The sequence below is a fragment of the Eretmochelys imbricata genome, chromosome 14 (genome assembly GCF_965152235.1).
Source record: "Eretmochelys imbricata isolate rEreImb1 chromosome 14, rEreImb1.hap1, whole genome shotgun sequence".
NCBI lineage: Eukaryota > Metazoa > Chordata > Testudines > Cheloniidae > Eretmochelys > Eretmochelys imbricata.
Genome location: NC_135585.1, coordinates 971757 through 1108514, shown reverse-complemented (window position 1 = coordinate 1108514; position 136758 = coordinate 971757). Strand labels below are relative to the sequence as shown.

The window sequence follows — 136758 nt, the reverse complement described above, 5'->3', positions numbered from 1 at the left end:
TTACCCCTGTCATGTCCACCTCAGTGCCAAGTATCCTCTGCCACTTTCTATTTGGCACCCGGAGCCTTTGCAGCTGAGCACCTGCTACTAGGAGCATGGAGGAGAGAGCTCCAAGGTCCAGCAGAGCAATAAGCAGGGCTAGATCCCAATCCGCAGCTTTCCCCCCTGCCCCCACAAACAGGCAGGCCCAGCCCCTAGACCAAGGCACTAGGGTATGGTGAGGCAGTGGTGCTGGGGCCCGCACTTCAGGCTGGCCCACACAAGGATGGAGCCTCGGGGGCACTGAAACCATTTCTGGTGCCCATCGGCCAAGGGTGTGGATACCTTGGAGAGGGCTCAAAGAAGAGCCACGAGACTGACTGAAGAACACCTGGTTTAGTGTTAGTCTCTAGGAACTCCGTCTATTTCGCATCACAAAGGGAAGGTTCAGGGTGACTTGATCCCGGTCTGTGAGTACCTACTTGGGGACAAATATTTCATAACAGGCTCTCCAGCCAAGCAGAGGAAGGTCTAACATGACCCAGTGGCTGGCAGCGGAAGCCAGACAAATTCAGACTGGAAATACGGTGTAAATTTTTATCAGTGAGCGTAATCACTGGGACAATTTACTGGCGGTCCAGTGATTCTCCATCACCGACCATTTATAAAGCAGGGTGGGATGTTTTCTAGAAGCTCTGGGCTAGGAATTGTTTTAGGGACATTCTCTGGCCTGTGCTATAAGCAGGGCAGACTGGATCCTTTCTGGCCTTGGAATCTATGAAACAAAATGCCCCCGCGCCCCCTCTTCCCCTGATCTCACAAGTGTATCCGAACTGGCCATGAGTGAGTGCGGGCTGGTGTGTCACTGGCTGGCACTCAGGGCCTGGCTATCCATTGCCCTGCACCTGGTCGCTGCCTCCCTCAGCACAAAGGGATCATGCGATGCCACCACTCGGATCAGGCTTGGACACTGCATGGGGCACTCCCTTGGCACTGCTGGAAATGACAACACATGGTGCACAGCAAGGGAGACCTGGGGCTGAAGGTTCCTCCCCCAGAGCGGGGCAGGGGCAAGGTCCTCTGTCCTGACCAGGTCACAGGCTGCAGCCAAACTCACTCTGCTCAGGGACAGGAGCAGGGCTGGGATCTCAGCCAACTGCCTTATGTCTGAGAAACAGCAGGGGAGGGGAAGCAGTGCCCGCTCCTCCCTGAAACTGAGCCTTCTTGGCCAGCAGACAAGGCTCCTCCCCTGCGCAGGTGGCCCTGGGTGGAACTCTTGCTGGAATATCCCCAGGTGCTTTCCACCTGCTCTCGCTTCCCAGGCCATCTCACAAGGTCAGCTTGGTTATGTGGAATAAACAAGGCACATCAGAACACAAGCCACCCCTGACTCCCCACCCAGCCAGCCTGAGTGCCAGCCATGCTGCTCTCTGGGAGCTTTTATAAATGCAGTGAAAAGGGCTAAAACAGACTCTGGGCCCTGCACAACTCCTGCAAGGTGACAGCACTGGGTACTGCAGCACCGAGAGCACCCCATGCCACAAACCCCCGCAGGGCAAGCTGCCCGCCTGACTCCATCCCACAGTATGCATCCGATGAGGTGAGCTGTAGCTCACGAAAGCTTATGCTCAAATAAATTGGTTAGTCTCTAAGGTACCACAAGTACTCCTTTTCTTTTGACTCCATCCCGGGGCAGCAGCACCTAGGCTGGGGGCTGTGACGAAGTGGGACTGTTCTTAATGTTTCCTCTGAATAGTGTGGGGGTGCCTCAGTTTCCCCTAGGCAGTTCTTAAGTATCTAGGTGGTGGGAAAAGGGTGTATGGTCCTTACAGAGCCCTAGAGGGCAGGGATGTGCAGGGGTCTGGACACAGAGAATGGCCGACACCCTGTTTCCTGGCAACTGATGGCCTGGGCCCATCCCCCCTGCAAGGTGAGAGCTAAAGGGTTGGAGAACAAAGGAATCAGGTGACCTCCTGGCCGGGAAAGGGACAAAGCCCAGAGGAGGAGGGGCTGGAGGGAGTTTCAGTTTGGGGCTGGCTGGGACATGGAGTGAAGTGCAGACGTGGTTGTCTGGCTCACTGCCCCCCAAAATGGACCCAGCTGAGGGGTCCTGTTCTCTGCACCTGCAAGCTCTGTGTTAGACCATGTTCCTGTCGTCTAATAAACCTTCTGTTTTACTGGCTGGCTGAGAGTCACGTCTGTCTGCGAAGTTGGGGTGCAGGATCCTCTGGCTTCCCCAGGAGCCCCGCATGAGCGGACTCACTGTGGGAAGCGCAGGGAGGGGCAGAGGATGCTGAATGCTCCGAGGTCAGACCCAGGAAGGTGGAAGCTGTGTGAGCTGTGTGTCCGGCAGACAGGCTGCTCACAGAAAGGAGACTTCCCCAGAGTCCGGCCTGGCTTCATGGGGAGCAGTTCCAGAGCATCGCCCGGGGACTCCATGACAACTGGTGGCAGTGGTGGGATCTAATGCACCCCGTGGACGGCGCTTCCTGCAGTAAGTGACTGGGGAGCAGTAAAACGAAGAGGGATTGACGGGGACCAGGCGTGCTGAAGATTCAGAGAGAGACGGTTTCAGGGGACGGTTAACCCCTAGGAGTGTGTGACCATAGAGAAGGACTTTTGCAGTAACAGGGTCCCCCCGGGGGATTGCAGCGAGCGGTCCCAGGGGCGGAGGAGTCTGCAGCTTGACCATGGCAAAGAGGAGGTGACCTCGAGAAGGGCTGGCACACTAGGGGTTCTTCCTGGAAACCATGGGGAGCTGAGAGCACACGGGCCTGTGAGTTCACAACAACTTGGGAAGAGAGGAGTGATGGTCTGTCACTGTCTCCTTAAGAAGGACATTGTAACCCTGTGCAGAAAGAGAGGGTTGAGCATTGGAAAGTTCACCAAAGCAGAGTTAATCCTGCAGCTGGAGGAGGATGACTGCTCTAAGGAACAGATTCCTGACCCCAAATGGGGCTATAGCAGGATCTGGGAGCAGCTGGAGTGGGAGCCAGGCATTGCCAAGACTCCTGTCCCCGACCAGACGAGGGTCTTCACGATCGGGTTCCCCATCAGGGGATCAGAGACAGACGGGATTGGAGCTGAGTCCAACAGAGCAAGAGGACTGTGAGAGACAGGGAGAGTCCAAGAAAGAGCTGCAGAAGCAGCAGCAGCAAGAACTGGCGGTGGGGGAGCGGAGAGGCCTAGGGGATCTCCCCGGGGTGAGTGGGGATAGACCCCGGGGGGCCAGCTCCGCAGGGAACCTCGAGACTGAATTGCTGCCCCTGGTTAAAGGGGGGGTGGGATGTGGATGCCCACCTCACTGCCTTTGGCCAGGCTGCGATTTGAACCAGGGGGACCCTGAGGAAAAGCCCCGGTGTCTAGCTGCCTCCCTGGGTTCCAAGGCCATAGACTCAGTCAGCCAGATGGTTGGGGAGGTGGACAGGCTCCCACTCCTGACCCCAACCTATATGTCTGTGTGGAGTTTCCTGGGGCCAGGCCCCTCGGACCTCCAGTGGGAGCGGAAGGGGATGGTCAATGGGGAGACATTCCTGGGGTGACGAGATCCTGGGACAGAGGGAACTGTTGTCAGGCCCTGGGTGGTGCAGCATCAGATGCTGAGGGGCTGTGTGAGGTCCCAGGGATGAAGCCCCTCGCCCTGCCTATGGCCCAGATCCCTGTGCAGACCCAGGAGGGGTGGAGCTGGCTGGTTGTTGGGGTTCTCCAGGACACCAGCTGCAAGACCCTGTTGTGGGGGGACTGTGTCTCTTTGGGACAGGATCCAGGCCTTGCTCCTGTAACTCCCAAGGGTTTGAATTTGAATCCAGGGAACCAATCAGCGGAGAGGGAAATGGTCAGTGAAAGAGCCACTAGGCTCAGGCTACCTGCCTGCCTGTAACCAGACCCCTGGGGCTGGGTGAGACAGAGAGATGCTCCCTTGCACACCGGAGTGGGGGCTCACTCTGGCTCTGATGCAGTGAGGAAAGCAGCGAGCTCGCTGCCTACCCCCACTGGGACAGCAAGGGCAGCACTGAGCACAGTGGGAGCTGAGACCCCAGCTGAGTGGGGGGAGACACAGGCAGGGCAGGGGGACCTAGACAAATTGGAGGATTGGGCCAAAAGAAATCTGATGAGGTTCAATAAGGATAAGTGCAGGGTCCTGCACTTAGGACGGAAGAACCCAATGCACAGCTACAGATTAGGGACCGAATGGCTCGGCAGCAGTTCTGCGGAAAAGGACCTAGGGGTGACAGTGGACGAGAAGCTGGATATGAGTCAGCAGTGTGCCCTTGTTGCCAAGAAGGCCAATGGCATTTTGGGATGTAGAAGTAGGGGCATAGCGAGCAGATCGAGGGACGTGATCGTCCCCCTCTATTCGACATTGGTGAGGCCTCATCTGGAGTACTGTGTCCAGTTTTGGGCCCCACACTACAAGAAGGATGTGGATAAATTGGAAAGAGTCCAGCGAAGGGCAACAAAAATGATTAGGGGTCTGGAACACATGACTTATGAGGAGAGGCTGAGGGAACTGGGATTGTTTAGTCTGTGGAAGAGAAGAATGAGGGGGGATTTGATAGCTGCTTTCAACTACCTGAGAGGAGGTTCCAGAGAGGATGGTTCTAGACTATTCTCAGTGGTGGAAGAGGACAGGACAAGGAGTAATGGTCTCAAGTTGCAGTGGGGGAGGTTTAGGTTGGATATTAGGAAAAACTTTTTCACTAGGAGGGTGGTGAAACACTGGAATGCGTTGCCTAGGGAGGTGGTGGAATCTCCTTCCTTAGAAGTTTTTAAGGTCAGGCTTGACAAAGCCCTGGCTGGGATGATTTAGTTGGGGATGGGTCCTGCTTTGAGCAGGGGGTTGGACTAGATGACCTCCTGAGGTCCCTTCCAACCCTGATATTCTATGATTCTATGATTCTGTGATCTGTTGGGAGTGGCAAGGTGCTGGGTAAGGAAAGTCTGGATGAGCCTAGGCAGCCTTGTGAGCTGATGGCTTTGTCTAGTCAGCAGGGTGGGAAGGCGAGGAGAGCGGAAGATGAGTGTCCCTGGACCTTACCTGTTAGCTGGGTGGAGAAGTGTGACAGGGAAGGAAACCGTGCCTGTGTCTGTCAGGGGTATTGACTTGCCTGTGGATGGAGCTACCCTGGTCTCCAAGCAGTTGTCTGTGACCAGCCCTGTGTGCTGGGACAAGGGGAAAGAGATCCCAAGCTGGGTGTCTGGTCAAGGAGAAAGTGTGTCTGGCTCTTCTTTGTCTATGGAGCAGACAGACGGGGCCTTTCAGCCTGTGATGGTTGAGGGTAATGCAGTTGTCTCAGAGCTGGGCTCAAACCCCCGAGACCAGACAATGCTGGTGCTTGTATTTTGCCTGTTGCTAGTGTGTTGTTGGGAAAGGGTGTAGCAACTCTGTCTAATCAGGGTGAGATCCTAGCCAGGGCACAAGGGGGCATGAAGGTGATGTGATTGTGTAATCTACTGAGGGCATGAAGGTGATGTGATTGTGTTATCTACTGAGGGTGTGGAAACCTGTAGCAAGAAGGAAAAGATTCCTGAACTTGTGTATGGCAAGGGTGTCATGGAGGGTGGGGGAGTCCAGGCCCTGTACCCCTCTTCCTGGGATTCACTGAGACTCTCAGCCAGCCAGTAAAACAGAAGGTTTATTGGACAACAGGAACACAGTCCAAAACAGAGCTTGTGGGTACAACCAGGACCCCTCAGTCAAGTCCTTCTGGCGGAGCAGGGAGCTTAAACCCCAGCCCTGGGGTTCCCTGCGTTCCTCCACCCAGCCCCAAACTGAAAACTAACCCCCCCCAGCAGGTTCCCTTCTGCAGCCTCTGTTCACATTCCTGGGCAGAGGTGTCACCTCCCCCTCCCCCTCCTGGCTCAGGTGACAGGCTCTCAGGTCTCCCATCCCCAGGGCACATTCCCAGGTCAACACTCCCCCCTCCCTGCTGCATCACATCCTCACAAAAGGGAAGGAGAATGCTTCTGACCTTTTATCTAGGAAGTCTGTAAGTTTGCCTGAAAGGGGATTGTGTAGGAATCAGCTGGATGGGCCAGAGGTAATTCTGGATGTAAGGGAGTCCCAGAAAGAGTCTGTTGTTGCTCAGGAAAGTGTTCCTCTAGAGCAAGCCCTCGTTAAAGAGGGTAAGAGGAGAATTTCTGTGAGGGGTGAATTGTTGCATAGAAAAGCCCTAGGGAAAGGAATCCTCATGGAGTCTTTGCAAGCAAAAAGAAAAGGAGTACTTTTGTGGCACCTTAGAGACTAACCAATTTATTTGAGCATAAGCTTTCATGAGCTACAGCTCACTTCCACTGCGTGCATCCGATGAAAGCTTATGCTCAAATAAATTGGTTAGCCTCTAAGGTGCCACAAGTCCTCCTTTTCTTTTTGCGAATACAGACTAACACGGCTGTTACTCTGAAATCTTTGCAAGCAGTTTATTGCAACTGAATGGTGTGAAAGTGATTTAATCAAGAAAGCTTCAGTTCCTAACAGCCAGAAATTTTCTGTTGTGAATGGATCCACTGACTTTCCTGTTGAAAGATCCAGTGTGGATAGCTTTGAGAAGGTCTCAGATGGAGTGAAAGCTGTTAAGAAAGTTAAACAGTCCTATAACCAAGTGGCTATGTTTGGCCAGCTTGTTGGGGAGAAGACCCAATCCCAGTTTGACCCCCTGGGGTTTTGGGGGTGGCCAAAGGGCACGGGAGAAACCTTCCCACATGCAGCCTGCGAGTGCTATCGACCACCCCCGACCTAAGGGAGGGCGTGAAACTGGAAGGGCCTGGTGTAACTCTACCAAGGAATGGGAGAGATGCTGGGGCATCCATGGGAACGTTGGTGGCTTCGAACTTCCCCAGGTCACTGGCTAAAGTGACCCCACTCAGTTCGATCTCAAAGGGGGGAGAGATGAGACGAAGTGGGACTGTTCTTAATGTTTCCTCTGAATAGTGTGGGGGTGCCTCAGTTTCCCCTAGGCAGTTCTTAAGTATCTAGCTGGTGGGATAAGGGTGTGTGATCATTGCAGAGCCCTAGAGGGCAGGGGTGTGCAGTGGTCTGGACACAGAGAATGGCCGACACCCTGTTTCCTGGCAACTGATGGCCTGGGCCCATCCCCCCTGCAAGGTGAGAGCTAAAGGGCTGGAGAACAAAGGAATCAGGTGACCTCCTGGCCGGGAAAGGGACAAAGCCCAGAGGAGGAGGGGCTGGAGGGAGTTTCAGTTTGGGGCTGGCCGGGACATGGAGTGAAGTGCAGACGTGGTTGTCTGGCTCACTGCCCCCCAAAATGGACCCGGCTGAGGGGTCCTGTTCTCTGCACCTACAAGCTCTGTTTTAGACCATGTTCCTGTCGTCTAATAAACCTCTGTTTTACTGGCTGGCTGAGAGTCACGTCTGACTGCGGAGTTGGGGGGCAGGACCCTCTGGCTGCCCCAGGACCCCACCTGGGCGGACTTGCTGTGGGAAGCGCAGGGAGGGGCAGAGGAGGCTGAATGCTCCGAGGTCAGACCCAGGAAGGTGGAGCCGGGTGAGCTGTGTGTCCTGCAGACAGGCTGCTCCCAGAAAGGAGACTTCCCCAGAGTCCTGCCTGGCTTCATGGGGAGCAGTTCCAGAGCATCGCCCGGGGGCTCCGTGACAGGGGCGCACGGAAGGAAGGGGCCCTGGGAAGCCACATGCAGCCTTCCCTGACCAGAGGGTCAGCACAACACAGGGCCTCCAAGTGCTCCTGAGGGAGTGGATGTGGAAAGGACCCATCCCTGCTGGTCTCTGTGTGGCCCCAGAGCCTCCTCCCCGCTGGGCATCACGTGGCCCCTGGATCCTGCCATGACTGGGGCATTAGTAGCACCATTGATTCGACTGGCTGCTGGCTGGGTCTGGGCCCTGGCATCTTGCTGCACTGACCCCCTGGAGGTGTCCGCACTGCTCCCAGCGTCGTCCTGAGGTGGAGTCCAAGCAATGACCGGAGGAAGGGCACTGAGAGCAGGCGAGAGGAGCCCCTGGCCTGGTGCTGGAACATGACCTTCCCTTCATGCAGCGGGTCCCGTTCGAAGGAGTTGCACACCTTCCCCTCCCACACGTTCCCCTCCCATGGCCCATGGCCCTCGGGGCTGCAGGCTGCGCATTGGCCTGCATCCAGCTGGAGCTGTGAGAGTCCCTTGCAGGTTGAGCAAGAGCCAAGCTGTCCGTGTCCCATCCTGCAGGTAGCTGGGCTCTAGGCAGCAGGGGTGTGTGGAGCCAGGGGTGGGGAAGCACTTACACAACACGCTGCAGATTGGCCTCACCCCAGTTCCTGACACACAGACACTCCCTGCTGTCATAACCCTGCACGTACATGCACCCTCCAACGCACTGTCACGGAGTGTGGGGGAGTCCAGGCCCTGCACCCCTCTTCCTGGGATTCACCATGACGCTCAGCCAGCCAGTAAAATGGAAGATTTATTGGACAACAGGAACACAGTCTAAAACAGAGCTTGTGGGTACAACCAGGACCCCTCAGTCAAGTCCTTTTTGGGGTCAGGGAGCTTAGACCCCAGCCTTGGGGATCCCTGCATTTCCCCAGCCAGCCCAAAACTGAAACCAAAAAACCCCTCCAGCAGGCTCTCTCCTGCAGCCTTTGTCCAGTTTCCCAGGCAGAGGTGTTACCTCCTCCATCCCCCTCCTGGCTCAGGTGACAGGCTCTCAGGTATCCCATCCCCAATGAAAAAAGAAAAGGAGGACTTGTGGCACCTTAGAGACTAACAAATTTATTTGAGCATAAGCTTTGGTGAGCTACAGCTCACTTTGTTGGATTGTAGCTCACGAAAGCTCATGCTCAAATAAATTGGTTAGTCTCTCAGGTGCCGCAAGTACTCCTGGTTTTTTTGCGGATACAGACTAACACGGCTGCTACTCTGAAACCTGTCATCCCCAATGAAACTCCCCTGCCACATTCCCAGGTCAACACTCCCCCCTCCCTGCTGTGTCACACCACCTCGCTCCCTACTGCATCACACGCGCCAAACCTGCGTCCTCACTGCCACCCAGCCACGGGGAGTGGGGACCCTGTCCCTACCGCGGCGTTACCCCGAGGGGCACCGGTAAGGCACAGGGACAGGGGACGTGCCCCGTCCGACAGGCAGAGGTTACAGCTAGGGGAGCGTTTCCCTTGAAGGAATCAGGAGCCCTCGTTATCAGTTTGCTGATCGGGAATGGGAGCCGAGTGGCTCCAGCAATTCAATTATCCATCCTCGGCAGCAGGCACCGATTGGTGTCCAGAGACCGCAGGCAGCACGGCCTGCCCCGCGTGCAGCTGGCCAAGCCGCAGTTCCTGATACCTGGCCTGGGCAGTGCCTGTCCCCGGGAGTCAGGGTGCAGCCCCTCACTAGGAGAGGGTATGGGCCAGGTGAGCAGCTTGGGTGGAAGGAGGCGCCAGAGGCAGAGCCATGGACTCCAGCCCAGCAGTGCAGTCCTTTCAGCCACTCCCCCCCAGCCCCATCGGTCTCTGCTCTGGGACAGCCCGAACTGCTACAAAGAGTGACCATGTGGCCAGGCCGTCATGGCTACCTGCCACCCCCAGCAGCCAGTGGGGCAGGTGCCGCGGGAACCCCACCGCTGGAGCCGTCCTCACCCAGACCACCTGCAAGGCCGGGCCTCCCACCCAGACCTGCCCGCAGAGCTCAGCCACCCACCAGGTTCCGGGGGAAACTCCGAGCAGCCCCACAGCGCTCAGGGGAGCATCCAAAGAGCTCCAGCGATGGGGGCTCTGGTGCCAGCTCGCAAGGCGGCTGGGGCGGCCCGCTCCAGCAGGGCCCTGAATAGACACCCAGCTCCCATGGCAGCTAAGCCAGCAGGAAACCAGCTGTGGCAGCAGCATGCTGCCCGCCGCACTGACAGCTTTGCACAGGACTCCCCCGCCCCGAGGCCCTGGGAGACGAGATGGGTTGGGGATGAAGTCAATGCGGGGAAGGGAGCAAAGCCAGCAGGCTGCCAAGTGACAGGCATGGCCCTGTGGTGGTGGGGAGCTCTGGACGGAGGCCCCACGTTGTTGTCAGGCGTGGGCGTCACCATGGTCGAGTCCTGCTCTGGCAGGGAGGACTCTGGACTCTCCCCAGCTGCGGCTGGAGAAGGACATCCCGTGGCTGTGGCTGCTGGGGGTCCGGAGCGGCAAGGAGACCCAGTGAGCACCGGGGCTGCAGCCCAGTGGCCCCCTCACAACCCCCAGCAAAGCCAGGACATAGCTGCCTCAGCACCCGCCAGAGACGGGCATTTCCCCTTCCACTTGGAATTTCTGCCTCTGTGAAAACCTCAGCCCTGGTGTGACGCTCCCTGCTTCCCCCGGGTGTCTCTTGCCTGGCCTGGCCTGCCCAGCTGCCGCACCCCACCCGAGGCCCCCAGAGGCTGGGCTGCAGCTTGCCCGGGGAGCAGGAGAGCTAGCAATGCTGAGTCACTTTGCTGCACTAGTGTTTCCATAGTGTTGGGGCTGTGTTTGCTGGAAGGGCCCGGCTGGGAATCGTGACTAATCTGTTCTCAAAACAAGCAGAAAAGAGCAGAAAGGTTTGTGCAAAGCCCTGGGGAGGGGGCTGAATCCCGGTCAGAGGAGGAGCTGAGATCGGCACCAGCTGCGGGAGTGACGCCAGCTGCCCAGGGCACGTACAAGCGTCAGGAGTGGAGCTCTCAGCATGCAGGGGCAGGACTGGGCCCCAAGGCCAGGGGGCAGGACTGGGCCCCAAGGCCAGGGGGCAGCTGAGAGCCAGAGGATTCACTGCTTCCTCGCACCTCCATGCCCCGGCCACCCACCAGCTCTAGAACCCTAGAGCCAGGGTCACGCCTGGATCACACAGACACCACCACATCCCTCCACTGCCCACAGGCCTCTGCCACCCAGGGGGACGAGGCCCTGGGTCCTCATCCCAGCTGCCCTTGGCTCATCACTGAAACCTGCCCCTTCCCTGGAACAGCACCTCGGTCTGTGTGCAGCTCCCAGCCAGTAGCCTACCCCTTCTAGCCTCCAACACGGAGCTCGAGGCAAGCCGGGGAGCCAGGGAAATAAGGCGGGGAGGGAAGGGTCCCAGCCAAAGCCCCCCTCAGAAAGGAGGGAGCAGAACATCCCCCAGCAGTGTCAGGTGACACTGGAGCGTCCCCATCTCCAAGCCAAACAAGCAAGTTCCTAAAAGCGCCAGACACACGGGGAGCCCGGCAGGGACGGGGCGCAGGGGGGAGCCTGGCAGGGACGGGGTGCAGGGCGGAGCGCGGCAGGGACAGGGCGCAGGGGGGAGCCCGGCAGGGACGGGGCGCAGGGGGGAGCGCGGCAGGGACAGGGCGCGGGGGGAGCCCGGCAGGGACGGGGCGCAGGGGGGAGTGCGGCAGGGACAGGGCGCAGGGGGGAGCCCGGCAGGGACGGGGCGCGGGGGGGAGCCCGGCAGGGACGGGGCGCATGGGGACGGGGTGCTGGGGGACAGAGCCAGGGCAGGACTTGTGTCACCTGCATCTCCTTTAGCTCCCATCACAATGAAAGACCAATGTTTGAGATGCGCTAAGCGGACAGCAGCCAGAGTTTGCTCTGGCTGGAATCAGGCACCCATTGATTTGCTGTTATTAAAACCAGAGCTACCAGCGCTGTCGGGAACTCACTCGGCAGCCTGACTTCCCTTGCTCAGTTACTGGAAAGTGCTCGACAGCATGTGCAAATGTTTGGGTGAGTGGCCCACAGCCCCGCACACGAGCACCTGGCCTTGGCATTCAGACAGCTGTGGGGCTTGTCTTTCATGGCCCAGTGCCCAGGCCACCACCAGATCCCTTTTTGGAGAAGGAGAGGGAGTGGGCTAATCCCAATCCCCAGGCACCGCCCCCCCTGCCCCGACCCTGGCAGCCTCCCTCTGCCACGTCTTTGCTCTCAGAGCTGCTCTTGCTCCCAACCCAGCTGCAGATCTTCAAGCTGCAGCCCCTTGGGACGCACCAGGACATGCGTGGACAGGCAGGAGCACCTGCTGCTCGGCAGCCCACGCAGCCCCAGCCCCGCCGCCTGGGAGAGGCCGGGACCACCTTTCCCATTCACTCTCCCCGCAGTCGCCCACAGGAGTACCGCACACGGCTGAGCCCAGGGCGGGGCACCACTGGCTCCACCAGCTGGCTCCTGCCTATGGCGAATAGATGGTGAGTGGCTGGGAGAGCCTGGACCACCTTTCCCGTTCACTCTCCCCGCAGTCGCCCACAGGAGTACCGCACACGGCTGAGCCCAGGGCGGGGCACCACTGGCTCCACCAGCTGGCTCCTGCCTATGGCGAATAGATGGTGAGTGGCTGGGAGAGCCTGGACCAGCTCCACAGCTCTTGCGTGTGCGTGGCTGAAGCTGTGTGACTGCAGCCGGTAAAGTCATCGCTTCCAGCTCGGCGGGGGCTGAGTCACCGCCTTGCAGGAATTCTCCCCCGGGGGCTTTTCTGTCAGAGGGCAGAATGTCGACACCAGAGGGAAGTCAGGGTCCTCGCTGCTCTCACCCCGGGCACGTGCGAGTATGGGGAGCCTCTGCCCTTCAGCCTTACACAACCTGCCAGGAGAGGTTCCTGTTCCCAGGCAGAGCAACAAACCCACAGGAACCCCCGCCCAAGCCCTCTGGCTCCATCGCAGGCAGCAGCTGCTGCAGGCCCTGGAGTGGAGTGACCCCCACTAGATTCGCCCCCAAGAGCACCGAGCTTCCCAAGCCACAGGCACCGGGACGAAGCAAGCAGGACTTCTCACTCTTGGGTAGGCTGTCACCCCTCCCGCTAGTTCCCCCAGAGAAATGGGGAGACACCCCCCAACACCTCCCCCACAGAGTCATGGGGAACCCTCCCAGCACATCCCACGGAGAAAAGAGAAGACCCCTCCTAGCACACACCCCATGGGGCTTTACTAGGGCAGCCAGTGGCTCCCAGAATGCTCCGTGCGCTCAGCGCTGCGCAGAGCCAAGGGAGAGGCAGGGGCTGCACCGTCCAATCTCATCTGCTCTTCAGCCTAAGCTGTTGGTGTGGCAGGGAGCCACCACTCCCTGCCCCACTCCAGGAACAATCCGTCACTTCTCTACTGCTTTATTGGCACAACCGGCAACGTTGGTGCAGGGGATGCAGGGCACCCACAGCAGGATCCCAGGCCAAGCAGCCACACAGCCAGCGCCCCTTTGGGTGCAGCTAAGAGGGGCTTTGGGGCCTGGTGCCACCTGTGAATTGCCCCAAGGGACCTGTCAGCCCAGCATGGGGGAGGGGAGCCAGCTCTCTGCCCAGCCCTCCAAGTCCACCCCTGTGCTCAGGGGAGATCCATCCCTAGCATTCCAACCCAGGGACACTGCTGCCCGCAGGCTCCTGACTGGATCAGAGCGCCCACCCCCTTTCCCCTTGCTAAGCTCCCCTTTCGCCCCCCGGGAGAGTCAGGCTCCAGCAGCCCCTGCGTGGAATCCCTCCGGGGCCACCGGCAGCAGCCTGGCTGCTGAGGGCTGGCATTCAGGATCAGCTCCCCCAGCAGAACTCTCAGCCAGCTCAGCCCAGCAAAGTGGCTCTGGCCTGCGGGTGGCGGCCCAAGGTCCCCCAGATGAAGCCAGAGCAACAGGCAGGTAGGGAGTGGAGAGGGAAAGGGAAAGGGCAGCTCACAGTGTGCAGCAGCTGGACACAGCCCCAGTACCTGCACCTGCAGCGCCGTGCTCATGAGATGCGTTTGCTGTGCCATGAGCTCAGGGCAGGGCTACACTGGAAACTTCGAAGCACTGTCGTGGGAATGCTCCGCAGCAGCGCTTTGAAGTGCGAGTGTGGTCGGGTGCGAGTTCCTGGTAATCCACCTCCACAAGGGGATTAGCTCCCAGCACTCGGAGCTCACGAAAGCTTATGCTCAAATAAATTGGTTAGTCTCTAAGGTGCCACAAGTACTCCTTTTCTTTTTGTGAATACAGACTAACACGGCTGTTACTCTGAAACCTGTCTACACTAGTGCTGTAAAGTGCTCCAACTTGCTGCACTCAGTGGGGTGATTTTTCACCCCCCTGAGCCAGCAAGTTAGACTGCTATGAAATGTAAGTGTAGACAAGTCCTAAGTGACCATACACATCTTCTCACACCTAAGCTGGACAAGCTGGGCTCTCTCCAAACTCAGCTCCAGGCACTAGGATTCCTGACTGCAGGGTTCAGCACAGAAGGGAGAAGAGCAGCAGGTTGATGTGGGAAAGGGGGCATCGGTCTCTGGTCAGAGGGACAATTCCCATGAAGACAAATGGCAGAGGCACCTCCATGCATTGGGGTTCTGCACACGCCTCCTTGTCCTTCCCAAGGTACAATTCTGGAGCTAGGAGAAAACCAGTCGAAAACTCGGACTGCCAGAGGCAGGACTAGGAACCAGGACTAGGACTAGGAGCCCGGCAACTTTGGGGAAAAACAGGAGGAGGCAGGCAGTCCACACAGAGCAGAGGGGAGAACCGCCGTTTCTTTGGGACGATGCTGTGCAAGGCGATTTCCTTGTAACCAACACTGACCCCCCCTGCAGCCGCCCACACTCCAAGCGAGGGATGCTGACCTCAGGAGGGAGAGCCCAGGACTCTCAGAGCTCTGGCAGGTACAGCTCAGCTCAGTCTCTTCTCGGTTCCGTCCACAGCAGAAACCTGCTTTCAGAGGGAGGGCAGAGGGGTTTCCTGACAAGGGGGAAACACATTCAAAGTAGGAACTGAGAAGTGTCGCCTTGCAAGAGCAGTGGCTTTTCCTCTAAGCCAGCCAGGCCCCCCGAGCCCCGTCCTGCCACGTGCCCCTGGGGCGGCTGGAAGCGAAGCGATGCCGGGGCCGCGTGGCCCAGACATCTCCCAGCATGCACTGCTCAGAACACTGGGACATTCCGCCTTGGCGCCTCTCGTCTCCCATGTGGAGCGCTGGTTCCTTGGGGCAGGGACCCTTGGTTTGTGTGTGCAGCAGCCAGCCCCCAGGGTCCCTGGGTGATCCCCCTGTGTAGTCTCAGGGCTTGGGGTGGGGTCAGTCTCCGCTGCTTTCCTTGCAGAGCTGAGTTGCTCCCTGTTCCTCAGTCCCAGCAGCAGGAAGGCCAGGCGGGCTGCTCACCATGCAGACCCAGTGCACTGGCCTTGGCTGTGACTTCCCTCCCCATCACTAGGGCAGGTGTCAATAAGCCCTGCCCCTGCTTTCCCAGCCCCTGCAGAGGCCTGCTGCTGGAGCAGCCAGGCAGCCCTGCTCGCCCAGAGGGAGGGCTTTGACCTTGTGAGCTGCCCTTGACCTGTGCAGGGGATTATTCTCTAGATAACCACCACATCCCATGGTGCTTTGCCAACACAGGGCGATGTGGTGCCTGCCCCTGGAGTGAGTCTGAGGGGAGGCCAGGGCGCCCAGAGTGGGGATGCCCCAGTTTGTATTAGCTACAGGGGCTGGTTGGTGTTTAGAGGGTGGCACTTGGGGAGAAAAGGATGGAGGGTCGGGACCCTGGGGGTAGGACAGAATGGGCTACAGTGGGCACGGGCGAGAGGCTGCGTGGCTGGAGGGGAGGATGGAGACAGGTCCAACAGCCAGTGGCAGGAGGCAGGAAACGGGAGGGAAGCTCTAGGGCCAGGAGCCAGGACATCCCCACCAAATCCAAGCAAGCAGCTCCCTGGGGGAGACTCGGGATTTGTGGGGGAGGGGCAATCCCAGCCCCGAGGCTGGTGGCTGCTAGCCAGCACTGGGAAACTCAACAGCACAGCAAGCCGCCAGAACCTGTCACTGCTCACAAGGCATCCCAGGGAGACGGGGAAAGTCCTGGCACAGCTCCCCAGAAGGGAGCTCCCACGCCAGACGCTTGCCATGGAGGTCGTGGCAGTACCTGTATAAAGCAAAACACAGCAGCATGGTCTAGGCCACTGTGCACTTGCCCATGGACAGCCTGCAGCTCCTGAAGGAAAGGTCTCCATCTTCCTCTCGCTCCCCCCAAGAGCTGCTTTCGGAGCACCGAAGGGAGGGACGCATCTGGCCCGGGAGGACAGCCCCCAGTCAGTGGCAGTGTTCACCCCAAGCAGGGGGAGGGCGACATGGCAGAAGGGACCTACGGCTGTCAGACTGAGGCCTGAGGGGTCTCCCCAAGGGGAGCTCGGTCCTTGGGATACTTCCTGAGGAATGGGGTGCAGGGGACACTCCTATCCTGGTGCCCAGCATGGACTCAAAGCCCCCCATTGTGCATAGAAACCCTGCCCAACCGGCTGTGTGAGGGATCACTCACCCCCACCCACAAGCCCAGGACGTTTGAGGGTCTGTCACTCTGGCAGCTGTCTAACGCAAGGCATGTTTCTCCCCCTTCACACTGCGGCATCCCTCACTTGCCCAGGCCCACCAGGCAGCCCCCCAGAGTTCAGTGGACCTGTCTGCAGCGTCTGGGGCTGTGGGCAAGGGACACACTTGCTCCCAGTAGAAGGTGAGCAGCCCCCCCGGACTGCTCCCTGGAAAACAAGGGCCAGTGAGCCTGCCCCGAGCACAATGACATCACCGCTCCCGGCCTCCCATCCACCACAGCCCCAGTTCCAAGAAGGGACAAGAGACGCAATCCCCCCACCCCCTCCCCGACCCGCCAACACACAGAAAGGGGAAGGGAGGCTGTGTCCAAGGAAGAAACGAAAGAGAACTTCAGCCTCTGACGGTGCCGCGCTCCTGCTCTGACACCCGGGCACAGCCCAAGGACCCACTGAGTGCGGGCACCACCTGACAGGAAGCAGATGTGTGGGAGGCGCAGGGCTCCTCGGTGGCTAAATGCAGTCAGCTCAGCTGGCCCCTTTTCCACTAAAGCAAGAGTGCAGCAAGCCAGGGAGGGGGCGTGGAAACCCGCGCGGGCTGCACTAGTGAGAACACAGGTTTGACGGGGCCGGCTGCGCTCCAGAGCTGACTGTGGGGCACGCACTATTGATCATGTTTCTGGTGAATTTGAAGCATTTCTCCTGACTCTTCCCCCTGTTCCTGGAAACACTGCACTGCGTTTCGCTCTTGGCCGGGGGCTGGAAGTTCCAGTGTTTCCCCAGCGCTTCAGTGATCACATTGGCCAGGAGGCTTCTCTCGCACCCTCACCACTTAGCACAACCCCCACGCCCCACCCAGCACCCTGTGCTGAGGCTGAGAGCCCTTCGGTTCTGAGGGACGTCTTGGACACTCTGTGAAACCCAATTGAAACCCCTGAGCTCTCCCTGGCTGGGGATGGGCCGGGGCAGGCTGGGACCACAAGCACCGACTGTCAGTGACCAGGCTGTGGGCAGTCAGGCCGAGTGGCCAGAGCCAGAGGCCAGGAACCAGAGCCGAGGGTCAGAACCAGGTTACCTGGAGCGATACAAGGGCCCAGGGGCTAGCACAGCTGCAGGCAAACACTGGGAGCAGCCACTGAGCAGCTGCTGCTGCTGGGCTCCAGAGCCGATCTGCTGCCCCTTGCAGTCAGTCATGGTTGCGCCGATCAGGCAGCCTGCTACAGGCCCTCGTGCTCGTCACGTTGCCCAGAGACTGGGTCCGCAGCAGGCCCTGATTCCCGACATTGGGCTGGGGCGTGCTGGGAGCTTGGGAGCTCAGGGTGTCACGGAGTCCCCGGGCAATGCTCTGGAACTGCTCCCTACGAAGCCAGGCAGGACTCTGGGGAAGTCTTCTCTCTGGGAGCAGCCTGTCTTCAGGACACACAGCTCACACGGCTTCCCCCTTCCTGGGTCTGACCTCGGAGCATTCAGCATCCTCTGAGAAACTGAGGCACCCCCACACTATTCAGAGGAAACATTAAGAACAGTCCCGTTTCGTCACACAGGGCTCTGGGCTGGGGCATGCCGGGAGCTCGGGGCTAGGGCGTGCTGGGAGCTCAGGACTGCGGGAGCCCAGGGCTCTGAGCTGGGGCGTGCTGGGAGCTCTGGGCTGGGGTGCGCCGGGAGCTTGGGACTCCGGGAGCTTGGGGCACCGGCTGGGGTGCGCCGGGAAGATGGGTCAGGATGCTACAGGGCAGCTCTGGGAGGGCACTCGCTATGCTGAATGTATGTGTGTGGGGGTGCTCGGCCTCATCTCTCCATGGGTCTCTCCCTCAGACTTAGCTCCGACATTCGTGGGAAGGGAATTAGTCCATGTGCCAGGTTTTCTACCCTGGCTTTAACATCTCTCTAGGATTTCCCCCACCTCAGCATCGCTGATCACTGGTCACTCCTGTCTACCCCTGGGCAACTGGTCACAAGGCAGATGGACACATACACCCTGCCAGGCATCAGGGCTGTTGGCCACCACTTACAGCACCCAGAGACAAGGCAGTCCTAGCCCCGCGTCACACAGACAGAGTGAAGCACAAGAAGGGTTTAAGAACTGAGAAAAGAACCCAGGAGTCCTAGCTCCTAGTCCCTTGTTCTAGCCCACTACCCCTGCAGCCCCACCCCACTGCAGCTGGCTGGCCCCACATTGCCCACTGCAGCCCGGTAGTCCAGGGGTTCTCTCACCCTGTCACCTACCACAGGCAGTCCTAGCCTGTACCGAGGCGGGATAGGACACAAGACTCACTCACCTCCATTGCCCAGCCCCTTGCTCCCTGCTGGGCAGGCAGCCCTGAAGGAATCACTCCCTATAACTGGGGATATTGTGCAAGGAGCTGCCACCCACTCCTGGAAGCGCCAGGGGACTCAGGGACCCAGGGTCAGGGGGGAACCCTGACTGCGGGGGACACCTGGGCCAAGTGGCTCTGCATCCTGGACATCTCACACCCCAGAAGGCAGCAGCACATTTAGGAGGGTGGCAGCTGTGTGCCCCGCTCAGCAGCAGAGCCCCAGGTACCCCCACTCAGCCCGGCGTAGCAGGCTGCAGCTGCCAGCCGGTGCAGCCCACGGAGGGGATACAAAACGCTCTTCTCCACCTAGTGGTCAGACACACTTAGCAGGAGTGACGCGAGGCGAGGCTAACCCCCTGGTCTGCCCGGCACCCAGCCTCCGAGCTGGAATAACTGTGGGGCTAGGACGGTGGGTTTTTCCCAGCACAAGCCCTACCATGGATGTATCTGTACTGCGGCAAAGGTGGCTTGTAGCAGTACAGTCTATTGCCTTAGGAATACACTACACTGAAGCACGGTTAGCCTGGTAGAACTGCGTCCACACTAGGGGAGGGGGGCATGTGTTCGTACAAGGCCTTAGACTGAGTAAAGCACATACAAGCAGAGCGAGAGGGGCTACCCCACTGCACTGGCAGGAGACCCAGGCTTTACATCACCACAAACCAGTGTTACATACACAGCAGGCTCCTTCACACATGCTCCGCACAGCTGCCGCATTGCCCGTGTCACAGTGAGGGGTGGGAGGTGCAGCCAGAGCTGAGTTAATCCAGGACGAGAAGCCATGCGCAAGGTGCAGCATTACTGATCTGGGACCCCTGGCTGGGCGCAGGATAATCACAATAATACTTTCATGCCAGGGTCGCAAAAGGCTTTACTGTGAATCAAGCTTCTATCCAGTCACCCCGGGGGCAGTGCAAGGCACCTGCTTGAACGCACACAGAACGCCACAGGCCGGGCCGCAAACGACGCCCCGTATCTGAGTGAAGTGGCAGAACGTGGCCCCCCAAGTGGCACTTGGCTGAGATGCCAGGGCTAGCACTCATCCCCCAGGAAAATGCTCCAGGCTCTTCACTGAGCACAGGGCTTCCAGACCGCTGGCGAATTCCATATGGCAAGAGCCAAACTTTCTTTACCATCAATGCCAGTTCATGACCATGGGATCTGCTAGGAGCCACATGACCCAGCTGTTAGCAGAGTTGGTCTCCCCAGGGGGAGCAGACCTGTGCCCTGGGGCAGAGGGCTGTTGAGGGTGGGCTCCCATGCACGTGCATGCCCAAGCTACACCATTACCCAGGGGCCGCAGCAGCTCTGAGCTGCAATGTTCATCCATCTCCTGCTCTCGCTTGCTGTAGGAAGCTGGGGTCAGAGTGCTTCATTTTAACCATTTCCTTCCCTGCCTATAGCAGACACAAGCAGTAAGTGCTGGGTTCTAACGGGCCACCCAAGTCTGAGCGGGAGGTAAAGTGCAGCCATCCAGAGAGCTGCAGCTGCTCCTCTGCAGGGCCAGGGGGACTCAAGGCCAGGCAAGAGCTTGGCTCTCCTTGGGGGTCACACAGGGTCTCTCCTCGTGTCCCTGCCTTACTGCCCATGTGTGAAACCTGGCTGTCTGCAGCCAGGCTGCAGCGGAAGCTCATTGCCTGGCGAGGATGTTTCTGTAAGGGAAAGTGAGCACCCGCCACCAGAGACTGTGTCAGTGAGCAGCTGCAATGTGTGGTGAGAGGCAGACCAGCGGGGGATGAGACTTGGCTGCTCTGGTTCCCCGAACCAACCAAACCACACTCAGGTGAAGAGAACAAACACACCCAGCCTGGAGCCTTCCCCCAGCACCCAGCACCGGTGCACCACTCAGCTGTGGACTGGGGTTCTGCTAGCCTATCAGCACATCACCTTAGGAAACCAGAGATAACAGGTCCCCACTTCCTGGCTCCTCCTTTCCTGGACAAACAGTTCACACACAAAAAACAAGAGCTAAGCTCTGAGTTCAAAGGCTTCCGAGAAGGCTCCCTCTCAATGCAAATCTCTTCCAGCAAGCCCCGGGGTGTCTCAGGTCAGATGGAGGGCCAGGGAGCTTGCTCTGAGCAGAGGGGGAGAATACAGCTGGAGAGAGCTGGAGACACCAGCCAGATCCCATTGTGAGCATGGCTCTCGCCTGGGCCCCATCCCACTGGGGAGGCCTGGGCTCTGGGGAGGATCCAATGCAGGGCAGCCCAGAAGGCTCCCTGAGGAAAGGGTCAGGGACTGGGCTGGCTCTGGCCACGGGGAGGAGTAGAGTCCTGGAGCCTGGCCTGAGACTAGCCCAGACAGGCTGGGAAGGCAGGGCCTGGCTTGGGGGAAGCAGCAGGGCAGGGCCTGGTGGTGGGATGCAGGCTTGGCCGCTGCGTGGGCAGCCCTGCTAGAGCCCGCTCCCCATCTCTCGCTCTGGCTGTGCTGAGACTGGGATAGTGAGGGGTTGGGGGGGGGTCTGCCTTGTGGAAGGGGGGATGGGCAGAGCAACGGGCTGAGCAGTGAGTGTATGCCATCTCCCCCCCACCCCGAGCTCCTCTCTCCAGCAGCTCAGGCTCCGGGCAGGGCCGGCGAGAGGGAGATGGCCCAGGAAGGGCTGGCCCTTACTGAGGGCACAGGGCCAGCGTGCGCAGGCCTCCGTCTGACCTGAGCTGCCCCTGCAAGCACCTCCCGGAGTGGCCCCCTGGCCATGCTGAACCACAGGCTTCCTGCAGGGCCAGGCGATTTGCCTGCCCCGATTTGCATTTTGCAGCAGGAGGGCTCTGCTGCCCTGGGGATCAGGAGACTCTGTTGGGGCAGCCTGTGGCCAGGCTAGCAGTGCCCCTCTTGTTTTGGGAGGCAGGTTCCCCTCCAGTTATGGACAAGTGACCAGCACTCCTTGGCTTGCCCCAAATGTGCCATGGTCCCCAACAGCCACGCACCATCCCAGACAGCGGGGAGCTCCGCCTGAACCACGCCAAGCAGTCTGCTGCACTGGGAGAGCCGTTTCTAGCCAGTCCTGCGGGGGCAAGGGGGTCACAGTGATGGGAGGGAAGGGGGAGGCTGTGAAAGGAAGGGGGCTGGGCGTCAGGATGTTACACGACTCAGTGGGGTTTGGGGAGGCTGCTTTATTTTGCTTTGCACTTTCCGTCATTACTGGAAACAAACAGCTGGCAGGGTCTCTGCAGACCTGTCTGCTGGGAAGTCATAGTCCTCCCCCCACCCCCATCCCCTTTCCAGGATGCTAACTGCTAGGCTTGGCCTCACCGGGACTACTTTATAGCTTCCCCTAGGAACGAGTGGCTGGCAGCTGCCCTCTACCTCTCGCCGCGTACAGCAGCAGGTCCTGGCTTTACAAAGCCATCCTGGGGCAGGTGTGCCAGGGGCCAGATTCTCCCACTGACCCCGTGGTGGTTCATTAACTCCCCAGCCACCCCTGAGCAATTCCCTGCCAGGGGGCTCCTGGTCTGTGCTCCAGAGCTAGCCCCACTCCACGCACACACCACCGCAGCTCAGTGCCCCCCCTTCCAGGGCTCTGCAGGACTCCCCCTCCCACTGCAGGGCAGGTGTCGGGCGAGGCGCTCCCCCTTTCTACTCTCTCAACGCAGGCCCTCCCGCGAAGCGGTGCTGGCTGGGGCGTCCAGTGGAGAGGAGCCTGTGCAGCCTGCACTCCCTCTCCATTAACACCGGCTGATTTATAGAAATCCAATGGCTGGGGCTGCCAGCGCCTCCTGCCAAACCTCATTAACAGCTGGCCAGGGAGCAAGGCAAACAGCCCGCACAGCAACAAGGAAATCCTTGTTTAAGCGTTTATGGAGACACATTGCCATTTCCCTCGGGTCCTGAGGAGGAGAGCGAGCCCCGGGCCAGGCGTTCCTGACCCCCAGTACCCTGCCAGCCCCTATGCCCGCTGCCCACCACCAAGCACAGGGAATGAGGTGCAGAGAGATGGACTGGGGGGCAGGATGGACTCAGACTTCACCAACCCACAGAGCAGGGGCTGCTCCTCAGGGGTGGGGAGCAGCCACCTGAGGGAAGGGTACGCTGCAGACAGCCAGCCCAGGAGGCTGTTCACTGTTGTTCTGCTTGCTTTTCCTCTCAGGAACTGACCTCCAGGCGCCCCGGCAGACTGTGGTTGCTGGGAGGCCGGCGGCACTGTGGAAGTGAGGCCCGATTTACTGGGATCGAAGCTTTGGGTTTTGTTAGCAGCTGCTTGGTTCCAAGGCTTTGGGAGGGCAGCGACGCAGCAGCCTGCCCCTCCTGCTATGAACCGAGAGCTCCCAGCCACCCTCTCCAAGTCAGCCAAGAAAACACCCAGCAAACTCCAGAAGGCCAGGCCAGACAGCCCAGAATTCCCCAGTGACAAACCTTCATGCCTTTTCAAATGAGAAACCCAAACCAGGGTGCAGGGCTCAAGCTCCCCACCCCAGGCACTAACTAAGGCAGGCTGGAGAGCTCCCTGCAAGCAAAGAGCAGCTCCCGGCCAGACCCAGCCCACAGCAGGGATGCTATGCTCAGCCGCACTGCACGCCCAGCAGCTCCGGGAAGGTGACTCCCCCACAGGACTAGCTCAGAGCTCTTTCCCTGCAATGGCCTGAAAGGGGCTTTCATCCTGGGAGACACAAAATGCGGGACCCCTCCATGTACCAGCTGCAGAGGCTCCTGTGCAGTCGTGCCCGCCTCAATGGAAGGATTGTGTTTCCTGCCCACACAGAGATTCCACTGAGACAAAGAGCCACTGCCCACTTTCCCCAGGGCAGACGTGCCAAGCAGCACGGCCTCGGGCCCCCAGCCCGGCTGGATCCCACACATCCCAGGGCAGGGAGAGGAACAAGAGCAAGTGAGAATTCCCTGTGATCAGTAGAGACACCCAGGGCTGCCCATTGAACCACAGCTGGGAAGTGACCTGGGGTGATTCTGCCAGCAGGGAGGCTCTGAACTGGTCTGGAGACACCCAGAGTCCCCATCCCCGGGTCAGTAAAGAGCTAGGTGCAGGGGCGGTGGAATCAATTTGGTTCCCACTAGGAAATTCACGTCTTCCTTCGAAACAGAAAAGCAGACCGCGTAACCCAAAGGCCTCTCTGCCAAGAAACCCAGCGCTGGGCTGGGTCAGTACAGGATGTGACGAAGCAGGACTGTTCTTAATGTTTCCTCTGAATATTGTGGGGGTGCCTCAGTTTCCCCTAGGCAGTTCTTAAATATCTAGGTGGTGGGATAAGGGTGTATGATCCTTGCAGAGCCCTAGAGGGCAGGGGTGTGGACACAGAGAATGGCCAACACCCTGTTTCCTGGCAACTGATGGCCTGGGCCTTCCCCCCTGCAAGGTGAGAGCTAAAGGGTTGGAGAACAGAGGAATCAGGTGACCTCCTGGCCCAGGAAAGGGACAAAGCCCAGAGGAGGAGGGGCTGGAGAGTTTCAGTTTGGGGCTGGCTGCGGACATGGAGTGAAGTACAGACGTGGTTGTCTGGCTCACTGCCCCCCAAAATGGACCCAGCTGAGGGGTCCTGTTCTCTGCACCTACAAGCTCTGTTTTAGACCATGTTCCTGTCGTCTAATAAACCTTCTGTTTTACTGGCTGGCTGAGAGTCCCGTCTGACTGCGGAGTTGGGGGGCAGGACCCTCTGGCTTCCCCAGGACCCCGCCTGGGCGGACTCGCTGTGGGAAGCGCAGGGAGGGGCAGAGGAGGCTGAATGCTCCGAGGTCAGACCCAGGAAGGTGGAAGCCGGGTGAGCTGTGTGTCCTGCAGACAGTCTGCACACAGAAAGGAGACTTCCCCAGAGTCCTGCCTGGCTTCGTAGGGAGCAGTTCCAGAGCATGGCCTGGGGACGCCATGACACAGGGTACGCCAGAAAGGGAGGTCGTGATTCAGCAGGTAGCATGCTTACCTCACAGCCAAAACTAACTTGCTGCCCATGATGTGGCACTAGGGGTTGCCATGCCACACAGGTACCAGTTCCTGGGGGACATCCCCACGCCTGACTGCCTGGTCACTATGGATCCCAGTCACTTTAACAAGAGTCAGTGTTTGCTCCAGTACCCATTCTGCTCACTATACCCCAGGCAGTCTCCACTGGATACAGGAGTCTTCACTTCCATCCTCAGCCATCGGTGCGTGGTCCAGTTATTAATGGGTAGATGTGTTCCACCCCAGAGGTGGCAGGGAAGCAAGCCCTGTACTTATTTATTCTGTGGATTTTACACCCCTGTTGCCATGCCAGCTGGGCACCCAGCACAGACTCAAGGTTACACAGAGAATTAAACAGCCCACAGGCCCTGGCACAGAGACCCACGAAAAACACATCTCCAGTAGCAGCCCAGGGCAAAGCAGTGCGTGGCCAGCAGCTGTGTCCACTGGCCCAGGCTGGGGGGCTGCAGGGAGAGCCCAGAGTGCTGGTGCCCCACCTCTCCGCAGCACACGGAAAACTGGAGTGGGGCCTACGCTCACATGCGACGACATCCGTCCACCCCCTCGTGTGGCTCGGGATTTATTTTATCATCTTTGGAAAAGCATTTTCTGCCAATGAACAGCAAATTAATTCTCCTCAAAGACCTCTCAATTATTCATCCCGGACCACAGAGAAAACAATTACAGCACTTCCCTCGGGCTGCTCAGACACTCCGCCAGCCGGCCACGGGCTGCAGAGCAAACACCACCTGGCCCAGCCCCTGCAGCCCTCCCCGTGAGCGGGGGCACCCACATCGTCACCCGGCTGTATGAGTGAGCTGCCACCCAGAGCTCAGAACATTGAGCACCTGCCCAGGTGGGCTTTAACCCCAGAGGAACATCCCTGCACCCCTTCCCTCACACAGCATCAGGCGCAGCTTCCCCCAGGGGCTTGGAATGGAAAGTCAGTTCCACATACTACCCCACCTCGCTGCCACCCCAGCAAACCCCTCCCCCACAGAGAAAGGCAGACCCTCCTGGAGCGCCCCCTCCTGGCTAGAGGTGGCCCTGCAGGCCCCACAGCCTCAGTTTCCCCATCATAGGTTCCTTGTGAACTCCATCTTTGCTCATTAATTCAATAATGTCCTTATTCCAGGCTCATTCATTAACATCAAACTCACAAAGTTGCCCCATCACCATAATACAGACCCTAGGCCCTTCTTTAGCCTCCCTCTCCAATCAGAGTGACTGGTTCCCCGGAGTCCACTAGTCAAACTCAGAGCCCAGACACAGAGTATGAAACAAACAGCATCTGCCAGCTGTGGGCGTAAGCTCTTTGTCCCACTGGCTTCTCCCAGGGTTAGCCCCTGGCAGCTCAGGGTTAGCCCCTTGGTTCGCAAAGGGAGTGTCCACACTCCCCTCCGCTGCTCCCTGAGGCCACAGATCCTGTTCCTTCCTCCTGGGAAAGGCTGGCAGGGCCCACCGGGTGCTCCCTGTTCTCGAGATGGGGCCCCTCGCCCTCCTTGTTGCACCAGAGGATGGTTCTGGTGGGTACCCCAGAACTGGAGACCCCCTAGACTATACCCAGAGAGACAGGGGGACCCCCTGGCACCCAGCCAGGGCATGCACTGCCAACCCTGTGTCTCCCCCGTTGAGTGCTCCAGGAGGTGAGGGCAGCCATGACCCCACTTCTCTCACACATGTCAAGCAGGTTGTGTAGGAGGGCATTCCCTGCCCACCCCTCACCCCCCGAATCTTGTCACTGGGCCCCTGTCCCGTGACCCTCCCTGCCCACCACCTGAGTCAGCTGAACAACATCCTCTACTGGTCTGCCCGTACACGCCCCCCCTTCCTCTCCCCCCCCAACGCCAGGCGGGAGGCGCTGCTGCCATCAGCAGAGGGTGGGGAGCCCCGGGGGGGCAGCCTGCAGTGCACTCTGGTTCCCCGGCCCCGTGGGAATATGAGCTGGCGGCTCCTCCATGGAGCCGTGAGCAGGGGCATGTCTGTGGCACGGCTCACGGAATCTCCTGAGGCCTGTCCCTCCTGCAGCAAGAGGGAGACCCTGGCACTCAGAGCGTGGCAGGCTGCAGCCCCTCTTCCAGCTTCTCCACGCCCTCTCACTGAGGTTGTGGCTGCACCACTCCCCCCACCTCCCCATTTACACGTCCCACAAAGTCCTGAGACCTCTCGCCACCCGCCTCCGGGCGTGAGCAAAGACGCCAGCCCTCACACCAGGAGGGGGACGCTGCAGGGGGGCATGTGGGGCCTGGGTAAGCCACAGCTACGGCGGAGTGCCTCTGAGCGGTGCCCGCTCACTCAGGCACCTCAGAGGTCCGAGCCCTGAGCTTTCCCAGGGGCTCTGAGCAGCTGGGAGCGGACTCACCACAGTGACGCCAGCAAGCCCTGTCCCACTAGCCTCTCCCCTGCAGCTCTGGGTGACGATTGTGGTTGCTCGGATTTACCCTGCTCCCTCCCCAGCACCCCCGGCCAGGGCTGGGATAAGCAGCTGGCTACGGGAGGGCCAGGGACATAGCCCTGTCGCATCCCTTACGATGAGCAAGGCTCCCGCAAGGCAGGGTACCAACAGCAACCCTGCTTCCCCGCGCCAGACGGCGGCTCTCCCCGGCTTGCTCACAGGCTCTGCCCGGCACTGCCGAGGGGTTAAGCACACAAGCCGGGCCCCCACGCCCACGCACTAGGCAGCTGGGGGACGGGCCTGTCGGGAAGCCTGGATTTCTGCAGGGGTTTTACTGGAAAAGTGGTTGCAGGAGGTGGGGGGGTCACCGTGGCAACGCCAGCCGCAGTCACAGGTTGGTGGGTGGTGTCCGAAGCTCCTGGCCCCAGCAGCAGGGCGGGGAGGCCTTGCCTCCTCCCCGGGGGCCCGAGGGAGCCAGGGGCACGGGCAGCTGGACGGGGCACGGGGCAGTTAGCTAGGCCAGGGCACTCCGCAGCCCCCCAACAGGGATCTCTGGGCAGGCCTAGCCCCTCCTACACCCCAAAGCGGGTCCCGCTGCAGCAGCCCTCGCCCTCGCACCAGTGGCCAATTTAACAGCCAGCAACTGCTGCCCGTGCCCCACCTGCTCCGGGCCCCCCTCACCCTCTCCCATCCGCCAGAGAGCTGGGCCCTGGGGCCCTCCACTTGCCATCACACATCCCACATCCAAATAACCTCACTTCCCCCACCCTCATCCCTGCCTCCGCACCTGCGCCCAGCTCCATGCCCGGCCATCGGCTCCCTCTGGCCCAGGCCCTGCGCCCATCCCACTGGTGCGGTCAGAGCCAGGCCGGCTGCCATGGAAGCCAAAGACACCAAGCCCCACTGCTGCCCCCACAGCTAGTGCCAGAGCCTCCTGGAAGAGCAGCGAGCTGGTGCTGCTGCCCCATTTGAATTAGCCTGGGCAATGGGGGGTGGCCTCCCCCCAGACTGGTGGTCCCACTCATCAGAATCCATGGCACATCCACCATTTTGGAGTGTCCCTCCCTGGGCAGGCAGCGGGGACCAGCGCATGGCTCTTTGTCAACTAGCTTCCAGCCTGCTGCAAACAATCGCAGCCTGCACCAGGCACGTGTTGAGTGGCCGAGCAGCCCTGAGCCTGCAGGGGCTCTCCGAGCGCATGGCTTCCAAGCAGCTCTTCCTCTGCCAGTGCCACCTTCTCCTCCCCCTGCTTGATTCTGGGGCCGCAACCCCATAAGTAAGTGCATGAGGCATGGGGCCTCCTCACTGCCCCACAGCTGATGCAATCGCACAGGTGGCATGGGTCTAACCCTGCCCCTGGCCAAGAGCCCCCATCTTTACAGGGCTTCCAGGGAACCCACACTCACAAGTCCTGCAATGCCTTTGCAAACGCCCATCACATTTGAGCATGCCCAGAAGTGGCTGGTTGTTGTAGGAGTCGTCATGGGATAACAGGGAAGATCATCTCATGGATCAGTACCTGGTTAAAAAAAAAGGAAACAAAGGGTAGGAATAAATGGTCAGTTAACAGAATGGAGAGGGGTAAATAGTGGAGTCTCCCAGGGGTCTGTTCTGGGACCAGTCCTATTCAACATATTCATAAATGATCTGGAGAAAGGGGTAAACAGTGAGGTGGCAAAATTTGCAGATGATACAAAACTACTCAAGATAGTTAAGTCCCAGGCAGACTGCGAAGAGCTACAAAACGATCTGACAAAACTGGGTGACTGGGCAACAAACTGGCAGATGAAATTCAATGTTGATAAATGCAAAGTAATGCACATTGGAAAACATAATCCCAACCATACATATAAAATGATGGGGTCTAAATTCACTCTTACCACTCAAGAAAGATCTTGAAGTCATTGTGGATAGTTCTCTGAAAACATCTACTCAGTGTGCAGCCGCAGTCAAAAAAGCGAACAGAATGTTGGGAATCATTAAGAAAGGGACAGAGAATAAGACAGAAAATATCCTGTTTCAGAGTAACAGCCATGTTAGTCTGTATTCGCAAAAAGAAAAGGAGTACTTGTGGCACCTTAGAGATTGTAGCTCACGAAAGCTTATGCTCAAATAAATTGGTTAGTCTCTAAGGTGCCACAAGTCCTCCTTTTCTTTTTGAGAAAATATCCTATTGCCTCTATATAAATCCATGGTACACCCACATCTTGAATACTGCGTGCAGATCTGGTTAACCCATCTCAAAAAAGATATATTGCAATTGGAAAAAGTTCAGAAAAGGACAGCAAAAAGGATGAGGGATCTGGAACAGCTTCCATATGAGGAGAGATTAATAAAACTGGGACTTTTCAGCCTGGAAAACAGACGACTAAGGGGCAGATATGATTGAGGGCTATACAATCATGACTGGTGTGGAGAAAATAAATAAGGAAGTGTTATTTACTCCTTCTCATAACACAAGAACTAGGGGTCACCAAATGTAATTAAATGGCAGCAGGTGTAAAACAAACAAAAGGAAGTATTTCTTCACACAATGCAGAGTCAACCTGTGGAACTCTTTGCCAGAGGATGTTGTGAAGGCCAAGACTATAACAGGGTTAAAAAAAGAACTAGATAAATTCATGGAGGATAGGTCCATCAATGGCTATTAGCCAGGATGGGCAGGAATGGTGTCCCAAGTCTCTGTTTGCCAGAAGCTGGGAATGTGCGACAGGGGATGGACCACTTGATGATTCCTTGTTCTGTTCATTCCCTCTGGGGCACCTGGCATTGGCCACTGTCGGCAGACCGGATACTGGGCTAGATGGACCTTTGGTCTGACCCAGTCTGGCCGTTCTTATGAGTTTTCTACCCCATCCTGCAGGGATTGCAGCCACTGGGCATGCTCCAGTGCACAGGGGCTGCTGTTGGGAAATATAGTTTGTTTCCATAGCCTCCTCTTGCTGTGGGCCATTGAGCAGATTTGTCTGCCTGCTCCAGCCTCTGCCAGCCCCACAGCGCTCTCTCCAGCCAACCCCGGCTTCTCCCAGCCCCACAGCACTCTCTCCGACCAGCCCCACCCTAGCTCTGCCTATCTCTGCGAGATTCTTCACAGAAAATCAATACTTTTTAGGATTACCCCCACCTGGAAGGATGAATTCGGCAGCACAATTCATAAATGCACTTTATTTAGGCCTTTACTTCCAATTTAGTTATTCTCATATTAGAAGACATCTGACAATGAAAACCAAAAATACCAATACACGTCTGGTTTTAGAAAACAAAAAGAAAAAGAGACGTTGTTATTATAAACTGCCTCCAAAGATCCTAAGCAGCAGAAACAATCATTTGTAAACTTCCTGATCAACCCCCGCAGCCTGAAGTAGAAACACAGTAACTACATGTCAATTCTGGGCTGAATCTGTTCTTGTGTCAAGGTTTAAATCAGGAAAACGAGTTGTGCAGTACCACTGAAGGAGTAGCTGATATTTCCAGAGAAACTTTGCTTGAAACCAGCACAACTGAAGACCCTGTCAGATGAGCTACAGATCAACAAAGGCAAAGATCCTATAGATGGTCTGAAAAAAACAAAAAACCCAAAGACTCTGTAGATTAACTTGAAAGGAGCAAAACCAAAGGCGCTATAGATGAGCAGGTCAACAATGAAGCAGGTCAAAGCAGTCTTCCTGCTGAAATGGGTCTGAAGTTCCCATCTGATAAGATTCAGTTTTATCATCTGAGCAATTGTGTATGCTTGTACAGCTGGCCCTTGCCAGCCCACTGAGAGTGGTGTGTCGAAAGGGCAGCTTCCTTTTCTTCCTACAAACTGCAATTTTTTATCTGCATTTTACAGACTGCAAAACGTACGGCATGACATTTTGCATGTCAAGTGGCTAGATCCTGTCGCATTTGTTGTTCAGGGATACAAAAACTTGAAAAATCAACCTGGGTACCAGGTTTCAGTGGTTGGAAGAAGATGCACAAGTCAGTGTCTGTTCATGGGAGGAGCATTCACATGTGGCAGCTCTGCTGTTCGCACAGCGTCAGGGGATCGATGCATGTTTGGATAAACAAACACCTGACAAGATTAGGAAATGGCAAGAAATACTACAAACTGTAGGTTTCAGAGTAACAGCCGTGTTAGTCTGTATTCGCAAAAAGAAAAGGAGGACTTGTGGCACCTTAGAGACTAACCAATTTATTTGAGCATAAGCTTTCGTGAGCTACAGCTCACTTCATCGGATGCATCCCATGAAGTGAGCTGTAGCTCACAAAAGCTTATGCTCAAATAAATTGGTTAGTCTCTAAGGTGCCACAAGTACTCCTTTTCTTTTTACAAACTGTAGCTAGGTTAGGTCTCCCCTTCCATGGCCAGCCCGTAAAGTGCTGGAGAGCAACAACTGGGGTATTTACTTGAGCATCTTTAAGCTATTTGCTAGACATAATCCAACTTTTGCCCAATCAAGCCAGGGTAGTCAATAGGCGGACCCAGCCGCCAGACGCTTTTAAACAGACCCTGAAATCTTTTTATTTACTTATTATTATCATTATTGGGAGGGGCGGGGGGTTATTATTATTTTCTCTGGAGTCTGGACCTTGACTAGCCCTGGACCAAGAAATTTGGACCTTGACAAAAAAATAATTTACTACCCCTGGATGTATCAGTGACACCAAGAGAATCAGATACTTGAGCAAGACATTACTGATGAACTTGTAAGTTGCTTAGCATCAGAAACCAGGAGGCACATACTTAATAGCTGCAAAGAAGCCACGTTTTTTATTGTCATTGCAGATGCAACCGCGTATATTAGCCCTGTGGATCAAATGGCCATTGTGCTTTGATTTCCTATTTGATTTCAAACTGGTTCCTCTATCCCAGGCAATTTCAAAATATAACTTTAGAAGAGGCAAAGGAGGAAATTCTTAAACTCATGGGAAAATACTCATCTTCTTCTTTAGACGTGGTGCATGAGATTTTGTCTTTCAAGATGTGTTATTTACAAAGGACACAGAAGGGTTCAGTTTGTCACTGGGAGTCCAGCGCTACTTGAGTTTCAGTGTCAGGGTCTCTTGGTGATGTTTTCCCAGCAATGGGAGTATTGTGCTGACTCCTTCCCACCCTACCAATTGGAGTGGCTAGTGCTGGACGTGCAAAGAGCACATTAAGATATGTAAGAACGACGTGTGCTCAGCATTGTCACAGACATGGCTGAGTGACCCTGATTTCCTTGCAACTGAGAAAGACGAGATAGCAAGGTTGGAGCTAGGGAGCATCGCAGAACAATTTGCCAAGCGGTGCAAGGTTCCAATAACCGGAAATACACAAGCCAGCACAATCTGGCTGAGATTCCGCTTTTATTTAGGCCTGTGATTTTTGTTTTATATTTATTTTTAACATTTTATGTTTCAGAACCCTGAGGTGCCGTGACATTGGGCCCCATGCTGCAGGTCTTCTGAGCAGGTCTGACCCTTAAAGCTGCCCCGGTGCAACACCAGGCACCTGGGGCTAGTTCGGGACATGGGCTTTGCCATCGCACTGCTGATGCTTCAGGATTTCCCAGATAGGAACAGGGGGCAGGGAGAGTGAGCTGCCTGCCACTCCGTATGTGGATAGCTTGGAGGCAATAGCCCTTCTCCCTGTCCCAGTCCTGGGAGCTGATGACAGGGGTGCCCAGGCCAAGTCACTTCTTACCAGGGTCTGCATGCTGCAGGCCGCCCAGCCTGTCCTGTCCTTTGTCCCTTCCAGCCGTGGCATGGGGGCGGGGGTTGCACAGCCATTCACTATGGAACTATTTCACTCCCAGCTGCAAGGACTCCCCCTCCTGCAGCTCAGGTCTGTCTGGCTTGTTCCAGCCTCAGCCCAATTAACCCTATGGATTTCTGCAGTCACTGGCAGCTGTTTTCCGTGGCCCTTTGCCATATCCTGGCTGGTTCCTGGCCCAGAGACCGCCAGGGTTTTAACTGCTTTTTGTGAACTGAAGCAGCTGGCTCGCAGACCGGGGAGACGGCTGGGAACCAGGACTCCAAGCACCCTCTTAACAGAAGTGCCAACTGGGCACTCCAGAGCACCTGGGCTGAGGCCAAGAGGCTGCAGCCATGTCTCCAGAGCGGCCACTGCAATGAGTTTGGTCCATTCTTTCAGGTCAGGGGCTGGGGCTGCTCTCACTGGGTCTGGTGAATGCAAGAGCCTTGAGGGGCCGGGATTCTCCCCCACTGGGTTTGTTGTTGGGGCCGTTCCTGATGAGGATGGCCAGCGTGTCTGGGTCTGCAGAAGGCCACCATCTGCCGCCCAAGCCCTGCCCCTCCCTGCTCCGGCTGTGTACTGCCAGCAGCACGGCTTTGGTGCCCTGTGGGTGGGCATTGTTAATGCCTCACCTAGACAGGGCAGGGGCAGCCCTCCTGAGTGCAACTCACACACAGCTCCCAGCCCACAGCTCCGGCTGGCTCGGTCTCTGCTCTGGCTTGTTGCTGGCTGGCTGCCTTATCCTGTCTTCCCGAGGCTGAGCAGTCCCACGCTGGGATGGGGTCACAGAAGAGGATCTCTCCCTGAATCCCACCTGCTGGAGAGGACAGTTAGGACGCTGGGAACCAGGTCATGAGCGTTGCTTCATCCCAGCTATGCCCTATCCTTGGAAAGCCTCGTGCCCACAGGACACAACACCAGCCTGTCCTTCCAGCTGTGTAATTTCTGCAGGCTGCCCTGCTACAGCAGCATCAGGCCAGGGTACCGCGGTCCCCAGAGGGCTCCTCGGCCACCTGACCTCTGCCTGCCAGCAGCGCTGATCATCTTGCTCCTGCCCAGTCAATTTTATGCTGGCTGCCTCTGACATGCCATATTAGTCTAGAGAGAGCCCGGTCGGCTTGCCAAGCCTTTGATGGGCAGGGGCAGAATACACTCCAGGAATCCTCATTGAGGCCCATCCTGCCTGGGACTGGGAATTTGTTGTGGGGCTGCTTCCCTACAATCTGTGTCTGTCCCAGCCCAGCCTTCCCAATGTCATGGATCCCACACATGCAAACTACCCGCTCTGTCACATCCCATCCTATTAACAAGGGTTATTCAGCTAGGTCCCCCGAATGCAGCTCCAAGCTCAGGAACTGCCAGCCCCTCAGCCAGGCAGTGAGGACCCACCCTCGGGGCTCTATGTCCAGGCCAGGAGCCAGCCCAGCAGCAAAGCTGGGGAAAGGGGGAAATCTCATGCTGAAGGGGGTCGGTGGGGCCCAACACGCTGATGCCTGGGTCACTGTGAGCAATTGGCCACCCTTCCTGAGCGCTGGGCTCCACTCCTGCAGTCAGACTGGTTTCAGGAGAGGCAGAAATCCCTCCAACCAAGACCTCTGGGAGCTGCCCCATGTCACAGCAAGGCCCAGACACTCGCCAGGAGCCAAGTGTGCACAGGGGCTGAACTTCCAGTCCTTCCAGGCACTGCACTGCCAACTCTGCTGAGTGGGAATCACCTGCATCAGCCGTGACTGATCTTACTCTCTGCTTGCCCCGGGGCTTGTGCAAACAGCTCTCAGGGGCCACCCGGTCCAGCCCCCAGAGCTCGACAAGCCTGTTCCCTGGCAACTGGCACAGGTGTCAGAGCGGCACGGAAGAGAGACAGACACGGCGCATGCAGGAAGAGCTAAAACAACAGCAATAAGCAGTCCTTCTAGGACCCTAGCAGCAGCCACCCCCCTCCTGAGCCACTCCCTCCTGCAGGCCCCACTCTGCCAGCCCCCTGCTCAGCCATGCCGTCCTGCTGGCCCCGCTCCACCAGCCCCTGCTGCAGGCCCTGCTTTGTCATCCCCTGCCACCATCTCTCACTCCACCAGCCCCCTGCTGCCAGCCCTGCAGGCCCTTCTGTCTTTTCATTGTTGAACTCCCCCTGCCCCACCAGTGGGTAGGTGACACTCAGTGCTGCCAACTCTTCCAGACTTATTAAGGGGATTTAGGCCCCTGCTGCAGGAGCTCTCAACCCACATCTCCCATGCCCACGCATGGCCCTGGGCAGGCAGAAGGCTGCCACCAACGCTGGGCTCAGAGCATCTGGCCTGGGGTTTCCCTGTTAAGATTTGCTCGTGTTACTGGGCTGCCCCCAGCAAATCCGCGGAGCCAGTGGGCTGTGCGGCCCTTTCCTGTGCCCACACAGCAGTTTTCTTGGTACCAACTAGGCCAAGAGGCGGTGTGTGCCAGCCAAGCCTCCGGCGCCCTCCCCAAGGCGAAACCCCAGGGACATGCGTGGAGTAGAGAAAGGCCCCTCGTCCGTGACGTGCCATACTCACACCCACAGGCCCAGCCCCTTCCGGGAAGGGTCTCTGTACAGCCAAGACAGAAGGAGCATCTCTGTGGGCTCTGGGAATCACCCGTGAGGCTGTCTGCTCCAGTGAGAAGGGAGGGACGCTCAGCTCTGCCCAGCCAGAATAAGGATCGTGCTGTTTGGGAAAAGCTAAGCCGCTGATTTTAGCCCCAGGAGGCCAGCCACACAGAAGGACCTCACCCCCCAAGCAATGACACATTCCTCAGGAGGCAAAGCGGGCAGAGGCCAAAGCTGTCAGGTGGCGGCCACAAGACACAGCCCTTAGCGAGCCCCCTGCCTTGTCACCCTGCAGCCCCTGCTGGGAGGGACTTTCCCTGCGGCTGCCCCTGAGAAGGCATCGCAAGGTAAATTGCCCCTAGGAGTGCAGGGTCCTAGACTGAGCACTGAGGGCTCTGCTGCAGCTTCAAGGCCTGACTGTGCCAAGCTCCGAGGGCCCCACTGAGAGGTGGCTGCAGCACAGAGTCTCGCGGGTGAGCTCTTGAAGAGGGAAGGGGACAGCAAAGCTCTCCTGTGTCCGGCCAAAGCAATGTGGCTGGGGACTAGCCAGAGCCAGCACGGAGGGAGGGACGGAGCGCAGTGGTGTGCTGACCACGATGAAGGTGATCGGTGCAGCTGGCGGAGCAGACCTGACCCCACAAGGAGCCCAGCAAAGCCAGCACCTGGGAGCAGAGGGCACTGGCGGCCAGCATGATCTCAGAGCTTTGGCACCCTCAGCTGTTACCTCATGCGGGCAGGGGCTCCAAGGCTGAGCCCTCCTCCCTGAGCCGCCTCCCCCATAAAGTCGTTGCCTGCACGGCTGCCAAAAACGAACACAGCTGATCTGGGCAGGGAGTGTGGAGTATTCCCAGCAGCGCTGAGTGTTGGCAGAACGCCAGCTCCCTCTGTCCCCCCAGCTCCCCGCTGGCCTCAGCTGGCACTCCTGCCCTGCGTGCTCCCTCAGTGGTGCCCTGCCCATGCTAGCTGAGACACGCCACGGTGCCAGCACTGGGGTCTGCAGTGCCCGGGGCAGGTTCACAGCACAGCAAGAGGGCTGAGGCAGCCGTCTCCTGCTTCTTGTAGTCATGGTTGCCTGAATTCATCCCTGCCATGGTGCTGAGCCTGCTGCAGCAAGCGAGGGAGGGGCGATGCCTTCCCTCCCTAGGGCTGCTGGGGCTGATTCGGCCTCGAGTGCTGCCCTTTTTTGCACCCCAGCAGCCCTTAGAGGTGCTGTGACAATGGAAAACAGCCAGGGCTTAGAGCCACCCCGCCCACTCTAGGCCATGCCTCCTGCATCTGACGAGGAGGGCCCTACCCCAGGGTGTTCTGCAGGGGAGTGGGGGCGGCTTTACGCTGGCTTTGCAGTGACTTAGGCTGAAAACGGCCCCTTGATCTAGTGACGCCCATGCTTAATTGGAACTTCACCATGGCAAGAACACTGAGTCACGTCCGAAGTCCAACAGGCCGTTCCCCAGAAGCGAGCAGTCTCTGTTGGAAACCAGGTGAGGAGTGTGCAGTCCTGCCTCCTTGCTCTGGATTGCTCCCCACCCTACTCCCAGACCTAGTCACCCCACTTCCCCGTCACTACACTCTGCATTTCCTGGCCTAGCCCCTTACCTGCTGTGTAACTGAGTCATTGCCCAGCGCTTACTGGAAGAGGAAGCTGCAGGGAAGGCAGAGTGTGTGATGAAGGAAGCTTTGGAGAGGAGAGGGGAGCCAGCAGGCAGAGCTGACCATGTTCCCAAGTCCAGGACCAGTAACGGGAAGCGGCTGCTCTCAGTGACGGTAAATCAGATCGCAGAGATTAGAGGCCTTTCTGCCTAATCACAGGCAGCTCGAAGTTGGAGGACAAGTTACTGGAACAAAGAGGAAATAGAGGCAGTAAATAAAGAGAAACTGTTAACATATGGCCTCTGTGTGTGAAAAACGTCTCTGTGAAGGTCTGTTTATGGCTCAGTCACTCACTTTATGGGGCTGCAAGGCACAGACTGCAGCTGGGTGAAGAGAAAAAGGGAAGGATGGGTGTGGGTGACACAGACAGGTGTGTCTGTATCTACACCAAGGTCCAGATGGTTGTGCAGTGTGCAGGTGGGTATGCTAGGGGTTTGGACAGTAGCAGCAGTGTGTATTTATGCAAGATGGGGTGTATGGCTGTGTAGGGGGGGTACAGCTTTGCAGAGGAGGCTCTGCTGGTGTGTGAGTACAGCTGTACACAGGGGTGCTGGAACAATTTGTATAGTGAGGGTGCTGAGAGCCATTGAACCAAACTGTAAACCCTGGATATGATGGAAACCACTTCAAGTCAGGGATGCGGCAGCACCCCTAGCTCCAGCACCTATGTGCGGGAGCAGGGTGCTTGTGCAGAAAGCCCATTAACGGGAGGAAGGGGTCTGCGCTGTAGGGGGGACAAACTGGGGGCCATGCACCATGCTCCCCCCTCCCCCCCATACTGCTCACGGGAATGGCCCAGTTAGCACAAACAGAGGGGGAGGTGGACCCCCTCTTGGGCTTGCTCCCTGGCTGGAGACTGACCAGTACCAGGGCTGGGGAGTGACTCTCTGAAGACAGGTTTCAGAGTAACAGCCGTGTTAGTCTGTATCCACAAAAAGAAAAGGAGGACTTGTGGCACCTTAGAGACTAACACATTTATTTGAGCGTAAGCTTTCGTGAGCTACAGCTCACTTCCACTGCGTGCATCCGATGAAGTGAGCTGTAGCTCATGAAAGCTTATGCTCAAATAAATTGGTTAGTCTCTAAGGTGCCACAAGTACTCCTTTTCTTTTCTCTTCTCTGAAGACAGTGCTGGTATAGGCCCAGCTCCAAGGGCTGCCCTGACCTGGGGAATGGCCCCATGGGCTATGATAGCATTCGTCCTGCCCTCCTCCCTGGAACCACTGACCCCAAGAGGGCCTGGCAGGGGCCAGGCTCTGGGCTTCCGCAGCAGACATGCTGGGGTTTATTGGATCCTGGTGCTCAGAACCATATCTGGGACATCTCTCCATATGTCAGGCAGGTTCTGGCACTGAACCTGCCCCCTCCTGGGGGGCTGCTACAGACCTCATGACTGTGACCCAGTAGACACCTGCAGGGAGTGCATGGCTCTCAGCTGTGCTGCTGCACTCAGCCAGCTCACAGGGCTCCCCAGGGACCAACCCCTGGCCCTTTCTGCTCTATGCAGGTTCTTACAGCCGTCCACTGCTCCAGGAAACAATCACAGAGCCCCTTGGCGGGCCCAGCTTCTCCTGCCCATCATATAAGCAATGTTTAGTCTGAGTCCCTCCAGTTCCCATCTGGGCACTGCCTCCCCCTTCGGCCCTGGGGGGCCAAGGAGGGAGACCCCATGCACAGAACAGCTGAAGTCCCAGCGTTCCTCACCGACACAGCCAGCCAAAGTCTTCACTCACTGTAGGCACTCCCCCTCTGCTGCCCTGGGGATGGCACAGCCCCTCTCTCCCTGCCACAGCCCAAGCAAGAGGAGTCAGTTGGGGGATTTCACCGGGGCCTCGGAACCTGTCCTGAGAAATGGCCTTCCTCCCAGTGTGGACCTGTAAAGCATGTGCATGAGTGTGTGCCTGGACACCCGTCAGCACACAGGCCACACAGAGCCATTCTCCTGGCAAGGCTGGGAGTGGGATTGGAACAGAGCGGAAAAGGCTCATGGTGGAGCAGGACACGGCCTTTCTGAGGCATGCACACAGCGACTTTTGTGTGTGCAGCTTGTTGGTTTTGTCAGGGGACCAAGAGTTCTGTAGAGCCTCGGAACAAAGGGGGAGGAGATTTTATATCGATCTCCATACAACCCGTTTACCCACCTGTGCGTCAGACGTATTGAGCATTAGACTCCAGTGCAGAGGGCTGTAACTGCCAGGCTGGGCTCGGATTCCCAGCAGCAAAGGTCACTGCTTTGGTTTCCTGTTAGCAGCTGTAGCAGCGTGACAAGAAAAATTACAATTAAATAAATAAGTTTCTGTGTGTGCACAGAAAAGGCACAAAGGTTGGATTCAAACTGCCCATCTCCCTGGAGAAGAGTGCCGACCCACAGTATGTGAGGAACATGCCCGCTCTGACCCAGGGATCTCTTCTGGAGCCGGCAAACACCCGGTGGAGGAGTCACCCCCAGAAAGGGACCAGGGGCTGGGGCAATGGAGCCTGAGGGAGCTGCAGATTCAGAGCACCAAGGTGACTGTGAGAGTGCTGGGGAGGAGAACAGCACAAACCAGCCATGTTTAGCCTGAGTGTCCCCTTGGTCATTCCCTTCCTGCAGCAGCCCTGCCATTGCCATAGTGGGGCCAGGATCAGGAGGATGTGAGAGCACAACTGGGACTTCAGCCGGCAGGGGCAGAGGGAGCTTCCCAGAGACAGGGATGGGTTCACTGGGGTCAGGACAGGATAGCAGGGAGGGCACCTGGGAATGAGGGCCCTTACTTGATTTCTTTAGCCACTGGCATAGGGCAGCACTCCCTCCCCTCTCCACCCCTAGCCAGGTCCCCGGCACCAAACACACATGCAGAACAGGGGCCATGCTGATGGTCTGCAGCCAAGGGGGCCAGAGAAGGAGTTCCCCTCCCTGCTGGGGATGGAGCAGGGTGATGGTACCAGACACATGAGTCAGACCCTGCCTCTGTCCCTGCCACAGGTACTCTTACACTTGGCCAGAGAGACTCCTGCAGAGTAATTGTCTTCAGGTGTCAGCAAATGGCATCAAGCAGTCAGTAACATCAGAACATGTCCCCTGGGGACAGTAACCCGCTTGTAAGCCCCACCCCTTGCAGACTTCATCCGCCTCCCACTCCTGCCACGGGCAAACCTCACATGGACAAAGCGTGCCAATGCTGCACTTGGAACTGGGCTGCAGATTCCTGCATCTCCTCACCCATGCTTTGCCCTAGGAGGGGCATTGGCTTGCCAAGGGATCAGAGTTAGCCCAGCTCATATCCCTGCCCTTGATTAGCCAGGCAGCCCCACTGCTCCGAGAAACCTGCATCAAAAGAAACACCGGCAGCCCTAACAGCCCAACGCGTCAGGGGACGCGTCCTCCTGGCAGCGGCTCAGCGACACGCCGCCTTCGAATGCGAGCTCTTTGGGGCAGAGGCCGCTCTCCCCCCGTGTCTGCCCGGCCCCTGCCTGGACGGGGCCACCGCTCCGGGACATCACGGGCTGCATTTGGGGCCTGCGGTCAGAGCCGAGCTGCCTCAGGCCTGCTCGAAACCTCACCCGGCTGGCGCCACCTGCCTCCCCAGGCACCTGCATGCCGCGGCGGCCCCCAGGCCTGGCCCAGCGACCCGGGTGGGGCGGGCAGAGCTGCCCCACACGGCCCCGGCCAGTTCTTCAGGAGCCAGTGTGCTTTGGACCCACAACGACACCTAACCATGGACATCCGCTCGCTCCCAGGCTCTGCGCCTGGTGGCTGCCACCCGGAGCCACCCCCCGGGCTACGAACCGGGGCGCCTGGGCCCCTCGGGCAGCCCCACAGCGGAGGGGCGGGAGCCCCCAGGTGGGGAGGGGGGGCAAAGGGGGAGGAGAGCCAGCCGGGAGGGCGGGGCGCCCGGCAGACCCCGCCCCCGGCCACGCCCCCTGGGCTCTGGGTTCCAGCCCCGGCCGGGCGGGGACTGCGGTTCCCAGGATGCCCTGCGGCCGGCACGGGGCGGTGCCGCTGCCGCAAGGCATGCTGGGCCCTGTAGTCCAGCTGGGCGCGGGGGGGGGGCGATGCTGCGGCTGCTTCGTGTGGGTCGTGCCGCCGGGCGGGGGGGGCGCTCGCCCTGCAAGCCCCCCCCCGCCCCACGGCGCACCGGGGCGACCGGGCCTCCCTGCAAGGGGGCGGGCCCCGACCCGGCCCGGCCCAGCGCGGCCGATGGGTGCGTGGGGGGGACGGCCCGGGCGCGGCCTGGCCGCAGTGGGGGGAGAAACCCGGGGGGGGCATTAGAGGCTTGGGAGAGGTGGGGGGCGAGGGCGTGGAGGGGGAGAGGCTGGAGGGAGGCGGGGGGGGGAAGAGGCCTGGGGGAGGCCAGGGGGAGAGGAGTGCGGCGGGGGGAGAGGGCAGGGGGGGAGGCCGGGGAGAGAGGAGTGCGGGGGGGGAGAGGGCAGGGGAGGAGGCCGGGGGGAGAGGCCAGGGAGAGAGGGCAGGGGAGCAGGAGGGGAGGCCGGGGGGAGAGGAGTGCGGGGGGGGGGGAGAGGGCAGGGGAGCAGGGGAGGAGTGCGGGGGGGGGAGAGGGCAGGGGAGGCCAGGGGGAGAGGCCTGGGGGGGGCAGGGGAGCGGCCGGGGGGAGAGGGCAGGGGAGGCCAGGGGGAGAGGAGTGCGGGGGGGGGAGAGGGCAGGGGAGCAGGGGGGGAGTGCGGGGGGGGGAGAGGGCAGGGGAGGAGGCCGGGGGGAGAGGCCAGGGAGAGAGGGCAGGGGAGCAGGAGGGGAGGCCGGGGGGAGAGGAGTGCGGGGGGGGGGGAGGGCGGGGGGGGAGGCCGGGGGGAGAGGAGTGCGGGGGGGGGAGAGGGCAGGGGAGCAGGGGAGGAGTGCGGGGGGGGGAGAGGGCAGGGGAGGCCAGGGCGAGAGGCCGGGGGGAGAGGGCAGGGGAGGCCAGAGGGAGAGGAGTACGGGGGGGGGAGAGGGCAGGGGAGGCCAGGGGGAGAGGCCTGGGAGGGGCAGGGGAGAGGCCGGGAGGAGAGGGCAGGGGAGGCCAGGGGGAGAGGGCAGGGGAGGCCAGGGGGAGAGGCCTGGGAGGGGCAGGGGAGAGGGCAGGGGAGCGGGGGGAGAGGGCAGGGGAGGACAGGGGGAGAGGCCGGGGGGGGCAGGGGAGAGGCCGGGAGGAGAGGGCAGGGGAGGCCAGGGGGAGAGGAGTACGGGAGGGGGAGAGGCCTGGGAGGGGCAGGGGAGCGGGGGGAGAGGGCAGGGGAGGACAGGGGGAGAGGAGTGCTGTGGTGGAGAGGGCAGGGGAGGACAGGGGGAGAGGCCTGGGGGTGCAGGGGAGAGGCCGGGGGGGGCTGGCCCAGCCAGGCCATCACAGACCTTGCCTAGCCTGCCCGTTCTTCTCCAAGCTGATTGTGCTCTCCCACCCCAGCCCCTCGCCGCCGGCCCTGCGCAGCTGGGGGGCCCAGCCCCATGTGGTGGATCTGCGCAGCGACACAGTGACCCGGCCCAGCGCGGAGATGAGACAGGCCATGGCCCAGGCCGAGGTGGGGGATGACGACTATGGGGAGGACCCGACGGTCAATGGTGAGGCCTGGGGGCAGCGCTGTGGTGACCGGGCCCCGGTGGCTGGGACACCCCCACTCAGAGCCAGAGAGTGGGCTGCCCTGGCCCCCCCGCAGACCCCTGCTCCCACAGACGTGCCCAGCCCCAGGGTGGGGCCAGCCCTCCCCTCTGCAGGTAGCCGGGGTGGGTCACAAGCAGGACAACACAGTGGCAGCAGCTGTGGGGAGCCCAGAGCGGAACCGCACGGAGAGGAGGGGCCGGGGGAGGGCAGGTGTGTAGGGCAAGGGGGCCGAGCATCCGCTTCCAGGAACTGATCCCATGGGGCTGTGAACTCGGGCTCCCCCTCCCCCACACATCAGGTGGGCAGATGCTGCTTCTGCAGGGGCTTCCTGGTACACTTTCGACGTCTGGTCATGAGCAGAACGAGTGCCCAACCCCTCTCTTCTCCTGCCAGGGCTGGGGCAGGGACCCACTGAACCCCGAGCAAATCACCTGCCAGGGCAGCAGGGGTCAATGCAGTGGGTCTCGGCCAAGCTGGAGGGCTCCAGGGTGACAGGAACCCCCTGCTCGGTGCCTGTGCTACCCCCACCCCCAAAGGGCACACGGATTCTGTGAGCTGCCCCACTGGTTGCTGCCGTGAGGGGCACATTGCTGGCACGTTCTCTTGTTCGCATGCGCCCCAAGTGCTAGTGACCCCCCCGCGCGCGCCCCTGTGACCCTTTCCATGCAGAGCTGCAGCACGTGGCCGCCCAGCTCCTAGGAACGGAGGAGGCTTTGTTTGTGCCAACGTCGACCATGGCAAACCTCATTGCTGGTGAGTCCCGTGGGGCGGGCAGACCAGGGCAGCGCTGGCTGGCTACGAGCCAGCTGCCGGGCTCTTCCAGAGCACCCCTGAGCAGCAGCTCGGGAAGTGGCTCTTGGCTGCCGCGGGCCTGGGAAGTGTCTCTGCCAAATTAAAGCTTCAGCCCCAGCCTCTCCCAGCAGGGGGTGCCGTGGGGAACAGGGAGCGCTGACTGTGGGGGGAGCCCCCAGCTACTCCCGCCCCAGCCTGTCCCAGCAGGGGGTGCTGTGGGGGGCAGGGCAGGGCAGGAGCACTGATGGTGGGGGGGAGCCCCCAGCGACTCCCACCCCAGCCTGTCCCAGCAGGGGGTGCTGTGGGGAACAGGGAGCGCTGACTGTGGGGGGAGCCCCCAGCTACTCCCACCCCAGCCTGTCCCAGCAGGGGGTGCCGTGGGGAACAGGGAGCGCTGACTGTGGGGGGAGCCCCCAGCTACTCCCGCCCCAGCCTCTCCCAGCAGGGGGTGCCGTGGGGAACAGGGAGCGCTGACTGTGGGGGGAGCCCCCTGCTAATCCCAGCCCAGCCTGTCCCAGCAGGGGGTGCTGTGGGGAACAGGGAGAGCTGACTGTGGGGGGAGCCCCCAGCTACTCCCGCCCCAGCCTGTCCCAGCAGGGGGTGCTGTGGGGGGCAGGGCAGGGCAGGAGCACTGATGGTGGGGGGGAGCCCCCAGCGACTCCCACCCCAGCCTGTCCCAGCAGGGGGTGCTGTGGGGAACAGGGAGCGCTGACTGTGGGGGGAGCCCCCAGCTACTCCCACCCCAGCCTGTCCCAGCAGGGGGTGCCGTGGGGAACAGGGAGCGCTGACTGTGGGGGGAGCCCCCAGCTACTCCCGCCCCAGCCTCTCCCAGCAGGGGGTGCCGTGGGGAACAGGGAGCGCTGACTGTGGGGGGAGCCCCCTGCTAATCCCAGCCCAGCCTGTCCCAGCAGGGGGTGCTGTGGGGAACAGGGAGAGCTGACTGTGGGGGGAGCCCCCAGCTACTCCCGCCCCAGCCTGTCCCAGCAGGGGGTGCTGTGGGGGGCAGGGCAGGGCAGGAGCACTGATGGTGGGGGGGAGCCCCCAGCGACTCCCACCCCAGCCTGTCCCAGCAGGGGGTGCTGTGGGGAACAGGGAGCGCTGACTGTGGGGGGAGCCCCCAGCTACTCCCACCCCAGCCTGTCCCAGCAGGGGGTGCCGTGGGGAACAGGGAGTGCTGACTGTGGCGGGAGCCCCCAGCTACTCCCGCCCCAGCCTGTCCCAGCAGGGGGTGCTGTGGGGGGCAGGGCAGGAGCTCTGACCGGGTGGGGGGGAGCCCCCAGCTAATCCCGTCCCAGCAGGGGGTGCTGTGGGGAGCTGGGCAGGAGCACTGATGGTGGGGGGGGTTCACGGCTAATCCCTCCGCAGCAGGGGGTGCTGTGGGAGGCAGGGCTGGAGTGCTGACTGTGGGGGGAGCCCCCAGCTACTCCCGCCTCAGCCTGTCCCAGCAGGGAGTGTTGTGGGGGGCAGGGCAGGAGCACTGACGGTGGCGAGGAAGTTCACAGCTAATCCCACCCCAGCCTGTCCCAGCACGGGGTGCTGTGGGGGGCAGGGCAGGAGCACTGACGGGGGGGGTGGGGGGAAGCTGCCAGCTAATCCCACCCCAGCCAGTTGCAGCAGGGGCTGCTGTGGCGGACAAGGCAAGCACCAGTTGTTCAGGGGCAGCCGGGACTGTTTCAAGTGCCCCTGTGGTTGAGCGATGGGGTGGCCAGTCCCTGGCCCCAGGGGCTCAGTCAGCAGCTGGCTTTTGTGGCAGCTGCTCCCCAGGAGACAGGGAGGCACACGGCACATCTTGGTGAAGGGGAATGCCAAAGCAGCCCCTGCTGGGCCCACAATCTACCTGTCTATGGGGCCAGAGCCCTGCTGCTTTGTGCCCCACACGGCTCGGCCCCGTGGAACTGCTCCTGACGTGCTCCCCCCAGTCTGTCTACCAAGGCCCCACCCATCCCCCTCCTGTCCCCCTTCACTGCCCTCTCTTGTCCCAGTGATGTGCCATTGCCAGCGAAGGGGGGCTCAGCTGCTCGTCGGGAGGGAGGCCCATCTGCACGTCTTCGAACAGGGAGGGGTTGCTCAGGTATGCGGTGCACTTGGGCCTGGCTTGGGCACCCTCCCCTGGCTAAGGAAACCGCAGGGCGCTGCCCTGTCGCCTCAGGGCAGCTTTGGATGGTCTGGAATGGGTGGGTCAGATTCTGATCCCGTTTGGGATTCCCGGGTGGGGAGCGCTGCCCCAAACCCTCCCGGCATGGAGGGAAGGGCCAAGGGATGCACGAGGAGCATCCCCCACCTCTGCATGGTCCCAGCTGGGGAGAGTCTTGTACACTCACTGCCTGGGCGGGGCCGTGCACACACACTGTGTCTGTCGTGAGCAGGGGAGCAGAGCGGGGTCAGAACCCCAGCAGGGCCTGAATCTCAGAAACAAATCCCCATGTGGCTGCTGTCCCAGGGTCTGCATGTGCGCGGATGGCCTGGCGTGGGGCCAGAGGCTTTGCCCCTGCCCCATCGCTCTAACATGGAGGGGGGCAGGTGTCTCTAGTGGAGGGGGTGTGGGACGGGGCCACAGGGGGCAGCACTGGGCCAAGTTCTCAGGCAGGTCACAGCAGGACTGTGAATCCTGGCCAGCTGCTGCCCCCCTGTGGCCACTCGCAGCAGCAACCGTGGGGGAAAGAATGCCCTGCCAGGCTTTGCCCGAGGAGCTCTGTGTTCCTCCGCCCCGGGGTGCCTGGCTGTCCCCTGCCCCACCCCCTCAGCCTATGGTGCTTCAGGCCTCTACCAAGGCTCCGGCTTTTCTTGGCTTGCTGTTAAATGAGCGGTCATGGGGCTGGTTCTGTGCAAACCCAGGGCTCAACCCCTCACTCGGGTGATGTGCTCAGCAGCCGCAGGCCATGGCAGAAGGCCACACTGCGGGTAGCATCAGGGTGCAAGGGCTGAGCACAGGAGTCCCGGGAACACCCTGGGCTGGGAGAGATCGGGGAGGTGTGGGATGGAGATGTAGGGGGGGTAGGATAGGTTTGGAGCAGGGGTGGGGCGGGGACACCTTGGAGTTATATGTGGAAGTGAGCCATGGTCAGATGTTTCTTTCCCACTCTGGTGAACATGGCTCGCTGGGACAGAGCGTGGCTTTGGGTGCCCTCGGGCCTGCCCACACTCACCATGCTGTCCCGGGCATAGGTAGCTGGGGTCCATTCCCAGGTGCTGCAGGATCTGCCAGATGGCACCTTGGACCTCGACGAGCTGGAGTCGACAGTCCGTGCGGGTTATGGCAGCCGGTACCACCCTCGCTCAGTGCTCATCTGCCTGGAGAACACCCACAACTCTGCAGGGGGCCGGGTGCTCCCCCTTGCCTACCTCAGGGAGGTGCGTCTCGCAGTCCACGAGTGCGCTGTTCTCAGCGCAGCCCGTCCCGCTGCCTGGCTCCTGGAGCTGGCATGAGAAGCTGCCTGTGGGGCGGCACCACTGGCCCTGGCCTCAGCCCCAAGGCGCCGTCTGGGGCTCCTGGTCTGGTGGTTCAAGAGCCAACTCCTGCCCCGCCTGCTAACTCGGAGCAGCTGGGCCAACTGCCCTCTGTGCCCTGTATCACAGGGGTGCGCTGGCTGGGGGATGCAGCCACCCACGTGTGCTCGGCCCCAAAGGCAGGGTCTTATCTGAGACTGAGTGGCTGGGCTGGGTGTCGAGGGCAGGGTGGGGCAGCAGGCTACACAAAGCCACAGCCTTGCCGTGGGCCCTGAGTCCAGCCTCTGGCAGCTCTCTGGGGCTCCGCATCCAGCTGCTTCCACTGGCCCCTGCCTCACCACGTTCTCCTCTCCAGGTGCGCCTGCTTGCTGACCGCTACAGGCTGCACATCCACATGGACGGGGCACGGCTGATGAATGCAGCTGTGGCCCAAGGCGTCGCCCCGGCTCAGATCACCCAGCACTGCGACTCCGTCTCCCTCTGCTTCTCCAAGGTGTGTCCGGAGACGGGGGGGTGCAGGGAAGATGACGCATCACGGAGCAGGTCCCCAGGGCCAGCTGGGAGGGGCATGAGACAGCTCCAGGGGGAGCCCACTCTGGGACAGGCAGCAGATACCCAGGAGTCAGGGTGGGAGGCCCCTTTGGGGCATGGGGTGGTTCCCTTGGGGGCCAGCTCTGACTTCCTCTCTTGGCAGTGCAGGGGCTGGGTGCCCCGGCCGGAGCCCTGGTTGCTGGTTGCAGAGAGTTCGTGGCAGAGGCCTGGCGCATGCGGAAGCTGCTTGGTGGAGGGATGCGCCAGGCAGGGGTGCTGGCGGCAGCTGCCCGCGTAGGGCTGGAGCGCATGGAGGAGACGCTGCAGAGAGACCACGGCAACGCCCGCAGCTTCGCCCAAGGTGCCGGCAGGTGCCCTGCTCCAGAAGCGAGGCCAAGGGCTTTGTGCCTATGGGTGGGGGAGGGGATAGGCTGGACCCTGCTGGGCAGGAGCCCAGGACACATTGCCCCTGGCTCGGGGAAGCTGAGGTTGGCCCAGTTCAGTCAGGGATAACCCTGGTGTCCTGGCCCCATCCTCCTCTTTGTCCCTCAGCATGTGCCTGGCTCAGGCCTGGGAGCTCAGCTTGGGCACAGAAAGGCTGTGGGGTTTGCCTGCCCTGGGAGGGTAAGGGATCCAGCTAGGGGCTCCCAGGAGGGTCAAAAGGGGAACCTGGTGCCTTCCCTGCAGCTCCCCTGGCCCCATCTCCTGTGAGCAGAGGAGGGATGGGCCCCTCACTGTTTTACCCCAGGGCCTGCAGAATCCCTCTGCGCCATGGGGGGCAAGCCTGGGGGACACAGCCTAACAGCATGTGTCCTTCACCCCCAGGCGTCTGGGAGCTTGGCTCGCCCATCTGCTCCGTCAACCCCTCAGCCGTGGAGACCAACATGGTGCTGGTGACGGTGGCTGTGCCCTGGCTGTCCCCTGAGGAGCTGTGTGAGCGCATGCAGGCAGTGAGCGAGGAGGAGGTGGCTGAGACAGGGCGTGCTGTCAGCGTGCGGCTGTTCCCATGGGCCGCGCGCTCCCTGCGGGCCGTCTGGCACTGTGACGTCTCCGCACAGGACACCCAGCTGGCAGCCAACAAGCTGAAATTTGTGGCCGAGCAGTGCAGGCGGGAGCGAGGTGCTGCACCCTAGAGCGGGCAGGAGGGGTGCACCCAGGCCAGACAGGAGACTGTCCCCGCCTCTGCCCTTCGGAGCCCAGGGCTGCCAAGCAAGGATCGAACATCCCAGCGTGAGCTGGGGGCCCAGCCTGCCCAGCGCCTTCTGCCCAGCAGGATGCCACTGGCTGGCCACCCACATGGGAACCACAGCTACTTGGCCCACATGGCCGGCTCCAGCCACAGTGCAGCGGAGTCGGGGCTTGCCTGTCTGGGCCAGCCCCACTCGGGGAATGGAGCCAGTCAGGGCCATGGCAGTGGGAGTTAAACGGGGCATGGCCCTAGTGGTTGCATTACCCAGCCCGATGACTGAGCCATGCCGGGCTGCACTGCCCCTGAGCCTCCTGCTCACCTGTCTACACTTCACCGGCCCAGCCAGAAGCTGCTCACTGCTCCAAACACAGGAGCAGGCCTTCCCCACGCTGCCAGAGACCTCTGTGGATGCAGTGCTGCTGCCAGTTGAAACAGGGCCTTGGCCCCTCTTCCCACAGTGCCTCTGGAGGTATCCCACAATCTAGTGTGACAGCTTCCCAGGGGCCTGTGGGCAAGGCTGGGAGCCGCGGATCCCTGCCCATAGGGATGTGCGCCATGGGCCCTGCACACAGGGCAGCGTGACCAACAGCTCTAGGATTCCTGGGTGCCCGCTACACCCAGGGAACGTGTGAGGACCTACGCCCTGGAGCCTGGCAGCTGGGCTCCAGGCTCTGGAGTCTGCTGTAGAGGATGCAGGGCTGGAAGCGCTGGTGCAGCGTGCTTTGCTCAGTGCCTTTGCTGGCGCGGCAGGTTTGCACCCGTTGGTTGCTGGAGCTGACAGCCAGTCCCCTCAGCTGCCAGCTGGGCAGCTTCCTTCAGGCACTGAATCCCACTGTGCCTCCTGGGCGCACGTGACCCCATGCCCCCGGATCTGCAGCCTGCCTGTGGGCTCTGGCTGGAGTTTAAGGTGTTGGTCGTGACCCACAAGCCCTAAGCGGCCCGCCTGAGGGATTGACCCTGCCCATGCGGTGCTGCCACAGCTGGGTCCCAGTGATACGGGGGGGGCAGGGCATTCTCCATGCGGGTACTGAGCCCCTGGAACGTGCTATGAAGCAGCCCACCGGGGGCCATGCTGAGAGAGCCCTGGTGTAAGGGGGCAGGGCTGGGGCACCCCACGATGGAGTCTCTGCACTTCCTGGTTGAACGCTCCCTTTCCTGGGGCTGGCTGCAGTTGTGGGTTGATGTGGGGGCGCCTGGAGCCTTGGAGAGGCTTCTCTACTTCCCTGTGGCTAAATAAAGAGCAAGCTCCTGGCCTGGCTTAGGGGTTTGTCTACTAAGGCTGTATTAGTGCAGGGCTCCAGCTGGTCAGGAGCGCACTGCACCGTGGCTGCCAAAATTCAGTTTCTTCAGCAAGAGGCACTGCTGTGCCGCAGCCGGATGGGGCATACGGAGAGGGGTTCCAGGTGCTGCTCAGCCCTGCTCCTTCCCAGGCCGGGAGATCCAGCCCCTGGGGCCAAGGCAGTGCTGCAGCAGCCCTTGCGGCAGAGGGGTGGCTGCAAGGCCATGCAGGCAGAGGCCGGGCCTCCAGTTCTCTCAGCCCCCAGGGGTTGTGGTAGCCTGGGGCCTGCGAGGGGTGGGAGGCTCCGGGGACAGACAGGTGCTAGCTATGGAATCAGAGAGGAACCTTTTATTGGGACATGCTGGGCAGAGGACAGGAGGCCAGATGCTCTGGCAGTGGGGGGGCGGCTGAAGCAGTGGCAGCCCCGGCAGCAGGGGGCTGTGGCAGGCTGCAAGCAGAGGAGCCTCAGGCTGGGGCTGACTGCCCCTTGGCCCTGCTTCCTTCACCCCAGGCTTGGCCCTGCTCTGACTGGTGCTCTGCTGTCCAGGTCTTCCACGAGCCATGGCTGAGCATGGTGCAGCGGCCCTGTGCTCTCACCTTGTCTCCACCATTCTCCCTGCAGCTGCCTGGCTCTGTGTGGGGAGGGTGTAGGCCCCCTCTAATAGGCTGGCCTCCATCGTAGCCAGGGTCCATTGGATCGAGGGGAGCTGGCCGCCAGGTCCATCCCCAAGTCACTGGCTCAGCCCCAGGAACTCAGGGAATCCAGGCTGTAGCCAGCAGCACCAGGGGGTGGAGAGTCAGTCTGGGCCTGCTGCTGTGGGGCTTTAGCCTCTGCCCCCTACCCACTACCCTCCCAGCAGCAGGGACTGCAATGCAGGGGGCCTGCAGCTGGGTGTGTGGGGCACAGGGTGGCAGAAAGGTCAGTCCCAAAGAAGCTGCAGATGGCGGAGCGCTGGGGTGTCCCTGCCCGTTTCCCTGCGGCTCAGATGGCCACGGAGCGTGTGGCTTGCTGCAGGCTGAGGAGCCGGGCAGCGAGGAGGAGGAGGGAGCCGGCCAGCACCTCAGTGCTGAAGGAGAGCCAGGCCAGTGCCATGGACCAGCCAAAGCTGATGCGGACGTGGTCAAAGTCCTGCTGGTTGTACATGCGGACGGTCTCGGCGAAGGCCGCCCCAGAGTAGCTGATGTAGACGCTGATCCCCGACAGTGTCAGCAGGCCTGCGAGAGGCAGAGAAGGCAGGGCTTGGTGCTGGCCTGGGGCCCTGGCCAGGTCCACCACAGCTGCGATTGGGCCAGTCTGGTGCCATGGCACCAGCACACCTGGGAATGGTTTTGGTGGCCTCACGGTGCAGCCCCCAATGCTCCCTGGTGGCCACTCTGACCATTGTCCAAGCCCAAGCCCTGCCACCCTCAGGAAGGTGGACAGGGAACTCACCAGCTGCCTGGGAGTTCCAGGTTCCTTTGGCACCCCGCACACGCAGCCCCACGTCTCCAGAGGCGCTGCCCAGAGGTCCCGGGGAGGCTGTGTGGTGCAGGGCACTGATCCCTGCTGGTAGTGCCAGCAAGCACCAAGGCGGCGCATCCAGGAGCAACAGCTGGTGGCTGCTGCTTTGCCCCCACCTTGCCCCCATCTCTGCCCAGGAGACTGTCATGTCTGCAGAAAAGTCTGCTGGTGGCTGCATCTGAGAAATGCTGGCTGAGACCCTCCTGACCTGAGTGCTGCCCCCTGGCACACGCTGCAGCCCTCCTAGGATTGCAGCCAGCCGCCTGCCTAGAGGCTGCAGGTACCCCACTCTGACCCCTTCGCATGGGTCTCCATGCGCCTGGAAGCACTGGAAGGTCTCCCCCAATGCACTGGGAGGGAACCCCAGAGCAGCTCAGCTTTCTGCAGCACAATGAGCCACGGGATACGTGCCTGGACGTTCTGGGGACCCCACAGGGGTGCATGGGACCAGCGAGGCTGCAGCACCTTGCACATGGCTTTGCAGTGCAGCTGCTGCCAGCCAGGCTCAGCGAAGCTGGGGGCTCAGCCGAGGTGACTGCATGATGGAGCCTCTGTTCCTGTCTGCACTGGGGGGAGCCCTGCCCTGCTGCGGGGGGAGCAACCCCCCGTAACAGACTGGTGCAGCTACCCCAGCGATGGGGGCAGACGCGTGCTGGTGAACGAACAAGAGGAGTCATTGCCCTGTGTAGATGCGAGACAGAGTGAGCGACAGGGTAATTACTGAGCCTTCCAGCTGGGAGACAGCTGGGGGGGCCCAAACAGCCCAGCTCCAGAACGCCTGGCTCCGTTGAGTATGGTGCCTGGGTAGCTGTTTGCCTCTCCCCTCGATGCCACGTGATGAGCTCTCCCATGGTGCAGTCACCCAAGGGGTGGGGATGCCTGGGGCAGCCACACGGCCTGGCCCTGTGATCACAAGCTCCAGAGACCAGCCCAGGACCGGGAAGAGCTGAGGTGGGATTCAAAAGGCCCAGTGAGGGAATGCAGCTGGCACGCCTCCCACGGCAAAGAACCGGGCCATGGGCCGAATCTCTAATAATGCTCAAAGGGGCACCTAAGTTGCTCCTCTCTGGCCACTTGTCAGCAAATCAGTCACAGCTGAGCTGGTAACAAATGGGAGAGATTCCCTGGCCGTCCCCAGGGTGCCCCCCACCCCCACCCCCGGTCACCCCCGGCCGCAGCTGAGGTTCAGGGTCAGGCAGGAATTGGTACGAAGCACATCTGTTGAGCGACAGGGAGCTCAGCAAAGGGAAGTGGGAGATATCTGGCTTCCGGGGGTTACAGTGAGACTCTGCACCTACAGTAGAGAGTCACCCCAGGCTCTGGCGTGGCCCAGAGGGGCAGCTCCCCAGCCCAGTAGCCCCCCCCCACCTTGCCAGCAGTCCTGGCTGCCCCTGGCACAGCACCGCCGAAGGAGAAGAAAGAAGGGGGTGGGGAGATTTCCCAGCAGAGGAACCGCAGCTTTACAGAGCTCCCTGCACTGGGGTCCTGATGGGGTCCAGTCCCTAGAGAGCGCAGAGCAGCCAGGCCCAGGGAGAGCTGCCCCCACGCTGGTCACGTGGCTGGGAGCAGCCACAGAGGGTGGCTTAGCACCATGCCTCTGGTACCAAGCGTGCAATCTCGCGCCCAGCCCTGACCCCAGCACTCTCGCCTGACGCCGCTCACGGCGCGGCCCTGGGTTGTATACCTGGCACGTTACGGCCCTCAAAGCAAAAAGCTTCCCGGTTATTCACTCTCCTTTGGCCACAGAGGGGCCGGGACCAGTGCAGAATCCTGCCTGCCCCGCAGCCGGCCGGCAGTGCTGAAACGCAGCCAGTGGGGAGCAGGCCTGGCCAGGACAGTCGCCCCCCAGCCAGCCTGGAGCGAGACAGGGCTCTGGGCATGGCACATGGGGTGAGGGAGAGACCAAGGACAGGCAGGGAGGCACAGACATCCCAGGCCAGGGCCAAAGAGAGCAGCTACTGGTGAGGGGGTGAAGAGGCCAGCCCTGCCCCAAGGGGATGAGACAGGCAGTGCCAGGCTCTCCGCCTGCATCAGGCTCCCTCGGTCTCCATCCCCCCAGTGCCAGGGCAACAGAGCACCAGAGGCCCACACTGGTCTGTCTCTGCGTGTCCCCCCAGGCGAGGCTCAGCAGGGAAAGGGGGGTCCCAGCCCCAAACCCCCACCTTCCCCTCAGCCAGCAGATGCCCCTCCCTCGCCTGCCATGACGCAGATGCGAGGATGGGTCCAAGGGACAATTCAAATCACAGTCCAAAAATGTGCTTAATTTAGAGGCTGGGCAGCAGCTCCCTGAGAGAGCCGGGGGCAGGACTGGGCAGCCCAGAGCTCATCCCCAACTACTGGCAGAGAACCCGGCAGCTGGCCCTGGCCCCACACTGGCCCCACCGGTGTCGCTTAGCCCTGATAGGCATGAGTGCGAACAGGAGGGGTTACTAAGCCAATCCTGCTAGAGCCACAAGCTATCCCCTCCCACCAGGGGGCCCACATGCTTCTCTCCTGCTCAGGCTGAAAACCTAAACTCCCCCCAGCAGGAGCCAGTCGGTGCTCAGGACTCTGGTTCTATTTGTACAGCGCCTAGCGCAAAGAGGGTGCTGCTGATCCACAACAGGGTAAAGAGCAACATGCCACCACCTCTGGCAGAGCCCCTCCCCCACCCAGGGCTGCAGGGGTCCTGCCCGTTACCCATGGGCTGGGAACTGAGCTCCCGGTGAGCTCAGGGTCACTTTGCAGCCATTTCCTTGGGTCAGTGGCGGGGCAGTGTGGCTCCATGGTGGCCTGTATTGGGCAGTGGTCTGTAGCTCTCTGCTCAGGGAATCACCCCCCTCCTCCCCGCCGCATTGCAATTCTGTGCCCAGCCCCACATCCCAGCAGCAGCAAGGAGAGAACCCAGGGCCAGAGGCACACCAGCTGGCAGGGCCGCCAGGGGAAAATCCAGGGTACTGTCCAAGCACCTTCAGCTTCGTCTGTGCTAGTGAAACCAGGACCCGGGTTGCGCCCCTGCCAGCACGGGGCAGCAGGGCTTGGAGCTGGGCAGGACCCCGTGGTGGAGCCCCCCGAGCAGCGAGTGCGACAGTGGGAGGTGGCTGAAAACCCGTCGCAGCCTCAGCGACTCCACAGCACGTTCCCAGTGGCTGCCGCAGCACCTGGCCCCGGCTGCTCCCTGCAGGGACTGAGCCCCCGAGAGAGCCTGTGGCCTGCACGCCCCCCTGCGCTGCCCACGCATGCCGGCTGCGGGCACTCACCTCCCAGCAGCAAGTAGGAGCCTGTGAAGAGCAGCAGCTGGCGGCTTTGTGCCAAGGAACTGACAACGCCACAGATCCAGCCGAGGACGAGGAGGATGAGGCTGAGTGGCAGCATGACCACGAAGGCCCGGTGCATGCCTGCCAAGGACAGAGTGAGGTGGCCTCCGGAGGCAGTACACGCCCTGGCTTCAGGCTGCTCAGACGGAAGTGGCCGTAACACAGGTCTCTGCCCTGCGCTGTGCCCACCAGGAGGGATGAGCCTCAACTGTTCCAGGCCTTGCCCTGGGCACTGGCCCCGGCACAGCCCCGTCCTGCTCCCCTTCCTGCAGCCAACGCAGGGACCCAGCACAGGGACACCTGAGTGTGGGTGTCCTGAGCAGACCCCCCCATGGAGCAGCACACTGGGCACCCCCCTCCCCCCCGTGAGCAAGCCCGGGACAACTTCCCTCCTGGGGGCCAGGGCGACTCACAGATAAGATGCTGCAGTGACGTGGGCACCTCTTGGCTCTCGCTCCCAAATGGGTCAATCAGTGGGATGCAGACATTCCTGCCTGGAAAGGAGAGGAGAAAATAAACCAGCCCCCAGCCGGGACATAACGGGGGTCCTCTGGCCTGTGTTATACAGGAGGCCAGATGAGACCATCCTAACGGTTTCATCTGCCTCGAATCTATGACTCTGGAAAGCAGGGTGTGGGGGAGGTGGTGAGGAGAGAAGCTCTATGGAGGATTTACAGCCCCCAGGGCAGGGACCCCAACATCCATGGGGATCTGCTGGGGGCCAAGCCAGGGATGGGCGTTGGGGCTAAGGGGACAATTTCACTAGTGAGTAGAGAGCTCCCCATGCGGGTGGCATTGCTCAGCTCAGTGAGAGCTCTCAGCAGGGAGCTCAGGGCTGGGGTACAGATGTGGGAGCTGGGGCCTCCTGCACCTGGCTGGGGGTGGACCTGCAGCTGTTAGTTCTGTGTTAGCCAACCGCCCTTCTCTCTGGAGGAGCCTCTGAAATGCAGAGAGCTCCATGCACCCACCCACTCCTCAGAAACCTTTATGGAGCCTTCCTGCCCCTGTGACAGCAGGAACCCCCCTCCCATGGCGTTCTCTCTGGGATCCCCATGGCCACCTCTGCCCCAGCAGGGCTGGGAACTCCCCAGGGCAGTGCTGTACATGCCAATCATGCCATCACCTCCTCTTCCTGCCCCGAAGCAGGGCTCTCGCCCACTGCAGGTACGGAATTCCCTCCCTGTGGAAGGGATGCTCCTGTCTGCCCCATGCCCTGAGAGCAGCTGCAGGCCTGGGTTCTGGAGTTCTGGTCCCAAAGCCACAGGCCCTGTCTGAGGCCACGCCAGGGCTCTGTGCATGGCCACAGGAGGAGCTAACAGGAAGATGGGGACCTCATGCAGCCAATCCCTGGATGCCATACTCCCCTGACAGGGCACAGCTCCTAGGCAAGGCATGAGAGTGTAGTTCCCTTTTGCCGGGGATGGCTCCTGCAGGAGAGCTCAATGCAAAGCCAGCACCTGCAGGTGTGTTTGGAGAATTTAGCGTCAGGCTCCAGCCTCCCATGCACACTAAAGTGGCACATCAAGAAGCAGAAACTCTAGTCACCAGGACCCAGCAGAGCAGCAGTGACTGGATGCAACACCACATGGGACAGTCATTAATGAACCTCTGAGCCCCCCCTGAGAAGCAGCTGCCCAATAACGAGATCCCAGGAACATGCCCCTCGGCTCTGCAGGGAGGTCTGGCACGTGGCCCACTGGAATGAAAGGCAGCATGAAGGGGCCCTCTGACCTGCCTGGCTGGGGGCACAGCGCCCTGCAAACTGACAGGAGCCCTGGGGAACAGGGAAAGGATCCAGTCAGCAGCAGCCCCTGTGACAGGCCTGCTCCGGGGACCGTAATGAGACACAAGTAATTGCAACGCAAGGTCTGCGAACCAGCAGCAGCAGCCCTGATCCAGAGTACAGCGAAGCGCTGTCTCCTGGGGGCTGTTCTACAAGCCCCCCTCACCAGTGGGGGCTGCTCCTGCCGGCCCCCACCCCCCAATCCTGGCAAGCAGTGGGAGCTGCCCAGGGTAGGAGACATCTTGCCCTGGGCTCAGCCCCTCCCCACATCCCCTGTCAGGTTCCATGCCCCCAGGAGGGACAGGGACATTACAGCTGGAGAGGCCGCAGCAGCTGGTCACTTCCCTTCCTGGGGCCCTCTGCTCAGCCCTGCTAGCCAAGTCCTTAGCTGCCCTCCCGTCACCACAGGGCAGCAGGACAGGGCTGTGGTGCTAGGTGCGGGACACAGTGATGGGCCCAAGGTCACCGAGGCCTGTGGTGGGAGCAGAGAATCCGGGCTCCAGTCCCAGGCTGGCGCCTGAACTCCTGGGGAGCAAAGCCCGGGAAAGGCTGGGGGGCCAGTGACTTCCGCAGACAATTATCAGCAATTAAACCAGCTGCTGCTGTCTCCTGGGCCAGGCTCAGGGCAGGACACGCTGGGAGACCGGCTGAGCGCTGCTCCCCCCCCCGCACACACATGCCCGATCCGCCCAGGCGCTGGCACCAGGAACCCCTGGCTGAGGTGGTCTCTCTCCCATACAGGGCTACAGTGGCTCTCAGCCCCCTCCCACTCCGTACTCACTCTGGCAGCGCCCTGCCGGTCTCCAGAACCAGGCGCCCAGGTTAGCTCCTCACCTCTCCCCGCAGGGCCCCGGTCCCGTCTGTCTCTCCAGCCTGGACCGCAGGCGCGCATGGGAACCCGAGCCCAGCGGACCGCGCTCTGCGCCCCTGGGCAGGGGACTTGCCGGACAGGGGAGGCGGGAGCGCCGCAGGGAGGGGGCCGCGGGCAGCTCCCCGCCGATGTGCTCAGCAGCTGCTCACAGCGGGGCCGGGGAGCCAAGGGGGCCGGGAAGAAGCCGAGGGCCCCCCGCCCAGCTGGCACTGAAGGGCGAGGCGCGCCGGCCCCGAGGCAGGCTCGCAGCGCGCACCCCGCGCTCCCGGGGGCGGAACGCCGCGGGGTGCCGGGAGCGCACGCTGGGCGGGGAGGGGTTCAGGGTCACTGCTTCTGGGGAAGCTCACGGCAGCGCCGGCCCGCAGCTGCCTCAACGCCCGGAGGCGCGGGAGCCCGGGAGGAGGCTGATGGAGCGCCGATAAATGCGGGTCCCCGGCGGGGAACCGGGGCTGGCAGGGTGGGGGTGCCCGAGCCGACGGCGGGGTCCCGGCGCCCGTTACCTTCGCAGACCCGCCAGAGCCCAGAGTGGGAGCTGAGCGGCTCCGGGTCCCGCGCCGGTTCCACCCGCACCAGGTACCAATAGTCCGACCCGATGGCCGCGGCCAGGAGCCCGAAGCTGAGGGTGCCGCTGAGCGCAGCGCCCAGACACAGGGCGCCCGCGGGCAGCGCGCCTCGCCCCAGCCCCATCCCCGCCCGACCAGCCGCGCCGCTCCTCACCCGGCCGCAGCGCCCGGGCGCTCTGGGGAGCAGGGGTCCGTGCGCCCCCTCCGGCGTCCGGGAGCCTGACAGCCCGGCGGGGGCGCTGCGCTGGGGCCGGGCCGTGCAGACCGGCGGGCGCGGACCCTGGGCGCAGGGGGCCCAGCACTTCGCACCCCCGAAGCCGATGCCCGCTCGGAGGCTGTTAACCCCCGCGGGAAAGGGCCCCGCGGCTCGGCTCCGCGGGCTGCGACCCCCTCGGCCCCGGTTCACGGGCCCCCGCGCAAGGTGCAAGTGCTGTGGACACGGGAGCCTCCGGGGTCCGGCCAGGCGCCCCCCGCCGTACGGCACAGAGCGCCCTGCAGCGGCTGACACTGGACTGCGGGGCCCAGCGTGTGCCCATCCCTCCGCATCGGGCCTGGGCTGCTCTCCCCGGGCCGTGAGCTGGCCGCGAACCCGCACCTGCCGTTCACCGGCGGGGCCGGACCTGGAGGCGCGGGAGAGACGCAGAAAGTGGCCTTGACGCCCCTCTCCCCAGGGGCCGGAGCTCTGCAGCGCCCGGCAGCCTCTGGCAGCTCGGGGAGGCAGAGCAGAGCCCGAGGAGCCGCTTCCCCTGCCAGGGCCTGGGGCTGGGGGTACAGAGAACAGGACCCCTCAGCTGGGTCCATTTTGGGGGGCAAGGAGCCAGACAACCACGTCTGCCCTTCACTCCATGTCCCAGCCAGCCCCAAACTGAAACTCCCTCCAGCCCCTCCTCCCCTGGGCTTTGTCCCTTTCCCGGGCCAGGAGGGCACCTGATTCCTTTGTTCTCCAACCCTTTAGCTCTCACCTGGCAGGGGGGAAGGGCCCAGGCCATCAGTTGCCAGGAAACAGGGTGTCGGCCATTCTCTGTGTCCAGACCCCTGCCCACACCTGCCCTCCAGGGCTCTGCAATGATCATACACCCTTACCCCACCCCCTAGATACTTCAGAACTGCCTAGGGGAAACTGAGGCACCCCCACACTATTCAGAGGAAACATTAAGAACAGTCCCACTTCGTCACAGGGTCCCCACAGGTGGGTAGGATCTCACACAGGGGGTGGGCCCAGTCTCTCCTGCCCCATGACCAGAACTGGGGGGGGGGGGGGGGGACGAAGGGGGCAGGCAAAACCACAGGCAGTGCTCTCAGGCCTGGTGCAGTCATGGCAGCAGGAGGGACGGGGCACTTCGGGGGGTTGCTGGGAGCAGCTGTGCACGGTAGCCTGGGCGATGTTGTCCTCTGGTCTTTGGCAAGGTCACATTAGCTCCTCCCCATTGGGGCTGTTCCAGGGGATAGAGCCTTGTGCGTGAACAATACATTATAGAGAAACTAGCCATGGGCTGGTGGGGGCAGGCACTGAGGGGTGTTGGACCCACAGGGGTGGACAGTCAAGGGGTCAGTGTTGAGGGTGCGTTGGGGCAAAGGGGGCATTTACCCACGGAGGAGATGGGTTGACACATTCTGGCCGGGGCACTACTAATTCCAGGGGGAGCGATGGATGTAGCCAGTGCGGACGTGGGCGGTGGTACAAGGCACTGTGGGGACAGCAGAGTTGGGAGGACAAAGTTCACTCTGCCCAGGGACAGGGCCCTAGCCACACAAACTCCCTGCTCCTGCCATGGCCCCCTGTCATCAGGGAATCAAACAGTCCTCATGGTGAAACTGCCAGTGACTGTCAGGAAAGTGGTGCCATTAGGCTCCCCAGCCAGCAGGAGAAGCACTGCACTCAGCTGGAGCCCCACGCAGGTGTGGGTAAACCAAACCAAACTGCCAGCTGCGGGACTGCAGGGTACCACTACCCCCACGCGGACCGGAGCAGGCTCTAGTATACTGTGAATGACATGCACCGAGGCTTCACTCAGCTCACCTGAGAAGAGAGGGGGCAAAGGTAACATTATTCACCTTTCCACCAGGAAGCAACAGTAGCTGGTTTTGTCCCTGGAGCAAGTTAGAACAGCCCCAGGGTTGCCTATACCAGATGAAATCATCCCCTCTGGCCCGATCACTGGAGCACAACACATTTCAGCCCCACCCCTCCCATATCCTATGCAAGGCAGGGGGAGGGGGGCGCGGGGCGAGAAGCAGGTGGCGGCTATACCAACCTTGCCATAAGCTCAGGAAATCCCCAGTGGCTGCTTCAGTGCAGCTTTAAGTCCCCTTTGCTCTGCTGCAGCAGCACAGAGGGCCTTGACCTGGTGCTCTGCGGGCAGTTACCTAAGGGCTAGGCCTCATGCAGAGTACTGGATAAGGGTTCTACTACTGCTGCCAGCTGTGGGAAATCTCTTTTAGCTCAGCTGCTAGAGCTCTGTGGTTTTGGAGGAGACGGCGCAGTTGATTTATACAGTAATAGTGTCTTGCCTGAACTCATGGATTTATTACAAGGCCATTTCCCCAGGAGAGAGGTTTATACGAAAGCAGCAGCTGTTATTTATGTTCAGATTTTATTTAATATTCACAAGAACCAGTTCCAGGGAAATTGTGAGGGGGCAAATGCACAGTGGAGCCAGACAGCCGGGGAGAGCCCCACTGGACTGTCTGGCCAGTATGCTGCAGCCAGGTGTCAGCCCGTGTGACAAGGGTGATGTGCCCAGCAAACCTGGCACAAGAACCACTGGCCCCATTGAGAATATTCTAATAGGCCCCACTAGAGTTGGCCCTTCTCTGTTCCAGCCAGCACCAGGGATTGCACAGAACTGGAAGTGGAGAGTCAGGGAGGGGCAGAAAAGGCAAATGTCTGTCCCAAGCAGCCGGGGCACTTTTGACAGGGCTGCACAAGGGACATGCTAGTCTTGCCCCAGGAACAGGAAGTGTCAGACGGGACCAGGCAGCGACTGATCGTCAGTGGGACTGTGGGTTGCAGCCTCCATTTTGCCACCATCACTTTCAAATCATGCTCTTGAAATCATGTTCAAAATCACCTGAAATGTTAAGGAACAAGAATCCCGTAAACAAGAGGCGGCTGAGCCTTGCTCGCTGCAGCACGGTGTCTGTGAGCAGGAGAGACGAGTCGCCCAGTCCCCCCGACACTGATCCACCCCTTGCTCTTTGTCACGCACTGGCCAGCCTTGCTAATGAGCAGAGCCCTGCCCCGGCACCAGGCTCTGCACTCGCCCACACCTGAGGCACAGACCAGCATCAGAACCGCCAGGTGGCAGTAGGTCTAGGAGGCAGCCTCCCCATCGCCAAGCTGATCTTGGCTGGTAGTCTCCAACCCCGAGCCAAGCCCACAAGAGCTCTGGTGGCCCTAGTGCCCACAGGGAGCCCACCTACCTCCTTACCTGAGTCAGGATATAGCCCCCCTGGTATAACTTCTCAATGACGTCAAAGTGATCTGTGTCAGCAATGTCCAGCAGAGAGACTCTCCAGCCAGCTGAGCGCAAGGCCTGGAGAGAAGAGACAGCTGAGAGAAAGACCAGGCACTTCAGGGAGGAGGTGGCTGCTCCTCCACACAGGAGCCAGGCACCAGGGTGAGGGAGATGGGAGGGAGCAGCAGCCCTGCCCCAGGAGCTCCCAACTGGAGCAAATGCCACCCAGCAGGGAGTGGGGCATCCTCTCCCTGAACAAACAGGCCCATCAGAGAAACTAGCCCCCCACCCAACACCAACCCCCGGGGAGTTCTCCTCTCTGCTGGATCCCTCACTGCGGTGGGAGAGGCAGTCTCCTGTTATACGGCTCTATGAGCCACGCTGAGTCATCGCTTGGATGGGAGGCTGAAGGGGGCCAGGCAGCACAGGCAATGGGTCTCCCTGCTGCATGAGAGTCATTCTAGGCCGTTCTCCAGGAGGCAGACGACAGAACAGAGCATCCCACCACCCTCCCGGACCAGGTTCCTCGCCGCCTGCTCCAGCTCTTGCAGGCTCCCATCCAAACACTGGCCCCGCCAGAACCTGCTTAGCTTACAAGCTGGAAGGAAAGCCAGGCCTGAAGTGGGACAGCCTGCAAAGTGCACCTCTTTCAGGCAGTCACCCCCACTAAAGGAAGGGGTGGAAAAGCAAATGCCCTTGGGGGCCAGCCCAGCTCTCTGAGCTGAACAAATCCCCTCTCTGCTCTGGCTGCCCCTGGGTAGCTCCGCCTAGGCTACCACCAGCCCAGGCTAGAGGCCTTCTCCCTGTATCTGGGAATCCCTGACTTAAGCCTGCCGCCAGTTAGTGGTTACCTCAAGGGCTCCCGCTCAGGCAGGGCCAGGCCAGCTAGTGACTACTTGTGTTCAAAGTAGTTTGCCAAACCCACCCTGCCCTAACCAGTCAGGGTTTCTCCACCCCATCGCACAGACCTTGGGGGAAAATCTAGGGGTGCAGAAAGTGACCAGTCAGGGCAGAGCCAAAGCCCCAGCTCCTTAGGGATGGGAGGCCCCAGAGAGGTTTCCAGCTGGGCGCCATGTGGCAAGGGTGCAATGAGAAACAAGGTGGATGAGGTAATATCTTCTATGGGACCACCTGCTGGGGAGAGAGACGCGCCTGAGCTACACAGAGCTCTTCTTCAGGGCTGGTCTCCTGGACCAACAGAAGTTGGTCCCATAAAAGATATTATCTCAGACCATGTGTCTCTAATATCCTGGGACACCTGCAAGCGAGGGTGGAAAGAGTCTACTGAACTGGGCTGGGGTCCTGCCGCTGACTTCCCCTCGCACGCCCGAGGGTGCACACACGCGAGCGTGAAACGTAAAGATGGTGGGGCTGCTGGGAGCAGAACCTGGAAATACTCTTGGGATTGTCTGTGGAATTCTGGCGAGTCGTGTTGGGCCACAGCGATCAGCACCTCACAGGCCTTCCTGGCAGGCTTTGCTGCTGTCACACACAGGATGGGGCTGTTCCTCCGGGCGACCTCCCTGGGTAAAGACATAGTGTCACTGCAGAGCAGTCAGACCCACAGGGGAGGAGCAGGGCTGGGGGGCAGCAAGCACAGCCTGTCAGCCCGCTATGGTGGGGAGGAACTTTCCTCTGGGCACAGGGGAAGCCAGTCTTCATGTTCACACTGCACAGCACATACCGGTACGGCCTGCGTGTGCCTGGGAAGGGGCTGAGTATGCACACGCAGGAGGTGTGGGCAGGAGCAGGGGACGCCCAGCCTGTGCTTACAAGGGGTGCGCATGTACCCAGGTTTTTGTCTACGGACTGCAGGGTACTGCCCCAGTAGTAGAAGGGGGCGGGCGCACGTGGCTTGGAGCAGGGGAATGCATGAGTGCTGCATAGGTATGGGGCACACCCATGGGCAGGGGGTACAGGAACAAGGGGCATGCAGGCAGGGGCAAGCTGCCCGAGTGTTCCTGATTGTGAGTTCCGTGGCTGTCTCTGTGGAGGGCGTGCTAGCTCTCGACCCCAGGGCGCTCACCGGCTCATCTGGAGCAGGTTGTTCACGGAGGTGTGCGTGATGGGTTCAAGGTCATAGACTCCACTCACCAGAAAAGCTCCTGGAAAATAAAAACACCCTAATCTGTGTGAGGCCTGCCTCACTCCCCAGCACAGGGGGAATTTCCTCTCTGGCCTGTACCTCACCACGGTTTTCCACTGCTCAGGGCAGGGTGAGACACCTACCCCTGAAGGCCATGGCAGGGCCGCACCAGTAAGCATGCTCTGGAGGGCACTGCGCACTCAGACCTGGAGGGAGAGATGGCACCTGGGACGGGAGCTTGGAGACAGAGACACACTGTGGTTCCCTCGTGCTCCCACTGTCTGTTTGTTGTATCCCCATTTGGTCTCCAGTTTCACACATAAACAGAAAGATTCTTGGGGCGGAGACAACCGATTACATGTTCGTAAACTGCCTGACAATATGGGGCCCTGGCCGCTCGGTGCTACCACACTACAGACCTGGGCAAAAGAGGCTGCTAGGCAGAGTCCATACGGAACACGGATACACTCTGCTCTCTTCACTCCTCAGCAGAACAGAGCCACGTGGCTGGAGTGGAAAGGGGTGTAATGCATCATGGCTCAATGAGCCCATCCAATGAGCAAACCCTGCTTTATGGGGCATGGAGCACAGGGGAGGGGTGGGGAGGGTCCCTAGGGAAACCTGGCACTACCTTTTATGTCTGGTGTCACTCCGTACTCCTCCCAGTCAGTTGAGAGCACCATGGCTGCCAGGTGAGCCCCTGCTGAGTGTCCACACAGGTAAACTCCGCTAGACAGGGTGAGGGTAGACAGAAGGAGCTGTGAGCGGGGAGATAGGGGGACTGGGGTCTGCGCGTCCAGCTGTGGGGCTCCCCTTTGGAATGGAGGAGCCTGCGTAGCCTGACAGAGTCAGAGTATGAACGTGGCAGCATTCCGAGCAGTGGGGTCAGAAAAGCCGGATTAGTTCTCATCTGCTCCCGTCCCCCACCCCATCGAGAGGAGAGTACAGTCGTGCATGTCTCCAGAGTCCTACTCCTCAGGGTCCATCCACATGTACTCACTACCACAGTTCCCTAATGCTGTGCGAAATGCCGTCAGCATGATCTGCCTTGACGTGGCCTCCTCCTGCCGTGGGCCCTGCAGGTTGGCAGGGACAGCGGAACGAGTGCCCAGGAGCTATACGCTGCCCTACCTGATCTTTGAATACTGCTGCACAGTGAAGGCCACACTGCGCCGCACCTGCGTCACCATCAGGTCCAGGTGGCCTAGGCAGAGAGCAGAAAGTGAGGAGGGGCCACAGGGCCGAGGAGAGGAGATGCTGTTCCCACTTCTGGCACCCCTTACCTTTCGGAGCCAGATCATATCCAACCGCCACCACCGCAATGCCCTGTGTCACCAGAGGAGGCGTTATAAAGCCCGACACCTCCTTACTGGGGAAGAGAAACCCTGGTGAGTCACATGCTCAACTGCATGGGATGTAGCCAAGCAGCTCCCCTGTGCCCAAAGCACCTCCCGAGACAGGGCCAGCCACAGAGATGTTCCAAGGGGGGCAGATTATCTGCCTGTTGGACCTGCAGCACCCAGGACAGGCCTAGCTCGAACTCTTTTTACTCCTGAGGAGGAAGTTCTGGGGCTAGGGCTGAGCCACTCACACAGGTTCCCCCGCCCACAAATAACTCCCTGAAAAGGACTTGCCTCACCTTAAAAACTGCCAGTATCCACCGTGGATGTACAGGACGAGTGGGAAGGCTGCAAGGAACAACAAAGGGTAACCTGGCAGGCAAGCCATGCTGCATGTTCCCTCCACTTCCCCCCTCCCTGTTCTCCCAGCTCCTCTTGCTTTCATCCCGCTCACCCGCCTCTCCCCATTTACCTTCAGAGGGATCTGTGGGTAAGTAAATGTCCAGTTTCTCCCCATCACTACCCCCGTAAGGGACATGTAGCAAGGTCTGCATGGTGGCCTGGGCCCTCCTGGTGCCTGTGAGCAGAACGAAGGACAAACTAAATACACTGGCTGCTCCACGGTGCAGCAGGCAAGCAGCCCCCTCACCCCTCCCTGGCTCCCAGACTCTCTGTCTCTCAGCTCTGATCCGGGAGCCTGTCTGTTTCTGCAGCTCTCCGGCACCGCATCCCCCTTTGCCAAGCCACCACCCTGCAGTCCAAACCCTCTTAAATCCCCACCTGCTTCTGTGGGGCCCACAAGGGGGCTGGTAATTTACAAACAAAGGCCCCCAAGTCACCCTGTTTGGGTGGCCTAGTGGATCCTGCCATGGGGGTCTCTTTCTCATCTCTGCCAGCTCTTTGGGGTTGGGGCTCTCTTTGGATTTGTGTCTCACAGAATCCAAGCACGAGCATCATCAAACAAATAGAACAGAGCAGGCAGAGCAAGTGGGCCCAGCACAGGAGCCAGTCTGGGGCTGGAAGCTCACCTAGTAACCTGCCAGTGCCCCCCAGCTCTCAGCAGCCCTATACGCTACTCTGCACCTGAGATGCTCTCTCTGCACAATATGTGTCACATCTGCATCCATTTCTCCACCCTTTGCTCTGTGGGAAGCTTGTTCCCTGGCAAAACCGTCTGCCTGCTGGCCCTTTACCTTCAGTCACCTCCCTGACATGGGCCTCTATCACAGCCTCCTTGTCCATGCGGTGAGACCACCGGCTGGGGGCATACTGCTTCTCTAGCTCCTGCAGGGAAAACGCCACAAATCCAGACATGCACAATGGGGCCAACACAGCTAGATTTTTATCTTCTTGCCTGCAAATGAGTTTCTGGTGCTACAAAGCTGCTGTTTCTGGGACTGGAGAGAAGGGCAGAGCAGGAGCCACCCAGAGAGAAGGCAAACAGAATGTGGAATTGGCTCCCAGCATTAAAAATCTCCAGCTATTGTTGTTGTGTGAGGTGAGTCTGTAAACTAGCGTTCAGGCTAGAATAGCAGGGGACTGTGGGTCAGGATTGAGGGGCTGTGACAAAGCGGGACTGTTCTTAATGTTTCCTCTGAATACTGTAGGGGTGCCTCAGTTTCCCCTATGCATTTCTTAAGTCTCTAGGTGGTGGGATAAGGGGGTGTAATTGTTGCAGAGCAAAGGGGCCAGTGTACATAAATGGCCGACACTCTATCTCCTGTCAACTGATGGCCTGGGCCCTTCCCCCCTGCAAGGTGAGAGCTAAAGGGTTGGAGAACAAAGGAATCAGGTGACCTCCTGGCCCGGGAAAGGGACAAAGCCCAGAGGAGGAGGGGCTGGAGGGTGAGTCAGTTTGGGGCTGGCTGGGGACGTGGAGTGAAGTGCAGATGGGGTTGTCTGGCTCACTGCCCCCCCCCAAATGGACCCGGCTGAGGGGTCCTGTTCTCTGCACCTACAAGCTCTGTGTTAGACCATGTTCCTGTCGTCTAATAAATCTTCTTTTTACTGGCTGGCTGAGAGTCACGTCTGACTGCGAAGTTGGGGGGCAGGACCCTCTGGCTTCCCCAGGACCCCGCCTGGGTGGACTCGCTGTGGGAAGCGCACGGAGGGGCAGAGGATGCTGAATGCTCCGAGGTCAGACCCAGGAAGGTGGAAGTTGTGTGAGCTTCTTGCCTTGCAGACAGGCTGCTCCCAGAGAGGAGGCTCCCCCAGAGTCCTGACTAGGTTCGTAGGGAGCAGTTCCAGAGCATCACCCGGGGACCCCATGACAGGGGCATTGGTAGAACTCTATGTGTGGGGGGAGCCCAGGGCTGGAATGGCAGGGGGATGGGGGGGGGGGGATTGAGAGACATCAGAAGAGGTGAGAGAGAGGGAGCCTAGGGCTGGAATAACAGGAACCAGGGAGCTGCAGGCTGGGACCGAGGGGAATTGGCAGAGCTGGGAGGAGAAGGTTATGCACACCAGTGGGGTCAGTCCCCAAGATAATGGAGCTGTTCCCAAATGAGGCTCCCTGGACTTTGATCTCCATGTCCTCAGAGTAGAGGGACAAGAAGTCACAAAGACAAAGTCGCTCTTAATTACTCCTCCTCCTCCAGGATCCTCTAGTCTGCAGCCTCCCCCAGTCCTCCCCTTACCTCCCTTGTCATTTCTTGCCATTTCCCCATGGCCAGGCTCGGGCTGCGACTCGCACAGAGGGGTGTCTCTCTGCATGGGACCAGCGCAAATCAAGGCGTGTCGGGGGCTGGCCTGGTCCCCATTGGCTGCGCAGAGGGCGGAGGGATTGTGGGACTGCCCCAAGCCGGCCAGCGAAGTGCCAGGCTCAGGAAGGTGCTGGGGGACTCACCGAAACAGCAGTTCCGCGGGCGCCTGCCCTGCCCCCTTCTTCCCCCGAGCTCCCGGTGCCCCGGGAGAGCGGAGCGGCCGGGGCAGGAAGAAACTTCCCCGTGGGCAGGTTATTACATCGTTGTCCCCGGTGGCCCCCGTATTTGGCCGCCGGCTGCTCTCGGACACAGGAGACTGGCCCAGCCCTGGGCAGCTCCCCTGCGGCCCAGTGTAGACAAGCTGGCGGGACCCCCTGCCCCCAGAGAGGCTAAGTGCCAAATCACAAAGACCTCGTTCCTTCTACTTGGTTTGTATCAACCCCGCCCCCCATCCCGATCCCTGCCCCCCTCCCTCGCCCCCCAGCCCGATCCCTGCACCCCGCCCCTCCTGCGCCTTGCGGTGACTTGGTGCCGGTCACACCCAGGCACCAGGGACCTCGGCTCTTTCCCGTCCACCGCCGGGTACAGGTACATCGAGTCTGGGTGCGAGGCTCCGCTAGGAACAGAGCATCTCAGGACCAGGGATCGTGGGGTGGCGGGACTTTGGGGTGTCCGGGGCTGGGATCCTGGGGGGGGGGGTAGTGGAGGGGGGTACCAATCTCTTTCCCATCATGCACCGGGACAAGCTCTTCCTCGGAGGAACCGGGGGGGCGAGGCTGGAATCCTGGGGGGAACCGGGGGGATTCTGGGGGGGTCCGGGGCTGGGATCCTGGGGGGACAGGGGGATTCTGGGGGGTCCCGGGCTGGGATCCTGGGGGGAACCGGGGGATTCTGGGGGGTCCTGGGCTGGGATCCTGGGGGGATTCTGGGGGGGGTCCGGGGCTAGGATCCTGGGGGGAACTGGGGGATTCTGGGGGGCTCCGGGGCTGGGATTCTGGGGGGGTCTGGGGCTGGGATCCTGGGGGGAACTGGGGGATTCTGGGGGGTCCCGGACTGGGATCCTGGGGGGATTTTGGGGGGGTCTGGGGCTGGGATCCTGAGGGGAACCAGGGGATTCTGGGGGGTCCCGGGCTGGGATCCTGGGGGGAACCGGGGGATTCTGGGGAGGTCCGGGGCTAGGATCCTGGGGGGATTCTGGGGGGCTCCGGGGCTGGGATCCTGGGGGGAACTGGGGGATTCTGGGGGGTCTGGGGCTGGGATCCTGGGGGGATTCTGGGGGGCTCCGGGGCTGGGATCCTGGGGGGAACCGGGGGATTCTGGGGGGTCCTGGGCTGGGATCCTGGGGGGGTCTGGGGCTGGGATCCTGGGGGGAACTGGGGGATTCTGGGGGGTCCCGGACTGGGATCCTGGGGGGATTTTGGGGGGGTCTGGGGCTGGGATCCTGAGGGGAACCAGGGGATTCTGGGGGGTCCCGGGCTGGGATCCTGGGGGGAACCGGGGGATTCTGGGGAGGTCCGGGGCTAGGATCCTGGGGGGATTCTGGGGGGCTCCGGGGCTGGGATCCTGGGGGGAACTGGGGGATTCTGGGGGGTCTGGGGCTGGGATCCTGGGGGGATTCTGGGGGGCTCCGGGGCTGGGATCCTGGGGGGAACCGGGGGATTCTGGGGGGTCCTGGGCTGGGATCCTGGGGGGCTCCGGGGCTGGGATCCTGGAGGGAACCGGGGGATTCTGGGGGGGTCCCGGGCTGGGATCCTGGGGGGATTATGGGGGGTCTGGGATCCTGGGGGGAACTGGGGGATTCTGGGGGGTCCCGGGCTGGGATCCTGGGGGGATTCTGGGGGGGGTCTGGGGCTGGGATCCTGGGAGGGGATAGTGGGGGGGGGGTACTAATCTCTTTCCCATCATGCACCGGGACAAGCTCTTCCTGTAACCCACCTCCGCGTCTGGGTGCTTGGGTGAAATTTCCCGCCCTGACCCTCATTGGCCGCCGAGGGGAGCGGGAGGGGCGGGGCCTCTCCTGATTGGTCAGTGCGGGCGGCGTTTAAGGGAGCTGAGCGCGCGAGCCGGGTCATTCGCTGGGGGCCGGCGGGATGAGCTGCCTCAACGTGCCCGGGGTGCAGCCCGGCTCGCCCGCCAAGGCGCGCGGCCAGATCCAGGTGGGGGCGCGGGGGCGCGCGGGGAGGGGGCGCGGGGGCGGGCGCGTGCGCGGCGGGCCGGGCCGGGCCGGGTCTCACCCGTGTTTCCTGTCTCTGCAGGTGATTTTCGGGCCCATGTTCTCCGGGAAAAGGTACCGGGGCCGTGGGGCGCCCGCCGGGTTTTGGGGGGGTCTGGGGGTCCTCTCACTCTGGGGGGCCCATGCGGCCGGAGCCGTCCCCGTCGGGTGGGGGAGCTGCTCTGGGCCCTGGCTGCTGCCCCAGCCCCGCTCCCTCGGGGCGCAGCCGGGCCTGGGGGCGGGGGTGGGGGGGGTCCCGTCCCCCCCGTGCAGCCGGGCCCCTTACTGGGCTGAGACCTGCGCTGCTGTTACCCAGATAGGCTGGCGGCATGGGGCCCAAGGGCTCTCCCGGGGAGGCCAGGGTTGTCTCCTTGGCTCCCAGTATGGGTTTGGGGGGCTAGACGTCGCTGTCTTGCGCTGATGCGCTGCCACTAATGGACTGTGGGACGATCCTGGGGGTAGTGTCCATTCCCACACACGTGCTAGCCCTCTGCATGCTGTGATTAATTGTGACGATCTTGTAGCACGGAACTCATGCGCCGGGTCCGCAGATTCCAGATTGCACAGTACAAATGCCTTGTGATAAAGTACGCCAAGGACACTCGTTACTGCACGAATGGGGTCTCCACGCATGACAGGTGAGCTGCTGTCATGGATATCACCCCATTTGCAGGGAGGATCCTCATCTGACTGCTGCTGCTTGACTTTGTTTGCTTCCAATAAGGGAAACGATAGAGAACTCGGTGTACAAGCTTGAAGTTGTCTCCATTGTTCTGTACAGTCCATTGGCCTTGCCTTCAGTGGTGTGTCTAGGCATGACTCTGCCGCCCCATGCCCCTGGCTAGAATGCTGCTTTCAGCTGGCTGTTGTCTGGCTGGGCTATGGGGGGTGGTTTTTTACAGCTCGCTGGTTGGCAACTGCGCTGTGTATAAGTGGCACAGCTTTTAGCCCAGGAATGATGATCTGTCTCAAAACAGCTGTTCTCTGTGCTTGAGCCCTTGTTTTTAATAGCGCCCTCCTATAGGGTTGACCAATCACTCACCCATGTGCTGATGCTTCCTTGCAGGAATACCATGGAGGCTCTTTCGGCCTGTTATCTCAAAGATGTGCACCAGGAGGCGCTTGGTTCAGCTGTGATTGGTATTGATGAAGGCCAGTTTGTAAGTTCTCAATGCTTGTCTGCTGTTGTCTCCTGTCCAATAACCAGCAAATTTGCCTTGAAGGGACCCCATGCTATGTAGGATGGGAAGTGCAGAGAGAAATCTTAGACCTGCCATGTTAATTGGCAAAATGGTCTTGTGCAGAGTTCTTGTCCAGCCACATTTGTGTGGTCTAGTGCCATCCCTCCTCATAGCCTTGGTACAGGTATGGTAGGCAGCTAAACCTACCATGTTTAGTCTGAACTGTGAAGACTCTCCTTGCCCCCTTTGCTCAGGTAATGTTGCTGTAGCTTCCTAGCTGGTGCCCTGTCCTGCTGTTGTGGGGACACTTCTGAATTCAAAGTTATCTGCAGCACTTGAAGCTGCTCATACTCCTTCCTCTGCGTACTCCTTGCTGAAGCTGTCCTCTTTATGCCCTGTCTAGTTCCCAGATATTGTGGAGTTCTGTGAGGCGATGGCCAATGCAGGGAAGACCGTCATAGTCGCTGCCCTTGATGGGACCTTCCAGAGGAAGGTAATTTCTTTCAGCAGTGGGTAACTGGATCCTTCTGAGTTCTTATCCCTGTACCAAATAGCCTGTCTTTTTGCTGCAGGCATTTGGGAGCATCCTGAACCTGGTTCCCTTGGCAGAGAGCGTAGTGAAGCTGAATGCTGTGTGCATGGAGTGTTACCGGGAGGCTTCATACACGAAGAGGCTGGGAGCTGAGAGGGAGGTAAGATTCTAGGGAACAAAGACCACTCAAACAGGGCCTTGAAGGCACCTGTGAGGTGAAATGACCTGCCCATGGTGTGCTTATACAGGAGGAAAGAGCATCCCTTTCTAACCTACACTCTCTTGCCAGGTTGAAGTCATTGGAGGGTCAGACAAGTATCACTCCGTCTGCCGTGTCTGCTACTTCAGGAAGCGACCTCAGCAGGCTGGGCCAGAAAACAAGGAGAACCTGCCTGTGGGGGCCAAACAGGCGGATGTCATAGGCTCCCGAAAGGTCCTGGCTTCCCGACAGATGCAGTGGAGCCCAGCAAACTGAGCAGGGGAGGCTAGAGACTACAACTTTGGGGCTTCTTTAAAGCTCTTTCTCCTCTGCTCAGCCCGGAGCTGTGCCATGGCCTCCCAATGCTACCTGCCAAACCTAACTGCTGCTTGTGTGTGCTGAGCTACAAAGAACCAGGCCCACGTAGAAGGGACAAAAGGGGAAAACAATGACAAACAGGAGTCGGGCAAGCAGCCACTGGGAAAGTCCTCTCCCATGGAATGTGAGCAAGAAATTGGAGGCACTTACTGAGACAGTCACACTGCAACAGGCCCTTGTCCCTCAGTGTGGGACATCCAATACGCCATCTGTCCAGGCTTCTGAGTAATGACTATCCTCCCAGCTCATGGGAACCCCTTTTTAGCACGTTTGACCTCCCTCCCTGACACTGTTGCTGGCTTTTGCTTGTGTTCTTAAGGACTTTGCCTGTTCCTAACTAGCTCATGGGTCTGACTTGCTGCCTGGGGATGCCCTGTCCCTAGGTGACACTGGGACAGGAGGACCTCCATTGTTTTAGCCCCTTCATTATATTGCCTCTTACTCCATTCTAAGGTAAATGACCTCAGACCTCCCATCCCTACTAATGTCTTCTCCTGCTATCACTGCACCCCAGCCATTATCTTCCCTCTTAAGATCAATTTCCTCTCTAACAATGCTTATGTGCGGCTGCCTCCACCCCCTCTCTGGCAGGCAGCTGTAATTAGTCCTCCCCTCCCCCACTGCACTTCAGTGTCTGTCCAATTCAAGATGGTTTCTCCAATTATACTTGTTAAAAGACTACACTGAGTTGCTCTAAATCAGGGCTGTTTAAAAACCCTTGGAATGACTGTTCTCTTCCTCTCCTGCTCCCAGCAGTGGAGGTGGCCTTGATGTGTTGATTTTTAGGTTTTGGTTTTTAGGTTCAGCTGTACTAACTCAAGGAGTGAGGCTTTGCTCCTCCCTGTGTCCACTCCCATTAGGGTGGAGAATGGACACCGAGGCTGGTGGGTGCCTAAGCTCTTAACACAGACTAACTGAAAACAATGCTCTTCTGAGGTGAGGTGGAGATGGGGCTGATGTTAAAGGGCACCCTCTGCTTCAGTGGAGCCTAGTTCTGCTAATACCACTGTGTACAGCTGCTTGCTTGCCCAAGAAGGGTTTGCAGACATTTAGTCTAAACGCCTTGTGTCTTGATCAAAAAGATGTGCTCAGTCTCTCTCTAGTAGATGGACTAATGATTATTCAAAGCCCCTGCCTGCACTAGTGTTGCTGGTGAATGCCCCACCCCTTATTGTATAGTAAATCTGAAACCTACTTCTGCTGAGCACTATTTTTAATCTCCCAGAGGGATCGGTCTGCGCTGTCCCAAGAACCAGATGTTTAAGTGAGGGTTTCTAGAAGGTAACAGATTGTCTCCACTTTGGAACTGCAGTGCCCTGCTGCTTGACATAAGTTTCTTCCTCTGTCCTTAGCAAATCTTTTCTTCCCCTTTCTCTAGAGGGCTTGGGGTCATGCCCAGCTGCTTCCTCACTACCCTTACAGCTTGTTGGCTGAAGCATTTTGATAATTGCTAGGCCCTCGCAGCCCTTCCCTTCCTTGGAGAATGAGCCAGCTGCTCTAACCTGCCTTTCCTGCAGCCCAGGCTTGCTGTTTTGTGACACAAGGCCCTCTGTTAACCTCTGGTCTGGCACCAGGAAGTTCTCCTCAGCCCCTTTTACCCTCACCTGTTAGAGTAGCTGCATTTACCCAACCCCAAGATGGTCAAGCTGCTTCCAGGCTCTTTACTCAGCTCACCTGCCAGGTGTAGTAGGGCTCCTGCTAATTTTAAATACTTCTATTGCTCCTTGGGGGGGAGGCTCTATGTGCTGTGTCTAGAACCAAGCAGGAATTCTTCAGAGCTGCTTACTAAAAGGGGGAGGTTTAATGTTAAGGCTGCAGCATTAGCCTTGGTGGGGGGGCTCATCCCTTGGTGTTTCAGTGGGTCTGTCAGTGCAGGGATGAGTTTTAAATTAAATAAATGAAACTGTGTAATGTGTATTAATGCCACAAACATTCACAGGGCTCTTGCTGAAGCCTCTTCTTAGGCTTCTAGGGGCAGCTGTACTGGTCCTCTGCTGACAGAAGGCATGTGCTGGAAGCTCTGTCATGTGGCTTCTTTATAGGACCTGCCTGTGTACATAAAGGCTCCACTATGCTGCAGGAGCAGGGGATGAGACTTGAGCTGTGCTAAAAATAGACATGTGCAATGATTATGCATTTCTTGGCTCTTCTGGACTGTGACTTGCTCTAGACAGAGTGATGGGAAGGGAAGAGCTGCATTTTCTAGCCTACCCTTGGGGGGAGGAAGTCCGTCCCCCCCCCCCTTAGGCAGAAACATCCTAGACAGGCAAAGGGTGAGCTGAGGCCTCTCCCCAGCAGAAGAGCAGAGGGAAAGCCCACATTACCCCCCCCCTTTAGAGCTCCCCAGCCCCAGAAAGATAGCAGCTGTAAGTGAAAAAGACTTTATTCCATCTTCCACCAGTGATAAATGAGCATTTAAACCATTCAGTTGTACACTGGCAGCTGGTGCTGCAACTCATCTACTGTGTGTGACTGTCAGAAACAGCTTCCCAGAACAGGTGCACTTCGGAAGCAGCAACCTGAGACTATTTACCCACCAGCAAAAGCAAGACAGGGTGTGTACACAAGGAAGAACAGCTGCTTCAGAGGCAGAAGTCTGAAGCCTGGCCCCCTGGGAGAGCTAGCTACCGGGTGGGTATGAGCAGACAGCACTAGGCTGTGCTCTGCACACAGCGCAGCTTCTCCCAGAGTCCAGATCTACCCGACCAGCCTGGGGTGAGTGGGAAGGTGCTGTGCTGGGGGGATGGATCAGTGCTGCTCAGGCCCCACAGCCAAGTCAGTCTAGGAGGCTGTTTCAGCAGCAGTTAGAGAGCTGACCAACAGCATTACTGTGGCTCCTGATCTGGGCCATCTCATCACGGCATGTGGCACCCAAAGATCAGAACCCCCTTTAGATTCCTGGGGGGAAAGGCAAGGCACAGCCCCTAACTTAGTAGTGAAACTCAAAAGCTTTATGTACAAATCAGTTTACAAAAAGTTTAGTCCTGCACTTTAGCATCAAGCTCACCCAGCAGCAGAAGTGGAAGGCAGCACAGGAACCCCTTCCACACCCCATTACCCAGCACAGAAGCAGAACTGCTGGCCCAGGCGCTGAAGCCCCCCTGCTCTGCTGAGCACAGTGGCAGCTGAGGACAAAGATACCTGATACAAAAGTGAGATGGCACTTTGGGGAATCTGAGCCAGCAGGGTTAGTAAAGGCACCAGGTCTAGAGCTGAAGTTACACTGATGTAGCCACAGGCAAGGTTTGGGGGTGTTTAAAATTCACCACACTGTCTTGAACACAAAAGAGGAAACAGTTATTCCTTGCTGTTATGAAGGAAAGAACCTAACTGCCCACACTCTGTTGTCACAGCTGGGGAGGGGCCAGGGTCAAGCCTTAGGGACAAAAATCCCCTTCTGAAGAGGAAGGGGTCCCCGCTGCATGGATGCAGCAGGTTTGTGCTCAGCAGTCACCCCAATGAACAAGAGGGAAGCCCCACCCCCAGTCAGAGAGGGCTTGATTTCCAGGAAGGCAGAGCCAGCAATCAGCTCTAAGTGGGGAGGGAGCAAGTCACATGTACAGCCTCCCGCCGCATTCAGTCGTTGGGCTCTGCCAGGAACCAGGGAGCTCCTAACTCCAAAGCCCTGGTGCCCTTCACACATTAAGCAGCCACCACACCCCAACCCCCACCCCTAGTCAAGATACAGCCCCTGCCGCACAGAAGAATTGCACTTGTGTAGCTATCCCTGCTAGCCACTTTGGTGGTGGCCAGTGGCACAGGGCTCAGTACGCAGGTGGGGGCTGGTAGCCCTCCGAGGTCTCTCCAGTCTGGGTGAAGGGCGGCTGCTGGTAGTTGTCGTGAGTGACATTGGGGTAAATTGAGTAGGGAGTCGAAGGGTCAGGGGTGGGATCAACGTAGCTGTTAGTAAGGTCCTCCACTCCCATTCTGTACCTCTGGAGAGCAAAGGTGATCAGGAACCCCTAGAAAGAGAGAGAGCAGCAGTCAGCAAAGCCAGGCCCCTCAGGAGGGCCACAAGGGCAGGTCCAGACACTGGGATGCAGGGGCAGCAGAAGGTCACAGTGATGCTGCCCATTCCAGACTGATGTGGCTCAGGCCCCCGATTCTCTCAAAGCCCCCACCCCAAGAGAGGTAAGCCCTGAAGAGATCTGCTGGCTGGGAAAGCACCACTCACCCAGGAGAAGATGGAGAAGAAGCTGAAGGTAATAGCAGCTCGGGCCGAGTCAGCCCCCACATGCACATCGATCGGCAACGTCATAGCCCACTGGTTGGTCAAGAAGCAAAAGCCAATGAACCACAGGAAAGTCCAGAGTGCTGTGGGGGGGAGGGGCAGAGAGAGAGAGCAATGGGTGGATCCGGCTGCCTTGCTGGGGTGCAATCCCATCCCCTGACCCACACTGACGACTTCATGTCACCCAACTGCTGGCGGGGAGGGCTGGACCAAACAAAGCCTGTTCAGCAGACCTCTTGGCTAAGGGCCTCCACTTTCTTAGTGCCAGGGCCACTGACTGACTGCCCTGGCTCCCAGCACTGCTGCTTGATGCCCCTGGGGGCTCGGTGCAGAGCCCCATAAGCCCTATGCTTTGGCAAGCTGCCCGGAAAGGGTCACCCAGCTGGGTGCATGTCTGCAAGTCAGGAGCAGTGCCCAAGTTCAGCAGTGCATGGTGGGCACGGTGCCAGGAGATCAAAGCACCCCCCTCTAGTCAGGCACAGGGTAGGCCACTGAAAGAAACAACCATCCAAGGAGCTGGACAAGGGCAGCCATTGTCTGATCATTAGAGAAGGCCCGAACACTGGATGGGTTTCTAACTGCTCTGCTTTAGGCATTAGTCTGGGGCAGTTCTCTGGCCTGTGTTATACCCGAGGTCAGACTAGGGGATTGTAATGGTCCCTTCTTGGGGGGCCTTAGAATCAGCCAGCAACAGCAAGGCCCACCCCCATGGCTGCTGTTACCTGAAAAGCCCAAGTCTGCCATGACCAAGTACTTGCGGTCAGTGGCGTTGCTGATCTGGGGAAAGTAGATATCGATGGTGAAGAAGGCGACACAGGCCAGGAAGCCGAGGACACCAATGCCGATGCCGTAGCGGCAGGCATCCTCATTCCGGTGGAAGATGCAGTGGAGCTGATCAGTGTCATGCGTGTTGGTGTACCCCTCACCGATGATGCAGGAGAACACGATGAGGGAGAACACCTGGGGAGGGAGCACTGGCATCAGCTTGAGCAGTGTTCAGGAACCACAGGGCAGGTGGGAAGCCGAGGCGAGGGGGGACCCTGAACCACCAGCTGCACCCTTCCAAAGCAGGAGAGAGTTCATTCAATGCAGCTATAGCCCTTTTACCACAATGGCTATCCATCCACCTACCCCCTTCTTGGAGGAGGGGATGCACACAGAGAGCAGGCATCCCCAGTGTGCTGGAATGGGGCAGCACAAACATGCAGGGGTTGGTACATGCTCCTTACCTGAGGGAACCGTAACTAGGGGCGGGGCGGTTCCAGGCCTCACCTCAGGATTTACCTGTCGACATGGAAGTGATTGGAGCAGGGTACTGAACCCCTCAGTAAGGGGGTTGGGCTGCGAGATGCCTGGGCTGGCTTGTGCCCCACTGCAGCCCGAACAAATAGGGCAAAATCCTCGGAGTGTGCAGGAACTGCCTCACCACAGGGGGGTCATGCAACAGTTGAATTGGGGGAGCGCTCCCCCCCAGTCTCTGGGGGGCCCATCCGCAGAACTGGGGGGGAGCAGAGCACTCAGCAAAACCTCGCTCCATCACATGCTGGTCAGCAGCGACTGCAGCTGCCGAGGGCCCCCCGAGGCTGGGAGCCAAAGCGATCAGCTGACCCTCCCCGCAAACCGACAGTCACGGCGCCCCCGCGGGTCCCTCCTCCCGGGCCGGCCCCATGCACCGCAGCGGTGCCGCCCGGAGAGGGCGGGCGCGGGCGCGGGCGCGGGCGGCTCCTCCGCAGCCTGGGCCACGCACCGGGAGGCCCCAAGGCGCCGCCCGCCCAGCAGGGGCCGGGCCCCAGGTCTCGCCCCGAGCAAGGCGGCGGCCCCGGCCCCCTTCCCCCGGCGCGGCCGGACACGCAGCACCGGGAGGTCCCGCGACTTTCCGCGCCCGGCCTCTCCCAACGGGGCCCGGCGGGCAGCTGGGGGACACGGGCGGGCCCCTTCCCCCGGCCCGGCCCCCTTCCCCCGTCCAACCCGCGGCCCGGCCCGGCCCCCTGCCCCGGGCCCCCTTCCCCTGTCCGGCCCCCGGCCCAGCCCCTTCCCCTGTCCAGCCCCCTTCCGACCCCCGGCCCAGCCCCTTCCCCCGTTCAACCCCCAGCCCAGCCCAGCCCGGGCCCGGGCCCCGGCCAACCCCCGGCCCGGCCCAGCCCGGCTCCCTTCCCCTGTCCGGCCCCCTTCCGACCCCAGGCCCAGCCCCTTCCCCCGTCCAACCCGCGGCCCGGCCCAGCCCCCGGCCCAGCCCCCCGGCCCGGCCCGGCCCGCTCCGCACGCGGCAGGCTCGGGGGCCCGGCGCCGCTCACCGCGCTCAGCAGCCGGACCAGGACCTGCGGCCGCTGCAGGAAGCGCAGCAGGTCGAAGGTGCCGCCGGCCTTGGCCGCTCCGTAGGCGCCGCCGCTCTCCATGCTGCCGCCGCCGGCCTGGCCTCGCCCCGCCCGGCTTGAGCCGCCGCGTCCGCGTCCCCGGCCCCGGCCCCGCCCCGAGGAGGGGCCCGGCCCGGCTGCGGCCCTGGCCCTGGGCGGGGCGCGGCCCGGCTCCTCTCCCGTGGCCTGCAGGTGCTGCGGGGGAAAGGGCCGGGCCCGGGGCCGGGGCGCCAAGCGCCTCCCATCCGGCCTCAGGCCTCCGGCAGGAGCAGAGCGGCCGCGGGGGAAAGGGCCGCCCGGGGCTCCGGGGGGCTGGGGACGGGACTCCGGGGGCAGTTTCAGTCCCTGCTGCAGCCAGCCTCGGCCCCGGCCCCGGCCAGCTGATGTTCCCCTCCCGCAGGACGCGTGGCCGGCCTGCGCCTTGGCCGGAGCCCTCGGCAGGCCCCTGCGCGGAGACCCTCATCCCACACATCCGTGAACAGGACGAGCCGGGGCAGAGTCGACCCGGCTCTTGGACAGGGGCATCGTGCCTCACCCAGCTGCGAGGCTTCTTGGGTGGGGTGGGGTCCACAAATGTGGACAAGGGTGATCCGCCCCATGGCTCTAGTGTACGTGGACACTAGCCTGTGGCAAGGTCTCTCCCTGAAGGCGCTTCAGCAAAGGAAGCAGCCAGGGGATAGAAGGGAAGGGACTCTCCGTAACTGGTTAAAAGCTAGAAAACAAAGGATAGGAATAAATGGGCAGTTTTTACAGGGGAGAGAGGTGAATAGCGGGGTCTCCCAAGGATCTGTATTGGGACCAGTGTTGTTAATTTATTCATAAATAATCTAGAAAATGGGTAAACAGTGAGGTGGCAGAGTTTGGCGATGATACAAAATTACGCAAGACAGTTCAGACCAAAGCTGACTGGGAAGATGACCAAGGGCTGTCACATAAGTGGGTGCCTGGGTAACAACATGGCAGATTAAATTCAATGTTGATAAATGCAAAGTAATGAGCATTGGAAAACATCATCCCCACTGTGCAGACAAAATGCTGGGGTCTATATTAGCTGTTACCCCGTAAGAAAGCGATCTTGGAGTCATCGTGTGTATTCTCTGCAAACAGCCACTCAACGGGCAGCGGCTGTCAGAAAAGCGAACAGCGTTAGGAACCCTTAGGAGAGGGATAGCGAATATAACTGAAAACATCCTAATCCCACGCTATAAATCCCTGGTACACTCACATCTTGCATACTGTGCACAGCTCCGGTCACTCCAGCTCAAAACAGATACATTCGAATTGGAAAAGGGGATGGAGCAGCTTCCATGTGAGGCAGGAGTTAAAGGACGGGGACAGTTCAGTTTAGAAAAGACGACGGGGGGGTAGATGATCGAGTCTGTACAGTTGTGACTGGTGGGGAGAAAGTGAGTAAAGAGGTGTTATTTATCCCTGCACAGAATACAAGAGCCAGGCGTCACCCACTACAGTGAATAGTCAGCAGGTTTTATACAAAAAAGAAGGAAGTACTCCATACACAGCACGGGCAACCTGGGGAACCTGTTGCCAGAGGATGCTGTGAAGGCCAAAAGTGTAACTGGGTTAAAGAAATAATTAGTTAAATTCCTGGGAGCTAGGTCCATCAATGGCTATTAGCCAAGATGGTTGGGAATGCAACCCCTGCTTTGGGTGTCCCTAAACTTCTGCCTGCCAGAAGCTTGGACTGGACAACAGGCGATGGACCACTGGACAATTGGCATTCTGTTCACTCCCTCTGAAGAACATTAGTATGTTCTTATCTTATCCCTGTGTAACAAAGTGGGACTGTTCTTAATGTTTCCTCTGAATAGTGTGGGGGTGCCTCAGTTTCCCCCAGGCAGTTCTTAAGTATCTAGGGGGTGGGGTAAGGGTGTATGATCATTGCAGAGCCCTGGAGGGTGGGTGTGTGCAGGGGTCTGGACACAGAGAATGGCCGACACCCTGTTTCCTGGCAACTGATGGCCTGGGTCCTTCCCCCCTGCAAGGTGAGAGCTAAAGGGTTGGAGAACAAAGGGATCAGGTGACCTCCTGGCCCGGGAAAGGGACAAAGCCCAGAGGAGGAGGGGCTGGAGGGAGTTTCAGTTTGGGGCTGGCTGGGGACATGGAGTGAAGGGCAGATGGGGTTGTCTGGCTCACTGCCCCCCAAAATGGACCCAGCTGAGGGGTCCTGTTCTCTGTACCTACAAGCTCTGTTTTAGACCATGTTCCTGTCGTCTAATAAATCTCTGTCTTACTGGCTGGCTGAGAGTCACGTCTGACTGCGGAGTTGGGGGGCAGGACCCTCTGGCTTCCCCAGGACCCCGCCTGGGCGGACTCGCTGTGGGAAGCACACGGAGGGGCAGAGGATGCTGAATGCTCCGAGGTCAGACCCAGGAAGGTGGAGCCAGGTGAGCTGTGCGTCCTGAAGACAGGCTGCTCCCAGAAAGGCGACTGCCCCAGAGTCCTGACTGGCTTCACGAGGAGCAGTTCCAGAGCATCGCCCGGGGACTCCGTGACACCCTGCTCAGAACAATCCATCCAGGCAGCTGTCCCAGGGAAGGAGACATGAGTTTCTGGCATTCCACTCCCTCTGTCCGTGTTCGCTCCACAGCCTTTGTCTGTGTGCTGGCTGTCTCATCAGTGTCCTGTGCTGTCTCTGCTGGGAGAGGAAGGTAGATTCTATCTCCTGACACTCGGACCTCCAGGGAGCCAAGGGAATATAGCCCAGGTGATAATATGGATTCAAATTGGCCCTAAACTCATGGACTGGTTGGCCCCACTTCAGAGCCTTTGACCTCTCAGCTGCCAGCTCCCATCCAGCCCAGGTCTGGGAGTCAAGTCTGAGCCTTTCCTCTCTAGTTCTCATCTGGACTAGGCCAGCAGCGACCAGAAGTTGCTCCCAGTCTGGCAGCTGATCATTGTCCTATCAGGAAGGGGCGGGGGGCTCTGTCTGGTTCCTACACGCCTCATCTCAAGCCCATCACACCTGGCCCCTTTGTTGGCAGCCTCAGCAGCAGGCCGGACTGGATGGCTGCAGAAGTGGAACCGTCATAGAATAGCAGAGTTGGAAGGGGCCTCTGGAGGCCATCTAGTCCAACCCCCTGCCCAGAGCAGGACCAATCCCAACTAAATCATCCCAGCCAGGGCTTTGTCAAGCCTGACCTTAAAAACTTCTAAGGAAGGGGATTCCACCACCTCCCTAGGTAACGCATTCCAGTGTTTCACCACCTCTCAGCCCTCTCAGCTGTCCTCTCAGCCCTCAGCTGCTCCCGCCATGGCAGGGATGGGGGCGGGGCACCGTGCAGGGAAGCCGTCCTGCTGCCCAGGCCATCCCCATTCTGGGGGTAAAGAGAGGCCTCTGTCTCCAGGGCTGACAGCATGGGCGGAGTAGGAACATCTACAGCACCCCGCACTCCCACTGCTGCCCCTGCCAGGGCCCGCCAAGCGCTGGCTAGGTGAGGGGCTCTCTGTTTGACAGAGATCCCTGCCCGCTGGAATAAGAGAATCTCCACACCAGCACAGTGATTGCATCAGGCCCTTTATGACACCGATGCATGGCTAACATGCCTGGGTTTGTGTCGCCAATGACACACTGTGGCAGAGAACTGCTGCCTGATGCTCTTAATTGTTAAATTCCTAAGAAGTCCCATCCAGGTGAGCCGCTCCTAGGTCACATGCCCTCCTCAGACCGGCCAGAAGGGGATGCGATGGGACCCGGCGTCCTTTCATTTCTGATTTTGGTGGCATTCCTTCCTAGCCACCCCTGTCCAGCTCCGTTGACCATCAGCCACCAAACACAGGGGCTCCTGCTCTGGAGCTAAAGGAGTGCTTTCGCCAGTCGGCAGGAATTAACAGACTGACACCCTCCCCTCACTCCAGCCCACTACGGATTGGTGAGATCAGGAGCTGCTGTGACATCCCAGCCAGTCGAGAACAGAGGCAAACAGCTCATAGAATCATAGGATTGGAAGGGACCTCGAGAGGTCATCTAGTCCTGTCCCCTGCACTCACGGCAGGGCTAAGTATTATCTAGATGCATCGCTCTACACTCACTCTCCTCCCCCCTCACACGCACACACCCCCGTATGCTCACAGACATGCCTGCACACGCTCTCGCTCACACACGCCTGCATGTGCACCGGTACAGTCCCCGTGTGCACATAGTACGGGGACAGGATTCGGCCCATTGGGCTGGAGGGTCACTCCCTCTGTCGCCATTGGCCGGTGTCATTTGGAATTAGGGAGAGGAGCTAATGGCAGCAGAGGAGTCTGATAGGGTTGGCAGGCCAGAGTTCTCTGCTTTCCATGTGACACCAGCCAAAGCCCGGTCCCTGTCACCTCATCCCCCGTGTGAGCCCTCGGGCAGTTCCTCGCATTCCCTGGGGTGGGAAGGGCTCTGGCTTGGCCCCCCCAAGGAGGAGGTTTCAGCAGCAGACAGGACAATGACCTGGCTCCGCCTCACGCCCCTCCACGCAAGGTCGAAGCTCCTGCAGCAGCTTGGCCAGCTCCCATACTAGACACCATTTCTCCTTGACTTGCTAGACGGAGCAGAGAGCAGACAGTGGCCAAGTTAACTTAACACTGACAACCAGGGGGCCCCATGGCCTCCCCCCAGCGCCTACTGCCCCAAGCCTCACTCACCAGTACCTGCTGCTGCTTGAGCCACGCCATGGCCCGTCTGTTTGCTCGAGTCTGGGAAATGTACAGGGCGGATGAGGCTGCAGGAGAGACAGAGACAGTCACACCAGCCCCACAGACCACACTGGTAGGAGGGCTGGGCGCAGGGCACACTTGAGAGTCAATAGCATTTTCCTTTCCGGCCAACTGAAAGCACGCCAGCTTCCAGAGCTGAGGGACAACAGGAGCTTACACATCCCCAGAGGGGTCACCAGCCCAGGCAGGGCTAGAGCCTGGTCTGCTGGTCCCTGAGCGACTCTGCATCCACGCCACCCCCAGCAGAGCAGTGAGCACGGGCCAAGCACCACCGGATGTCCTGCCCACGGAGGCCATGGGTGACAGAGCCTAGCGCGTGCCTTGATTGGCCCAGGCATGCTATTTAAGGCCCAGAGGAAACACCTGAAGGCTGTCTGTGCAACTAGGTGGATCACCGCTTGCTGCTGCTAACAGACCCTGCTGCACACTCCCGAAACCTGGCCTTTCTTCTGTTGCTGGTTCAGCAAAGGCAGGGAAATATCACTGGCACCCCCAGAGGGTTGGAGTGGGGCTCTCCCCTCCCCATCATTATGCTGTCCTGCCCTGAAGCTGTTCCCCTTAGTCATGGACTCACTGTCCCCGTGAAGACGTCCTGGAGAGGCTGCCTGGCAGCCCTGTGGCTGGTTCAGATGCTCTAGTTCAGGTTATGGGCAGCACTGCACGAGGCTCCCCTGCCCCCCTCCAGGATTAGACTAGCCAAGGGGGGTGCTGAGGACTGTACTGAAGCTTAGACCCCCAGAAGGCCCAGCCCAGACACTCATTCATTCACACCCCTGGCAGAGAGGGCCAGGGACTAGCCAAGGCCACCCACTGAGAGAAGGGGAGCGCTGTGCACTGGGGCCTTGGGGGACTGTGCCAAACCCATCTGCTTTGCCTCCCTAAAGAACAGCACAGCTTGTTCCTATGGGGCTCCCAATCCCCCTACCCCCCTAGCCTCTCACCAAAGAGCTCCAGCGCTGTGGAACAGAATACAGCCCTGCCAGCTGGGCTGGGCCCAATGCCACCTCCCTGGGCACACCTGGCAGCTGCTCAGGGCTCTGCGGGCGACCAAGGCAGAATTTCACCTCTGTGCTCGCAGCCCCCTCTCACTGGCCGTGTGTCCTTGCAATTGACCTAGCCACTGTGGTGTCACACCCAGTAGGAGATAAGGTCTGGGGCCTGGGCAGCAACTTGACAAATGCAGATTTATGCCTTGGCCAGGAAGGGATTTCTGCAGCTATCCCAGCGGAGACCCGCTCCCTACTGCCCTGACTCCCCTACTGCCCTGACTCCCCCCAGCCCCTGGCATCGAGAAGGCTATGCAGTCTGCTGAGGTGGGGGGGACAAGTGGCATCAGCTGGAAGGGGCAGGAGGACTCTGTCCCTGAGCTTCTGCGTGTGACATGCAGGGTGCAGCCTGTCCCCACTAACTGGTGCATAAAGAAAAGGAGGACTTGTGGCACCTTAGAGACTAACCAATTTATTTGAGCATGAGCTTTCGTGAGCTACAGCTCACTTCATCAGATGCATACCGTGCATGTGGTCCTGGATAACAGCTGGCTCCAGAGTCCCCAACAGATGAGACCTTCTGGGAATGCTCTCAGTGTGCTACCCTGAGTGATGTGCAGGAAACGGGTTCTCATGGTGCCTGGGAAATCCTGTGCTCTGAGCAGGGAGCATGTACAGTGCACGGTGGCCGGGCTCTGAGCTCAACCCAGCCCGTGGCTTGCAGGGGGAAGAGGTGCTGAGCTTCCCTTGCCCGTGGGGAACAAGCTCTGAACTCACCTATGCCCTCCCCCCCCCAGGCAACAGGATGGGCGCTGAGCTCACTCATGCTGACTGGGATGGGTTCTGAACTCACCCATGCCCATGGCGGAACGGGCTGTGTGACAATGTGACGAGCAGGGAGAGGGGAGTGAGGGGGAGGGGGAGGGGGAGGGGGAGGGGGAGGGGGAGGTAACACCTCTGTCCAGGAATGTGAAGACAGGCTGCAGGAGAGAGACTGCTGGGTGGGTTTAGTTTTCAGTTTGGGCTGGGGAGAGGAACACAGGGAACCCCAGGGCTGGGGTCTAAGCTCCCTGCTCCGCCAGAAGGACTTGACTGAGGGGTCCTGGGTGTACCCACTGTCACGGAGTCCCTGGGCGATGCTCTGGAACAGCTCCCCATGAAGCCAGTCAGGAATCTGGGGCAGTCGCCTTTCTGTGAGCAGCCTGTCTGCAGGACACACAGCTCACACAGCTTCCACCTTCCTGGGTCTGACCTCGAAGCATTCAGCATCCTCTGCCCCTCCGTGCGCTTCCCACAGCGAGTCTGCTCAGGCGGGCTCCTGGGGAAGCCAGAGGGTCCTGCACCCCAACTTCGCAGTCAGACGTGACTCTCAGCCAGCCAGTAAAACAGAGGTTTATTAGATGACAGGAACATGGTCTAAAACAGAGCTTGCAGGTGCAGAGAACAGGACCCCTCAGCTGGGTCCATTTTGTGGGGGGCAGTGAGCCAGACAACCACATCTGCCCTTCACGCCATGTCCCAGCCAGCCCCAAACTGAAAACTCCCTCCAGCCCCTCCTCCTCTGGGCTTTGTTCCTTTCCCGGGCCAGGAGGTCACCTGATTCCTTTGTTCTCCAACCCTTTAGCTCTCACCTTGCAGGGGGGAAGGGCCCAGGCCATCAGTTGCCAGGAAACAGGGTGTGGGCCATTCTCTGTGTCCAGACTCCTGCACACACATGCCCGCAAGGGCTCTGCAATGATCATACACCCTTATTGCACCCCCTAGATACTTAAGAACTGCCTAGGGGAAACTGAGGCACCCCCACACTATTCAGAGGAAACATTAAGAACAGTCCCACTTCATCACACCCACAAGCTCTGTTTTGGACTGTGTTCCTGTTGTCCAATAAAACTTCTGTTTTACTGGCTGGCGGAGAGTCTCAGTGAATCTCAGGAAGAGGGGTGCAGGGCCTGGACTCCCCCACACTCCGTGACAGGCTGTCAGCTTGTCCATCCCCATGGAGGACAGGGGACAGGCTCTGAGCTCGCCCATGGCCGTGGCACACGGGGGATGGGCGCTGAGCTCGCCCATGCCCGTGGCACGTGGGGGATGGGCGCTGAGCTCGCCCATGGCTGTGGCATGCAGGGGACGGGCGCTGAGCTTGCCCATGCCCGTGGCACACCATGGACAGGCACTGCCCTGGCAGAAGGGAGGGAAGGCAGAGGAGAGAAGAGACGTGCTGGCCACACATCTCCCCGCCTGCAGTGGCCAGGCCCCGCTGATCAGGGATGCAGCGCAGGGGTGGGGTGGGAATGCTCCAGAGCGTGGGGGCCTGCCAGGGGAAGCAGCGCTCGCTCCCAGGGCCCATGCTATGTCTTTGGGGAGAGGGATCCTGGGACAGGGCTTTCCCAGCTGAGCCAACTTTCAGTGAGTGTCCCTCGAGGGGAACCACACAAGGGGCACCAGAGGCCCCAAGGCAGGAGAATCCTGCCCCCAGACAGCCAGGGCCCATGGCCAGCCTCCATCCTGACCCCCATTTTAATGGCTACGCTGCAGCTTGCCTGCCCGAGTCTGAGAAATCCCTGGGACCGCTGGGCCCTGGCCCCCACTGAGGCTGGGCAAGGCAGGCCTGGGACACACCCAGGGAGCTGCCGAGTCCTTTGCTGCATGCGGAGCTAAGACTAAAATCACACTCTGCCCTCCAGGTGGACACCACAGGCAAAAGATTACGACTCCCAGCATCCTCTGTGTTCCAGGTGAGGGGAGGAAAGCGAGCTGGCTCCTGTCCAGCTGGATGGTTCTCACTGTGCTTCGCCTCTCGCAGAGCAGCAGGCTCCCCACCCAGGACTGCCCCTGAGGGACGCTACAGTGGGCAGGTGAGTGAAGCTGAGAAGGGGGATTTGCAGCTGACATGGACTCTGTGGAAACAGCTGGTCTGAGCCCAGGCGCTTGAAATGCCTCCAGCCCGGGGCTGTAGGACCACACTGCCAGCGTGCCCCAGCTCCACCCCGAGCCACGGGCAGCCATGCAGACAGGGCTCAGTCAGCCCTGGGGTGACTTAGGAAGAAGCTATAGGGTGGGGCTGGAGGTGTGCATGGACTTGGGAACAGCAAAGAGCTGGCCTGAGTCCTGAGAGCGGAGTGGGGGCTGCCCTCCTCCCGCCCTTATCGGTGCACACAGACCCTGGCAGGCTCAGCTGCCTCCAGCCCAGCGTGTGCCTGCCCCCACAGGCAGCAGGCGAGCTCCTCAGGGAAGGGAGCCAATGGGACACACCCAGGGACTCTGGTCAGTTAGACCAGCTGGTGGGAAGGAGACACCTGCAGGGAGAGCTCCAGGGGCCGGAGTCTCCAGCCAGCCCCGCCTGGGACCACCAGACCAGGGACAAAGCTTGCAGGTTCCTGAGTTTCCCTGACCCTGCAGGCAGGGCTTTGGTGCAGCGTGCCTCTGTCCCTGCAGGCACTGCTCCTCTGGGGGTGTGTCTGTGCTGGCTGTGGGGCCAAAGGAGGGGCGGGCCCCACGAGAGCCACCCCCGGGAGCCGGGTGCTCCAGAAATCACTCCTGGAGCGGGACTGAGCCCCCCACGCAGGTTGCACAGAGTGGGGAGAGCCAAGGTGAGTTTTGTGCCCAGCCTCCCGCACTGGCAGGGGTGGCTCCTGGAGCAGGGAGCGCAGGTAGGCGCAGCTTGCATCTACTTGGACCATCATGTTGGGGACACTGGGCATGGCCACTAGGTAACTCGAGGGGATGGAAGACCACGAGTGTCGATGAAGCCCCCTCGCAGTAGGCCCAGGTGTCCTTGCTCCCCCCCCGGCCTGGAGGCACTCGCAGCAGCTATGCTGAGGATCTGCAACAATATGCTGGAGAGTCAGACTGCCTGAAACTAAACAAGGCCAAACAGGGCAGATATGGAAGAACAATGCTGAATAAAGCAGCTTTATGTATAGTGTAACAAATGATACAGAGAACCAGGGAACTAGCTGGTAACTGGATTGGCTGGCTATATGGATACTTGGGGCAGCTTGCTATTGGGTAAGTATGCTGAAGAAAGGATGTATAAAAGCCTGTGTAACTTCCTGCTCTGTGTACAGGATTTGAGATTCTAATCTCCCTATAGCTTTTTGAAACTTCAAATAAACTTTTCTGCTTCTCCACCCCGTTGTGTTTATTGAGTGAAGCACACAGGGTAACGAACCCCTGCTGTTGTTTTGCCTCTCGGCACTGGGTGCCAGCAACAATCACGTCTTCTGCTCTCCTAGCAAGCCCCCGCGGGACCGGTCTGCCTGGGTGTCCAGCTCCCTGGTGCCCCACCACACCTGTTCCATGCCACAGCCCCCCAGGCTCTCTGGGGGCCCAGTGCTTTTCTAAGAGGGAGTGTCTGTCTCTGATAGGGGAAAGGGAGCCAAGCCAGCCTGGGCCACTATCTGCCTGGACTTGCTGCAGGGAGTGGTTTGAATGTGAAGGGCTGAGGGAAGTGAGACTCCCGCTGCTCCAGGACTGGAAGGAAGGGGCTGACTCCGCTCCAGTTAACTCTTTAGTGCCTGAAGACTCTCAGTGCGGGCTTTGGGTGTGGGAAGCAAGTGGCAGGGGAGAGAGGGGGCTGAAGGGGAGGAAGCATGCAGGGGGCCAGCCCTGCTCCCCTGAGGGCAGCTCTAAGGGCAGTCCAGTGGCTCCTGTGGAGGGTGGAGATTTGGCATTTCCCAAGGCCTGTGCTGCAGACGCCGGGGCTCCAGGTGTCCTGGGCAGCCCTGGTTCTCAGCAGAGAGGTGCATAGGTGATCAGAGGCATTCACAGCCAGTCAGGGGGTCTGGTTAGTGCAGGAGCTCGCTCAGGCCATGGCTCGTTCTGCCAGTGCCTTGCACAGACTTTCCAGCTCACTCAGGGTGCAAAATGCATCTTGGTATGTGACCCTCTGGAAGCTGGATTGGGTGAGACGGGGACGCCCCTCCCCTGGCCTTGGGCTGCACGGGGCATTGTGTGGGGAGAGGACAAAGGGTTTGCATTTACATGCTGCCCAGGCAGGGACACACAGGCTGTTTGTTCTGGTGCCCGCTGAGGAATCAGAACTGGGAGTGGGGAGGAGAGAGTGGCTCCTTTCTCCTGCCTGTTCTGGTTGGGGGAGTAGCCCCGACACACAGGGTAAGGCCCCAGCTTTTCCCTCTCTCTGACGCACGTACCGCAGGCTTGGCACTGTGGTTTCTGAGTCCTGACCCTAGGTGCTGCAGGGCTCCCAGCCAGTGCCCAGCATTGACCATCTGGTCTCTCGGCTGGCCAGCCAGAAGGTGGATCACTGCCTGGGAGCTGCTCGCACTGCATGACATACGGTGCCTGGGGCTTTGCACAGAGCAAGTGGTCGGCTGGGACCAGACAGACCCCTAGCTGGAACCCTGCAAGGATGCCTGGGTAGGGCTGGAGGAGGAGTCCCTGCCAGGGCAGAGGGAGCCAGGGGGTTAGTGTCTCTCTGGGCAAGTTGCGGCAGCGCCGAGGAAAGGAGGTCGAGGTTGCCGTAGTGCAGAGGATGTGGGAGAGATCTCTCCTCATCGCTGTTTTCTGTGCAGTTTCTTTTTACGAGTCAGTGCGTTTCCGCTTCCTTGGCCGTAAGCTGCAACGAAAGGTCAGGGCCCTTGTGTGAAAAAGGAAGCAAGTGCCCTAGGTGAGTGGTTTTCAGACTCTTTTTCTAGGAACCCAGTTGAAGAAAATCGTTGATGCCCACGACCCTACTGAGCTGGGGATGAGGGGTTTGGGGAATTGGAGGGGCTCAGGGCTGGGGCAGAGGGTTGGGATGCAGGAGGGGCTCAGGGCTCTGGGCTGGGGGTGCAGGCTCTGGGGTGCAGGAAGGAGTTCTGGGTTTCGGGGGGCTCAGAGCTGGGGCAGGGGATTGGGGCACAGGGTTAGGGCACGTTAGAAACACCTAGTCTCCACCCCCCCGGGAATAGCCCCTCGGGCACGATCTGCTGGCCCTGGGCCCGCAGCCCCGAGCCTGCTGCTGCGTCTGCACGATCTGCACAACAGGGCGGGTGTGTGACTGAATCGCAGCTGTTGTCCCCTCCTCTCTTCCTTCCTCTTCCCCGTGTTTTGTGCTGTGCTGCCTGACTCAGCACAGCCCCTGTTTCCGTGGGACTCGCCTGGGAGGTGGCAGAGCCCAGCACACCCTTCTCCAGCAGCCAGCCCCCGCTCACTGGGCTGAATTAGCTGGGGAATAGCCCAGCCAGCACCCTCGGCTGTACTCTGCCCATGGCTCACTAGCCCTGGGGGGCCTGTTTTAGAAATGACAAGTGGGAGATGAAGAGAAGAGGGCGCTGCTGAGAGAGAGAGTTGTTTGGAGAACTCCAGGCCCCGGTTTTGTCTGGATCCGGCCTCGAGCTGCTGGAATTGGACTTGAGACCCCGAGATGACCCAGCCATTCTCTTTCACCCTTTGCGTTCCGGAGAGTAGGGACGGTGCCAGGTGAGTTGCATGGCCATTTGCCTCCTTGCTGCCTGGGAGGGGAGCACTCCATCTGTCCAGACCTGCACCTCTGACGTGCCCACCACCGAGGTGTCTAGGGTCCATTTATGTAACTCAGAGCAGCAACCCTGCTGCCCCACTTGACTGACTGCCAGGGGCATGGTCCCTGGACTCTGCCCACTCCACTGGGGAACCTATCCAGACACAGCCATTGCATCCTGTCCTTAACACGGCAGCACTCGGGCTTCTCCTAGTCTGCGGTGGGAGGGAGCCTCTCAGCCCGAGCCATCCACCCTGGCCCTGGAGAGGCTCCCACTGGCCCTGCCAAGAGGGTGTCCTGGTGGAGCACGGCTGCCACAGCAACAGCCTCCATTGTGGGGGCACTTGTCTGCCCTCCCCATGTGGGGATGGGGGCCGTGCAGCTCAGAACTTGCCGCCCTGGGGATACCGAGGGGAAATGGGAAGATTGGTGCAGCGCGTCCCTGTGCAGACAGAATTGTCCTGGGGTGGCAATGAGGGTGATCCCGCTCGGGAGTTGCTCTGGGGCAGTGGCCCCATGGGCTCTGTGACCCTGCATGGTAGCAACTCCACAGGCCTTGGAACTCAGTCAGATCCCCAGGCCATGGCCCTTGGGTTCTTCTGGGGTGCAGCCAGGGGCTGCTGTGTCCCAGCACCACCCCCGCTGAGTTGACAAGAGGATGCTGCTAGAATCTGGCATCTTTACAAACCTGTGACCTGGACACCTCCCGTCTTGAGCCCAAGGGCCGCGGGTTACAGTCATGGTGGGCGCGGTTACCTGCCGCTCAGCCTGTATCTTGGCTTCTGTGTTTCCCACAGCCCAGATCTGAGCCTGGGCGATGAGGGTGCTATGCACAGTTCCTTCCAGCAGCTCCTCCAGGAGCAGGAGCTGGAGCTGGAGCAGGAGCTGGAGCAGGAGCTGGAGCTGGAGCTGCAGGAGCTGACCGTCGGGGGCAGAGGTAAAGCAGTGACCTGCAGCACGGGTGTATCTGGGAGCGCTTTGCAGCCCAAGAAGCTGTGTGTGCTGGGGGGGCACAGGTTATAGCTCAAACACGAAGCCTAGTTTGTGCTCCTGAGACTCTTCCTGGCATTTACTAGTACAACGTTCCATCGTCCAAGCGCTCGCCAAGGTGTCACCCCCGCCCCTCACCCCCTCCCACACCCCAACCACCTGCCCCAGCCCAGTGAAAGTGAGTGAGGGTGGGGGAGACTGAACCGTCTAGGGAGGGGGAATGTAGTGAGTGGGGGGCAGGGCTGTGGGGCAGGGTGGGGGGGCCTCAGGGAAGGGGTGAGGCTAGGGTGTTCAGTTTTGTGCTATTAGAAAGTTGGCAACCCTGTCGCCAAGCCGTCAGGAGGGGCCCATGGAGCTCGGGCAAGCTTGTTGACAAGGGAGGCTCTGAGCCCTCGGGCCCGGTGCTGGAACAGACAGACCCTGTGGGGGTTAGCAGGGAGCACTCTGTTCCTGGGGTGCCTCTGGCCAGTGCCACTGCAAGGGCCAGCAGCTCGTCTCGGGGCCAAGCGTCTGCTCTGAACAGGTGCAGGCCTGAGCGAGGCATACGGGGAGCCCAGGCACGGAGCTGCAGGCCTGGCTGGGGATTGTCCCCAGGAGCCCGCGGGGAATTCCCTCTCTGATCCCGACAGGCAGAGCTCAGTGCATTTCCTCGCCTTCTCCCAGAAAACCTGGCCCATGGGGCTGCTGCAGCCGGCCGCACTGAGGTCTGGGAGGAGCCAGAGCCGAGAGGAGAGCACCCGGATTTCTCTTCAGCCACGCTACAGATCCTTGCCCGCATGCCCAGCCGCACCATCGGTGAGCATGAGCCCCGGGAAGCCAACCACGCAGCCCCAGCCCGGCTCCGGTCCTGCTGCCCGCCCCCAGCCTGGCCTGATCCCCGTACAGAGTGGGCTGAGGAGACTGGAGCCAAGAGTCCTGGGCCCGCTCATGGCTGCATGGCCCAGGCGCCGGCTAGTCGCACCTCCCGACCCAGCTGGACCAGCCCCGGGTGTCACGGAGTGTGGGGGAGTCCAGGCCCTGCACCCCTCTTCCTGGGATTCACTGAGACTCTCAGCCAGCCAGTAAAACAGGAGGTTTATTGGACAACAGGAACACAGTCCAAAACAGAGCTTGTGGGTACACCCAGGACCCCTCAGTCCAGTCCTTCTGGGGGAGCAGGGAGCTCAGACCCCAGCCCTGGGGTTCCCTGTGTTCCTCCACCCAGCCCCAAACTGAAACTAACCCCCCCAGCAGGCCCTCTCCTGCAGCCCCCGTCCACATTCCTGGGCAGAGGTGTCACTTCCCCCGCCCCGTCCTGGCTCAGGTGACAGGCTCTCAGGTCTCCCCTCCCCAGGGCACATTCCCAGGTCAACACTCCCCCTCCCTGCTGCGTCCCATCCTCACACCGGGGCAGACCAGTGGTTCTCCAAGAGCCAAACCTGCCCTCACCTGCCCGCCCCAAGCTGTGCCCCACACCCGTCTGCCCCAATACCATTCCACGCCAACCCCTGCCCCAAACTGTGCCCCCCACCCTGCCCTCACCCCAATATCCCACCATCACCTGCCTGTCCGCCCCGGGCTGCAGCCCCCCGACCTCCACCACCACCCTGCCCCCACCTGCGCCAAGCTGTGCCCCCCACCCTGACACTACCGTGTCCCCACCAACCCCGCCCTGCCCCAACCCCCACTGTAGGAACCTGAGCAGCGCAATGCCCCCAGCTGGGACCCTCATTCATGAGGCAGCTGGAAGCAAAGCTGAGGGGAGGGGGACCCGATGCCTCTGCCTGGGGCAGCCCCCGAGGAGACCTGTCTTCCAGAGGCTGCTGATCGCCCAGCCCCGCTGGCTCCCTGGCCAGGGAGCGCGCATTCGCTCACCCCCAGCGTGCCGGCTGTGTGTTCCAGGGCACAGCCGAGGAGCCATTATCTCACAGTGCTACAACCGCACAACCAAGCTTCGCCGCCGGACTAGCCGGCCGCCGCTGCACCAAGCGTCCCGCTCTGCACGGCCCAGCCTGCGGCAGTACGACCTGGAGCTGGACGCCGGCCGCTCAGAGCAGGAAGGTGAGCGGCTGTTGCTGCAGCTGGTGCTGGGAGTGCCATGCACTGCTCAGGCTGCAGGGCCAGGCATCCCAGCGCCCCCCTCGGGATGGGGGGGGGCCACGTGGCCAGCGCCCCCCTCGGGATGGGGGAGGGGCCACGTGGCCAGCGCCCCCCTCGGGATGGGGGAGGGGCCACGTGGCCAGCGCCCCCCTCGGGATGGGGGGGGCCAACGTGTCCAGCGCCCCCCTCGGGATGGGGGAGGGGCCACGTGGCCAGCGCCCCCCTCGGGATGGGGGAGGGGCCACGTGGCCAGCGCCCCCCTCGGGATGGGGGAGGGGCCACGTGGCCAGCGCCCCCCTCGGGATGGGGGAGGGGCCACGTGGCCAGCGCCCCCCTCGGGATTGGGGGGGCCACGTGGCCAGCGCCCCCCTCGGGATGGGGGAGGGGCCACGTGGCCAGCGCCCCCCTCGGGATGGGGGAGGGGCCACGTGGCCAGCGCCCCCCTCGGGATGGGGGAGGGGCCACGTGGCCAGCGCCCCCCTCGGGATGGGGGAGGGGCCACGTGGCCAGCGCCACCCCCCCCGGGATGGCAGCGATGCTGAGCTGGGGCGATGGCCTGGAACGGAATTCCTGCCCCATCTCATTCCCTGCTCCCCCCACACCTTGGCTGAGAATGGGCCGGTCCCTGCAGCCCATGGACATGGAGGCTCCCCCTCTTCTGCCCAGGGTGCCCCACTTTGCCCTGCGTGACCCTTGCTGCGATTCTGCTCCCCAGACACACACAGCCTGCTGGTGAAGGAGCTGCAGACCCTCTCGAGCAGCCAGAGGAACCACATACTGCAGGCGATGCCCGTGAGCCTGGCAGAGAAACGCAGCCTCAGGTCCGTCCCCACCAGGGACAGGGGAAGCAGCAGGTGCCAGCTCTGCCCCCACACCTAAGCGGAGTCTCTCTGGCCTGAGGAACCTGGGTGGGGCGGGGGCTCAGAGAGCGTGGGGGTGAATAGAGGAGGCCGGTGTCCCCTGTGGGCAGCGTGGGGTCTCCCAAGAGCAGAACTGTCCCCTCCTGCGGATTCTCCCTTGTGGTGTCTGAGCTGTGGTGTGACGGGACTGTGTGTTGCAGGCAGGAGTTGGGTGGACACAGAAGCACCCTGAGGAAACCCGAGAGAACCAGGTGGCCTTTGTCCTGCTGCGGCCAACTCAAACACGACTTCATCACAGTAAGTCCTGCCCCCACCCACTGCAGGTGCCAGGCTGGGCCCTTGGCAGCACCAGCTGCTGGGCCAGGAGGGGCGGATCTGATTTTTGTCTGGAGAAACCTCGCAGAGTCAAAGGCCCCGTGCTGCAGGACAGGAGCCCCATATCTCCTCTCCCTCCCCGCACTCCCCACCCCAGGCTGTGGCCCCTGGCAGAGTCCTGCAGTTCGCGCCAGGCCCTGCTGCACTCCTGTCTCTCGCTGGGAATTAAGATAGTGGCTGGTTTTTTCCCCAGTTGTTTATGAAGCAGCTCAGATAAATTCAGAGCTGGGTGGAGCCCCCCAGGGAGGGGACCCTGGGGACTCTCCAGCGTCTGTGGGAACAGGCGCCTTGTCTGGTCATAGATTTCAGAGTAACAGCCGTGTTAGTCTGTATTGAAGTGAGCTGTAGCTCACGAAAGCTTATGCTCAAATAAATTGGTTAGTCTCTAAGGTGCCACAAGTCCTCCTTTTCTTTTTGTCTGGTCATAGAATCATAGAAGATCAGGGTTGGAAGGGACCTCAGGAGATCATCTAGTCCAACCCCCTGCTCAAAGCAGGACCAATCCCCAATTTTTTTCCCGATCCCTAAATGGCCCCCTCAAGGATTGAGCTCACAACCCTGGGTTTAGCAGGCCAATGCTCAAACTGAGCTCTCCCTCCCTCCGGGTCTCCCCGTGTGTCCTGGGAAGCTGAAGGCTTGGGATTTCTGCTGGGAAGGGAGCACATTTCTGGGGGCAGGGGAAGGTCTAGCCCAGCACTCACTGGCCAGGGTGGTTCTGTTCGTGCTACTGGGGGTTCTCTCCCTGTTATGCTGAGTGCTCCCTGCCTGGAGCTGTCACTGGCATGGGGCCAGGACCTGCCCGGGCTGAGCCCCGGCGCTGTGGTGAATGGTGGGGGCCTGGTTCTGGTAGGTGCACAGAGGCCCCGAGCTGGTGACAGCCCTTCCACCGGAGACTCCAGCAGTGCAGACCGAACGGCGCTAGATGCGCACGGGACACCTGAGACGTGATGCTTAAAGGACACAAACCTCTTCCAGTCGCAGCTGCCATTGTGCTCAGCTCCCAGGGGCATGGTACATCTCTGTCCGTCCCTCTGCGCCCCTGGGCCACTCAGCAAAGCCCTCGCTGGAGTAGCCGAGCGGGAGGAAGGCGATGGGGCCGGGAGCAGCAGAGGGAGAGCATGGCAGGCTAGAGTCCAGGAGCAGCTTGGCTGCGCTAAGCAGAGTTGGGCCTTGCGAGACGGTAGCAGCATGCATGCTGCAGGGATTTCCACGGCTGAGAGGGGAGGTTGGAGGGGCTGCAGGGGTGCCTCGGACGGGTTGGCCCTGGCCCCCTTTTCTGAGCGGAGTTCTGTTCCCCTCCAGGGGTTCCGGAGTCTCTGGGATGGGTTCCTCTCCCTCCTCCACTCCCTCCAGCCCTGGCATCAGTCCCTGAAGCAGATCGGCGGCCGCTTCGGCTCCAGTGTCTTGTCCTACTTCCTCTTCCTCAAGACGCTTCTCACGTTCAATGCCTTCTTGTTCCTGACCCTCTTGATCTTCGTGGTAGCCACGCAGGCCAGGTACCCCCCGGCCGCTGGGAACAGCAGGCTCTTCACAGGGCTTGAGCTCCTCACGGGGGCGGTGAGTACTGCGCTGGAGGGCGAGACCTCGGAGACCCACCTCCCTCTGTCTGCGTTCCCCAGCCCCAGGGCAGCACCCACATGCCCTGCCACCCCTCGGTGCTCAGGCACAGACAGGATCTGCATCCCCTGCTCAGCAGGAGCTCTGCTTCCAGCCCAGAGCCAGGTGCTTCAGAGAAAGGTGCCCCCGCCCTGCAACAGGGCCTGGGCCCGCCGTACAGCAGCTGCAGCCTGCATCGGATTTCTTTGGCCCGGACAGGGGACCGGATCCCAGGGACGGGCGGGGGGAGAGGGGAGCAGCACCACCACTGCTGAGCAGCACCCGTCATGGTGCCTGGAGGTGGAGCCCAGGGATCATAGAGACGTCGGGCTGGAAGGGACCTCGAGAGGCAGGACCAAGAAACCCGAGACCCACCTGGGTTTGTCCAGCCTGTTCCTAAAACCCTCCAGCGACGGGGATCCACGTCTCCCTTGGGAGCCCATGCAGAGTCCCCCTGCTCTGCAGCTGGGGGAGGCAGTGGGGCCCACTCCTGTCCTCTCCCTGCAGGGCTACTTCACTCAGACTCTGATGTACTACGGCTACTACAGTAACTTCACCCTGAACGACCCCTGCACCCCCAGCTGTGGGAGGTGCCAGCCTGGCAAAGGCCATCTCCCGTACAACATGCCGCTGGCCTATGTGTTCACCATTGGGGTCTCCTTCTTCAGTACATGCATCCTGCTGGTGTACAGGTAAGGCGCCCTCCCTGCTCACTGGCTGTGCCTTGCATTATTCACCCAGGCGCCCGCATCTGAGCACTTACCCCCCACCGCCCCGACCTCTGGGCCCACCCTGTCTGGGCTATTGTATGGCCTCTGCCCCTTGACTTACCCCAGCCCCATGCTCTCCGCGGCACCCACTGATGGCTCGGAAATGCCCCCCTTTCCTTTCCTTTCTCTTCTCTGCAATCTCCGTTCCCTGGCTGCTCCTCTTTCAGCATGTCCCGATCCTTTGGCGAGAGTTACCGCGTGGGCAGCACGTCGGGGCACTTTGCCATGAAAGTGTTCTGTGCCTGGGACTACAAGGTGATCCAGAGACGCTCCGTCAGGCTGCAGAACGAAAACATCCGGACCCAGCTGAAGGCGAGTGCTGCGCAGAGGATTTCCACCCGGCTCCAGGCTCATTGAGACGGCCTGGGTTGGCCACAGGGTTCAAGCAATGGCCTGAGATTTGGCAGATGTGGGTTCAACTCCTGGCTCTGCCACAGTCTCCCTGTGGGACCTTGGGCAAGACCCTTAAACTCTGTGCCTCAGTCCCCATCTGTTCAAGCCAGGGGGCAACACTGCCTGCTCTGGCTTGTCTAGGGAGCTGGGAAGCACTTCGAGTTAGAACTCTTTTTCCTTGTGTACAGGTAGCACCTAGCCCCAGGGACCCCTGGGCTCAGTGGGACCTGTGGGCACTACCCCAATTATAACAATATCACTGACCATATTATAGATTCAGTTCCTCTATTAGGGACCAATCTGTGCAGACTTTCACCCACAGCTCTGCCGGTGCCCTGTAGCCCAGACTCACAGCTGCCCCTGCCCCTCCTCCCACAGCTGTGCCGGTGCCCCTCACTATTGCTCTGCCCCGCTGTGTTACTCCTGGGCTGCTCCTGAGCCAGGAACGACCACCATGGTGGCTTTGTGACTGGGCAAGCTGGGGATTAAACTGAAGCCACAAAATTCACTTTCACTTGTGACCTAAAGCTGGATTTGAGCCTGAATCCCCACAGCTGAAAGATGGGTGTGTTACACCAGGTCCTGGCCCGTTCCCCAAGGATCGACCCCTGCCCTCGTGTTGGAAACTCCCCTCTTCCGCCCCTTGGGACAACAGCTCTCTTGGTGCATCCAAAGGCCCTGGGTCCTTTGGCTGCTCCCGGGTCCATTCCACCACTCCCTCCTTCCTGGGGAGGCGTTCGCCGCTCCTGACCTGCAGCCCGTTCCCAGCGAACGCTGTGCCCGTCTGTCAGCCCCAGGAACGTCGGTACAATCAGGACAGTCCGTTGCGGTGGTGTTTTGCAGGAGCTGCTAGGAGAGTGGCAATCCAAGTCCCGCCCACTGAGCCTGTGCAGGAGGCTCGGCAGGATGGTGGTTCTCAGTCTGGCCTGGGCACTGTCCCTGGGCACCGTCCTAGGCTGTGTCATCGCAGTGTATTACTTCTCCGAACACCTGCTCATGGTGAGTGCGGGCCCTGTGCTGGGCCCTCCTCTCATAAGGGGCTGTCATCCCTGCCTGGAGGGGCATCCCGGAGCTAGCGGGGCGGGGGCCGGGCTCTGCAGAGACACGGGCAGTCGCACTGTTCCCGAGAGGCCAGGGATGCTCTGGTGCAGCCAGAGTCCTGTGTGTGGTCTGCAGGCCAGTAATCCCCTTGGTGCCGGCTTTCCAGGTGCACCGGGACAGCCGAGACGGGGGGAGCAGCGAGGCCCGGCAGGAAGCCTTCCTGCTGGTCCTGCCTATGGTGGTGTCCCTGATGAACCTGGTGATGCCGTACCTGTATAACCTGCTGGCAGCCTGGGAGAAGCAGGAGTCTCCAGCGCTGGAGGTGTACGTGGCCATCTGCAGGTAGGGCAGTGGGGGTGGGGCGTACCCCCCTCCGTCTGGGGGTTTCTTTTGGTCTTGGTTGCTGTGTTACAGCTAGAAATCCAGCACTGGGAGCCTGGGACTCCCTGAAGGACCTGGGCTTGAGCACCCCTCTCAGTGAGCCACAGGCCTTCCGTCCTCCTCCTCCTCCTTAGCACCAGGGGGGCACCTTGTGCTCCGGGGCGGGCCCGGGCTGCTCTTAGGCCTGGCCAGGGGCTGCCCCAGGGGGACAATGGAGATGCATGCAGCTGGTGCCTTCCACTGCCAGGCACTCTGCACTGAGATCTCGGAGCAGCTGAACGGAGCAAGCGAGCTCACGTGCTTTTGCCCACCAGAGCTCTCTGTCCATCCCTGCCCTGCTCCTCTTGCTGGCATGGGATTGCTCGCTCTCACTCACTCTCCGATACCTCCCTCTCTCCCTTTCTCTTTCGTCCTGAGGAATTTGATTCTGAAGATGGTCGTCCTGGGCCTGCTGTGTTACCACTGGCTGAGTCGGAAGAGGGGATACTACTTGGAGGACGAGGTCAGTCTGCATTGGTTGCAACCTCTGCTTGTTGAGAGCTGGGCCCTTGCAGCTCTGGGCCCCTGCACCCAGCCCACACTCTAGCCCACAGCTGCATGGGCTGTGCAGAAATGAGGATTAAATAGATTTTGTGCATGCTGAGGGAACAAGAGCTACTCGGAGCTACTGAATGGCCCAACTGCACCCTTCAGAGAGAGGAGCACTCATTTAAGCTCTCCCATTGGCCCAGGGATATTGGGACAATCTGCCACCCCTGCTGTGCTGGGTTCAGATTATCAGAGCAGATCCCAAGCTAAATGTGAGTCAACAGTGTAACACTGTGCAAAAAAAGCAAACATCCTTCTGTGATGTATTAGCAGGAGTGTTGTAAGCAAGACATGAAGTAATTCTTCTGCTTTACTCTGCGCTGATTAGGCCCCAACTGGAGTATTGTGTCCAGTTCTGGGCGCCACATTTCAGGAAAGATGTGGACAAATTGGAGAAAATGCAGAGAAGAGCGACAAAAATGATTAAAGGTCAAGAAAACATGACCTATGAAGAGAAATGGAAAAACCTGGGTTTGTTTAGTCTGGAGAAGAGAAGATGGAGCAGGACATGATAACTATTTTCAAGTACATAAAAGGTTGTTAAAGGGAGAAAAATTGTTCTCTTTAACCTCTGAGGACAGGACAAGAAGCAATGGGCTTAAATTGCAGCAAGGGAGGTTTAGGTTGGACATTAGAGAAAACTTCCCAACTGTCAGAGTGGTTCAGCACTGGAATAAATAGCAGAGGGAGGTTGTGGAATCTCCATCGTTGGGGATTTTTAAGAGCAGGTTGGACAAACACCTGTCAGGGATGGTCTAGGTCAGTGGTCACCAGCCAGTCGATCTTGATCGACTGGTTGATCCTGGGGACTCTCCCAGTCAATCCCAGTCTCTGGTGGTGTAGCAGGGCTGCCGCTAAGGCAGGCTCCCTATGTGCCCTGGCCCCACGCTGCTCCCGGAAGCGGCCCGTGTGCCCCGGGAGGGAGGGGGGCAGGGGTCTCTGAGCGCTGCTCCTGTCTGCAAGCACCGCCCCCGCAGCTCCCATTGGCCAGGAATGAGGAACTGTGGCTAATGGGAACTTTGGGGTTGGTGCCTGCAGAGAGGGGCAGCGTGCAGAGCCAAGTCCCCCCGCTGCTCCCTCCCAGGGCCCACAGTGGCGTGTTGGCCCCTTCCAGGAGCTGCATGGGGTCAGGGCAGGCAGGAAGCCTGCCTCAGCCTCGCTCACTGCTCACCAAGGTAAGTACCACCCGGTGGGAGTCCACACCTCAATCCCCAGCCCTGAGCCCCCTCCCAGAGTCAGCACCCCATACCCCCTCCTGCACCCCACACCCTCTCCTGCACCCCAACACTCTGCCCCAGCCCAGATTCCCCTCCTGCATCCAAACTCTCTCCCAGAGCTTGCACCCCTCACCCCAACCCCCTGCCCCAGGCTCAGCCCAGAGCCCCCTCACATACTGCGAACCTCTCGGCCCTAGCCCAGAGCCCACACCCCGTCCCGAACCCCAACCCCCTGCCCCAGCCCGGTGAAAGTGAGTGAGAGTAGAAGAGAGTGAACGACGGAGAGAGGGGGGAGATGGAGTAAGCAGGACTGGGCCCCAGGGAAGGGGTGGAGTAGATCCTGGGTTGCCTTTATATTCAAAAAGTGATCTTGGGCGTAAAAGTGGCTGGAGACCACTGGTCTAGATAATACTTAGGCCTGCCACGAGCGCAGAGGACTGGACACGAGACCTCTCGAGGTCCCTTCCAGTCCTGCGATTCTGTGATTGTTGCTGGCCCTTGCAATGGGCAGGGATGGCACAATGCAGCATAGCAAAGGTCCCGAGTTCCCCTTTCGAAGAGGCAGAGTGTCGTGATCTGAATGCTCAGTGGCTAGGTTTGGCTAGCGAGTGAGAATGTTGCCAGCCCGCCAGTTGCCATGGGAAGAGTGCCTTAGCGGGCAGGGCACCATGAGTGAGTGCCCCACTGTTGAGGGAGCTGCAGGGCAGGTGTTCTCAGATCTTGCTTGGGGGCCACAGGAGAGCTGGTGGGAGGAGGGAGCCATCTCTACCCTTTCCCTGATACCACCCATGCCTGTGTTTTCCCAGTGCTGGGAGACGTCTGTGGGGCAGGAGCTGTACCGCTTTGTGGTGATGGATTTCGTGTTCACGCTCCTGGACACTTTCCTTGGGGAGCTGCTCTGGAGGTAATGCTCGTGCGGTGCCCATCCCTGGTGCTGGGGCCTCCCCGGCTCCGCCATGCAGAGGCAGCTCTGGCTTGCTGGGACATTGGCACATCTTGCTTGCAAGGTTGATCTCTGTTGGAGTGAAAGTTCAGGGGCTGAGTGTCCTGCGGCCTCAGCCCCTTGAGAGTCTCTCTCTGTCTTCCAGGCTCATCTTGGAGAAGAAGCTGATGAGGAAGCAGAGGCCTGAGTTTGACATTGCCCGGAACGTGCTGGAGCTGATCTATGGGCAGACTCTGACCTGGTGAGGCATCTCCTGCTGCCAGTGGTTCAACAGCTTCCCCCCACCCCTCTGTTATCCGAGTAGCTAGAGCCTCTTCCCAGAGCCAGGAGAGGCAGATCCGCTTCACAAGCCGATAGGCTGCTGCCCGATTACACAGGTGCTTCTGGCTGCCTCACGCAGGAGCTCAGGCACAGAGCAGCGAGCACCTTTAAACCCCCCTGCACACGCAGCTCCCCCGGGAGCGAGAACGCCCCAGGCGGGAAGGTGCCTGACACGCTGCAGGGCTGCGGGCGAGATAAGAACCTGTGCAGAACAGAACGTGCATGGAAGGAGGGCAAATGCTCTGGGGGCCAGGTGTAAGGTCAGGATTACGATTCCCTCGCAACCTGCAGCAGGAGTCGTGTCAATGGCAGAACAAGGCCTCGTGTAGTAACTAACCGTTGGCCTTATTTGTGATTCGTTCAGTGCTGGTCGCTTCCACCCCCACTCAGGCCATCCCGGTTTCTGCCCTTTGTTTCTCTTCTCTCCAAGTCGCTTCTGTTCCTCCAGCCAGACTCCTAGCCGAGTTCCCCCGTCTGAGCCACGCAGGCACCATGCGCCGGTCGCACTCCACTCGCATGTAGCAGGTTTTCTCTGCAGACTCCAGGGCTAGAAACTCACTGTGTGAAAAAGGAAACTGGAAAGGCCGTGCCGTGTGGGTACGGCGTGGGGGTCACGTTGTCAGGCAGGCCAGACGGGCCCCTGGGCCGCACCCTCTGGGTACGGCGTGGGGGTTGTGTTGTCAGGCAGGCTGGATCGGGTGCCTGGGCCGAGCCGTGTGGGTACGGCTTGGGGGTCCCCTTGTCAGGCGGGCCGGATCGGGCCCCCGGGCCGCGCCGTGGGCTTCCACTGCCATTGGATGACAGCACATCTCCTGCCCCACTGAGCTCCCGGAGGGTCCCCTGCTGCCGCCCATGTTCTGGCTCCATTGTGCACTTTGGAAGCCCCCCAGCTGGAGGAGAACAAGGCAATGACCATGTTGCCCCATGGCTGGGGGCACTGGCTCCTGGGGGCGGGGGAGGGCAGGGCTCTCACAAATGTACTGTATCTTTCCTTCTTCCTTTCAGGCTGGGGGTTCTCTTTTGCCCCCTCCTCCCAGCCGTCCAGATCCTCAAGCTGGTGCTCCTGTTCTACATCAAGAAGGTAACGGTCGTCCCCACCCACCGGCCTTCGGCTCGCAGCTGCTGTTCGGCCTCAGCCAGTGCTGCAGCTGCAATCACGCTGTCCAGAGCCGGGAGGTCTAGAGGCTGGATGGGGGGAAAGGTCCCTGCCCAGTTCTATATTCAGCTCTGTCCAGAAACAGAGGAGAGCTCCCTGGGAAGGGAGGGGGCAGACGGGCGTTCCTCACCTGCACCAGGTCTCACCCTCTCCATTTCTATTAGCAGCAGTGGCCTGGGACTCCCTGGGCCAGAGAACATCTGTCCTGTGTGCCGGCCGATGGGGGGTTGTTACACTCGGGTCAGAAGTTAGTAGCTGGTTTAACTCTGTATCTCCAGACCAGCCTGATGAAGAACTGCCAGTCTCCCAGCAAGCCGTGGCGCGCATCTCACATGAGCACCGTCTTCATCACCCTCCTGTGCTTCCCCTCGTTCCTGGGCGCCGCGATCTTCCTCTCCTACACCATCTGGGCGTGAGTGTGTGTAATGAGAACCCTCCGTGCCTACAGAGAGAATGGAGCCAACCAGCTGTGGGGTCTGACTGCTCTACCCTCCCCTTCCCCCCTCCAGCTTCCCAGTGCTTGGGACACAAAGGCTGATTGGGACCAGTCTGCTCCTCGGGGCTGGGCCTGTCTCAGAGCTGCCTGTAAGTCACCGTGTGTGCTTTAGCACTGTACGAATAAAGGCAGCCAGGGGATATTTCCACAGAGAGGATTCGCCTGCCTCCGACTCAGCCCTGCGGTTTCTAAACACCTGTGCACAGCTGGGGGTGGGGCAGGGAGGCGGGGGTGCCTTGGATCAAATCCCTGCTAGAGGAAGTCTTTCCCGGGGCATGGCTGCAGTTGGAGCCCATTCTAGGTGGCATGGAAATCAGGTCTGTGTTGTTTCTGGAGGTAACATCTAGATTCCACACCAAAGGCACAAAGCCCAGGTCAGGTCAGGCGGTGGTTCTGGTAGCAAGTGAATTGCAGCTGGAAGTCGTCCTCTACCACAGGTGTCCATTTGACTTTCATCTGCTCTTTGTCTGCCCAGAGTGAGACCATCCAAAACATGTGGCCCGTTCCGGATGCAGGAGACCATCTACGAGTCAGGGAAGACTTGGGTTCAAGAGCTGGAGAAATGCAGCCCAAACATCGCCTGGTTCACCTGGATCCACAAACACCTGGTGGGAAATACCTTCTTCCTGTTCTTTGTGTCCGGAGTCCTGCTGTGAGTATGTCTGACTTCAGAATCCAAGCCTGAAAACTACAGGCAAACACACCAGGCTGGGCTCCCCGTAGCTGAGAATAGCTGCTCAAGGCATTCAGTCCTTGTACTTTGAGCTCCCTGGTAAGCCGGGACAGCGTCACCCAGGAGCATTCCTGCCTCCGCCCAGAGAGCAGCACTGGTCCTACACTGGGTTTGGCACGCCCCTTTGAACCTAGCTGTTATTTCTCCTTACCACGGCCTCACTCTCCCGTGGGTGGAAGCCTGGAAGAAGGCGTTGGTGCCCCTGCTCCGGCAGCTAATGGAGCGGCTCCCCTGAACCAGGGGGTGGAGCTGCCTCTTCTGCATGAGGGGGTCAGATGTGTCACCCCACTGAAGTTGTGAAGCACAGTCTGACACCCTCACCCCACGCATTGCATCGCCACGGGGGGAGCTGGAGGGCTGCTCAGGGAGTGCGTGTCCCACTCCTCACTCCCTGGCCGCCTGAGGCCGTGAAACAAGTGGCTGAGCGCAGAGAAATTCGTTGGGAGGAGAGGTTGGGTGTGTGAGAAAGGAGGTCTCTGACTGGCTGCTGGGGCCAGCCCAGTTGTCCCCCCCCATCCCCTGTCCGTCCTCCCCCCTGTCCCCTGCTCTGGCTTGGAGAGAATGGCAGGTGATCTAGCCATACATCTGGCATGCGTGGCCCCCTCAAATGTGGGCGTCAGACCCTGAGGCCTGCAGTTCATGTCCTTCCATTGCAGAGCTGTGATCTACCTCCACATCCAGGTGGTGAAAGGCCAGCGGAGAATCATCCGCCTGCTGAAGGAACAGATTGCCAACGTGAGTTCATGGGGCCTCTGCATGCTGCTTGCTTCTTACTGCCTTATGTGTGGGACTTGGGGACCCAGGGAAAGCTGAATTGGGCCTGCCTCTGTGCCAGTACCTTAAAGAAGGCCCTACCATGGCACAGAGAAGTGCCTTTTACATGCCAAGGTTTAAGCCAAAGGTGTGAGGAGAGAGGCTGTTGGGAAGGCCAAGACTATAACTGAGTTCAAAAAAGAACTAGAGAAGTTCCCAGAGGACAGGTCCATCAATGGCTATTAGCCAGGATGGGCAGAGATGGTGTCCCTCGCCTCTATTTGCCAGATGCTGGGAAAGTGTGACTGGGGATGGATCACTTGAGGATTCCCTGTTCTGTTCATTCCCTCTGGGGCACCTGGCACTGGCCACTGTCGGAAGACAGGACACTGGGCTGGATGGACCATTGGTCTGACCCAGTGTGGCCGTTCTTATGAGGAGAGAAGGTTTATGGTACTTATTGGTAATCGGCTGTGGAGCCATAAGGAAAACTGGGGACATAGATTTCAAAGGAGCCAGTGGCTCGGCATTGGTTCCTTGTACCCCATGCTTACACCTCAGGAAGGTGATGGGAGGTGCAAGGTGTAGTCGAGTGGACAGAGCACGGGTCTGGGATCCAGGAACTCCTGAGTTCTAATGGGTGCCTCAGTTAGACACCTACACACACATTTAGGCACCCAAATGAGTGGCCGAGTTTTCACAAGTGCTGAACACCTGCAGCTCCCACTGGATTTTGGCCATAACAGCTGAGCGTTAGTTTCTCCATCTCTCCTATTACAGCGGCTTGTTTTGCCGGGGGTCATGGCCCTGTTCTGCCCCCCTTTGCTCACGGTGGTGTCTCTTCTGTTCTAGGAAGGGGAAGATAAGGTATTTCTCATTCAGAGGCTTCAGTGCATTTATGGGAAGCAAGAGACGCATCCTTGCGTGCCAGGTGAGGCTCAGCGCGTGGCTGGGGGTGGGCAGGGGACGGAGTCGGACTGAAGCTCCTGGACATTGATGCTCCAAGGAGATGAAGGAAATGCTGGGGGGATTTATCCAATGCCTCGTCTGTAAGTGAATGAAGCCTGGGCCCAGCTGCCCTTTCTGCTGCCCCACCCAGCTGAGTTCAGTACAGCTCTGGGCAGTGCAGGTGGCAGCCAGAGCTGCAAAGCAAAGGGCGTCTGTGGTGGGCAAACAGAATCAGCAGGGAATTGCCTGAGCTAGTCAGCATTTCCTGAGCGTCTCCTCCTGCAGAGGAGCAAAATCTCTACCACAGCTGCTGTGCTGCAACGGGGACCCAGATGGGCATCGCCTCCGCTTTCTATGGCAGAGGCAAATAGGTCCAATGTTCCCAGCTGACTTCGTACCGAGGCAGACCAGGCCCTAACTGTGTGGCTGCTACCGTGCCTCACACACGGCACAGGGAATAGCTGCTCACTCCTCTTTCACTGGGAACAGCTTTTGGCTGGGAAACCATTTCCCCTGTGCCTAGGGTGGCTGCGGGGCCATTCAATTCCAGGCCCTGCTGTTCCATGGCGAGGACACCAGGGTGCCTGTTGCCCCATGCAATCCCGGGGCAAGGGAGGCGCACAGGAACCAGAGAGGCTGGACTGTGAGCGAGGGACCATCTCCCTGTGCGTCTGGGCAGCCGCCACACTGGGAGCCAGGACCCGAGGGGCCCTTGGCATTACGGGAGCACAGAGATTTGATGATGACAATGACTGAAGCGCTCCCTTTGTGCTGTAGGAAGGAAGGAGCTGAATGCGTGACCAGGACTTTCCCTCTGGCTGCAGCCTCGCGTTGGAGAGACCGGAGCCGGGAATGGACTTTACAGGGCTGCGCTGAGAGATGTAGACATAGCGCTGAGAAAACCAGTCTCCGGCTGGTGCTGGCACCCAGGCCCTGCCCTACAGCTGCACTGGTGTGTTCTCTTTGGGCAAAAACCTCCGCTCCCGTCATGAACTGGTGCTTGTGACTCTGTCTCCCCAGGGAAGGCTGCCGAGACCTTGCCTTCCATCAGGGCACGGGGTCCAGAAGCCGTGCGGGCGGTCAGGCACGGCTAGAGCTGAGCACATCTGGTGCCAACGGGCCCAAACCAGCCTCTCGTCTGACAGTGGGATGTTTAACGCTGCTGGGCCTTCAGTGGGTGTCTGCGAAGCCACCAGACCCCAACCTGGCTGTCCCAGCAGCTGGGTGGTTTTCAGGAGGCCCCTCCCCTGGGGACGTGTTAGCTCTGTTACTATTAAAACCACGCTCCCTCTTTCTAAGCTCCGAGTTCGGAGTGTGAATGGCAGAGCCATTTATGTTGTTGTTTTCAAGTTCTTCAGGAACTGGCCCAGCTGGTTGCTGGTGAGTGTTTTCTGGCACATGGCTGTGAAAAGAGGGAGCTCCTGGGGCAGCTCATTCTAACATCCACTGATATGCAGGCATGGGGGAGCTCATTCTAACATCCTCACCTCTGTCCCAGAACCTTGTCTGAACTGACCAGGGCTTCTCATTCCCCTGCAACCCCGTGCCCAGAAAGTCTGCCCCAAGGAGCTGATGTTCCAAAATCTGCTTTCACCGTTACGAGCTGTGAGGCAGCAGCCCATCCCAACAGCTTGGTGGCCACCCATGGCACCACTCATGGGCATCTGGCAATTGCTAACTACCTCCGGCCTTTGTTTCTCACTGGATGAGCATGGCTCCTTGGAGAGGCAGGCAAGGCAGAAAAGAATGGACTTAGCAAACTCCACAGCTATTACTGAATGCTAGGACTGACCAGTCAAGCACGGAGGTTTTGTTTCCTGGGGCCTGGCAAGAGCATGAATGCCAGCTTCAGGGCAGACTGTTAGGAACCAGGGCTTAACCCCACATTGCCTGGGAGTTTTAGATTTCACCAGCCAGGTGTCAGGTGAGAACTCCTCAGGCACTGAAACAGCCTTAACATGGAATCACAGATAGACGATGTGACGAAGTGGAACTGTTATTAATGTTTTCTCTGAATAGTGTGGGGGTGCTTCAGTTTCCCCTAGGCAGTTCTTAAGTATCTAGGGGGTGGGATAAGGGTGTATGATCGTTGCAGAGCCCTAGAGGGCAGGGGTGTGCAGGGACACAGAGAATGGCTGACACCCTGTTTCCTGGCAACTGATGGCCTGGCCCTTCCCCCCTGCAAGGTGAGAGCTAAAGGGTTGGAGAACAAAGGAATCTGGTGATCTCCTGGCCCGGGAAAGGGACAAAGCCCAGAGGAGGAGGGGGTGGAGGGTGAGTCAGTTTGGGGCTGGCTGGAGATGAGGAGTGAAGTGCAGACGTGTTGTCTGGCTCACCGCCCCCCAAAATGGACCCGGCTGAGGGGTCCAGTTCTCTGCACCTACAAGCTCTGTGTTAGACCATGTTCCTGTCGTCTAAAAAATCTTCTGTTTTACTGGCTGGCTGAGAGTCACGTCTGACGGTAGAGTTGGGGGGCAGGACCCTCTGGCTTCCCCAGGACCCCGCCTGGGTGGACTCGCTGTGGGAAGCGCACGGAGGGGCAGAGGATGCTGAATGCTCCGAGGTCAGACCTAGGAAGGGGGAAGCTGTGTGAGCTTTGTGTCCTACAGACAGTCTGCTCACCGAAAGGAGACTGCCCCAGAGTCCTGCCTGGCTTCATGGGGAGCAGTTCCAGAGCATCGCCCAGGGACTCCATGACAGACTGGAGTGCCCAAGGGGACTATCTTGTCACCTAGGCAAGCTTGCCTTAGTGATAGATGGTCCCTTACACCCAAAATCACCATAGTCAGGTTACTCCCAGGTTACTCCCAGTCACTTATCCCAGATCAATTGCACTTTAAATCTTACACCAAAGACAATACTTGTAGCCAATCCTATAATAAACTATCTACAGATTTACTAACTAGGAAAAGGAAATAGATATTTACCAGGTTAAAGCAGGAAAAATGAGTTACAGTCTTAAGTTTCAAGAGGTAATAGAAGCTTCTATAATAAGTAAGTTCTATATGACAAGTATCGGGGGCAGCCGTGTTAGTCTGTATCCACAAAAACAACCAGGAGTCCGGTGGCACCTTAAAGACTAACCCATTTATCTGGGGGAAAAAAAAAAAACGCTTATGCTCAAATAAAGCTGTTAGTCTTCAAGGTGCCACCGGACTCCTGGTTGTTTAAGTTCTGTATGTTCTTCAAGGCTAACCCAGGCCAAGCACTGCAGGTCGTTTGCTTATGCTTACTAATCCTTGCCCCTCAAAGTCCAAGCAATATAAAGATACAGCTTCTCCTTGTTAGGGCTTTTTATCCCTTCCCTCCTTCTGCTTGGAGTTACAAGTTCAGCGGTTGGAAGGAATTCAGTTGCACATCGCCTCTTCTTTGTGTGTGGTGGGGGGAGCAACCAACAAAGTATTTTGTCCTCTGATGTCCCACAATGGTTCATCTGGTGGTGTTGGATCTTCTTTCCTTGGGGAGGAGAGAACACCTCTTGGGGCAATTGGTATTTCATGTTTGTTAATGCTTCTCTTCTGCCTGGTGATTTACAGTTACAGAGCAAACCCTTAACTAGTCACTTATAAGAGGAGCTAAGTGAAATTAATGCAGGCAGTAAGTTACGAGCATTTAATAAAGTCTGAACACTAAGCACATTTATAACTCAGCTTGCACCCCGCTGCATGATGTCCTCCTCCCTCAGCGATTGTATTGCCTGGTGGGCCCTATCCACAGCCCACACAGACATCAAGCCTCACTCATGGAAGAGGGCCAGGATGTTACCCAAGAAGAAGGGGGTGAGTCAGGGCCATGCGCAGGCAGCTGGGAGGAGTTTTACGCACCCATGGGAATTTCCTGGCTTTGTCTGTCGCTGTTTACTGTACTTGCCCCCGCCCCCATCCTTTTGAAATGGCAGAGAGGCATGTGAGTAACCCCTGTGTGACTTGGCTCCAGCCCAGCTCTTTCCCCACAGCCAGGTGGTGTCTTGTCTTCTCAAAAGTTGTGTCAGGTCAGTGTGTAAGCTGTGGGGCCGTGTGCACAGGGTATGGGCTATGCTTATCAACACAACTGCAAGCATTCCTGTTTTGCAAACTTCTTCACAAAAACGGCCGCCATGTCACTGACACTGCACGCTGTCTTGGGAGGACAGGAGCAAGGGACCTTTTGAATCAGCTGAGTAAACATGCAGAGTCCTGTTAGTATGGAGAACTAACTCACTGGTGTGGAGAACATGAATAAGGATGAGGAATTTACCCCTTCACGAAACACACAAACCAGGGGTCACCCAGTGAAATTCATAGACTGCGCTGCAGGTTTAAACCCAGCAAAGGAAGCACTGCTTCACAAAATACAGTCGACCTGCAAAACTCTCTGCCACAGGATGCGGTGAAGGCCAAAACTGTAACTGGCTTCAAAAAAAATTACACAAGCTCCTGGAGGATAGATCCATCTATGGCAATTAGCAAAGATGGTCAGGGACAGAACCCCATGCTGTGGCTATCCCAGACCCGCCATCAGAAGCTGGGACTGGATGACAGGGGATGGCTCACTTGATAATTCTGTTCTGTTCACGCCCGCCGAAGCACCGGCCCTGGCCACCGGTGGAAGTCGGAATATTGGGCTAGCGGAACATTGGCCTCACCTAGTATGGCCGGTCTTTTGTTCTTAGTTTATGCCAAGGCTCTCCTGACTCAGGGTATGGGAGGGACAGACCCCGGCAGGACCCCTCAGTAGCTGGGAGAAGTTAAATGGATTCACCTTCTGTGCAACACCCAGAGTTCCCAGAACAGCTGTGGCCCAAATCCAGCAATGGCCAGGGCTGTGGGGCAGCCCAGGGGCCGAGCAAGCTGCTGCCAGAAAGCACACAAATTGACTAGCGCCTGCTCCAGCAAGTCAGCCAGGGCTGGGTCACCAACCCACATGCCCAGGCTCTGTGTCATGCCACGGGGAGCGGGACAGGTTCCTCCCTGGGTACTGAGTGGGGGAAAGGGGCAGACTCCCCTGGAGGGAAGGGGCAGGGGGCAGACACGCAGGGCAGGGCAGGGCGGAGAGGGGGAAGGGGGTAGACTAACCCCTGGAGGGAAGGGGCAGGGGGCAGACACCTCGGGCGGGGCAGGGGAAGGGGGCAGACTCCCCTGGAGGGAAGGGGCAGGAGGCAGACACCTTGGGGGGGGGAAGGGCAGGGCAAGGTGGGGGAAGGAGGCAGACTCCCCTGGAGGGAAGGGGCAGGGGTGGGGTGGGGGAAGGGGGCAGACTCCCCTGGAGGGAAGGGGCAGGGGCGGGGGCAGGGGGCAGACTCCCCTGGAGGGGAGGGGCGGGAGCAGGGGGCAGACTCCCCTGGAGGGAAGGGGCAGGGGGGAGACACCTCGGGCGGGGCGGGGCAGGTGTGGGGCAGGGGAAGGGGGCAGACTCCCCTGGAGGGAAGGGGCGGGGGGCAGACACCTCAGGCAGGGCAGAGTGGGGGAAGGGGGCAGACACCCCTGGAGGGAAATGAAAGGGGCAGGGGCAGGGGAAGGGGGCAGACTCCCCTGGAGGGAAGGGGCAGGGGCAGGGCAGGGGAAGGGGGTAGACTCCCCCGGAGGGAAGGGGCAGGGGGCAGACACCTTGGGGGGGGGGCGGGGCAGGGCAGGGCAAGGTGGGGGAAGGGGGCAGACTCCCCTGGAGGGAAGGGGTGGGGGACAGACACCTTGGGCAGGGTGGAGCAGGGGAAGGGGGCAGACTCCCCTGGAGGGAAGGGGCAGGGGTGGGGTGGGGGAAGGGGGCAGACTCCCCTGGAGGGAAGGGGCGGGGGAAGGGGGCAGACTCCCCTGGAGGGAAGGGGCAGGGGCGGGGCGGGGGAAGGGGATAGACTCCCCAGGAGGGAAGGGGTGGGGGTCAGACACCTCGGGGGGGGGGGCGGGGCAGGGCGAGGTGGGGGAAGGGGGTAGACTCCCCTGGAGGGAAGGGGCAGGGGGTAGACACCTCGGGCGGGGCGGGGCAGGGCGAGGTGGGGGAAGGGGGCAGACACCCCTGGAGGGAAGGGGCGAGGGAAGGGGGTAGACACCTCGGGCGGGGCAGGGGAAGGGGGCAGACTCCCCTGGAGGGAAGGGGCAGGGGCGGGGGAAGGGGGTAGACTCCCCAGGAGGGAAGGGGCGGGGGGCAGACACCTCGGGCGGGGCGGGGCAGGGCGAGGTGGGGGAAGGGGGCAGATTTCCCTGGAGGGAAGGGGCGGGGGCAGGGGGCAGCTGACCTGGCAGGGGGGGCAGGTGACCTGGCGGTAGGGGCTGGCAGTGGGAGCGGGGGGGGCGGGGGCAGGTGACCTGGCGGGGGGGGCTGGCAGTGGGAGCGGAGCGGGGCGGGGGCAAGGAGCAGGTGAACTGGCGGGGGGGCTGGCAGTGGGAGCGGGGCGGGGCGCAGGTGACGTGGTGGGGGGGCTGGCAGTGGGAGCGGGGCGGGGCAGGGGGCAGGTGACCTGGCGGGGGGGGCTGGCAGTGGGAGCGGGGCAGGACGGGGGCAGGTGATCTGGTGCGGGGGGCTGGCAGTGGGAGCGGGGTGGGGCAGGGGGCAGGTGACCTGGCGGGGGGGGCTGGCAGTGGGAGCGGGGTGGGGCAGGGGGCAGGTGATCTGGTGGGGGGAGCTGGCAGTGGGAGCGGGGCGGGGCAGGGGTCAGGTGACCTGGCGGGGGGGCTGGCAGTGGGAGTGGGGCGGGGCAGGGGTCAGGTGACCTGGCGGGGGGGCTGGCAGTGGGAGTGGGGCGGGGCGGGGAGCAGGTGACCTGGCGGGGGGGCTGGCAGTGGGAGCAGGGCGGGGCAGAGGGCAGGTGACCTGGCGGGGGGGGGGTTGGCAGCGGGGCGGGGGCAGGGGGCAGGTGACCTGGCGGGGGGGGGGCTGGCAGTGGGAGCGGGACGGGGCAGGGGGCGGGGGGGCTGGCAGTGGGAGCGGGGCAGGACGGGGGCAGGTGACCTGGCGGGGGGGGCTGGCAGTGGGAGCGGGGTGGGGCAGGGGGCAGGTGATCTGGTGGGGGGAGCTGGCAGTGGGAGCGGGGCGGGGCAGGGGTCAGGTGACCTGGCGGGGGAGCTGGCAGTGGGAGTGGGGCGGGGCAGGGGTCAGGTGACCTGGCGGGGGGGGCTGGCAGTGGGAGTGGGGCGGGGCGGGGAGCAGGTGACCTGGCAGGGGGGCTGGCAGTGGGAACAGGGCGGGGCAGAGGGCAGGTGACCTGGCGGGGGGGGGGTTGGCAGCGGGGCGGGGCGGGGGCAGGGGGCAGGTGACCTGGCGGGGGGGGGGGAGCTGGCAGTGGGAGCGGGGCGGGGCAGGGGGCGGGGGAGCTGGCAGTGGGAGCGGGGCAGGACGGGGGCAGGTGACCTGGCGGGGGGGGCTGGCAGTGGGAGCGGGGTGGGGCAGGGGGCAGGTGATCTGGTGGGGGGGGGGGCTGGCAGTGGGAGCGGGGCGGGGCAGAGGGCAGGTGACCTGGCGGGGGGGCTGGCAGTGGGAGTGGGGCGGGGCGGGGAGCAGGTGACCTGGCGGGGGGGCTGGCAGTGGGAGTGGGGCGGGGCAGGGGTCAGGTGACCTGGCGGGGGGGCTGGCAGTGGGAGTGGGGCGGGGCGGGGAGCAGGTGACCTGGCGGGGGGGCTGGCAGTGGGAGCAGGGCGGGGCAGAGGGCAGGTGACCTGGCGGGGGGGGGGCTGGCAGTGGGAGCGGGACGGGGCAGGGGGCGGGGGGGCTGGCAGTGGGAGCGGGGCAGGACGGGGGCAGGTGACCTGGCGGGGGGGGCTGGCAGTGGGAGCGGGGTGGGGCAGGGGGCAGGTGATCTGGTGGGGGGAGCTGGCAGTGGGAGCGGGGCGGGGCAGGGGTCAGGTGACCTGGCGGGGGAGCTGGCAGTGGGAGTGGGGCGGGGCAGGGGTCAGGTGACCTGGCGGGGGGGGCTGGCAGTGGGAGTGGGGCGGGGCGGGGAGCAGGTGACCTGGCAGGGGGGCTGGCAGTGGGAGCAGGGCGGGGCAGAGGACAGGTGACCTGGCGGGGGGGGGGGTTGGCAGCGGGGCGGGGCGGGGGCAGGGGGCAGGTGACCTGGCGGGGGGGGGGAGCTGGCAGTGGGAGCGGGGCGGGGCAGGGGGCGGGGGAGCTGGCAGTGGGAGCGGGGCAGGACGGGGGCAGGTGACCTGGCGGGGGGGGCTGGCAGTGGGAGCGGGGTGGGGCAGGGGGCAGGTGATCTGGTGGGGGGCGGGCTGGCAGTGGGAGCGGGGCGGGGCAGAGGGCAGGTGACCTGGCGGGGGGAGGGCAGGGGGCAGGTGACCTGTCCGGGGGGGGGGGCTGGCAGTGGGAGCGGGGTGGGGGCAGGTGACCTGGCGGGGGGGGCTGGCAAGTTGGGGGGAGGGGAAAAACAAGTAAAGACTTAAAAGAGAAAAAAAACACCCTACAAGTCAGCTAGATTCCCTGTAGGCAGCACAGCAGAAGTTCCTGTATAAGAGGTTTCAGAGTAAAAGCCGTGTTAGTCTGTATTCGCAAAAAGAAAAGGAGTCCTTGTGGCACCTTAGAGACTAACCAATTTATTTGAGCATGAGCTTTCGTGAGCTACAGCTCACTTCATCAGATGCATACCGTGGAAACTGTATAAGAGGAAACCAAATGTTGCCAGGGTAGGGGGCTAGATCTCTCTTTAGACACTTCTACACATACAGGATAACCTTTTCAAAAGCACCTAAGTGACTTAGGAGACTAAATCCCAGAGAGAGGCTCTGAAGTGCCCACATCATTTTTGAAAATGGGACTTAGGCTCCTAAGTCACTTAAGCATTTTTCAAAATTTCCCCCTGCACTTTTTGTGCTAAATAAGGTTTCCTAAAGAGCCAATTGCAGCAAGCCCTAAGAACCTAACTTCCAGACCTCAGTCACTTCCCCGGCTAGGGAAGGGCATGCTGGGGCCACAACAGGCAGGAGAGGGGAAGAAATGGGTCACCAGGGTCACTTGATAGTACCACAGGGCAGCTTCTGCTGCGAATTGGCAGCTCCGGACTGTTCCACGAACAAGCAGTATGCGTGCCGGGCGCTGGCATGCGAGGGAGGTTTCTTTGTGCTGTCACCGTTGCTTTGCACAGCACCTGTATGAGCTCGGTACCCAGACAAGTAGTGTTCTGCCTGTTTTGCAAATGGAGAAGCGTAGGCAGAAAGTTGACATGACTTGCAGAGTTAGGAGTAGATTTAGGGCTTTCTCATTGAACTCTGGGCATTCATCCCTCATAGCGAGGCAGAAAGCCCTGAGGACTTCGTGCCTTGCTCCGTTGTGTTCAGAACGCCTTGAGCCCTGTTCTTCTGGCCTGAGCCAATGCCCGTTGGAGCTGATGGGAGTCTTTGCTGGGGTGGGTGGATCAAAACAGGTTCTGGGTTCCAAAGACCAGTTTGAACTCCCACCTTCAAATATATCCCTGAGCTCTCTCCCATTCACAGAGGTCTCTCAAAATGTCACTGGAGCAAGATGGTGACCTGACTCTCCATCCCGCCCAGTCTTGCCCTGCTGTGAGTGAAATTAATCATTTGAGCTTTAATGTTTCTGGATTCAGAATATTTATACAGATCCTTCTTTTGTTAAGGAAAATGAAATCTGAGCACACCCTCGGTGAGTCTAGTGCTAAAGAGAAACTCAAGAGGTTGCAGGGCAATCGTGAGTATCTTTTCCGACTTCCTAGCTGACTGTGTGCAGGGTTTGTAGGAGCTGGGGGCTGGGCTTCTCCCATGTCGGTGCTTTCAGAAAGTTTTACCGAGGGCCAATAGCGCAGTGACTTGAAAACAGGATGTAGCTTCTCCAAGCCACTCAGGTGACTTTGAAAATGTTACCCTGTGTGGTAGCACCTCCCAGGCAATGTCCCTTTTGGTTCTGTTTCATTTTTTCCCTCCTAAGCAAAATATTTTTTCACTCTTTTCCATCTGGAAGGCTTCCAATGGGCCTTTATTTTCCTCTCCAAACCAGTTACCGCTTTCAAATGTTGGCTGGCGTTGTGCAACCACACACACCGTTGTTTTCATGTGTACATACAGGGCAAATTGTGCAATTACTTTCAAACATTTCTAGGTATACATTTATTTTCATATGCTTATAGATACAAATAACGCTGATCCACACATGGTTGTGGAGGTGAGAGGGTGAATGTGCAGGGCCAGGAATCTGGGAGGGGGCCAGGGTCGACACACTTAAATCACCAATTTTAGTTGGCAGGCAGAAAACCTTGATTTAAATCATCAACTTTAACTGTTTTGCATTTGAACTTCTTTATTTTTCTAAAGAAAAATTCATTCTTCTTGGTTGGTAACCATTAAAACTTGTTACTTTGCACCTAAGTATAACCTTTCCACTCCGTTTTTCTTTTTGGTAATCCAGAGGTTATGTCCTATCCATACACGTTTATTTAAGCAACTATATTGTTTAATTTACATTTTTTCAGATTCTTAATTTTTGTATTTTTTATTATGTTATAAAATGGTAACTGCGTTTCATATTTACTAGCTGATGATTAAGTTTTTACTTATGATCTTTTTCAAACTCTATTTGGATGAAAATTCAAATTCAATTTTGCTCAAAAACAGCATTTTAAAGTGTTTTATTAAACAAAATTATCATGAATGTGCTGGATACACTAGAAGAAAGTTTATCAAAACATACTTTGCATTTATGCATTTGCATTTAAAACTAACTGGCATATTAAATAAAGGAAATATCATCTGTAACTAGTGAATTGAACTGATTGTTTCTGGTCACCATGCCCTTCAAGATTTTAGAACTAGTAGATCTCATCTCTAAAACCTAGTTTTTATTCATCGTCTGGAAGAGGAGAAAAAACCTTCCTGCTTTTTCAACTCCCAAATGGTTTCTTTACTATGAAAAAGCTAGTCAGTGAAGTGAATTAGATGAATAAACTGAAATGAAGAAAATATTCTCCCTACACCTGCAGAAGAGGCTATTGCTGTTAAAAGCTGGTTTAGCCCTTCAGCAAACTCAGGTTCCAGGTGCTTAGCCAGTGGCTTCCACCAGCTTAGTGGGTTGACTTTCTTTAAAACTTGTCAGCAAACATGTTATATTTTGTATTTAATTTAAATTATTTTAATAATGATCATAATTGTAGGCCTTAATATAGGTTATCAATTAAAATAACCTGTATTTAATTTAAATTAAAAAATCTGATTTAGCTGATGAATTTTTTAAAGAAAATCCCTGATTTTTATCCACTCCTAGAGGAGGCTGTGACTGGGGAAGGACATGCATGGGGGCAGGTGGCTGGGGGGCATGGAGCTGTGCTGCCCTGCATTGGAAGGGTGGGGGTAGTTAGGGGAGGCTGAAGGAGAAGGAGAGTGGGCAGGTGTACCTGGAGAATGACACGGGTGAGGAGCAGGGTATTGGGGGAGAGCTACAAGGGCATTGAGGGAGGCTGGGAAAGACTGTTCATCTCCCTTTCCCCTCTACCATCTGCTACCCCATATCCGCCCAGGCATAAGAACACACACACGCACACATTTCCTGTGGACTTGCAAAAGTCTGCTGGACAAGAGCCCCGCGTTCGGTGAGCTCCATATGTCTCAGCAAGGCTCCCCTTCTCTGGGTCTTATCTGCCCGCCCGATTGTAACTTTGCTGCTCATTCAAAACACCAGTAAACTGCAACAAAAAGACGTGTTTGAAAAGGAATGACAGAGGGAGGTGTTCCCCTGGAGTCTAGCTCCCCCAGAACAAGATTACATTTTCTTTAGGAAGCCCAAATGTAAGGATGTCTGGAAATGAATAATTATGGATCTACTGCCAGAGTTCTCCCTCATCCTTATTCCCTTGACCTGCTTTTACCACCCACTCAGACTTAGTGCTTTCGCCTCGCGTTTTCGGAAATACACACAAGCCAATACAACAAATTTGTAGCAGATTACAAATTCCATGTTGCATTCAAGGGATCCCAAGTATGAAGATAAGGCTGAGTGGGGAGTGGTGGGGTGGGATGGGCACTTCTGGGTGCTAATTTTTTATTCTCTTATAGCTCAATGCCTGGACCTGGTCTCTAGGTTTGTGAAAGAAAACAAGGGCAAAACCATTTTATTTGAGGAGCAGCAAGACTTTCAGCTGCACATTTGTGGCCTGGACGGGACGTTCTATGCAGGGCAGTCAGACATGCTGGAAGACTGGGAAATGCTTTACCTGCCGAAGCCTGTGAAGATGGAGGTTCTTGGCATCATGGCTGACGTGCCATGTCTGGCCACTGGGCAGCAGCTGGTTATCCTTGTTGCAGACAACGGCAGCATTTATGCATACGAAGAGGAGTTGTTGCACAGAGTTGGCAAGACCTTACAGGAGTTTTTTAATAGAAGGGCTACAGCTCTTCGGACAGGACGTCTATCCATGTGCAAAGGACCTGGAGCCTGAGGTAAGTCATCAGCACAGCTGTCTCTGGGAGATGCTGGCAGCTCCAGGTGCCTTTGAGGGAGAGATGCAGTTGGAGCACAGGAGTGGGAGCCAGAAATGTCTCACGCTGGCTTTTTCTCTGGCCTTGCACGAGTCCCCCAGCCTTTCTGCTTCAGGTGCTTACCTGTTGACTGGGGACAGCAGGCCCGACTCACCTGCTTCCCCAGGGGTTGTGACCGTTACTTAGTTAATGTTTGTAATCGAAAAGGGCTAAGAACACTTCTACAGGGGATTCTGGAGGACGGGGAGGGGATGCCCCCCCAGCGCAGGAATCCCTAAGAGGAGAGATATTGAAATCCGCTCCTTTCAGCTCTCTAACAGCCATTCTTGTTCTTCTTGCAGAGTGAAGAGGAGTGGGTGAAGGACTCAGAGATCCAGCAGATCAGGCAGAGCGCCAGAGACTTCGAGAGTAAAGAGGAGGCGACTGGGAAGCACCTGGATTTCCTTAGAAGTCTGTGATATTTCTAGTCTTGTAGACCATTCCTGGGGAGAGGTGTGGAGCCCACCTGAGATACGGCCCAGCAGCGGAGATTGCAGAGAACCTGGAGATTCCCTGAGGAACCATGTTTTCAGGGAGAATATCTTGGGTCTCCTGATCATGGCAAACTTATGTCCTATTACAGCAAACAATGTTCCTGGTTTTCCTGGGCCTGCCATTGTTTGGCTAGCTGTGGTTTGCAGGACTTTGCTTTTCCATCATCAGCCCTGAGCCTCCGTTTCTTGTCTGTCTCCCTCCAGTCCCCTTGTTTCAGAGTCTTGAGCCATCATTGCCTTAGAAAACTTCCTTTTCTGAGCATCATTTCCATTCGAGATTTACGAGCATGCTACAGTGGAAAGTAGCCAAGCTCAGTGTGTGTGTGATCTTCGTGTACTGCAAACGAAGAAATATGTGGAGTATTATATACTCATGGAATCTAGAGCCATAGACATTATTGTGATGGGGATAGGAATACCACCCTGTACCAACAGACACCCTAACATGATCTGGACTTTTATTGACACCCTGAGGGACCTCTGTATTGCTATAAACCTTTTGTTCTGATTATTATGGTGAACCCCTTTGCCTGATTGCCTGCCAGATCTACCCCTGGGCCTAAGCTGGGAGAGATCATCTCTCTACTCACTTTCTCTTTGAGGGGATGGGGAAGAAGGGGTCTGTAAATGCCACAGTTAGTACAGGTCACTTGAGCTGAAAGCTCTCGACTTGCATTCTGAGATGCTGCTCCCTCTTGGCAAGTGGTAAATATTCTGAACCAGCAGAGGATGAAGGTTCCAAAGATGGTCCTAGAAGGTAGAGATAAAAATCCCCACTGCTCCAGGTGTTCCCTGTGTTCTCTGTGATGCCCATGTCGCAAACACATAAACTAACATCATTCTTTGTATTTGTTTCCAGTAGCACCCTTAAAGTGTGAGGTGCCTTCGAGCCATACGAGAAGGGACTTTTCCGTCCCAAGTCTGCAGTTTAAGGACTAACAGGCAGGTTACGGAAGCGGGGAGGGCAACAAAAAGAATTCTCTGTACGATAAACAAGATCTGCTATAGGCAGCACAGCGGAAGTGGGGTCTTAAGAGAAACTTATAAATGGAGGTGGGAGGGACCTCGGCACTTGCTTCTGGCACAGGCGCTAAGGGTGTGACATGCCCCAGTTCTGGTGAGAAGCGCAGTGCAGGCAAATGGAACAAAAGTAGCTTGTTTAGCTAGGGAAACTCTTCTGCTGAGATCTGCTCTGTCGCTGTAACTCTCAATTTTGCTTTGAGAAGTGGAGTCGATGGCTGGGAACCAGAGTCCTGAGAAGAATCAGTCACTGAAGAACCTGCAGGAAGATGCCTGGGGATGGACTTGAGCAAATGGTATGGTGTGTCTGTTTCACTTATCCCTGCATGGGGTGGCTGAGTAGCTGTATTTCCCTAACCCTAATACCTGGCAGGACTTGCCACACAAACCGCTAGAAGCATATTCTTGAGTCACAGAGAGAACTCTGAAATCTCTTCGGCCATTTGGCTTCTGTTCTCATCACGCGGTCAGTGGTGGCCAGACTTTTTGGTAGGCCTTTATTACCCCTGGCCAGCAGTGCAGGGCTGCCTCTTCCAGCAGCTGAGAGAGGACTTTGTAGGGTTTTTTTCCCACTGAGCATCTTTTCCTGCCTCCGGGCTGTTGGGTTCCATCCCTATCTGGGGGGGGGGGAGAAATGGACAGGGTTTCATGATGGTTTGCCTGGCTTAATACTTGGAGCGGCTTATTTATATCACATGATTTTTTCACTGGATTTCCACATTTACTGAAGCTTGTTTTCCCAGCTGACATGGGGACATGAAGTCAATGAAAGTAACTGGGGCTGGATAAGCAGGTGACTGTCCTGTGTGTTTAGTACGAATCGGGACAAGTCCTTGTTTCAGAGGTGGAAGTCCCTCAGGTAATAGAGGTTCCCCTGGTTTCCATCAGTACGTGTGTTGGGCCCCTGGTTCCGCTCACTAGTAATATTCACTGCAGCTCTCCCCCGACTTGCGTGCACGCTCTGTAGGTACAGGGCTGCCACTCAGGCGCTGGCAAACCCACGTCCCTCCCCAGCTACCAGGTGGCACGTTCGCTGTATGTGGGATCTCTGGCCATTAGGCTTCCTGCGGCAGGTGGGCCCAGCTCTGAAATGGGGGGATGATGCAGCAGGTGCCGTGAGTAAAGACGCTGCGAGAGCTTGATTAACTAATGCCACAGGTTGTCCCTGTTCATCGGCACCAAGGTCTCCTGGAATAAGAACGCTCTGGTAGCTTCAGGATAATTTCCCAGGTTGTCTTGCTCTCCTCGAGGTATCACTTACCCTGCCAAAGGCAGGAAGCCTCTGAGGGCTGTACTCCACATCAACCTGAGGGGTGTGAGGCTGGCTGGACTGATGAAATACATCTTCAGTGCTGGTGATTACATCGACTTCTCACATATTCTGTGAGCTAGCACAGCTTCCCCTACCGCAGCTCCCGCGAAAGGTCTGCCCAGCACCGGCTAATGCCGGAACGACGTGGTGCCGCAGTGAGGTCCACAGTTCCGCCTTCCCTCTGGCTACAGGCCAGTAACTGCAACAGCTGCTTCAGGCCATTCCACTGACGCTGAGATTGGAGAGGGTTTTTGATTCTTTTGTGTTGTGTTCATTTAATACCTACTTTACTGCTGAGGGTGAGAGGCCAACTGCTGTGTTTTAGGCCTTTGCAGGTACTGGAATTTCCTGGAAGCCAGCCCGGGGTGAAAGCACAAGAAGTCTTTGGGAAGGATGCTGATACAAGGCTGTGCCCTGTGCTAGGGTGGCCCAGGCTGGTGTCACATTAGGGAAGGGAGTAAACATTGTTCTGTGATTGAAGCAGAATCTGTTCCCGCTTCTGCCACTGCTGTTCTGTGTGGCCTTGGGAAAGTCACTTCTCAGTGCCTCAGTTTTCCCTTCTGCAAAATGGGGCTCATAATGCAGACCTCTGCAGTGCGTGAAGTGGAGGGTTGCAAAGTGCTTTCAGATCCTCAGCTGGAAGGTGGCAGAGGAGCACATGGTATTACGACAGTACCAGGAGGCGTGAGCCGGAGAGACATCATGCATCGACTATGAGAAAGGGATCAGAGACCTTTTCCGTTGGACCATATGAACTGGCACCATAAACTTACTGAACGTTAGATCTCACCAAATGAGGGTCAATCATCCTCATCATTGTATCCACTCGTTATACTCCACACCTGAATATAGCCATTATATGAACAACCTACCCCCATATCTCAATGTCTGTGCTTCGACCTGCTAACCCTTTACCCCCAAGAGGGGATATTGCAGATTATGTATGCCTTACGCCAGCCGATCTTAAACCGAACTTTGTACCTCTTGATACTATATACGTTATTCCCTGATAACCAGAAACTTCTACGCTTAAACTCTCTGTACTGTTCACTTTTTTTGGAACATCTTAATTACCTGACCGGACATGTGTTGTGGCAAGATCTCTTGCCCAGCTCTGCTCTGGATTCAACATACCCCTATTCCCCCAGAGACCACGCTAGAACTTGACATGGCTTGGACAGTGACGGCTGTATGCCTAGGGATACAGCTTCTCAATCTATGTGTACTGTCACCAAACGCCTGGGTGGTACAGTCATTAGGAGCAGTACTGAGTTTTCAGTGGCACCCTGGCACTGGGCCCAAGCTTGGGAAGGGGCCCATAATCCCGGGTCGGGTGTGTGGTGAGGGCAGCAGCTGTCTGTCCCTGAGCTAAAGGTAGTGTGCGGGGGGGGCAGTGCTGGGTGTCTGGCCTCGCCTCTCCCAGCGGCTCATACACAGGCCTCAATCAGGGGTTTCTGGGTGCTGCACAAACAGCTGTGCACCCAGGGCAGTGGCGCCCAGTGGACGAGCACCCAGAACAGAGCGTGCTCGTTGAATCAGGGACCCCCTTTGGTCCAAGCCCCGCAGAGCAGCCGGAGCTCCATTCCCCCACCAGCACCCTTGGGGAGGATTTGAGCCTCGATCCCCCTTGAGAAACCCTGGCCCAGCTGTGCTCTAGGCCTGGTGGGGAGCTGCACGTGGCCAAGCTGTAGCCAGGTGATGCCTGGCCTGGTTCAGTTCAGAGCAGTCTGGCTGGAGATTTGGGGGTGGGGGGGGGTCTGGTTCAGGAATAGAGATTTGGGAGGAGCCCTGTTCTGGTAGGCAGTGGGGAGGTTTGGGTTGAAAGCAGTTCATAGAGGTCTGATCTGGTTCAGGCTGGAAGGGGACCTGGTCCAGCTTGGGGGTTTTGGTCTGAGGAGGGATATGGATCTGGTCTAGTTTGGTCTAGGGGGGTCATTCTGGGCAGGGATGTGGGTCTGATCTGATTTGGAGGGTTGGCCCAGCCTTACAGGGGCACAGCTGGCCCTGATCCTAGTTTCTGTGTCACTCTGCTTGGAGGGAAGGACAAGTGAATAATGCCTCTGTAGATAAAATGTATTCAAGTTTTTCATTTGTTTTATTTTTTAATTGTTTTAAATCTGCCCCAATTTTCATACAAAAATGTAATTCAAACCCTGGCAGTTCCTATGAGAAACATGCAGGGTGAGCTAGTGGGAAGGTTCCCTTTTAGGGGCAGCAGGACACGGCTGGTGTTTTGGCTGCTTTGGCTTTTGTTAGCTGGTTTTACACACGAGTGTACGTAACAAATTATAGAAGAAAAACTACAAAATAAAACTACATTATCTTTTTGCCGTAGGGCTGCCGTTGCTGGGACACCTCCCTCTGCAACCTAACCATCTGTGTGCTGTGTTAAAGACAACTCCTGTGTCAATCTCCTGTCTTTTACCCTCGTTCCCCAGAAGGGCCCACAAAAGGTTAATCTGGTCCTGATTAGGAAGTGAGTGCGAGGCATGTTGCTGCAATATCAGAAAGCCAAGGAACTAGATGGCTGCAGCACAGACAGTGTGGGGAAGCTGGCGGGTCCCCCCTGCCCACATGCCTGGCGGCATTGTTACACAGGTTGCCTGTAAAAGCTTCTGAAGGCTCGGTCCCTCCCCCTTTGAAAAACTAAGGGGGCAAAGAGCAGCTGCTCCAGTCTCTCTGCAGCCCCCACTCTGGTAAGCTCCTTGCACCAGGTGCTCCCTGGCTCTGGGAGCAAACGGGCACACTGCCTGGCCCCCTCCAGGGTCAGATGGCTCATGCCTCCCATCACAAGGCCAAGCCTCCCTTTGGATTGAAATTAGTTCAAGTGAAGAAAAGTATATTTCACTTCAGAGCAAGATTTTATGAAATTTCCCTTTTTACTGCAGCTGTCACATTGTCCTCTGTGCCCTAGAAACCCTCACCCCTTGTCCTGCCTGATACATGGGTGTCCTGAAAGGTGGCAAGCTTGGCTCTGCTGTGCAGGGCTGTATGGATCAGTTCCAACACCTGTGATTGCACCAATGTAAACAGGAATGTGATGTGATCTCTGGAGCTGGGAAATTGGCTGCACCCCCCTCTGATTCATCCTGGATCCCTTGCAAGCTGGCCTCAGACCTGGAGATGCACCTGGTGGCGGTGGTGGATGATCTGACAGCTACGCACGGAGGTCAGTGCTCCACGATGGTGCTGTTGGAGGTACTGTATCTGCAGCCTCAGCGGTGTTGATTATGAGGCACTGATAATTCACTCGTGAGGCTTGGTAGGGGTGGGTCAGGTCCTTTTAAGGTGCTGTTACCTGTACACATTAGGGCACCCCACCTTTTCCCAATTCGTAGGGCTGCAGGCGAAAAGCACCTACCCGTACCCAATCCGTAGGGCTCAGGGCCACCCGTACCCAATTCGTAGGGCTCAGGGTGTAACTAACCTGGTCAATTTAAGTACCCACACCCTTTCCCAATCTGTAGGGCTCTGGGTGTATCCTACTTCTGCAGGTTTGCAGGACCTTTTACCAGTGAAAGAGCCTTACACAGTAATATCCTACATCACCTCTGTTCACGATCACCAAAAACAGACCGCACATGCCACACATACAGTGCTCACCACTCCCAATAAGACAGATGAACTTTTCCCTGCTGGCCAGTCAGGATCAGGTCCAGCTGGGGGACTCCGGTTTCGGCCTGGTGTCATTGGCAGGGTGCTGAGGTCTGGCAACTCTGATCTTTGGGGCTGTGTCCTGGAGTTGGTTCCCAAAGAACTTCCTTTTGGACCCCAGTTTATATAGTGAAACTTGAGTCCTTTTCAGCTGTACCTTAACCAAGCATTATACTAAAATTTTGCTAACCAGTCCTAACATAGTGAAACAAAATTCTCTAACCAACCCTACCCCACCACCTTAATTAATTTACTCCTAGCAAAATTAATGATGTAACAGACAGAAACAATTCAAGAACTAGAGACCAAACAGATAAACAATAGGGAAGTGGGGACCATAATGACAAAACAATAAAGAAATGAGGATTTCACAACCACAACTATTGATAAGTTATTTCTTGACATACAGATGCTATCGAACGAAGCTTTCTTTAGCCATCTTAAGATCGGTTTCTTTATCTGGTGATAGTGGGGGCCGTGAGGACGGGGTCTCCTCCTTAACAGCCTGATCTTACATTGTTTTACTGTAATTTACATGGAATGTGAGGATGTGACTTCCTGCTTCTCAGCTAATGGCTGCTGCTTGGCTGCTCTTTTAATCTGGCTGCAGACGGCGGCCTTAGGCCTTACAATCTGGCTGCAGACAAAGGCCTTATCCTTACAGCGCCTTTTGTCATTCCCCTCAAACGAGGGTTGTAATGAGAGAGCTCTGATGTGGGAAGTCCCACAGGGTCTGGTCTTATATCCTTGCTCAACTCTGGTGTGGGGCTCCTGGGGTGACCCTGTGGCCCAGTGCCTGAGCCTAGCCTAGGCCTGGATGAAGAGCAGCTGGCTCAGGGTCACTCCAGGTAGGATGGAGATGTTCTATCACCAGAGCGCTGGCTGCCATTTATTTGTCAGGGTGTTGCACAGACTTGGGCTCCTACTAGACTTATCTCTGCCCCTCGACTCCCAGAGAGCCCCTGGGGCCAGACAGGCGCTTTCTGTCTTCAGCTGGACGATAGTCTGCACCCTCTTGGATGCCTCCTTAGCTGTGGAGACCCTGCCTTGGTCACCTCTAGCTGGGTCGTTGCAATATGCTGCCATTAGGGCTGACAAAGAAGCCACCCAAGGTGTGCTGCGACCAGCACCTAAACCAACGAGAGCGCGTCATGCCCCTGCTCTTCACAGGGTATTAGCTGTCAGTTTACTGGTCTCCTCCCACAGTGGGCTCAAACTCCTTCAGCTCAGCTCTGCAGGTTGCTGCCCTGCCCGTGTGTGTGCTCAGTTCTCGCTCTGCTCTCTGCATGGCCAACTCCGTTCTCCTCACCAAGCCCTGTTGTAGCCTGCCACCTGGGCTGGAGCAGCCTCCCTGCTCCAAGGGGTCGAGTCACTTCACGCCCCTTCTAAAAATCGGCTTCTTCCAGTACCTTTGGCCACCAATCACCCTCTCCTGGTCTATCCCCTACAACAAATATAAGCAGTTCTGGAGCTGACCTCCCCCATTCATGTAACTACCCTGCTTATCCGCCATCCTTTGTCCTGTGTCTAACTCAGATTTTGAGCTCTTCAAGGTGGGGCTCTTGTATTTGTTCATAGCTGCACGAAGCACCCAAGCCCTGTAGACATAGCAACATGCTCAAGGGCAAGGTGATGAATGATTGTTCTCTGGGGCTGGGACGTGGCACTTGGCTTTCTGGCAATGGCTCAGTTTCATTCTACAGAGAAACGAAAGAGAGGATATGGAGCTGCACTTTAGCCTTTGGGCCCTTTCTTCTTCTGCACTTAGAGGCAATGAGCCCGCCCCTCAGATGTGCTCCACCTTCTCCCTGGAACAGGGAGTGGTGAAAAGCACCGTATTCAACCAAGTGCAATTACTGCCGAGCAGTCAGCTGGAACAGGGGAAAATGGCTTATTCCAGAGGCAGATGCAGAGGCTGTGCTCCCCCCACCTGCCCTCTGCATCTCAAAGGAACACACGAAACAGAACACTTTATTTTAGGGGACCAAACTGATCAGTTCTGGGGTGCCTGAGGGCAGGGGTTATCTGGGTGGAGGAGTGGCTGTGAGACGGGCATAGTGCGCATGAGGAGAACAGTGCTTAGCCATTGGAGCCTAGATTGCCTCCCTCAACCCGCCATGGCTAACGCTGCCTGTGTATGGGGCCTCTCTCGCAGTAGGACACTAATTCCACGAATTATGGTTGGACAAACAGAAGCAGAGGGTGGAGGAGCTGCTCTCCCGGACAAGGATACCCTGCCCTCTTCTGGAGCTGTAGGGTCAGGTGGTCACCTCACCTCCAGAACGAACTGGTGGTGGTAGGAAAGCTCTGGAGAAGGGCAGCAAAGACGCTTGGAGGTCTGAGCCAAGGCTTACACATGACCACAGGTTGCAGTAACTAGGACTATATAGCCTGGGAAGGAGAACTAGGAGGGACTTGACTGAGAAAACAGCCTCCAGCTGGTCTTTGTGCTGCCTTGATGTTCTAAGGCGTGCAGTGAAGACTGGTCACTCCCCCGGTCGTGCACCAGAACAAGTGCTTGTTCCATTACGTAAGTACCTTTAGAAAAGTGCAAGGGACTGCGGCTTCCTGCTGCATGGGACTACCTGGGAGACTCACCATCCCACAGGGTCACTGGGCTACAGCATGAGACTGGACATACTGATGACCCAAACATCTCTAGTTCTGTATGCTCCGAAAGGGATTATCAAACCCCATGGAGTTTGCATCACTGCAGGGCCCAGGAGGGGTCACTCCTTCCTTCAGTGTGCAGATGTGCATAGTTAGCCCACTGCATTCTGGTACCAGGCCACTGGCAAGAGCAGGCTACCAAGCTGGACAGACCATTAGCCTGGCAGGCCCTTTCCTGGACATGTTTGTGGTTTATCACCCATCTGCTGTCCATGGATTACAGGTTGCTGAACTGCCTCGTTCATAATTATTGTAATATTCCTTTTGTTCTCCCACCTCCTTTCAGCTCTTTTGTTTCTCAGGCAGGTTAGTTCTAGCAATGGATAGCGTTACTAAACCAGGCCTGAGTCCTGGTATGTGCCAGCTCTCTGCATTGCTCACCCGGAAATGGGTCTCTTCAGTTAAATACGGTAAAGTGTGCGGCTCAGGCTCATTCTGTGATTCGTCAGCCGAAGGCAATTCAGCTGGTTCCCTGGTTTCTTCGCTGCACCCAGGTACTTTTGATGCTTTTTGTATTTTTTAGCTGCACGTTAGTTTCACCGATTATTGCAGAGTTAACTCTACGTGTGCTCTGGGATCTGAGAGCAAGGGACTGGCTGCCAGGGGAAGGGGAATGCAAGAGAGCATCAGCAGCATGGGGACATCTCACCCAGAACCTGGTGGGGAGAGATTCTGGGCTGTACACAGTTGGTAGTGTTTCTAAGCCTGGTTATTTCCCCTGCTCCCCAGGACCCTTTGGGCAGAGATTTCTCACAGGGAAGAGCCATGCCAAGGCTCCTAGCATGGAGCTGGTTCCCCATAGGCACTCTGGGGCTAGTGATCATCTTCCCCTCTGATGAAAGGCCGGGTATTTTTTCTGGGGAGAGGGATTTGCATTTGGAGCCAGAATTCGGAGTTTCCTCTGCAGCCAAATGTCAAGTTTTCCCAGTGTTCCTGGGCAGCCCCTGCTGCATCTATGGCTGACAAGGCCCAGAGGGGCAGCGTGAAGGTGGGAAGTGGCTCTCTCGGTTGTGTGAAGGACCTGACATATGTGGCTGGCAACTGAAAAGAGACCATGTTCTCCCATGGGAGGAGAGCAGCCCTCGGCTGGGTTGTGTGCAGGTCAGGACAGTCACACCTGGAGAATCCCAGAAAGTGCAGTGGAGAAGGGCACAGCTTTTTGCAAGTGCAGTCAGTGTTTTGTGAGCCTCCAGCCCCCAATGACTTTCCCCTGTAACCTGGGGAGGAGGGGAACTTGGGGTAAGATCAGGAGAGAAACTGTGCTGGGTACAAGAGCATGGAAAGAGCACCCCACTCCACCGGGGGCGTCGACTAGGGATGGCTGATGGGGAAAGTCTAAGGGACCCTTCCAGGTGGAGAACAGCAGTGGGGTGCTAGCAAGCACTTCCCTAGTGAACAGCCGTCCCCCGAACAGTCCCAGCAAAATCCCACCTGGAGCTGTGTGGCTGTCCCAGGAATACCCTGGTGAGACTCCCAGGGCTGGGACGGGGTACACAATAGCAGGGCTCCATGACCGGGAGGGTTGGACCAAGCCCCTCTTAGCTGTGAACTCTAGGGTTTTCACAGTGCGGGTGGATTCTGAGTCTGCTCTGTTTCTCCATCCCGCCTGGCAGCAGCACCAAGAGACGATGCTCCCCAAGGCCGTTGTTACGAATGGCCACACAGAACACAGCACCACAGCAGCGGTGAGTGTCAGTCAACCCACCTGAGCCCCCAGGACTCCCATGACGAGTCCCAGGCTGGCATCAGCTCCATCTCCGGGAGGGCAGCCAAGGGGCACAGGCTCAGCACGGAGCCCTGCCTGCTGCTGCCTGGCACAGGGCTCGGCAGCCAGTTCCCGAGAGAGGCTCATCATTGCCTGTCTTTTACTCTTCTGTACGTGCTTTCTGTGCTGGATTGACAGCCAGGCTGTCCTCTGGGCCATGGACGGCACCACCCAGGTAGGGCACAGCCCCGCCCCCAGCGGGCCAGCGTGACCTGGGACGCCCTGCTCTAGGACTGAGAGAGCAGCTCACGCTCCATCTCCCTCTGTTCCCCTGGCTCTTTGCTGGAGCTGCCAGCTGTGGAGCCAGTTGCTTGTGCTCTTGTCCAGCAGGGACGGGACCAAGACAAGTCCGTTTCTTCCAGCCAGGCCACCAAGCAGCTGGCAGGTGCTTTGAGGCATTTAGCCGCAGGTTGGACTGTGCTGTTACAGAGACCGAGTCTCTGTCATTGAGGGTGATGGTCTGGTCTGCAGGGCCCCTGCCTCTCAGCACTCTTAAACATGTAAAACTTAAGGAAAGCGGCTGGCATAAAGCGCCTCAAACCTGGAGGCTGAAAGAATCAGTCCCTGCCTTCAGCCAGGAGCACTGAGGAAAGCCCTGGTTTCTCAGGAGTGTGATTTGATTGAGATGGAGGGGTCTGTGTTCACTGAGATGTCTCCATGGGAAGGTGGACAGGGTACACTGACTCTGGGACTGTCCCTGGGGTGCTGGGCAGAAGCGTGATTGTCAGGTACCCTGAGTGCTGTGTTTGCAGCTGCTGTGATGTTCTCGGGGGTTCTCTGGAGGAATTTCCAATATCCATGGGGTTTTGTGAACACACAGTTCTGCAAAGGGCCCTTTGGCTGCAATGAGACAGACCCTGGTGACCAGCTTTTTGCTTGGGATTTTCTGTGTCTCCATCACTTGCGGCTGGTATTTCCAGATATGCCAGCTCTCGTGAATGAATAGTGAGAGTTGCTATTTCTGTGTGAAATTAAGCCTCACTCGTGATAGAACTCTCAACTTTCGGGATTTTTTTTCCCCCAGCCATGGCACATTCTTAAAATGTGTTTCCAGTCAAAAGAAGGGGGAGGACCATCCCTCAAATAAGCAATTGAATCAACTGGAAAAAAAAAATCCTGACATTGGAGAGCTCTTAAAAGTGAGGCTTAATTTTACTTAGAAATCCTGTCAGCCACCCCTCGTCCAGGCATAGTCAGGGCTCCAGCTGTCAGTCCTGGGTGGCTGCTTCCCTGCCTGCCTGGGAAGTGAGAGGGGATCTGGGGAGGGTGAAGAACCCAAAGGGGCAGAGGTGAGACTGGAGGTTGCGGGGGGACTGAAGTGAGGAGGGTGAGCGCTGGTAAGCAGGGGCTGTATTGATGGTGGGTTCTGAGCAGATGGGGTGAGTGCTGGGAGGGTGAACTAAGGGCGGTGGGGGTTGATGGGGGGCGTGGGGCTGAACTGATGGGGAGCTGAATTGAAGGGAGGTTGGGTGGGGACAGAACTGATGAGGGCTTGGGGGACAGGATGAATTGCTGAGCAGGAGAGGGGTGGATGTGGGGGTGAGAGCTCCTGCAGCAGGGTCCAAAATCCACCTACCCAGTACACATGGGAGAGTGGGAGACACAGTGGGCATGGGCCCGGGGAGTTCAAACATCAACTGACCTAAACACACACTGTCATCTTTGTTTCAAACGTCGCGATTTTGGGGGGGGTCTGCCTCATGACTTCTGAAGATGGCAACACTGTACTTCTGTCCATTCAGCACTGCCCACTGCTGCATGGAACCAGATTTTGCTCAGGTTTTGGGTAACTGGCTGCTCGTGGCTGTAGACAAGGGTTAGTGTTTCCATCTGCTTTCGTTCCAGTGTGGTGTGGCTTGGAAAGCAGGTGAGGGCCGGGTATTTCTGCAGGGTGCTCAATGCGCTGGCAGGAAGATTCTGAGCTCTGCTCCCTGCCCTGTGGGTCAGTTAACTGTTGATCATGGGCTTGCTGTGCTTGTGGCTGTGGGTCCCTCAGGATGACTGGCCTGGACCAGACTGCTGTGAGCTCTCTGCTTTATTCCTGCAGAATGAGCCCAACGTTCCTCCGGAGAAGTGGCAACAGAAAAGGTAAAGGCAGGAGTTGTTTGTTCCAGCATTTTTGGAAACCACCTGACATCCTCCCCTATGTTCTGGGAGCAGCCGCTGATCCCCTTCTTCCCACCATCCTGTCTGGGCAGGGTGCCCCCAAAGCCCCTTCGGATTCCCTCAGACAGCCTTTAGCATAGGGAAAGGCAGCAGCCGCTGTGAGATGGCTCCCACCACAGGGCCAGCTGGGAAGCTCTTCCTTTAGCCACTCCACGGCCCCCACTAGGCTCGCCATACCCAGAGACGACTTGTACCTACTGATTCTGGGGGGCATGGGTGGCAGGTGAACCACGGGCTCAGGGAGGCTAGTCCCTGGCCAGCCTCGCCCCTCCCACCCCCCTTCCCCTGCTGGAGCCCAGAGCTGCCCCCCTCCCTGTGGCCACCAGTCCCCCTCTCCTCCCCCCAGCCCTGGAGTGCCAGGCGTGCAGCCCCCCCAGCCCCAGAGCACGGGCAGGCAGCCCCCCGAGTGCCGGGCGGCCCCAGCCACTGCAGGTCCCGGCCACAGGCTGCCGGCAGCTGCCCTAGCCCCAGGCCCAGCCAGCTTCCCAGAAGAGCAGCCTGCCTGGGCTGGGGCCAAGGAGGAAGGGCCAGCAGGAGGGGGCCTCGGGGCAGAGCGTGGGCAAGGCCACGCCAGCCGTTTGGGGCAGCACAGCCGCACCCAGCCCACAATATCTGCTGCCCATGCTGGGGCGGGGGGCACGTGACCACCCCATGTGTCGCCTAGGGGAGGAACCTTCCTGCCCCACCTCCCTGGGCTGGGGCTCCAGGCACAGGGAGCACGGACCCCGCTGTGGGAGAGTCACAGTGTCTCCCTGGCGCTCCCAGGCCCTCATGGACCCCTCAGCAGGGGAGGGGCACAGGCAGGGCCCCTACGTCCAGTTGAGCAGAGGCCAGGGAACCCCGTGTGTCACCTCTGGCCATGCCCAGGATCCTGTTGGGCTCCCACCTGCTGGTGCCTCAGTTCCCAGCTGTGGGAGCCAGGGGAGGAGGAGACAAAGGGGTCTTGCTTTCCAGGGATGCCCCCTGCCCAGCAGAGCGGAGCTGGCCCTGCTTGGCCCATGCGTTTGAACAGGCCGGCGTGTAGTTCAGCTGTGCCTGGCAGGGGCTGCCTCCACAGCCACTCGAAGGAGGAGGCTTCCAGCAGGGATTTGCCAGGGATGCAGCTCTAGAGCAGGAGGATGCGGCATTGCCAGGACCTTTCGCCGGGCCTGCTCCTCGAGCTTATGCAAGCTCTTGCTACATTGGCTTCTTATGGGACATTCCTATGGATGCTTCCCCTCTCCCCAGCAAGCCCCACTCCTCTCCCAGCTGTCAGATTCTCCTCAGGAAATGCCTCAACTCCTCCCCTCTCAGTTCCCAACCTCCCCCTTCTCTTAGGTCCACGTGCTGTAACCTGCAGGACCCTTGGCCATCCGAGAGAGTGGTGCGAGCACAGCCCAGGTCAGATTCCCACCCAGCTGGTGTCATTTGTCAGGCTCCACTGAAGTCAATGCGATGAGGAGTGACTCTAGCTGAGGGAGGAGCTGCCCCCCGAGTCACTCTGTTTCCCTTCCCTCCCAGGTGCTTGTTTGCGTCACCCCCTTGTGCCCGGGGTGAGCCCGGGGTATCACTCACCACGGCACCAGTTGGTGCTACAGCAATAGAAATGATTCATAACATTAAATATGACCCAGTCAAGATGCTTTTGGTTGGGTTCCGATATCAAATGTCTCTTTGCCCCTGGGACTTGCCTGCCCCCCCCACCAATGCGCCTGAGACCCCTCCTGTCCCCACATGTGGACTAGACCCTCTCATGGCCTCAGCAACCCTCTTCATAGAGCTGGACACCCTAACTCCCACTCATCCCCCGCTACAGGAACAGGCCAGGCGCTCTGCGGTCCTGCAGTGAGCCGGGCATCTTGAGAAGAGGCAGAGTTAAGGCTGTTGACGTTTTGTTTGCTCCCGAACTTCGCTTGGCTATAAGGGAGACACAGCTGGCTCTAGAGCAGAGATGGGCAAACTGCAGCCCGTGGGACCATCCTGCCTGGCCCCTGAGCACCCGCCCCCACCCCACTGTCCCCCCAACTCTGCAGCCTCAGCTCGCCATGCCGCCAGCGCTCTGGGCAGCGGGGCTGGCTCTGGCCGGGTGGTGCAGCGGCCAGTCCTGGTGCTCTGAGAGGCATAGTAAGGGAGCAGGGGGGTTGGATAAGGGGCAGGGGGTCCCGGTGGGCAGTTAGGGGACAGGGAGCAGGTGGCAGCTTGATGGAGCAGAGGTTCGGGGGGGGCAGGGGATGGGGAACAGGGGGGGTTGGTTAGGGGGTGGGGTCCCGGAGGGGGTGGTTAGGTGTGGGTCATGCCTGACTAATCTAATCGCCTTTTATGATGAGATTACTGGTTCTGTGGATGAAGGGAAAGCAGTGGATGTATTGTTTCTTGACTTTAGCAAAGCTTTTGACACGGTCTCCCACAGTATTCTTGTCAGCAAGTTAAGGAAGTATGGGCTAGATGAATGCACTATAAGGTGGGTAGAAAGCTGGCTAGATTGTCGGGCTCAACGGGTAGTGATCAATGGCTCCATGTCTAGTTGGCAGCCGGTATCAAGTGGAGTGCCCCAAGGGTCGGTCCTGGGGCTGGTTTTGTTCAATATCTTCATAAATGATCTGGAGGATGGTGTGGATTGCACTCTCAGCAAATTTGCGGATGATACTAAACTGGGAGGAGTGGTAGATACGCTGGAGGGGAGGGATAGGATACAGAAGGACCTAGACAAATTGGAGGATTGGGCCAAAAGAAATCTGATGAGGTTCAATAAGGATAAGTGCAGGGTCCTGCACTTAGGACGGAAGAATCCAATGCACCGCTACAGACTAGGGACCGAATGGCTAGGCAGCAGTTCTGCGGAAAAGGACCTAGGGGTGACAGTGGACGAGAAGCTGGATATGAGTCAGCAGTGTGCCCTTGTTGCCAAGAAGGCCAATGGCATTTTGGGATGTATAAGTAGGGGCATAGCGAGCAGATGGAGGGACGTGATCGTTCCCCTCTATTTGACATTGGTGAGGCCTCATCTGGAGTACTGTGTCCAGTTTTGGGCCCCACACTACAAGAAGGATGTGGATAAATTGGAGAGAGTCCAGCGAAGGGCAACAAAAATGATTAGGGGTCTAGAACACATGACTTATGAGGAGAGGCTGAGGGAGCTGGGATTGTTTAGTCTGCAGAAGAGAAGAATGAGGGAGGATTTGATAGCTGCTTTCAACTACCTGAAAGGGGGTTCCAAAGAGGATGGCTCTAGACTGTTCTCAATGGTAGCAGATGACAGAACGAGGAGTAATGGTCTCAAGTTGCAGTGGGGGAGGTTTAGATTGGATATTAGGAAAAACTTTTTCACTAAGAGGGTGGTGAAACACTGGAATGTGTTACCTAGGGAGGTGGTAGAATCTCCTTCCTTAGAGGTTTTTAAGGTCAGGCTTGACAAAGCCCTGGCTGGGATGATTTAACTGGGAATTGGTCCTGCTTCGAGCAGGGGGTTGGACTAGATGACCTTCAGGGGTCCCTTCCAACCCTGATATTCTGTGATTCTGTGTGGGCGGTCCTGGGAGGGGGCAGTCAGGGGACAAGGAGCAGGGGGGGTTGGATGGGTCGGGGGTTCTTAGGAGGGCAGTCGGGAGGGGGAAGTGGGAGGGGGCAGATAGAGGGTGGGGGCCAGGCTGTTTTGGGGAGGTACAGCCTTCCCTACCGGCCCTCCATACAGTTTCGCACCCCCGATATGGCCCTCAGGCCAAAAAGTTTGCCCACCCCTGCTCTGGAGAGAGGGACCTGGGGCAGAGAAGTTTCCCAGAGGGGAACAGCCAAGGCTAAGGAATCTAGGCCGAGGGGTTTTGTAGTTGAATTGCCAGGAAATCTGACCCCAGTCAGGGATGAACTGGGCACTCATACTGTGGGGGGACCATGGGGCAAGGACTCTACCGGCTCATTGGGGCTGGGGGAGTTAAGCTCCACAGGGAGGGGTTGTTGCCTCTGGCCACAGCCCACAAGAAGAACTCTGTTTAGCAAGGAATGCCTTGCCTGCCAGAGACCCCAGGACCCTGTGGGGCAGAGAGGTGCCTGCAGAGAGGGGCAGCACACAGAGCCATGTGCTCCACCGCTTCCCCCAGGGGCCACAGGGGCATGTTGGCCTCTTCCAGGAGCGGCGTGGGGCTGCGGCAGGCAGGGAGGCTGCCTTAGCTCCACTGTGCCGCCAACTGGGAGACGCCTGAGGTAAGTGCCGCCCAGCAGAAGCCCGCACCCCAACCCCTCTCCTGCACCTTAAGCCCCTGCCCCAGCCCCCTCTCAGAGCCAGCACCCCATGCCCCCTCCTGCACCCCAACCCCCTGCCCCAGGCTCAGCCTGGAGCCCCCTCCCACACTGCAAACCTCTTGGCCCCAGCCCAGAGCCTGCACCCCCTCCCTAACCCCAACCCCCTGCCCCAGACCGGGGAAAGTGAATGAGGGTGGGGGAAGAGCAAGTGATGCGGGGTGGGGGGTGGAGTGAGTGGAGCAGGGCAGATCCTGGATTGCCCGTAAATTCAAAAAAAGTTATCTTGGGCCTAAAAAGGTTGGAGACCACTGGGCTAGGTGGTCGTCCTGCTGAAAAGGATCTGGGGGTTATAGTGGATCACAGATAGACTATGAGTCAATGTGTTGTGGTTGTGCAAAAGGCTAATTTATTCTAGGGTGTATTAACTGGAGTGGTGTATCTAAGGCATGGGAGGTGATTGTCCCACTCTCCTTGGCACTGGTGAGGTTTGAGCTGGGTCCTGTGCCCAGTTCTGGGAACTGCACTTTAGGAAAGATGTGGACAAAAAGGAGAGAGCTCAGAGGAGAGCAACAAAAATGATCAAAGGTTTAGAGAGCCTGTGAGGAAAGGTTACAACCCTGGGCCTGCGTAGTCTGGAGAAAAGTGGGGGGAGGGAGAGATACGTCTTCCAACACCCTAAGTGCTGTTGTAAAAAGGACGTGAACAATTGTTCTCCATGCAAGGGGAGATTCAGGTTAGATATTAGGACAAACCTTCTACCGCTAAGGGGAATTAAACTCTGGACGGGGAGGTTGGAGAATCCCTGCGATTGGAAGTTTTTAAGAACAGGTTGGACAAACTCCTCTGGTTCTGCCTCAATGCAGGGGGCTGCACTTGAAGACTTTTCAACATCCCTTCCAGCTGCACATTTCTATGGCTCCCACCAAACACCAACACACCATGGGTTTCCTTGTTCCTCACCCCTGCACATTCCTCTCCCAGGTGCCTGGCAAGTCCGTCCCTGAGGCAGCTCCTTTGGCACGAGCATATTGGCACCAGGGGAATGGCCAAACTGGCT

The 136758-nt window shown here is 59.0% G+C and overlaps 5 protein-coding genes across 14 annotated transcripts; 3 read left to right on the top strand and 2 right to left on the bottom strand.

Annotated features, from left to right (window-relative positions):
- The first annotated feature begins 40712 nt into the window (after positions 1-40712).
- LOC144274783 (uncharacterized) lies at positions 40713-49465 on the top strand. Its single transcript, XM_077833872.1, has 8 exons — positions 40713-40861; positions 42056-42210; positions 42920-43003; positions 45025-45113; positions 46208-46393; positions 46845-46982; positions 47189-47381; positions 47846-49465. Exons 1-8 carry the CDS (start codon positions 40713-40715, stop codon positions 48151-48153), a joined length of 1302 nt encoding a protein of 433 aa, XP_077689998.1. The 3' UTR covers positions 48154-49465.
- A 10614-nt stretch (positions 49466-60079) lies between these two features.
- On the bottom strand, positions 60080-67088 carry AFMID (arylformamidase). Its single transcript, XM_077833722.1, has 11 exons — positions 67023-67088; positions 65580-65670; positions 64859-64963; positions 64686-64734; positions 64330-64415; positions 64178-64250; positions 63678-63775; positions 62987-63065; positions 62348-62483; positions 60934-61038; positions 60080-60573 (listed from the first exon to the last, which is right to left on the bottom strand). The coding sequence occupies exons 1-11, from the start codon at positions 67050-67052 to the stop codon at positions 60544-60546; spliced, it is 882 nt and encodes a 293-aa protein (XP_077689848.1). The 5' UTR covers positions 67053-67088; the 3' UTR covers positions 60080-60543.
- A 335-nt stretch (positions 67089-67423) lies between these two features.
- Positions 67424-73505, top strand: TK1 (thymidine kinase 1). Of its 2 annotated transcripts, none has more exons than XM_077834030.1 (7): positions 67424-67516; positions 69344-69375; positions 69825-69938; positions 70367-70460; positions 70885-70974; positions 71054-71173; positions 71303-73505. In XM_077834030.1, exons 2-7 carry the CDS (start codon positions 69359-69361, stop codon positions 71486-71488), a joined length of 621 nt encoding a protein of 206 aa, XP_077690156.1. In that variant the 5' UTR covers positions 67424-67516; positions 69344-69358; the 3' UTR covers positions 71489-73505. The 2 variants fall into 2 exon arrangements, with proteins under 2 accessions (XP_077690156.1, XP_077690155.1); XM_077834029.1 differs by lacking the exon at positions 67424-67516 and adding an exon at positions 69178-69244.
- Positions 73506-73957: 452 nt separating this feature from the next.
- Positions 73958-78270, bottom strand: SYNGR2 (synaptogyrin 2). The gene is made up of 4 exons (XM_077833845.1): positions 78116-78270; positions 76544-76781; positions 75765-75904; positions 73958-75552 (listed from the first exon to the last, which is right to left on the bottom strand). Exons 1-4 carry the CDS (start codon positions 78215-78217, stop codon positions 75355-75357), a joined length of 678 nt encoding a protein of 225 aa, XP_077689971.1. The 5' UTR covers positions 78218-78270; the 3' UTR covers positions 73958-75354.
- An 11043-nt stretch (positions 78271-89313) lies between these two features.
- On the top strand, positions 89314-107304 carry TMC6 (transmembrane channel like 6). Of its 9 annotated transcripts, none has more exons than XM_077834564.1 (20): positions 89314-89500; positions 90114-90294; positions 91132-91271; positions 91988-92119; positions 93206-93364; positions 94119-94224; positions 94464-94560; positions 95941-96926; positions 97172-97316; positions 98241-98396; positions 98605-98780; positions 99237-99321; positions 101431-101528; positions 101713-101808; positions 102894-102969; positions 103323-103456; positions 104016-104192; positions 104930-105008; positions 105879-105957; positions 106752-107304. In XM_077834564.1, exons 2-20 carry the CDS (start codon positions 90239-90241, stop codon positions 106772-106774), a joined length of 3000 nt encoding a protein of 999 aa, XP_077690690.1. In that variant the 5' UTR covers positions 89314-89500; positions 90114-90238; the 3' UTR covers positions 106775-107304. The 9 variants fall into 9 exon arrangements, 7 of the variants coding, with proteins under 7 accessions (XP_077690690.1, XP_077690694.1, XP_077690691.1 ...); XM_077834567.1 differs by lacking the exon at positions 89314-89500 and having other exon boundaries at positions 89937-90294; positions 95941-96195; positions 96742-96926; XR_013348015.1 differs by lacking the exon at positions 89314-89500 and having other exon boundaries at positions 89923-90294; positions 104955-105008; positions 106752-106767.
- Positions 107305-136758: the final 29454 nt, after the last annotated feature.

Coding starts and splice junctions, on each gene's coding strand:
- TMC6 (XM_077834564.1), top strand. CDS start 90,239: ATGACCCAGCCATTCTCTTTCACCCTTTGCGTTCCGGAGAGTAGGGAC. Junction 90,295..91,131: donor GAGAGTAGGGACGGTGCCAG/GTGAGTTGCATG, acceptor TGTTTCCCACAG/CCCAGATCTGAGCCTGGGCG. Junction 91,272..91,987: donor GCTGACCGTCGGGGGCAGAG/GTAAAGCAGTGA, acceptor GCCTTCTCCCAG/AAAACCTGGCCCATGGGGCT.
- SYNGR2 (XM_077833845.1), bottom strand. CDS start 78,217: ATGGAGAGCGGCGGCGCCTACGGAGCGGCCAAGGCCGGCGGCACCTTC. Junction 75,905..76,543: donor GGCAGACTTGGGCTTTTCAG/GTAACAGCAGCC, acceptor TCCCCCCCACAG/CACTCTGGACTTTCCTGTGG. Junction 75,553..75,764: donor TCTTCTCCATCTTCTCCTGG/GTGAGTGGTGCT, acceptor CTCTCTTTCTAG/GGGTTCCTGATCACCTTTGC.
- LOC144274783 (XM_077833872.1), top strand. CDS start 40,713: ATGCTGCGGCTGCTTCGTGTGGGTCGTGCCGCCGGGCGGGGGGGGCGC. Junction 45,114..46,207: donor AACAGGGAGGGGTTGCTCAG/GTATGCGGTGCA, acceptor TCCCGGGCATAG/GTAGCTGGGGTCCATTCCCA. Junction 47,382..47,845: donor CGCCCGCAGCTTCGCCCAAG/GTGCCGGCAGGT, acceptor CTTCACCCCCAG/GCGTCTGGGAGCTTGGCTCG.
- AFMID (XM_077833722.1), bottom strand. CDS start 67,052: ATGGGGAAATGGCAAGAAATGACAAGGGAG. Junction 63,776..64,177: donor CAGCAGTATTCAAAGATCAG/GTAGGGCAGCGT, acceptor CACCCTGTCTAG/CGGAGTTTACCTGTGTGGAC. Junction 60,574..60,933: donor GGGGCTATATCCTGACTCAG/GTAAGGAGGTAG, acceptor TTAACATTTCAG/GTGATTTTGAACATGATTTC.
- TK1 (XM_077834029.1), top strand. CDS start 69,179: ATGAGCTGCCTCAACGTGCCCGGGGTGCAGCCCGGCTCGCCCGCCAAG. Junction 69,939..70,366: donor GGGGTCTCCACGCATGACAG/GTGAGCTGCTGT, acceptor GCTTCCTTGCAG/GAATACCATGGAGGCTCTTT. Junction 70,975..71,053: donor ATGGGACCTTCCAGAGGAAG/GTAATTTCTTTC, acceptor TTTTTGCTGCAG/GCATTTGGGAGCATCCTGAA.